At 40.4% G+C, this 123,548-nt stretch overlaps 2 protein-coding genes across 8 annotated transcripts; one reads left to right on the top strand and one right to left on the bottom strand.

Annotated features, from left to right (window-relative positions):
- Positions 1-21,258: 21,258 nt before the first annotated feature.
- LOC130578230 (microtubule nucleation factor SSNA1-like) lies at positions 21,259-40,339 on the bottom strand. Of its 6 annotated transcripts, XR_008965850.1 has the most exons (4): positions 39,882-40,040; positions 38,735-39,170; positions 23,111-24,006; positions 21,268-22,310 (listed from the first exon to the last, which is right to left on the bottom strand). XR_008965850.1 is itself a non-coding variant. In XM_057374167.1 (3 exons), the coding sequence occupies exons 1-2, from the start codon at positions 40,023-40,025 to the stop codon at positions 38,778-38,780; spliced, it is 537 nt and encodes a 178-aa protein (XP_057230150.1). In that variant the 5' UTR covers positions 40,026-40,040; the 3' UTR covers positions 21,259-24,006; positions 38,735-38,777. The 6 variants fall into 6 exon arrangements, 5 of the variants coding, with proteins under 5 accessions (XP_057230150.1, XP_057230151.1, XP_057230152.1 ...); XM_057374167.1 differs by having other exon boundaries at positions 21,259-24,006; XM_057374168.1 differs by lacking the exons at positions 21,268-22,310; positions 23,111-24,006; positions 39,882-40,040 and adding an exon at positions 40,118-40,339 and having other exon boundaries at positions 34,579-39,170.
- A 359-nt stretch (positions 40,340-40,698) lies between these two features.
- On the top strand, positions 40,699-93,946 carry WAC (WW domain containing adaptor with coiled-coil). Of its 2 annotated transcripts, none has more exons than XM_057374165.1 (14): positions 40,699-40,936; positions 41,061-41,097; positions 42,484-42,679; positions 61,587-61,693; positions 62,435-62,550; positions 63,042-63,154; positions 64,570-64,878; positions 78,119-78,364; positions 80,271-80,393; positions 81,356-81,504; positions 83,306-83,424; positions 88,108-88,291; positions 91,387-91,514; positions 93,801-93,946. In XM_057374165.1, exons 1-14 carry the CDS (start codon positions 40,896-40,898, stop codon positions 93,868-93,870), a joined length of 1,938 nt encoding a protein of 645 aa, XP_057230148.1. In that variant the 5' UTR covers positions 40,699-40,895; the 3' UTR covers positions 93,871-93,946. The 2 variants fall into 2 exon arrangements, with proteins under 2 accessions (XP_057230148.1, XP_057230147.1); XM_057374164.1 differs by having other exon boundaries at positions 40,713-40,936; positions 88,105-88,291.
- Positions 93,947-123,548: the final 29,602 nt, after the last annotated feature.

Below are 123,548 nucleotides of genomic sequence, written 5' to 3'. Positions count from 1 at the left end.
GCCGCGCGCGACCGGGCCGCCATTGGCTCGCGGCGGAGGCGGGGCCCGCCCGCGGGAGGCGCGTGACGCCGTGTGGCGGGGCCGGACCCCGCGGGGCTCAGTCCCCTCACGGCGCGGCGAACGCGGGTCCGGCTGCCGAGACTGCGAAAAATTCATCAGGGCTCTGCACGAAACCAAAACTCACCCCACTGTTATCATTTGTGCTGTTAAGCTTCTTCCTATTTTTATTATGCCACTGTATGTCACGTCTTTGAGTTGGAACACCTTTGCATGCACATACTTTCCTCTCTAGAAGTTTGTTAAGAGTGTTTGCTGGATACGTGAACTCGCTCCTTGTTAGCGGTAGAGCCTTCGGGTCTGCAGGCAAAGGTTGCAAACCATCGATGAGAGCTGTGCCCAGAGGAACAGCAGTGACCTGCAGCAGCTGTGTGTCCAAGCCCGGAAAGCAGTAATGACAAAGCTAATTAATTAATTCGTCACCTCCGTGCCTTCTCTTTAATGCACATGCTAGCAGTGAACCGCAGTATTTCACTGCAATCCAAGTATCTTGTGGCAATGTGACGGTGTTTCTCTACTGTTTATTGAAAAATTCCTTAAAAGGTATTCCTTAAAAGGTGGGAAAACAGCTTGCTTCTCCCAAGTTTGTTTCCTCCTGTTCTGTTTCACTCCTGTTTTGTTTCACTTTGCATCCTCAATGTTTGTACCGCATACGATCCCTGCTGTGGGAGCCTGTGGTGCTGCATGGCCGGGGACACACCGCTGCTGCGGGAGGGAGCCAGGGTGAGGAGCAGGACCAGTGAGGCTGTTGGGACAGGGCTGAGAGATGGACAGGGCTTGGCAGCTGGCAAGGGCGGTGGTGGCTTCCCCAGAACAAGAGGTTGTAGTCCTAACATGTTCGTGAAAGAATAAGACTTTACTCATTCAATGAATCTATTTTTAATGGGTTTGTTTTTCATATAATAAAATATTCCAAGGATTCTTTCAGTGTTTTCCAAGCAAAGGAATACCCTGGTATTGCAAATACATGTGTTTGCAACAGCAGTGCTGTCCAATATCCACAAAACTTGGCATTTAGTGCACTRGAGTCTCAACCTGCAGAAGTGCTCCCTATTCTACAGCATGCTGTTTTGATAGTAGYTCCCGACTAATGTCCTCAAAGTGTATCATTACAGGTGGTTTTGGACAGCTATAATTCTCTGGCACCTAGAGGGGCCTTTCAGCATTGTCAAGTCACATTTTGAATGAAGTGCTGAATTGTGCCAAAAATTCATTGAAATATGTAAGCCGTTCCAGAAGACTAATTTCTTACAGTTTTCTCTCATGTCTTTTATTACTAGACATATGGTTCTGCAGTGTATAATGCAACTACTCTCTCATTCAGCTGCCTTAGACATTTGTTCCTGTTCAGTTTAAAATTGCAATATTTGGCACACTACAGGATTACATGATTTCATTATGTTGTCAATCTTTTTTTTTTGTTGTTTGGATAAGCAAATCATTAACAATTACTTCCTTTTTATCCGTATCTTCAAAGATAGGACGGGATCCTTCCTTTTGCAATCCATCAGCAGTTGAAGTGTTCCTGAGAGGAAACCTGTTGAACATACATGGTTAGTTTTCAAATAAATTATTCTCAAAACCATTAGAATAATTACAGTGCCTAGAAATGCTAGACACATCAAATGTGGCTCYGTTCCTGGATGAATACATAATTTTAGTGGGTTTTCACATTTTAAATTTCATCTCACTATCCCTTTAAAGAAATGTTTCACAAGATTAAASAAATGCCAAGCTAATAATTTCCTTCTTGTTATGCTGAGTACCACCCAAGTACTTTTTCATATCTTAAGACTTAACCTCATTTGGAAAATTAATTAAAAAAAATGTTCTGAGTTCTGATACTTTATATGCAAACTTTTAGTTGAGGTCAGGCTGTTGTTGGAGAAATTTAAATTCCCCAGGATGAAAGTGCTGACAGACACTAAGCAACAAAACTCCAAAACAAGGCTTCCAGCCAGAAGGATGAATTGCCATTGTACCCATCCATGTATTATCCTTCCTTTCCTATTGTAGGATTTGGCAAGAATAAGTTGAGCCCTCTACTGTTTTTGAAAAAGGGGGTATTCTTCAAAAATCTGAAGCAAAGCAACTCCTGTCAGCTGAATGCTCAGTAATAGCAAGTGATGAAACTAAGGAGAGAATGAAGAACTTTCCACAGGTCAATGCTTTTTCCAGACTCAGGGTTTTTTCCAACCCATCTTCAAAGAACATTCTTCAGTATGACTTTACTTAAGAACTAGGCATCTCAGAATTATTAAATCAGTCCAAGTCTGAAAGTCTAGGAGCCAAACTAGAAAAAGATGGTTAGGGAGGCAAATTTAGGCAGGTTGAATGACCTGCTCTGGTTAATTTYGTCCCAGAGGTTTTTCTGGGTGGAAAATGGCAGGAAGAAATAAGACACTTCAGAAGCTGTTGAAACACACTTGTCCCCAAAACACTTTCGATATGACTAATATGTCTGAGGTATTTTCTTCTGTCTTGCTGATATGGTTGAAAATCTGCAAAGGCAGCACCCTAGCCTACATCTCTCTCAGGGAGATGCAGCAGTAGAAAGACATCTCGGATGGTACCATGTCTGCATATCACTGTGCAAATTCCACCCACAGAATCTTCCTGGTTGCCTCTAAAGATTTAGCCCATCACAAAGTGTTGGCATCTCTTTTCAGTTGCTAAGTTGTTGTTACAAGACATTTTAAAACTTATTAAATACTTTCCTAAAATTATTTTTCCATACAGGCAATTGCTATATTTGGCACAAATATATTGTATGATCATTAATGGGAAATGAAACTGAGCCAGTTTCCCTTCAAAGTGTGGCCAGCCCTATGGGACAGTTTGAGAACTCCTGCTTTAAATATGTTTAGTTGTGTGTGTTTAGAAACTGCTTTGGTGTTATTCACCTCCTGACACTGACACTTCTGCTGYGCATAGCTGAGATTCTTGCATAATTTAACAGAGCCATCTCAGGTGTCTCCCACTCTATTCCCAGCATTCAAACTGTATTCTCTGGATTGTGGCACASAGTTTGTGTAACATTACACTGACTGAAGAGTTACTTACCAGACTTTCTTATTTAGAAAATTTTCTAGAGAACAGGTTGGGGATTTTTTTTTTTCAAACACATCTATTTGATTGGCTCCAAAAATACTTACAACAGCTGTCTTCAGCCAAATTTACTTCCTTGATTTTTCCCTGATATGAGTATCAACTAATTTTTCTTTTCATGTCAAATTCCAACATTGTTGGTGCAAGCAAAAGTAATAGTCRTATATATCTTTTTTTTTCTGATGCATTTAAATACTTGCTAATGTTTTGTKTCACTGTTTCATCTTCATAGTGTTCCAGCAGACAGGCTGTGGCTAGCACAAAGGACTGGCTGAATGGAACTGGAACCAGCAAAATATCTGTTTCAGTCATTGCAAACTGAGGATACTGGAAAATATAATGTTTCAGTCATTGCAAATCAAGGATACTGGAAAATATGTTAAAATGGTTTCGCTTATTAATGGCATATTTAGTTTGTTTTCTCACTTTTTCCTATTATAATTGCAGAACCTTCTGTATTTTTTTATTCAGCAAAACTCTGGAGTATATCTAGGTATAGTAAATGAATTATGCAAATTATTTTATTGAAAGAACAAGTACATTTGTGTGTACACATTATTTCCCTGGTCTTCTTATTGCAGATGCAACTTGTAGTAAAATCCTAGTTTGTTAAAGCAAAGAAGTGCTTTAGAGATTCCAGATTTCTGACTGATACAGTAGAAATCTGTCATGTTTGCGTAGAACATGTGGCGCTTGAAGACATTCATATGAATAAATACTGAAATATGTTGAACATTATTTTTATTGGTTTAGATTAGGAAATTTTTCTATCTGTTCATAAGGTAATTTTAATTATCTTCTTTTATTATATTTATAAAAGTCTCAAAATATATCAWTTTTTTCCCTTCACCTTGTAAAATTTTGCTGTCTATAGAGTTAGTCATAGAATACCRGGTTGGAAGGGACMTCAAGGATCATCTGGTCCAACTTTTCTTGGCATAAGCATCATCCAGACCAGATGCTCCAGCACCCTGCCCAGACTAATCTTAAAAGTGTCCAAGGCTAGGGAATCCACCACTTTCCTGGTGTGATTATTCCAATGATTGATAGTTCTCATGAAAAATATTCCTCTTGTGTGCAACTGGAATCTCTGCAGGAGTAACTTGTACTCATTATCCCTTGTCTTTTCCATGTGTCTTGTTTTAAAAATTGACTCTCCATCTTCTYTGTAGCCACCCCTTAAATACTGGAACATGATGATAAGGTCTCCCCTGAGCCTCTTTTTTTTTTTTTTTTTCAAGGCTGAGCAAGCCCAGTTCTCTCAGCTTTTCCTCACCTGGCAGACTTTAAGCCCTTGGATCATCTTTGTGGACCTTCTCTGGCCCCTCTCCAGATGCCCGCCTATTTTTTGCATAGTGGGGACAAAAACTGAACCCACTATTCCAGGTGTAGTCTGACAAGCGCTGAGTAGAGTGGGATAATGACACCTTTATCTCTGCTGGTGATGTATTCATTGATGCAATCCAAGATCCTGTTGGCTTCTTTGCAGCAGACTGTGCACTCAGTATTCAACTGCTTATCCACCTGGGCCCCCATGTCCCTTCCCACAGTTTCTCCCCAGCAGCCAGGTACCGTATGCTGCACTCATGGATTATGTTCTCCCATTTTCTTGTTAACTTCAAAAGGTTCTCRGTAGTTCACTCTTCCAGCCTATCCATGTCTTCCTGCAGGGTGGCTCTTCATTCCAAAGTGTCCACTTTCCCACCCAGTTTAGGAGAAGCAAACTTCATYAGGGTGCACTTGACCCCATCATACAGATTGCTTGTGAAGGTGTTAAACAGTGCTAGGCCCAATATCAATCCCTGGGAGGCCCCACTTGTGGCAGGTTGCCACAAGGCAACCTTCAAAAGGTTGCTCCTTTTGAAAAGGAGCTGTTTGTCACCCCACTCTGGGTGCAGCCTCTTAGCCAGCTCCCCACATACCACATAACCCTTGTATAGACTATAGCACCTCCATTCTTTAGGAGGAAGCTGAGAGATCCTATCAAGAGCCTTGAAGAAAGGTATCTAGATAATGTGCACTGCTCATCCCACAAAAACTGAACAGTTTACTTTGTTGTAGAAGGTGATAAAATTTGTCAAACATGATTTGCCCTTGGTGMACCCATGCTGGCTTTTCCTAACCACATGCTTTATCTGATAGCCCCAGRAGGATTTGTTCTATACCTTTCCCAGAGACTGAAGTAAGACTGATGGCCCTATAATTTCCGGGAGCGTCCTTTAAGTCGTTCATATAGATGAGTGTGACATTAGTCTTCTTGCAGTCTTCTGGGCTGCCCCCAGTCTCCACAAGTTCTCAAAGCTTAAGGAGTGGCCTCATATCAACATGAACCAGCTCTCCTAACACMCTTGGCTGGATATTGTCAGGCTCCATTGATTCTTCATTGCATAATCAGTGTCTGGCCATCCCTTGTTTTATTTACTAGAATTACACATTATTTATCAGCTCTGGTTTGCAGTTAAAATACTTCCATTATTAACATGCAAAAAACAAACATTTCCTCAGAGTTTTGCTGCCACCTYCTGATCCCTGGCACACCTACTGGTATCTTATTTAATATTGTATAATGGTTTGAATTTGCTTAACTAAGTCACCTATCACCACCAAACTGCACTGTACCAAAAGCAGACATGTCCTTCATACTACCTTAATATTAATATTACATTTTAAAATTATATTTGAAGAGGAGAAAAACAACACAATTTGCTTGCAATACTTAAAAAAAAAAAAACAGGGATATTTATGAGTTAAATGCTGATGCTAAAGTTTCTTACAAAACAGCTTCAGGATTTGTGGAGGAGTTATGAAARAATTAAAGACATAATGAATGCAAAGTTTAGAATGTATCATCCCTAATTAAGCTTCCACTTCACTTTGCTARACTCCTGGGAGGGTGAACTGTTTGCATCACAAGATAGTTAAAATGTCACTGCTTTCTTTATCTTTCCTGGCAGTTACAGAAAACTACTATTATTMATGAATTTGGATGTGGCTGCAAGCCAAGAATGTGCTGCTCCATGAGTGTGWTCCTGCATCTGCATTTTAGTCTTCCACTCACAGACTAAAGAGAAGTCTGATGCTCAGAGATCAAAGTCAAAATCTGGGGAGTGTGATCCACCCTTGTATTTTTGAATGGCAGGCACAAGTATGAAGAAAAAYAGAATATAGTCAGATAAACAGTTATAATTCCATTTTAATTTGCTATCTGATTGCCTGATCTCATTTGCCTACATTTTSTCCACTAAGTCCTGTCTAATCCTCCCCAAGGCTAAGGCAAGGAGAAGACTTCGCTGCTCCATTCCCTTTGGGTAGTGCATGGAACTGAATAGAAAACAGATCTCCCTTTTGTATATCCTAAGTTATCATCATGCACAGCTGAAGTACTTAGCTAAACCTTTAGGAAATGCATCAGAAAAGAGGCCTCTTCTTGAGACATGACACCAAGATTAACAGGCAATATGCAACTGCATTCTCACAAAAGCACATTAACTAATGAAGAAGAGGGAGCCAGATGCATTTTTTCACAAACTGGCATACACTTATGGCATGTTATGAATTTAAAATTCTCTCATGGGGCAACTGATGCTGAGTGCTTCTGTCAGTGTATTCCAGAGAGAAAGAGGGTTCTTTGGAGCTAACTTTGCCCTCCCTGTTCACAAATATTGCTCTGTATGTGGCTGCAAATTGGGGAATATCAGAACAGGAGCCACAGTGCCTGAGATGCACCACCAGCACTTGTGCATTTACTGAGTGGTAGAGAGAATTTTCCAGATTGAGAAATGAGCACCTATTACTGATAGGTAGTGTAAGTTAAAAGATGCTCATTATCCATCCAGCTATTATCAGTCATTATTAAGCAGGTTGTTCTCTATCACATAGTTAAAATACTCTTTACTAGGTTGCGTGACAAAAACTAAGAGCTACGTACTCCAGGTAACAGGAAAGACACCTGARTTTAATATAAATTTTCCTCCAGGACCTAGCAAGATCTACACCTTCCTCTTGCCCCTAACAAGATACGGTAAACCTATCCTTAATATCAGGATTGCACTCAGCTATCCTGTTCTTAGTCTTTACCAAAGTGCTTCAGCAGCTCAAGCTTTGGAGCTTCCTGACAATTGCCAAATACTTTAGATCTGTGCTCATTCATTGTCTCTGGATGACTCAAGCACAGGTGAATCCCTTGCAGGCGGAAGTGTGATGGTCTCAAATTTACCTCTTCCTAAGTAGAAGCAGAGAACCTTTGAGCTCAGGCTGGAGCAAAGCTCACATCCAGGAAGAAGTGGATCACGTGTGTCTTCTGTATGAATACACTGGCAAACCTGTCTTTCTTCCCGGGTGAAACAGTCATTGCTTCTCAGCCTTCCCAGAACTCCTCCTCTGTGCTTGGGCACGAGCTCCTGCCTGTGAAAGGCGATTTAGACCCAATAGGACCATAAGCCACTCAGGATCAGCAGAAATAGGGACCTTGAGTCTGACCACACTCCTCTCTGGCTGCTCTGAAGAGAGCACAATTGGGAACTGCTGTTTCTGCAAGTAGAAGATTAGTACTTTCTGAATCTGATTGAGAGAAATGCAAGTGGCTGCAACTTAGAGCTGTTATTTTGTCTGAGACCGGTGGTCTTTTCAAATCAACATTGTTACCTCTCTAGGCTGGATAACAGATTGTGGCTCTTTGGTTTCTATTTTTGCTTATCTCATCTAGAGTGAGTTGTAAGCAGGCTGGCTGTGCTTGTTGCCTGCCAGCACAAGCCAGCCAATCTAGTGCAAAATCTCATTATAAGTCTTTTATTTTCAACTCACTTTAAGTCTAGTACTGTCCAGGTCTGCCAGAAGTACAGTTCTGTCTCYATAAGGGATTGGTCTTTCCTGCCTGGAGAATACCTTTATCCCCATTCTGCCTTTTTTCTTTTGTATGTGCATATTGTATGTGCACATATAAGGGAGGGGTGACAAGAAGGAATAGCTCCCCTAAGACACAAACATCCATTTCTCTCCCTGAGCTGGAAACCTATTTAAATCTGCTTGGTGGGAATCAGCCCTTCAGCTGATTCCCAACACATGCACAAGGTAGGGTGAACAGCTCTGCCGAGTTTTTAAAGAGCCCATACAGCCTGTTACACAGGGTTTATTTCCAGGGCAGAATGAAGCTTTCAGCTGTTTGTGCCAGACTATCCTGACTCTGACYACAAAAGTCAATACTGGTTGCCTGCATCACGGAGGTATTTTTCTTGCCTGGGGAAAATATCAACCAAAAGGTTTACTAGTTTCTGAAATTACATTTAGGAAGGGTATATTGGTTTTCAATAGGAAAAAATAAACATTTTTATCGACAAAGTTCACTTGAAATTGATCAGGGGAGGCCCTTGTCAGATGCTTTTTCATGCACCAAAGAAAATCTACTCTCATTTGTCCAAATTTTAGGATATTTAAAATCTCAGTTTATGGAGAGACTTGCTACTGCTTAAGGGTTAAGATTTGTCCCAGAGCAAGCTTATGACTCTCACAGTTACAGTTCTGTTTGTGCATCATTCCCACAGTTCAAATAAGGCTCTCCAGCCCCTCTCAGCTCCTAGCCTGGGCATGCACTCTCTGTACAAAGCCACTACACATGGTGCAGTCCAGGATTACATGATGGCGACAGAATTTCCCAATAATGGTTGTTTCCAGCTGCCACATGCTGAGCTGGTGCCAAGCAACGAATGGAGAGCGGGGACACTTTCCTGCACTTTCAGTGACCTCTCTGTTGGCATCTAGGCAATGTGAAGGAAGAAACTGTCTGATTCAGGGCAAACCATGCAAGAGACAGATCTGGCCTTTCTGTGGAGAACCAACAGGCTGAACTGGAAGTAGGAGCATGTGGGGTGAAAACTGGGACTTTCAGAGAAGTTAGAAACTCAGGATTGGCAGGACAGGAATATTGTTGGAAGCCACCAAAGAAAATGACAACTGGCAGAGACTAAAGATCCAGAAGAAAAATATTGAAGTTGCAGGCTGAAGAGGTGAATGCAAGATGGGGGAAACAAACTGCTCAAGGAACTGAGGCACAAGAAGAGGAAACTGATAGAGAAGTTGCTATGAAGAYGGAAGATGTTCTGAGAATGCCGTCCCAGGAAAGGTACTGGCCCTAGAAACCTGTGGATGTGGGTGGTGTTGGCAGGTGGACGGAGTGAGCAGTCCCAGATGAGAGAGAGCCAGGACAAAGAGTCAGGACAGAGTTCAGAATACCTGGGCAAGGAGATGTAGAATAAAGGCTTGGCTTGGCTTGGTGTTTGAATACAAGGGCTTGGGCTTGTTTTTAATGAGTGTTGATGAACAAAACAAGCAAGTCAACAGTTGCAACAAAACAGAAACTGGCCAAATTATAATCTTCTTGTGAAAGACCTGTAAATATATTCTCTGGGAAGATAAGAGGGAATCCAGGGCATGAGCAGCTGCCTTGTTTGGACACAGGATGCACCCTTGCACTACTTTCCTGTTGAACTGGCTACTGCCAGAGAGGACCATGCTGTGCCCACTCAGCTGGCTCTAGGAGGGATGTGGGTGCCCAGAGTGAGTGCCCAGAGTGTAGATGRACAGACAGGGATAATGCTTCTTTTCCAGTTTCTGTTACACATTACACTGKAAAACCTGCATATTAAGCTAGATTAAAAATATCCTCTAATTTTAGTTTGTGATTTTTATGATTTTTTTTCCTGGTAGTACCTAGTGCTGAATATCACTTCATATTCAAAGCACAGTTTCCGCATCCTCAGCTACAGTTATCTTCAGCATGTCTGCAAATCAAATCCTAGGTTATCAAGTCAGCACCCAAAACAAGGGATATGAAACTAAGGCCTAGCACAGTTATAACTCCTCTGCTGAAACCCTCTAGCAGAAGCAGACTTCATTCCCCCAGTGACAGCGTTCTGCTACCGTAATTGTAAAGCAATCCTATTTCTTCATGCAGTCGCCTGTGTCATCATTCACCATTAATTTTCCATCTTCTGCAACAATGGGAACAAGGGTCTGGCAGACAACAGATACTTTTGGTTCAGAAATTGTTTCAAACCAAAACCAGGCCCAAAAAATAAATATGCAGTGTTGTAAGTAAAAACTATGCTAAAAGTTAGAATTAYACAATTAGCTTTGTCAAGTTTTAGTGTTGATTGTGCAATGTTAATATTGTTGGAATGTATTTTTTTCTGAATCCAGATCCATTTACATGTACGACCTGTTCATCAGCTCATGGTCTTTCTCCTCACAGAGGGTGCTGAGAAAAAATTATAGGAGATTAGAAAAACAGGGAAGTTAATTTGGACTAGTCCATGCAGGCAGCTGGRACATGATAGCATTATCACTTCACTGCCATTTTGAATGGGAAAGGCCAATAGAAGGGGTTCAAGGACATTTTTGCAAACAAACTCCTGGAAGCAATTGTGTTGGGATAAGCATAGGACTACACATATACTGTTTTACAAGAAATGTTATAGTCCCTCTATAGAAGGCTTCTGCACCAGAAAATAATATTTGGTTTCTTAAAAAATATTTGAAAAGTAGACAAAGCAAGTAATTGACTTTTCTTCAACTTGATGATTCATGTGTGGTTCTGAAAATTCCAGATTTAATCTTGCAGCAAATAATGTGGTAGTTTCTACCACTGAACAGACCAGAGAGACAGAGAGGTGGAACTATCTGGTTCCAGGTTGTTTATGCTGTACATGTGTCAGCACTTTGTGTGCAGTCAGTGTCACTGTGTGCAGGTGGCCTTTGGTATATTCCGTGTCAGGTACTATCTTGGGTAGTCCTGGCTTTTTGCCTACTGATTGAGTGGGAGCTTAGAACCACTCTTTTCTCTGGAGTACTCTCCAGACACATCAGAACTGTATTATTACTAAGTACACAAATAAAATGCAAAACCATTGAGAGAAAACTTGTGGACCAAGTATGCTACTTACTAAACCTGTTTGTCWTTCTAGTCACCAGCAAAGGGTGATGAAAAGGACTCCTCTATTAAAGGAAAGAGCAGCCTGTTTCTGCTATATAATGTTATTTCCTTCCAGAATCAGGTTGGCAGTGTCTCTTTAATGTGCAGCACTGTGAACTTAAAAGAAATCTCATTATCAGCCTTCCTAGCCTTAAGCACTTCATCAAGTATTCCATGACTGCTGGCTTGCAGATGCTGCTGTTAAGGTGTTGGGTGGTGGGGTTTTGTTTGTGTTCCCTTAGGTCTTTTTCTTGTTTTTATATGTGGCTATAAATATCTTACTCTTGAGAAAAGACATGAAAGTACTTACAAAGACATTAATTAGACACCATATGATTTTTTTTTCAAATTCTGGAGTCGCAAAGCATAACTTTCAATTGCCCATTTTTGTTTGGGGAATAGTAGTTTCTTCTTCAGGYATTTATCAAGATGATCAGAAACATGTATAATTTCTTCTCCAGAATTCTTGATTTCCCTTGACCAACTTTTAACAAATAAGGAAACATTTATGCCTGAATCAAAGAGTTATGCRCCCCTGAGTAAAAGTTGCAGTTCTTCTGTGGTGGGTCTCAGCTCAGTGCATCCATCATGTATTGTTCACAGAGATCCTCAAGGCAGAGATCAAAAACTAGTATAGTTCATTTCAGGCAATTTCTTAACATCTGAATTAAAGACAGAAAACTTAATTCCAACRTAGTCATATACAAACGGCTAGATAAGTAACTTTTTTTATCCCTTTTTCTGCCCCAAAATAGTAAATGAAACCATATCACTTAAATTAAACTATATTTAATGCTGTATATCCAGACATTAAGGAGAAGACTCCTTTTTACAAACAATTTGCAAAATCCAAGTATGTGAATTTRGGCTGACTGGTGTGGTATTTTGGGGAGGTAGCTTTCATTGCAGTAGAAGTTGTTAATGTTYCACTGAACAGCTACAAATTGCTGAGACAGGGCTCTCAGACAGATGATCCATCAAAGCCATGATTCATTGTTTACAGTACTTCAGACTTCAAAACTGCTTCTTGTAGTTCCACGCCCATCAGCATGCAGGAAACAAATACTGGGCACAGGACTGTGTAAGGATTGCACTCCAGAGCTGCAGAACCTCCACTGTGCTAAAGCTTTTGAAATAGCTTTGTGGAGGAGGAGGATTTTGCAGAGACATCTGAAGGTATCCAAATGACTTTTAGCCTTTGATGTACTTGGGTTAACCCAATTCAGATTCTCAGTACATACAAAATATTAGGAGATCATTTAATGTCTAGTTTTTTTTTTTTCCTCTTCTTTTTTTTCTGTTCTTTTTTCCCCTTTCTGCTTAGTTTCTAAAAATCCAAGACTTAGATATCTGTCTGTCTCTCCTCAATAATTATTGGATTTGTTACCAAGTTTGAATCTGAATTGACTCGGGTCTCAAAGATATTTGAATTTATTCAAAGGTGAGTTCAATTTTGTGAAAACAGGCAGCTGAGAGAAGAAAGAAATCAAAATTGGTGACCCCACACTGAAAAGCTACAAGATCTCAACTCTTATTAGGTGTCATGGAGTCTGTTCAGGGGAGAGAGCAATGTCTGTCAGCACCCAAACCATTATAAAAGCTTCCATCAATATTTTGCATGGATAGAAAATGGGGGAATTACACTACTCTTAGTATACAAGGTGTTGTACCATTGCTGTTTCTTCGTCCAGCATGAAAGCAGGGATGAACTATTACATATGACATGTGCCATCCTTTCCTTTCTGTCTTGTGCTGTTCCAGTGTCCCCCAAACTGCATTCCTGAAATTTAATTCCTACCTCCCAGCTAACACACCAGAAGTTTATGGATTCAGATTTGAATTTTGTGTATTTGCCATCCAAACCAGCGTTTCAACTGYCCCCTACCTGTTCTGCCAAATACATACTGTAAAAAAGCTGTCTTGTGTTCATGTGCTATTTGCTATTTTAATTTGATTGCAGATGTTCCTGCACTCCCCTAAGGCTGGCTGTGTCTCTTTCACAGTTGGTTTTCATTTGCCTTTCCAGCCTCTATTCATATCAGGAAGACATTTGTCTGAGTTAGTGGCACACCCATCCTATATATATAAATAAATTAGCACTCTCACTAGTTCTTACCTTAAATTAAAATTTCTCTGTTTCTTGTAAACACTATAAACCTGCTTTTCTAAGCTTTACACTTTTATAGAAATATAACTCTGGATTGTGATGAATGGCTTTTGAGGTCCTTAGCACATAATGGTCTGGCTGTCATAAAACCTGAAAGAAAAGTATTTATAGCAAATTATTAGCAAATTTCTAATTTGAAGTTAGAAATAACTACTATTAACAGTCCCAGACKACCAAAGAATATGGATTAATCTGAAGAAACAGGTTCCTCTTGGCAGTGAATGCCATATAAATTAGTCAATTTTAAGCTGCTTTAGTGATCAGAAAATAAACCACTGGGCTCAGAAAGAGAACTGGTGGTCACTCAGTGTGTGCTCTGTTTTTCCTCTTTCTAATTTTGCAAATTATGTGTCAGTAGATCTAGAATTCTGGAAAGGTATTGACTAACACATGGATGGCTGTGGAAGTGCTGGCTACTCTGGTTACAGATGTGTGTCTTTGGGAAAGGCCAATATTTAAAGCCATATAAAGGCACCTCAGTGAATATTTGAATTTCCAAKGCATTAAGCAATAGTATCTTCCCCCTGTGAAGAGAGAGAAAGAACACCACTGACTAAATGGATGTTTTCAGGTGCAGAGTTGTATTTTTMTGGAAGTGAAGGGCCAAACACCTATTTCCCAATTCTATTTTTATTTTTTTTTTAATATGGCTATACCTTGATAGTCCAACTCTTCGATGACTGAAAATGAGCTTGAGCTATCCTTTCTGCAGCTCTCAAAACTATGTAATTTTAAATACTGTGTCAGTGCTCCTGTCACACCCTGTCAGCTGCTCCCTGTCAGCAAACAAAATTATCTCTAGCTTACCCTATGGCACACGTGTTAGTCATTGACTGTGGGCACAGTAGCCACAGATCCTCTAATCACTTTCTCCCATCCAGCACCTCTTTTACTACATTCCTGTCTTGTACCASCTATGCTATATCACCATCTTTGGCTTCTCATCCCAACCTTCTTCTCCTGCCCTGTGCTCTCTGTCCAGACTCCTCTCCCTTTCCAGCCTGTTCCTTCCTTGGGTKATTATTTCTTCTGGGTTTCCAGAAGCAGGGTCTAAAGAAGTAAACAAAAAACTTGTGAAGAAAACTAMCTCAGCTGGCCCCAGACTAGAACAGAATTACTGAAGGCAGGATCTTTGAAATGCCAAAGCTCTATCAAGACCAAACTGGTCTTGCTGAGGCTCATAATTCATCCAGGCTGCATTGGATTTCCAGGGTGGCTAAAGCACTCCTGCCAAATTTCATGCTTTTCCTCCAAAGTATTTGGACTTTTGGACTGTCTAAAGGTGAGGTTGCCATTCCTATTAATGTGAGGGAAACAGCACATTTTTTCTTACACTTGTTGAAGAGCAAAACCATTTTGGCTGAAATTTTTATATACAGTCTGAGACAATTCTTGATACAAGCACACATGCATCACACATATCCAGCCTTAGGCAGACACCTGCCATGGAAAATATGATCCCTGGTGGCTCAAGACTGACAATGGCATCAGCAATGGAAAATGTGGTCTAATAGCAGGAACAATCAGGCAACATTTAACAGGTGAGTTTTCCCAATGCCACCCTAAATTAGCCTTCCACTAAAAAGCTGTTAAAAKATTCAATGAACTTATTTGTTCTCTGCAGTAATTTTCCTCTTTAAAGCATTTGGCGTGCACTTRTTCATATAAAATAACGATTTACGGAAATAGAGGAAGTTGAAATCCCACCCATCCTTTTCTCTCCTGGTTTATTTATTTTCCATGTGAGATTAATGAGTTTCCTGCAACAGGGCTAGATCCGCTCACACATTGTGCAGATAAGTTAATATTTATTTCCTTTTCCAAAGGCGAGCAGACACCTTCGTGTTCCCTGGTTTTTAAAACCGGACAGTACGTCAAACAACACTTAAATCAGCCATCCTAAATTATAAAATGCTAGCTTTACATTGCTGACTGGAGTTAAGCAGACTGGTAAATCAAGGTGAAGTGTACTGCTGGATGCCAACATGGAAGCTTAATTTAACTGGCTTCATTTATTTTACCATCAGACACTTTGGAAAGAACACATCTGCTTATTTAAGGGTTTTTCTTTAGTTTAGTGTCTGTCTGGTGTCAGGCTCCACTGCTGTGTGCAATTTCCTATGGATTTCTCTCCCCCATCCCACTTACYCTCCCAGTTCCTTCCTGCACCCAGTGCCATTGCTCGTTCCTGTGGTATCTCCAAGTGCCTGGGGCTCTCCTCTGGCACACTGGAGGCRTCCTGGTGCAGTTACAGTCAATGGAGCCCCCTCTCCAATGGATGCTGCTCCCTTTGCCCCACTGGAGAGGCCAGGCACTCATCTCTCCCTGWCACAGCTGCCAGGTTTCACTATTGGACTTTATCTGTCGCACGCCAGGAAGTGGACAAGTGGCAGGTGGCAGGAGGAAGGATGGGGAGAGGTGATGGGCAGATGGTGTAAACATACATGCTACATTTCCTGGGGAAACCAGGTTAACAGAAGCTCTGTATTGCCAGGGCATTATGTAAAAGAGATGAGAAATGCTGTGTGTGACTTGGTTCAAGAGGCAAAGGATATTTATACTGTTATTTAATTTCTTCTTCCRGGGTCAGCCTCAGTGTGCCACTTACAGCTCCTTCCCCCCTCTCTCTCAAGTCCCCTTAATGGCCAAGGAGAAAAATAATAATTTTCTTCACGTATGATTTTAAATTTTCTGTTTTAAAAGGTAAGCTGTATCTATGAAAAAGTTACAGCTGTCTTAGGACCCTGAGTTTCTTACTCCCTGCTGCTGGAAGTGTGAATCGGGGCAGTGCAGCAGCATTCGGTGGAGCTGTGCCAGGGTAAACRAGGGGAACTATTCCAACCATGTGTGCAAACTCCACCAGAGATTTAYTCACCTTCTGAAACCAAAGAGCTGAAAGTTCATTCCAATTTCACTTATCKGCCAAGGCTGAAGTTCAGTAATTCATATTTCTACATTAATAAACAATGAAACAGCTATACCGAGCAGGGAAGGCTTTGATTAAGCATTTTATAGCAAGTAAAAGAAAAACATTGAATCTTGTGCTCAGGAGCTGGCAGCTACAAGAAGCAGGAATGTCTTGGTTCAAACATGTCTGCAATTTACAAAAAAAGRGAAAGAGAAAGAAAAACTGGGGAATTTCTTTCCTATGACTTTACAGGCGGTACAATAAGCCTGGCACTTCAATAAAGGAACTGTCATAGATACAGCTTTCATTGTCTGTGCTCCCACTGCCACAGATAAAGCCTGAAAGAGCCTCTGACTCATAGCATCAGAGCAACATGTCCCTTATCTGACACCCCAGACTCAGCTAGAATGAATTTTTCAAGATACACGCTAACTGCAATTGAGAATTCCACAACAAATAACAAGCAGGCAGTGTTAGTACTGCATTACCTGTAAACCTTGTGCTTCAGAAGCCTGTGCTTGAAAAGCAGACCTGCTGTCCTGAGCAGTATGAGTACTGAATGTTGTATTAAATGCCCTCACAGAGAGCATTCTGCATGCCCTAAGGGTTCTCTTGATCTCAGTCCATCCTCTCTATCAGCAGCAATGGCAGTTTTGGAGCTCACACTTTGCACCCCCATGAAAARGGACCTCCTCCCTCAGAAACAACAGGCAGGAGGAAATCAGAACAGGACAACTCATTTCCCATTTGCTGTTTTTAAAGGAAAATAAAGCATAAATGATTGCRGAAGTTCAAAGAGAGGGCTGTAAAGCCTTTCAGAATTACCCTGAGGCTCTCACGAAGAGTAAGGTCTGACAGGGCTCATAGTTTTATGAAGTCAGGCAGGGACTAAAAAAGATGAAAGTCTGTCGTGCCTCCTTTTCCCTTTTCCACACTCATCTGTAGCACATGAATAAGAGCTAATGGAGCAGCTCAAGAAAGTTGCTGAAACGAAGGTACAGATTGGGAGAGGATTTCTCATTGCAATGTAAGTCCTTTTTTTGCAAGAAATACACATCCAATTCCAGAGATATGACAGTGCTCCATGAAGGAGGTTTTAAGTATTTTCCCCATAACAAGCCATTTAGATTTTTCCTCCTTAATTGTGRTTTTTTGGAGACAAGTTCTCAGGCATTTTATTTTTAAGATTTGAGAGTTGCAAATGAAGTTCARTGTAATCTAGAAAATCTATTTGCTTATTTTACACCTGGCCTCAGCCTTTGTTTTAGTAACCTGAAATTTTTTCTTAACTGCTCTCGAAACTGTTTCAATGGGCTGTGAGCAGATCCCTCAAGCAACAGGAGGGGGATGGAGTCAGCAAGAAATGAACTCTGCTCACCGAAGACTTTATATATTTTTATGGGACTAGTTCCCATACCTCTTTTGCCTTGAGATTACACTGCCATCTCAGTGACTAACACACTTCTTTTGCTTTGAGATTACACTTAGCTGAACTCCTAATTTATGGACTACAGAATGGCTCCATTACATTTCCTCTCCTCCTAGCCACGTTGCTCTTGGACTTGCACTGACTTAGGTTCAAAAAAAGATGGACTTTGTGGCCTTCCCACCTAATTTTGCAGCCTGCTGACTTATAATCATTGGAACTAACATCCAGTTTGTTTTTTTTCAGCTGAGAAGGGAGTTAAAGTGCTGGCTTATTTCCAGAGCAAGAGCCCCAGCCTCTAGGCTGTTATGCAAACCTATGTGTTTTGAAATGAGACTTGCCACAGATGCTGGTCTCTTGGGTGGGAAAAAAGCATGGAGCTGATCAGGTTGGCAAGATGGCTGAATCTCTGGACAAGTGTGGAAATAGGAGTTTGGATACAAATGATGCTCAGGTGCCCATAAACTCAGGCACTTAAACAGGCTTTTTGTGATTGGTTTCTTGGGCTGATGCATTACAATTTCTCCCAGAGCTTGTTTCAGGCATATTTTAGAGCTTTTTCTGATGTAGAAATTTTCCTTTAACCTCTCCCACTGAGGTAGTCCTGCCACCCGAGTAGTGAGCCTGAGAGTCCTCTCTGTCACTGCAAACAAGACTGGGTAGTGCTGGCCTCAACTGTAACAACTTCCTTCTGTTGTCCTCTACTGCATGCTGAAGCTCAGAGMTGGATGCCTGGTCTGCTTGTGACCGTCTGACAATAGTGGTGCTGGTAGCTGCTCTTTCTACATTTCCAACACCTGATTTGAAGACTTGTCATAAACAGATGTAAASATTCATTCTCCCTGGAACAATCTCTAGGAAGAAGAACCCTGAGAGGCTTTTTTTTGCTGAAAGGACAAAGCTGGAAGTACCTTATGGGAATGGAAAGTAATTGCAAAGGCAGTAGCTCCATCTCTTGGTACAGGATTTCTGGCATCAAAAATCCCTGGATCCTCTAAATGCTGGAGGCTAGAGTCTCATGCTTTTATGTCTTAGATCTTTACAGACAAGCAGGAAAAGGAATTTTTCAAATGAAAATTTGTGGAGTTTCTTATCCTTTCTAGATCYGTGGCAATGTATATTAAGTTTCATGCAAGGAAGGTTTTATCTTATGGTCACTAGGCAAAAATATTCCTAAGGGTATATTACTGTATATGATGAGATTATTGTACTGTAGAGACTGGCAAGTTTATAGCTGTAAAATAGGGGCAAGGAAAAGCTAAAGGTGGACTTCAGTGTGAAATATGAAATTGATTTGGCATTCCTTGTGGATTTAGATTCCCCTAGCTATATTCTATATTCACTTATGAGTCATGGACTCATATCATAAGAACAGCAACAGAAAAAGTKAAGGGGAAAACAGTGGAAGTGGAAAGAATATTATAAAKGCTCAGTAGTGACCAGGAGRAGAGAAAATAAAAAAACCAAAACCCTCTGCCTTTCAACTGGCCCTTCTTTAGAGATGCTGCTGTAGAAGTGAAACGCTTTGAACATAAATTTGGTAATTGCCAATATCTGTTGAAGGTGTTTTCCTTCAACCAGCTTCAAAGTGAAGAAGTAGATTGAAGACTTGTACTTGTCATAGGCTGGCATTTATCTTGAGCACATTTGACATGAACAGGTTGGAGCCCCATCAAACACTGTTCCAGTGTGGCTACASAATGAGCTACAAGAGCCTTCATAAMCAGCCAGGAAACATGGGCATCCCTGACAAGTCACTGAAGCCAATTTTTGTTCTGTTCCGACCCAAATTCCCCTGCTTCCCTGGAAAGGAGTAGGATACAACACCATACCTGCCATCTCTCTATCCATCTCTATCAGTTCCTAAATGGTTGCAGTCATCATCAAAACATTATTCATCAGAAATTGGCCACATYCTCAAAACACCTTTGTCAAAAAGGAAATGAAATACTGGTGTAATTCACCCTTTTTTAGAACAAAAGCTAGCACAAAGCAGGAGCTAGCTGGGGCTTAGCTAGCCCAGGTTCCTGTCCTGTCAGGTCCTTTCCTAAGTTCCTGTACTGCCACACATTTTGCTCCTGGTGCAGTGAATGGTTGCAGACTCTACACATCATTGAACACAATGTGCTGGGTAGCTTTTGCAGCGGGGAGTCTGAATCACATGCTTAGAAACAGAAAGAAATATTTCCCTTCCCTAACCACTGTAATAGATTTTCCTGATTTAGGCAACAAAGAGAAAATAAGCTCTGCAGATGTTATGAGCARATAGTGACTGCTTCCTCTTTGAATTTCCATTGTCATTTTGCCTAAGCACTGCTTTCTTTTTGTTGTGAATGCTTCTGGTGGCAAAAAAAAAACACTTACCTTACCCACTAGGTAYGTATCAGACATGAAACCACCCACCTCAAGGGTCACATCTATACCAGCAATGCTTCAGTTTATTCTGCAGTAGGACACAATGAGATCAGACACYGCAAGAGATGAGGCCTTGTGACATGGGATGCCTTTGGTCCTGTGGCAGGGAATCCATGTGCTACAACTGGGAGGTGTGGGAGCTGCCTSGGGTTGCAGCGTGCATAGCCCCTTCCTGTGAACTGGTCACTCTGTTACCTGATACACCACACACTGCTGATCAACACACTGGAAGACACATCCAGTTTTGCAAGAGAGATACAGCAGAGGTAGAGGTTTGTGGCTCAGCTGTGAACATCTGTAAAGGAGGTGTTTCACAGGTGTAAGATACAACTGAACAGATCCATAACAACAGGATGAGGATGTAGCATTGCTTGCCAGTTGCCTTGTGAAGAAATTTTGTGAATGCATGTGCTACTGTGGATCATATGCAATATGAAGGAAGAGCTCTCTGGCAAGTGAACAATGGTTTGCAATTTACATCTTCACAAAGGACAGCAGTGCTCAGTTTTGTGTGAACATCAATCATTCCAAACAAGCCACAGAACAAAAGGATGAAGCCTGGCAAGAGAACATCTTGGAAGGTCCCCTTCCCCCTGGAGCTGTGCTGCCTGTAGGAAGAAAGCCTAAACCTACAAGAAGGCCGCTGTGCAAACCTTCATGAAGCCTCAAGAGCARCCATGTGGAAATAGCTGAGCTCACCATCTTGGTAGCCAGAGGACAGAGGCAGCAAGTAAGGAATATTCTGTGCATCTTGGGACTTGCATKAGAGGATAAACTGTTTCTGTGCAGTGGCCCTTTGCTCACAACTTCCTCTTCTCTGGTGTGCTCATGGCTAAATCTGCAGTGTGGGCTCTACTAATCCAGTATTTCTGAAATGGCTTTGAAAGGTGTTTACCTTCTGATGATCTGCTGCTGTTCTTGCTGACTGGAAGCTGTAGGTTGTGTTCTTGCAGCCAATCTCACAGCCACTGCTGTGTGGCTTCTCAGGGAGGAAGTGGGAAATGCTGATGGTTTTGGGACCAGCTCTGGGGATAGCTCGTCCTCTCTCCTGTCCATGCAGATTACTGCACTGCATCCCGGACTTATAAATAAGGATTTGAGGGATGCCACACAGCTCCTTGAGAATGTCACTAAAAATGACTCTACGTTAGCAGAGTTGTTCTSTTTATTTGTTCAGTAGGAGAAACAACAAAAGAAGACAAGATATAACAGGTAAAAAAGTTTCAAATAAAAAAAATGCTGAAGTTGTGGAAAAAGACCACCCTTTGAGCAACACAAGATACTGCAGAAAAGCTGCCTGCAGTTTAAAACCTGATTTGAATCCTCCTTTTTGACTGTCATCAGTCCGCTGGAGGACTGAAGCAGGTAATGGCCAAAGCAAGGACCAGACTGTGAAAGGATTTTAGGTGCCTTCACMTGCAGGTAGGCACCCATGAGGATTTTAAAAGTTCCTGTGCAGTAGAGACCAATTTCACTGAGCTGCTGAACACCTTTAGGATTATGGCCATGAATGATCCTAAAGTCATATTATTGCAGTATTATAGCCAGTATTACAATAATTGAGTTGCAAAAGATTAACATTTAACATGTGTTTTCTCTGATCCCAGAAACAGCAAGGAAGGTGTCAAATCAGCAAGGCCAGAGGAATCCCAGACGGCAGGGCACAGAGGGAAGTCCTGCGGCTCTGCCAAGCAGGAGCAGTTTGCTGCTCTGCCCCCAAATTTGTCTCAAACTCACCATTTGCTTATTATAAACACTGTCAAGTCAAATGTGTAATTCAGGAGAGTAGAACTTGATCTGCTTTCAGTAAGAATTTGTCACTTGAGAGGTTTCTGAATTCCTGCCTGGATTCATTTGCATGTTTTAGCAGTCAATCAACGACAGTTCTGCCACAAGAATGCTTCTCTCACTTCTTAACAGGTGGTCACTGGCAAGCTACATCTTTATGCCATCTTGTGTGTGTTTTAACATGATACGTGAAAAAGTAGTGATTTACTTCACAGTGTTCACTTTGAATGACATCACAATGAAGGATATACAAAAACCATTTTATTGCCAGCAAAATCTGAATCTTTTTCCGCCGGGAGCAGGGGATGATGAACCGAGGGGTGCTTTTGATAACTGTRTGTGCTGAATCTTTCTTCGGAGGARCCAGGTCTGTCCATCGACTCTAGAGGGAAGCAAACACAAGCTGGCTTCCCAGCAAGCCCTTGGATGCTTGTGGTGAGGTGGGACGGGTGCAGGTCCTGCTGCACGCTCTGCCCTTCAAAAAATGGAGACAATGAACATGAGCTCTAGCAAAGGCTGCTATGAAATGTTTCACGCTTATTTTCCCAAATCCAGGACCGCCCTCTCCTGGCCGGCCGGYGAGCAGCCCCGGTCGGGCCAAAGAGCACAAAGGCACAGCGCCGCGGGGGATTTCTGTCTACCCAGGATGTACCGAACGCCGAGACTTCCCTGTCGAGCACAGAATCTCCATGGCTCCCCTTCTAAAACATACTGAGTTTTAGAATTAAACGCCTGAGGCGGCAGAAACACAGCGCGAGTGACAAAATGAATTGTTTAATCTGCCTGCTTGGTAGCAGATAAACGGCAAATCAGATTTTATCTCTTCTTAGTGAAGTGGAAATTATGGGGATGAACAGACTCCTAAAAATAACAGAATAGCTAAAATCTCTGCTTTCTCTAAAGCAAATGTAGCCCTTTGGGAAAGTGCAACAAATACCATCTGTGTTTCCAAAACTCCAAAGTTAATTTGTTGCAGACGTCTCTGTATTTACTGAAAATGGACATATTTTGTGTGGTAGAACAGCATCTTGCAGTGATGAAAAAKAACCCAAATACTCTTATCCAATTAACTCCAAACGGGGATTTACCTGAAAAAGCTCCATTTAAAAGATCACTTTGTTTAAATCACCCTTCAAACCTATTCGTTGAGGGTTTTTGTTTTGTACACACACTGACAGCTGCTCACAGAGGAAGCTGAGAGGGGAAACTGTGAAAGAGTTATGACATTTATGACAGATATTTTTTTCTGATTATCAGACAAGAAGTGTAACTTACAACTAGCTAACACCTYGGTGAGGTTTCTTCAGAATGGACGACTCCACCGGCTTTCCTGACAACCTGTTCTTTTCACTGTCCCTTTTAAGCACTCCTGTTGCTCGTAATTCATGTTCAATGTAAGGTAGAATTTAGAAAATACGCTTTTTCATCAAGATGTTTAACTGGAATTTTAAAAGAATTCGGAATATAATTCTGAGATTATATATATCAGTATTTGCTTTAATACGGCATATCTGATGGGAAGCCAGTACTGTACTTCAGCTGACAGCAGCTAAGCATCTTTGTTTTAAATGATAGCTGGAATTGGGCCATGAAATACAGATTACAGATGGAAATGTGGATCTGAATTTCCCCAATGTTTGGTGTGCAGTTTCGGTCCATTGCAAAGACAAGTCTGGAGCTGGATTTTAATCTAACGTTTTTGAAGCATAGTCGGTCCGCAGCTGTTACCCTGTGAAATTCAAAAAGGGAGGCAGCACATGGGAAGCTGAGGCACTGTGGTGCTGTGATTTTATACTTGACTGCAAAGATTTAATGTCTGTTTYTTCTTGTACTGCTTGGACTCTTGAATGACCGAGAGCTTATCCAGACATCAATTGCTCCTGTGGCAGCAAAAATCCCCTCAAAGAGTTGTTATTTTTCTTCTTTTCCCAGACAAMTGGGTTATGAGAATGCAGAAAATGTGGAGCCATTTGGGCAAGAGATGATGCAAACACAAAGAAGTGAGCCCTGGAAGGCAGTGCTGTGGCAGAGGGGATGACAAAGCCAGGCACTGTCACTGCTGAGACGGGTTCAGTGCAGAAAAATGTTTCTGGAATGCATATGTGATTCCTTGTTCCTGGGTCATTGTTTGGGAGCTTAGACCAATACTGCTGCAGCAGATTCCCAATAAGCTGAAACAAAACAAAACATGCATTCATGGGAGCATTGCCATTCAAGAGCACACATTTCCCAGTTAAAATGAAGGTCAGTCACATATTACATCTCTGATTCCCTCAGGATTTCTCTTTCTTGCTCTGTTTTGGCAGTTTAAGACCCCTTTGATATTTGAGCAAGGCCTTTCCCTTTGCACATCTGATCTTCATTATGGTTTATGGCAATGGTAATTCAGTATTGACCCCCCCCCACCCCAAGGCAGCAATTCTGAGAAGGATAGCAAGTACAGTATGATTGTTTAGGAGAGAGRCACACTGCACAGTGCTTTAACCATTTCTCCATTTTATAGCTGTGTCTCTTCCCCGCGGATTGTGCTTGCATACAGCAACACCACAAGCTCTYCCCTTGGGAATGCCCCACACCCATCAGAGAAATCACTGTGTCTGGAGGCACAAAACATCAGGTTGCTATTTACCTCTCAAAACAGTGATTTCTGAGTAATCAATACAGTTTTAGATGCTCTTTTGTAGTTAACAAAGAGTAATGAGGTATCAGTAAGCACCAAAGTTTTCCTTTCGGCTGTAAAGATCTCAGGGGTTGCCCTCCCCACCTCTCCCCCATCTTACAAAATGAAGAGGAATATTTTTGCTCTGGAATGCAAGTCTGTAAAAGGAGGGAATATTTCCACACAGATCAACTTTGTGCCAGTCAGAATTGCCAGTCTGATAGGCCAAAAATACACTGAGGCTTTGCATGAAGGAATGGGATRAATGAAACTGGGGCTTGCACTGCTTTTCCATGTATGCAAAAGACAGTCAAATGTTCCAGCTGAGAGTGTATTAAGAGCATTTGAGACAACGTGAAGGTGGCAGAAAATGCTGGATGCTTATGTGCTTTTTTCTGTGGGTGGTAGGAGGCATTTTGAGGTGATTACAATTCCAGTAAGATTTTTCATGTCAGTTTGTAACGTACAATTCATTTTTTTACTGCTTTCACCTCTCTGGCTTGGTTCTGCTAGAAGCTCCTTGGGTTCATTAAGAATTTTCACAGAGTTTGCAATGTGAAGGGCTATTGAACATGCCTCTAGCAACATCAATCTGCTCCTGGACAAAATATACTCTTATACACTTGGGGGGTGATTACAAAATTATTTAATTGCCCTTCAGGCACTACAAATACCATCCTGTTAGCRAAGACAAGTGATGGGTATATTTCTTTCATAAAGGTGACCACAAATACTGCACTGGGGAAGTGCAGACAGCTGTCAATTTTTGCAAGTTTGATCCTGGAGCATGGCAGAAACACAACAGGCAGAATTGCTAATGATATTTTAATTTTTGGTCGCTTGTGTAATAATACATTTTTCAAAGTTGGTATGTGTTTTTAAATAGGTCTACGCATATTTTAAATGCGACTTCCAAGTGCAACAGGACTTCTCAGGGACACAATATATTTTGCCATGAAGATACCAAGGAAATACAATTAATGAAGGATATTAATAATGTTTTCCCTGAAGAAGGAAATTTCCTAATTCATCWTGCATAAGCCTTTCATAAAAGTAATACAAAACTTCCACAGAGCACGAGAGGAACAAAGCCCTAGCAGCTCTTGCTGTTCTAATGACAGCAAACCTGCTCGAGAAGTACTTTACAAGCCAAAATTTCCACTTGGTTGACACTAAGGAAGGATCCCTCTCCTCTATTAATTTAATTAGACTTCTAATATTAACATGGAACTTACAACTTGTGAAGAATACCAAATGAAGGAAAAATGTTTATTGCATGTATTTACCCATTTTCACTGATATTAAAGGCTGAAGAGCTGGGGCCCCTCCAGCCCAAGCTGGCGGGGAGGCCCCAGTGCAGTGCCAGCAGCTGGRTGGGTGCCCAGCCTCCCGTGGGGAACACTGTATTAGGAAAGCTCTTCTTCACTGTGCCATTCTGTCATAAATCAGCCTAATTACTCTAATGAGGAGAGCTGCATCCCTCTGCTGYGAGCCCTGCTGGCTTACAGAGAGGAGGAGGTAAATAAAAAGGAACAATGTTGGCTGCTGCTGCAGGAGGGACACAAGGAGGGAGAACAATAGTCTTGAGTCTCCTCCCTGCCACCATCCCGTTAGGAGGGAAGAAGCAGGATGGCTTCGTGCACACCCCTGGAGTTATTCCAGATCAGAACCGAAATCAGATGCTGCACTTGGCAGCATCAGCTGSAGGGAAAAGCACATAAAACAGAGGGCAGAGGCATGTTATTTTCCAGGCCCTGAGAGAATGTTGCTAAGGAAAGAAAAAGGATGAGAAACAAGGCTTTGCAATGTCTGAGCAACCAACACACTGTAAATACTGACCTTAACTCTAACAGCAGCATCAAGTTTTTACGCCTTTGGATTTTTTTGAGAGCAACAGTGGAATTTGAGTTAAAAGTTAACAAATTTGTCTCTTAAAAAGACTTATTTTGGTTCCCCTTCTTGCTTTGTACAATATTCTTTTTGCAAGAATTAGAAACTTGTTTTTGTGTAATGAAATCTTAGATTATTTACAACATGAATCYGGAAGCTGAGGCTTTAAGCAAACTACAAAGAGAATTATTGCAAAAACAGGAGAGCCAAAATTATGTGCAACCGTACTCATTGTTTTCTATATTTTTGTCATGTTTCCTCTATTGTGCAGTCTCTGTGATGACTGAAACAAATCATTCAGAACTAGATTGCATATTATGGCACCCACAAAGCCTTCTTGCTATTGTTTGGGCCMAATTAAAAGTATTTGTCAAAAATAATTGTGGAATGGCATCAAAATTCATGTTCATTTTGCTGAGGATTTCATTATTTCTATTGTGATAAATTATTCTTCACATTAGATACTAAATTTATATGTTTTAACAAAAAATTTGAAAAATTCTGGCGGGTTTTTTTTTACATTCTTCTATTGGGAAAATTCCTCTGGATGTTGTCAGCTCCTTATTCTCTCTTGTTCAGGGTTAGTTTTACTAAAATGTCTTCATCCTGCCCTTTATACAGCATACTTACTTCTATCTTTAGCTTCAGTCTGATAAATTGTTCCATTTCTAAATCCCATCTTCATTCTTCATCTAGAAGTTGTGATCATAATTTTGGCCTTTCAGACTCCCAAGCAAGCTCTGCAAGTATGACAAAACCCTTCTGTTCAGTCATCTTCCTGTCTACCTTCCCTGTGTTCACTTGCAGGGRATAAATATATTGTGATGTCAGGAGACCCCCTGGAGCCCTGAAATTGCTTGTTCCTCTAACACTCCTGATTCTGGGAAGCATCATGTCAGGTTGATACTTCTACCAGAAGACAGGCCATGTTTGGCTGCTGCATGCACTCTCTCCCAGGAGTCAGAAACCCTCCTTCCYGTGCCATCCCATGGGGCTTCCACCTGCTGGCCTGGAAACTCCACAATTCTGTCTCCAAACCACACTTTTTTCCCTGGCACCTGCAGAGCACATTGACCAGATGGGGCTTCCCTGCTAGTTCTAAGTAACCCATAATGACTGTGGAAAGCTGTGTGTGGTTGCTAAAGGTAYTAAGAGAGAACTTAAATATACATGCACAGAAGGCCAGTTATGTCCTACAGCCACACCTTRTGAGTGCCTTTCTTAAAGCTATCATTGCATCTGACTTGATTAATGTACATCATGGTGTGACGTTTTCAAAAGGACTTTGACCATGACCAGCTTCAAGACCGAAAAAGACACACATGAGGCCAAGCACAAAATGTGAAACTGTTGTTAAATCATGAATAAGATACAGAATTACTTATATTAGCATTGCTTTTGTGCTTTCAGCCTTTTCTTTACAAGGAACAGAAATGTAACTTCAGAGTGTAGGGAGAAGAAGGACAAAGAAAATGCCTTGATTTCAGGAGCCAGGCCTTTGAGAAATGCATGAAGAATCCTGAATCTTAAAAACCAGAGCAACAGCAAGCAGAGCACAAGATGCACTAATTTTCAGTGAGTCTTGTGGTATAAAACCCTTAGGCACCTATTAAATTCTAAGTAATATCTCAAAACTCATTCCGGAATTTTGAAGTTATGTTTTGTTACATTCTTTGCTCTTATACTGGCCACAGTACTAGAATCAGAAGTTCATATTTTTAAATCCAGTAACACTGCACAACTTATTTGGTTAYTTTAAGGGGATTTGTGCTCATGCTAATGAGATTATTTTAACTTCAAATTGCATCGTAGCTTCACAATGTAACAATCCCAATGCAGTAGAGGTAGCATCAAATAGCTCAAGCAGCTATTATTTCTTTAAAAAAAACATGCAGATGTGGCACTTAGAGACATGGTTTAGTGTGGCTTGGCAGTTCAGGCTTAATAGTTGGACTTGACTATCTGGGAGGTTCTTTCCAACTAAATGGTTCTACGGCTTTTGATATCTCTTTAAAACATTTGGCTGTGCTGTCCCACCACAGAACCAGATGCAGAAATCATTTGAAACAAAGGCATGTTTTAAGTAAGGCAATATGCAAGTTTTAATTTAAGTTCTGCRCAGTCGAGTTATACTTCCTGATGTTTGGTTGGTCCTGACTTTGCCAACACCTGAAACTATAAAATACTTACCAGCTAATCTAAGTTCAAAGGCCATCTAAATGTCTGAGAACCAAGCCTCACTCTGGCTACATCAGTGTGATAMCACATGTAATAATACATGACATAGTAAGCCATGGAAAAGAACATCTACTTAAAAATTACAGATAAATTTCATACCTAAGTAACAACATASCTATATAAATAATATGTATATAAAATACCTACAATATAAGTAACAATGTATGCTGCTTTAATAAGCTTATCTAAAATAAAAAAAAAGCATTTTGGACTGAACAGGTCTGAGACCAAAAATTCAGGTTTAGGACAAGCTGTGCTTGCAGCCAAGAAACTGCCCATMGGAGTGAAGTTACTGAAGTACAAAAGGTCTGCAATGACAAGCAAACATTGTGTTGTTTCTCCTTTCCTTACAATGGCTGCTTGCTTTTAGAATTTGCATTATGAATTTTTTTTTTAGAAAATAAATAAAGCTCTCATGGGGCAGTTTTAGCTGCCTCCCATGTGGAACTAGCTCTTCTTGAAGCAAATTACCCCATTCATTATTATTCTTTTCTTACTCAGCCCAGTCATGATGTAGGAGGGASCAAGTTAAAAGAAAGAAAARCCYTCTTGCTGCTTTTGGAGGCAACCCYGTTTGATTCAGACCCTGGCCAGCAATTTTTCCCTTTTGTSCTTTTCCTTGTCTTTGATGGAGGCCAATACCAGATACTGCCTTGCCCTGGGTTCTTTCACTACATTATCAGAAGTTTGCCCTTTCTTTGTCAGAGACGAAACGATGGGCTCTAATAAAACAGTGTCTGATCTGGAGGAGCCACTTTGTCACCAAGGCTTTGCAATCAGTAAATAAAAATAGAGACCTTTATGTAAACCAGCAGGACTTTAGCCAGTGTGAAAATAAYCGAGCTACTGTCTTCTTTCAAAAACTATTTGCATTCAGTCACCCCAGGCAGCAGAAAATACAATTGTACCCTAAAACATTGTAAAGGTCTGTTGGTACCCAGAGAYTCACAGCATGCAGACTTTTAATTGCCTCTCCTTCCTCTCTGCACACAAAGGCATCTGCAATGTTTATCTTTAGCACACCTTARTGGGGAATAGATTAGTTTGTAAAAYAGAGCAGGATTGCAAAGAAAATTTCGGAATACATACAATGCCTTGACATAACTTTTTAAAAGTAGACTTTCTGTGCCATACTCCACTCTGTCTTAGCACATATTTATTATTTTGCAACACAGGTCACACTCAGAGCTTTGAAGAAGACACAGGTGACCTGTAACAACTTCCTCAATGAGATCATTACCTGCAAGACCCAGCACTMTACTCCTTTGCCTCTTTTTAGTTTCAAGTTACAATCTTTTCTCAAACACAGACCAAACATTTCTGGAACAAACTCACATCACTCYCAACATTGCCTTAATACTAATTAAATTACAGCATCTCATATAGACCTTTATCTGCAAAGACTATAAGCAAAGTCAGCATTTATCCTCACTGACAAACCAACTTCTGTTGTTTAATCTCCATAGTGTATCAGGAAGATGACATCCATCCATTCATTCATCCATCCATACATCCACCACTTTAACCTACAAGTCATTTTAGGATGAGTTTTTCCTAGGACRAAACTCATCTCAGATCAGGTGTCTGGTGTTTCTCTACAATATAATATTATCACCCCATCCAACTATAATTTTTGGGGCACTATCAAACAGTATGAAATCTGTTTATCTTTGCAAACGATTTTCCCAAGTGTGCCAGAACATGTCTGTACAATATCAAGATACAGAAAGTGTCTCTGACCCACCACATGTCAGAAAAGCAGCAYGTTTCTGGTCACATGTGTAGCAGCTTGGGGTAACTGAAAACATAGTAAGCAAGGAACTAGGAAACAGAGGCAACAAAAGCTGTTGYAGGAGGAACATGAGGATGGTGCTACAAATGATGGCTTATATGGAAGCCAGACTGTGGGGGCTACAGAAAAAACAGGGTACACAACCTAATGCAAGTTGTTAATGTCCAACCTGTTTAAATTATCTGCCACTTCTAATGGCAGATAATACTGAAATATTAGACAGCTTTCTAACAAGAACTCTCTACACTTACTAAAATGCTGAGAATATTTATACATACATTTTAATGTAAGTGTGAGTGTGTATATACAGATATATAAGATATGTGAAATACAGGAATACTCCTGTCAGGTGCCAMCTCTCCTAGGTTAAAGTAGTTCTTAACCTGAATTCATACAGCCAGCTTTTCACTACAGAAGAGCCCCATCCATCTAGATATCTAGAGCTCCTCACTTGCCATGCTACTTCAATTCATTAACCCAAAACAAGCTGTGGTGGAATATGGCTGCCTCACAGCCTGCTGCTCTTGTCTGTGTTCTGTATGCTGTTATAGATGGACCAGAATTCAGACCTCCCACTACCTTTAAACATCAAGGAGCTTCCATGTCTTAAAAACCTGGTGGCCTTACATGGACTAGTATAACGTAATAAGCAGCCTGATAAAACAGTAGGGTCTACAGAGGCAAGATATCTGAAAAAGGTTAGGCTCTGAAAGGTAATTCATCAGCAACTATCATTAAACGTTCTTCCTGTTCCCGTGCCTCACCTCCTACATTCAGGTCCCAAACACATGTGAGCAGGGGCTTGGAGAGAGCAGGTTTGGAAAGAAAGTTGGGATAATTTGTCATGCAGAGTATATCCATCGAGAAAGAAGTAACGTTTAAACATCACCATCGGGCTGCATGCAATGTGGAGTAAGTAACAGCAAAAGTGTGCCTCAAATCAGTTATATCTATCCCTTCCCCCAACACAMAGGTTGAGAATGCATAATCCTGTCAGTTTATGTCAAAACACCCAAGAGGACATGAATCCCTGGGAACCAGTCCAAGTCAGAGCATTCAATTGAGGCTGAAAAAGCAAAGCMTCCATTCCCAGATCTGTCCCTGATTTGGGGCAGATTACAACTGAGTGTCATTGTCAATCAGGAGGGATAAAGATATTAACATTCTCTGCAAGATGCTTTGTGATCAGTTCATTGGAAGCACTTGATTAKATATCCTATATAAACATATTTATGTGTCATTTTTAAACACTTTTAAAAATAAAACCAGCATGGCATAAAACCAAATCTTGTTTTCAGTTAAATTGCTTCTGTATAAGTAGTTTCCATCTGACATTCCCAAAGAAAACATTCTCACATGCACACCATGAATGTGTATGGCAGAGTGCCACGGGAGGGCTCAATGGAATACTTCATTAAAAAACAAACAAACAAAAAAGCAAGAGTACATTCCAAATTGAGCAAGCAACACTTAATGCAAATCATTCAAACCACTAAGAGGAGCTGTAAAATTYGCAACTTGACTGAAGGATTAAGACTACATTTGACCAGCAACTTGGTGTACTATACAGCAAATACCAACTTACAAGCTAGYGGGATTCAGTGGAATTTGGACATCCATATTTTTGGTCACAGGTATTTGAACTTGAACAACCTGAATCTAAAGCAAGAACACTTTAGGCTTCAGAGAAAAAACATTAAAGGGAACAGGATTTTAAATAAATATCCTTCTCATGGAGTCATAGATCATGTTATATGTCACTAAGACACAGAATTCCCTGAGTCTCAAGAACAGGAAGAGGTTACACTTTTCTAACAAGTCCAGAGACGCCAGAATACATCAGATTTTATAACTGTGTCCACAGGGTCAGCTGTTCCTGACAGGACAAAACAACCCTTACTGCACCAGGTTCTACAGCAGCTACACTGCTTCCAGCTGCACCTGAGCTCCTGCATTTAAAGATAACCTGGCTGCAATCAAGTATCACATTCCTTGTAACTGACAGCATGAACTGAGTTTTCTTTTTCACAGCTTGCTTCATAGGACTTTACAGCAGTGAGCCATGACCATTCTAACCAGTTTGTTTCAATTATCTCACATCATTTTGCCGTGGACAAGGTTAACAAGGATGCTCCTCCTTTTCCACAGATGGTGGTCTTTACTAAAAAGCAGGCTCCTCTTTTGACCCATGCTCCCCTGGAGTGGAGTATCCATTCCACTCATGCTAGCAACAATATATGAGGAAAGACCAGCAGTTAACAAAAAGCACTTYACGTTCATCAGTTACAGCAATTATTCTCACTTACTATGAGGCAGTGAGCAGCACAAATATCTAGCAGAATTTCTGTTATTGAACAGYTGTATAACCATGTAAGAATTACTGCTACTTTTTTGTTTTAAACACCTGACAGTGTATGATTCCACCCTGAATACTATCTTTAAAAAAAAAAAAAATCACTTCATCAGTCTCTCATAATGATATTCAATTTAAGKGCTCTTTCTGTAAGCTTGCAGAATATGAAGAGGATTTTGTGTCAGTAATTGACAGACATGCCCGATCAGAACAGGTATCCAGGTTGTATCAACCTCCTAATAATCATGTAACAACAAGAAGAGAATATTACAAATAATACTTTGATCTAATTATGAATACACACAGGGAGATTTGAAAGCCTTTAGGAAAGAAATAGGATAGTTTTTACTATATTCAACTAAATCAATGATATGAAGGGGTTTCAAAGAAATGTAAGTTACAAATCTGTCATGGAGTATGAAGTAAATAATCTTCTAGAAGTGTTCCCATATATCCCATATCAATGGAAAACCTCAAGCTGATTATGGGAGCTCTGACTAAAGCAAGAGAATCTATGCATATRATGCTCAAAAAATAACACCTGTGAAGATTTAACTTCAAAATGCTCTGTGACCAGTCTATTAKGTATCATAATTTTAAACATTTTTCCAAGTAAGTGTTAAAAATTATTCAGCCTCTTACTTTGTTTTATAGTCTCTACCTTACACTCCTGTGGTATTGACTTAGGCTGGCCAGTAGTTTAAGCTCACACAAGACAAAAGAACACTCAGCAGGATCCAGTACACAATCTCGATACACAAGCGCTGGTAAGGCAGAGAGAAGCCATCCCATGAACTTCACAGGCCCTGAAGCGAGGTGTGAGAGAAACAAGCTCCCATTGCCATCAGTGGAATCAAGATCAAAATCACCTCCAGAGCAAGACCAACAGGACTTTTTTCAAATGACTTTTTTTAACATAATCTCTGTCTACAGGTACCCATTCTCCTGTGAAGTGGATGAATCCTATTCCAAAAGCAACRTTTTCCCATTTGTGACATTCAAATTAAGCGTACTTAAAAATATTACCAGCTTTACATYATGTTGCAAATAATGGGTGTGCTACAACCAAAATGCAAAGGTTTYACACTGTTATTTTCAATGCTGCTGCTAAATAAGATACCCAAGTTTGTACTAAAATTTACTCATTTTCTGTAGTAGTTACTGCAGTACATCCATAGCACAGAATAAAAGAACCTCCAAATTGTTCTACTCCATAAGATCTTGTGAAACTACTTTTGAAACCACTAAAAAATGGAAGTGTTCTACTAGCCCCAATTCTAGTAACATCTTATTTTTGTAAATACAAAACACTGATCTACTTTWCACACAACTCCCACAAGCTAGAGCTATGAATGACTAAATAGCTCCCTGCTCTGCAAGTTTGAACCTCTCCATGTTTTATCAACAGCCAACATGCAAGATGCTGGGTTTTACAGATAGATATTGAACCAAACTTCATCTGAAACAAGCTGAGATAGACAACTATCAAAGACTATTCTGGGGCATCAAATTACTGACAGATTTATAAGTAAAGGGGCAAAGAACAAAAAACCCATACCGAGTTTAAAAAAGGCAGAGAACACCCAAGAAATGGCCATGGTGCGTGACCCTTCCCCAGCTATGACAGACACTGACAAAGCAACTGGTGCACAAATTAAACCAAAGGCTAGTCTGTCCTTCACCCAAAAGAGAAAAAATATTTACATGAATATTTAAAAACACACATATACATTAAAGCTAAAARAGCACTCTGATTTTAGGAAAACTTGTCTATTCATCCGTTAAAAAAAACACCAACACACACACAAACATATCAACATGAAAGCATTTATTAATACTTCTTTGSTCACTCCTGAGGAGGAAATTAAAAAAAATAAATGCATTACAAAAAAGTAACTGTTTCATCTACTTCTTGTKTAAAACCCCAAGAGTCTAAGATCAACTCAAAGTTAATGCAATGGCCACAAGCTACACCCTTTCACTCACATCTCTCCTAACAAGCAAAATCATGTAAGGAGGAATAGATATTGGTCTTCCATACAAGACTCATCTGTATGATGAATTAACCGTCGACATTTGATCCTTTGGCAAACAATCTTCTGAATGTTCTTGTTACAGAATTACTAATACTTGCTCCAGTTTAGCTTAATCCACTTGATTGATTTGGAATGGGACACACTTGTACCACCCCAAGACCTAGACAGGGTGGATCCTCAATTATGAAATAGCAATCCAAGATCCAGTCACCTGGGTTTAGACTACAGCTTGCTTCATTGTTTGAGTGGACAATTCTTTAGGTATTTGAAGATGCCTAGTCTTCCTGGTCTAAAGAATTCCTAGACCGGGAAACAGATCTCTTGCATTCACCAAGAGCCAAAAACCTGCCAAACCTCTGCCTAAACTCTCCAAGTCAATCTGACATACACACAGAGTACATCACTACATGCAGAACTTAGGGTTCTTTATAAAACTCAAGCACTTCTCTGAGGACGGTTCACAGGAAAGCAACCAGGACAGAAAACAACAGCACTGCATCCTGTGCGGGCCTGGCAGCACACTTACCCAGCAGACAGGAGGCTTGAGATTCTACAGCCTCCTGCTGGAAAAGAAAGAAATAAAAGACAGAAAGAGAAAGTGAAATACAGGTTGCCTCTTTTACTGACTGTCGCTGGGCTTAAAGAAAGGGGGAGAAAGTCCAGATTTCACATGAACATCAGATGATTTTTAAATTTGATTGATTRCGTAGCAAGAACTGTAGGCAGTAGCTCAGTACAAGTACACTCAGAGAAGACAGAAATTAGGAGAAACTCCACCTGTCTATCGTTCCCACTAATGCTCCAGTGTCTTCCCAAACCAGGACTTCACATCCATAACTTCTCTTTATTCCCTACTCCTAAAATTAGGGCAATGTCCAACCCACTCATCTCCCTATCTTTAAGGTGATTAGCAAAAACTGCATGTGTGGAGATAACTGAACYGCAAAAGAGACAGTAACACGGTGTGAATGGCTGCTGGTATAAGCAAATTAGTCAGTGGTTCCTATAACAAATTCCACACAGGAAAATTAWTTCAACATACCACTCACAAGCAGTTTCTTTGGTAACTGCCAAACTCTATCATGTAGAATAAACTTCAGTTTACTTGCAAGGAGTCAACAGTCAAGTGTTTTGAAACAACTGTTGATCACTGTAGTTTTAAGTGCTGGTTACATATTCAAGAAGCACTTCTACAAAAGCAGGGAATCATCAGATCTCTTCTAGTCACATTTTGCTACTTGGAAACCAGGTAGAAGTGCCTTTACATAAATTCAGGACTTCAGACCAATGCTCTAAATGCATTTCACTAAATTTCTGAATCTAGCACAGGTTTCAAAAACTATGTCTCCTCACACAGGAAATAAGATACAAGACATCCAACATGGCACTTTAGATTAGGAACCCAATTTTCGTCATTAGGGCTCCTACACTGTGAGCAGTCAAGTAAAGCATCAGGTTGAACTCAGAGTCATACAAGTTCAATATAAAAATTAAGTTGGGAGTAAGTATGATACTTTAAACTTATGACCTGTCTTATTTCAGGTAAACTTTCTGTTGAAGGCCAGCCCTGCAGAGCTGCCAGCATCTGCAAATTATCATTCATCTTCAGCAATACTGTGAACCAACTTAGTTTGCATGTCTTCTAAACAAATTAAAGTTGTTTAACAACAATTCATGTCAAGATTTATACCATATGAAAAAGCAGTAAAAAAGGTTTACCATTTCAATGAAAGGGTTCATTTGGGCCAATACAGAATATAATGGTAAGCACTGTTTTTGGGTAGCAACTCTCTACATGCACAATGACTGCCACACTTGGAAGTTATTCCAAAAAATAGGCAAGGCCTAGAAGTATATTATTTCTCTCCATTTTTAAATGAGAATTTAAATGAAAATTTTGGACTGGGATCACTAAATGGAATTTTAGCAACATGTCAACTTGTTCTTTGAATGTTAAAAGGCCCCAGTGTGTGTAAATACTAGCCAACAGTTACATTTTCCCGTTAGTTTCGTAAAATAAAAAAATTCAAGCATCTCCAGTATTTTAGTTTTGACACTATAATAGCTACAGTTAGACACAATAATGGCGGTGAAGTAGACTTATTTAGTCTTGTAAGACTTCTCTAAAAAATTGTTTAGTTTTATCAGCCTCGGTAGGACAAGAGGCATTATTTATTATTCTAAGGCAAGCAAAAATGTAATTACTGTGTGAGATCAATGCTAGAAATTAACTGTACTGTTCTCTATAAATGACTTTTCTGTGATGCAAATTCTTTTTCAGACAATTTYGAGTTCCATTGCAGATAACAAGAAGCAGCAGTTTACATTTGCAACTCCAAGTGTTTGCTCTTTAGTTAATACTTCTCCTGACTATTCCTATTTTGATGTAAATCAGTCACAACAACCAGTCTAAGGGAAGACAGAATGTCATACAACATCCAGTCAAGTACATCACCTTTTTGCTGCTAAAAATAGCAGTATTTTTGTGTTTTACTTCAACATAAACAAGATGGTTCTGAGTGCTCCAGTACTACAACAGCAGTACCCCCGAGATGATGCAATTTTATCACCTCAGCATTATCCACTGGGAATTCCCCAGAAGGAAGCCACTGGAAGTACCATACAAGTAAACTGTGATTAGCTCAGTCACATTAATCCCTGATCTCGCATGGCACTTCCTATTATTSGTGAAGAGCTATTACTGGAACTATTCACATCTCCATACCCTCTATACTTGCAACTGAGAGACACACCATTATCAGGTAATGRGATTACAACTGCATTTCTTTCAATTTAGTTAACTGGTACTGAATGAGGACACAAGCTCAAAACGTTTCTACTGTAACATGCAAATGAGTGGGACAAAATGCATGTGTACTTACACACACAAACTGAGAGGTTCAGAGAAATAAAAAMCAGCACTGAATTGAAATTTATGCCATTGCTGATCTCTAAACTAAGTTCTATTTTAATGTTCTCTGTAAGAATGTCTGATAGCTTCAAGTCACTTACCATTTTTTTCTTTCATCTTTTATTTGTACTTATTTCTCACCATTCTAGGATGTTCACTATGCTCTACAATCTAATTACAATTATTTAGTAGATCAGTATAGAACTAAAAGGCACTAAAAAGGCTTCCAGAAATTCTATTACTGCTGTTTAGCAAACATTATCTTCTTTGGTCTTGTATCTACCTCTGTATTTTTAACTGGACCCGAGTGTTTTTTTCTGGATTTCTCGTCACTACTGACACATTGTTTCTTACCCCCAAATGAATTTTCGGCCCAAGCGTTCATGGTGTAGCTTCACCTGTGCATTTTCACCAAAGCTGTCTTTCACTGCAGMACATCTCCTTTCTAAACAAGGCTTTGGAGAATAGCTTAAGATGCATGAACCACATACAGTCTTAAATTTTAAGCCTCCATGTYCTGCATTAATCCTAACTTCTCACCTTATCCCTCTAGTATTCAAACTAAGCAATGACTGTAACAGGGGCTGTCTTTGTGCATGCATCAGAGAGAACTCCAAGCTCCTAGAGGAAGTAAAGTAGCTCGTTTCTACTTGGTCCCAACAGTAAGGCCTTAGTATTTGTAAAGTGAAAAGAAGCAGTATCTGATTGACTTGCATSCACTGGTTTTCAAACAGCAATTTACCAGTAGCTATCTCAAGCCAACCAATAAAAGAACTGTAGTTCATTTTTATAAGTCTTGATGCATCATGTCAAAACTGACYATCTCACATCTCCCTCAACTACCTATTTGCAAAGCTTTGGAGTTCAATTAAGTGGATTGTTTCAAAGCAAAACCAGAACTTTATTTCATCTATTTTCTAGTGCATTTAAAAATAATAGAACATACAGAAAGATTAGAAGAAAATCCCTCTCTGCTTTGTAATGTTGCTSTAAGGTCCCGTGGCTGACCACATTTCTCACCTAGTGAAATTTAAGCACTGTAGAGTCCAAACATTTGCCTGTTTCACGTTACATTGGTTTTCAGATCCGGTGAATGCTTTAAGCTTCCCACTTCCTTCTTCAGGACATTAAGTAAAGTTCTAGAGCTATCCAAAATCTTCATGTAAGCAGCTTCAGTTTCAGCAAGAATTTTATCAAGTTCATTYCGAGAAGCCACCTTTTGGGCCAGGTTTTCACATACACACTCCAGCTGTTCGCTGAGGACTTGGATTTCATGTTGGAGYTTATTCTTTTCCTCTTCTGCTTGTTGGATTTGTTTGTTCAGTTCTTCTTTTTGCATACATAAATCTTCAATGCATTTCACTAGTTCATTATTGTAACCCTGAAGAACAGCTCCCTGCTGAGTCATCTTGCTCTCCCTTCCTGAAGTCACCTTTTTGCAACGGCCTTCTGCACTCTAATTAAAGGAAAACAAAGAAACAGAAAAAAAGTCTGTAAGAGTGTTACCAGAATAATACTTCACTAGCACAGATGGAGCCACGGGGCAAGATTCTCTGTTTAAGGTTAACATGCCCACTCCAAGATATGCTATATCTCCTCCCTTTTCAGAAAGGGGACAGGACAAAATTTGGTATCTGCCCTTAAACCTTTACTGAAAACTGCTGGCTCCTATGATACCGTCATAGCAATGGTATCAAAGTTTTTCTTTTTGGTACGTTTTACAATACCTTTTTACAATCCTGAATATAGGATGCTTTGTACCTCAAACTTCGAGGGCCTGGTCAGAAATAAGCAAGAATTACAGAATCACAGAATTATTAGGGTTGGAAGGGACCTCTGGAGATCATCCAGTCCAACCCCCWGGCAAGGCAGGGTCACCTTGAGCAGGTGACATAGGAACGCATGCAAGTGGGTTTTGAATGCCTCCACAAAGGGAGACTCCACGCCCTTCCCGGGCAGCCTATTCCAGTGCTCTYCCACCCCCCCCACGCCAAGTTCTTCCTCACGCTGAAGTGAAAGTCCTTGTTTTTGAGGCCATCGCTCCTCGTCCTGTCACCGGGCACTACCCTGAGGGGTTCAGCAGGCACTCACAACAGCGGGGAACCCTCCCAACACACCGAGCGCCCGGAGCTCCTCCAACACCGGGTGCACCGAGACCAGGACAAACCTCTCGCCCGCCGCTCACACCCCCGGGGACACAGCGAGGCCCGACCCGAGGCCACCGCCCSAGGGACATTTTAACACCCTCCTCGCCGCCCAGCGCGGCCCCGCGGAACACGCGCCGCGCACAAAATGGCTCCTGCCTGTACATCGAGTGCCCGGGCGGAAGGGGAGGAGGGGGTAGGTAAGAGGAAACCTTCCCATTCCTATGGTTCCCCCCGCAATTCCCCCTGTTGCTCCCACCTGCCTGGCAGGATCGCGATTCCTCCCCACCGAGGGAGCGGCTCTGCCCCCGAGGCCGCGCTGCCCTCGGCCAACCGGGCCCGTGCGCCCGCCAACGGCCACGCCGGCCCGTCAGGAGTCACGGAAACACCCGAGCGCTTCCGAACGCGGCGCCGCCCTGACGGCCGCGCGGAAACGTCCCTCCGGAAAAACGCGATGTTTTCCGAAGACAGGTAGCGCTCGAGAGAGTGGGCCGAGGCGGGAGGGGCAGGGAGGGCCTAGCTTTACGGAAGGAGCCGATGTTTGCCGAAGGGAGGGACTGAAGGGCGTCGTGCTCGGCGGAGGCAGCCGATGTTTGCCGAAGGGAGGGACTGAGGGGCGTCGGGCTCGGCGGAGGCAGCCGATGTTTACCGAAGGCCGAGTCGCCCGAGAGCAAAGGGGACAGAGGGGACGGAGCGCGTCGGAAAGAGCCGGAAAGAGCCGACGTTGACCGAGCGCGGCGTCGCCCGAGTTCCCCGGATGTAGTTGGAGCGGCGGCGGCGGGCGCGGCGGGGGGAGGCGGTGGCCGAGTCGGTGCTCCCGGTGTGTCTCAGCGCGCGCGGGGCCGAGCTGCCGGCGTCTCCCCTCTCGAGGCGATGGGCCCGTGAGCGCCGCTCCAGCCGAGCTGCCCGAGCCGCCCCCTTCCCCCGCCCCTGCCCCCGGAGCGCTGCCGCCCCCGCTTCCCCCCTCGGCGCCTGTGGCCTGGCCGCGGCCGTGCCCTCCTGGTCCCCTCACCCTCACACACACAGGCCGGGCATTGATGGTAATGTATGCGAGGAAACAGCAGAGACTCAGTGATGGGTAAATCCACCCCCCGGCCCCGCGGGGCCGCCCCCCCCCCCCTTCCGCCATGTTCGGCCCGGCCGCGGGGCCGGTAACGGGCGCTCGCTAACGCCTCTCTCTCTTTCTCTCGCTCTCTCCTCAGCTGTCACGACCGYAGGGGGGACTCGCAGCCCTACCAGGTACCGCCGAGCCGGGAGGAGGAGTAGGGGAGGCGGGAGGGAGCTACTCCAGCGGAGGCTTCGGCGGCCGCCGCAGGCCGCGGTGCCGCGGCCTCCCCGGTCCGGCCCCTGGTGGCCCTGTGGGCCCGGGGCCGCGGGGCGGGGAGGCGGCGGCGGCCCAGGCGCAGGGAACGGGGCCCCGGTGTACCGCCGAGGCCTCCGGAGCCGGGGCGAGCAGGAGCGGCCTAGTGCGACCCGTGCGGGGCTCGGGCCTGGGAGTCGGGAAGGGTTCCAGGGGCGGGAGAGGGAGTCGGGGTCACCTGCAGTGGAGTGGAGACCCAGGGGGAGGTGAATGTTTTTTTTCTAGTAACAAAAGGAGTCTTGTTCTTCCACACCCCCCCACCCCCTCCCCAAAGCCCTTTCTTCTCCCCAAAACTGCTGTTGTGGGCTGTAACCTGAGCAGTGTACGGGTTTAGACCCTGAACAAGTTGGGGTTGCGAGTGAGGCTTAATTTCTGCAGTTGCCAGCTGCTAGGCATGTTCAGAAATCATCAGATCCCTGAGCTACCGACAATAGCCTCAATTTCTGTAAGGTGGATACTGCACTTACTTGCTGTGTCTACTGGGGAAACCCAGTTGTCGAGGTTTGAGCCTGTGGAAAGCCGAATGTTGTGATACTGCTCTCCCTCGGCCCTGAATTGAACTGTTTTACTGCGTTTTTGTGTATTTGAATCACTGAAGTGCAGTACGGCAGTCCAAGGCAGCTGTCAGTGACAGTTCATGTAAACACTTGCCATTCAGGAGTTCACATGGCAAAACCAAGCAGGTCAAAGTGAGGCAGTATATGTAATTTTTGATGAAGACTTCAAAAGGAATTGTTGCATTACATGCTTTGGCCCCCTAAAATTACTTTTTTTTTTTTTTAATTGTATCTGTTACAGGAACATTAGTACTGAAAAAAAAATTACAGAAGTTCAAGGTAATGGTGGAAACGAATGGTCTTGACTAGAATATCAGGACATATTCAAAGGTTACACTGATGAGTGTAACTTCTAGTTTGTATTCCTAATACCAAGTGGAGACTTGTTCTTCTCTCAAAAGTGTGGAAGAGCAGTGGCCCATTTACTGCTGGAAGTGTGTAGTCCATCAGTGAAAAGATAGAGAAACTAGGTTCTTACCAGCCAGAGTTACACTGGATGTAGTAGTGGGTGACAGCAGTTTGTGTTCTAATTACAGAACTTGTTGCTTTAATGTAGGTAATTAAAACTAGAAAGACTAATTCTGGTGGGTTTTTTTTTAAATAGGAAATGAAAATTAATTAACTTGTAAAAGTACTTTCAAAAGAGAGGAAACAATTTCAAAACTTCGTATCTAATGTGAATGCCTATTTTCTTGTGATCTGTTACAGGCTCTTAAATACTCATCCAAGAGTCACCCCAGTGGCGGTGATCACCGTCATGACAAGATGCGAGACACCACAGAYCCTTCACCACCAAATAAAATGCTGCGGCGCTCTGACAGCCCTGAAAACAAATACGGTGACAGCACAGGGCACAGTAAAGCAAAAAGTGTGCATACTCACAGAGTTAGAGAGAGGGATGGTGGTAAGTTATCTTTAACAACCCTTTTTTTAAGTAATTGCTTATTTCTCATTAAAATTAACCATTTTCACTCAAGTGATGTCCTACACTAAATGTGCCTTGTGCTCTGTAAGGGAGACTGCAGTGAACACAAAATGTGAGTTTAATTGGAAGCAATCACTTAAGCATTGTAACACCTACTAATTTTTTGATTTTTGCAGGTATGGTAGTTTTCATTATAGCCCCAAAGATTAAATAAACCTTTTATAAGTAATACATCTCATTTGTTTTAGATATACTGCAACATTTGATGACATGGAATAGTTTTCAGGATTTTTCATTAACAATAAATACTGGCTGKTTTGGATCCTGTTAATAACTTTGTGTATTGTGGTGCTTTATAGTGTAGGTACATGCTCCATAGACTAAACCCCATCAGAAATGAAAAAAGCTGCTTTGTATTTAGCTGCTGTATAGAACTCCAATTAATCAGGAAATGGTAATCAAAGGTAGAACCTTTCTTGACAGGAGCTTGAAGAAGTGTGTTCACAGTGAAGTCAGACYTCTGTGTTTTTACAGGTTTTTAGACAACAGTAATTTCCCCAGTATTTTTTGGCTGATTTTATTTTGTATCCCTGCTTCCTAGAAAAAGAGTATGTTTTCCAGGTAATAAACATACTTAAGCTAACAAACAAGCTAGAGTTCAGAAAATTGCAGTTACTGTCTGAATTTGGAAATGTGTTTTTTGTTTTGTTATTTGGTTTTTGTGTCAAGCTACAAAGTGAAGTATTCAAGTAGAGAATTTGAAGCTTTAAATCAGTGCTTCTTTATTCTGTATAAARCTAACAAATGCTGATGTTCACATACATTTATTGCTGCACTAATTTTACTTGATATAATAGTTATAGTAAAACAAAGGAAATACCTTTCAAGTACCTTTTTAGGAAATAAGAGTTCCATACCACRGATGAGTTCATGGTGCTCAATTGTTCTTTTAAATCCTACTGTTTTTCCTTCTTGGACTTAATGCAGAGGCTCTGTAGACCACTGATAATGTCATAGAAGTGTGTAGATGGATTATRAAAACATGCCTCCTTTGTTAATACACTGATTTTCGTTGTATCTGATCATAATTGAAAGTGTAGTTATCTTGGAATTAAATGCATGTGCWATGCCCTTGTGCTACTTTTCGTGATACAGAGGTTCCTCTTCTATTTCCTGTTCACCTGTCCAAAGATATTAGTCTTGCATACTCTTGCAATTTTACTTAGTTTTGCYACAGTCAGTAATTTTTTCTGCTTCAATAGAGCTGCGTTTAGTGGAATTATGCGTATATGAAAACATCTGGAGGATGAGGCTCTATGTGGGGAATGCATTTGCTTATTTGTGTGTTGGAAGTGTTGTAAGATAGGAARGACATTCTGAAGTTCTTACAGAGTCCAGCTGGATTTAATAGTTGGTGAATGGTCTRAAGCATGTATGCATACAGTAAGGATGAAGGAAGATGAATTATTTGTAGTTTTGTAAATGGAAGGAGCACCATCCCACTGTACCTTCTCCTGGTTGTTAAGACAATAGAAAGTTTCATTTATTTCAATCTGAAAGCAGGCATTTGCACATARTCTGTTAACAGACTGGAAAAAAGAAGTAGTCTTCAACAGTGTAAGGGAAATTACTAATTTTAAAAGTTGAACATATTTACTGTTTAAAGTAAGTAAGTGAATTTYCTTTTTTKTGTGTGTGTGTCATTAGTAAGGTTAGTTTGGCCACAGTTTCACCTTTGTAAAATACATTCAGAACAACCAAGTTAAATCCTGTGTGCTGTACACAGTAAACCAAAGGTGAGCGGATGTGGGCAGAAGGATATCAGTTTGATGTACTGAATATTTCTGTCAGTATCAATTGAAGGTAGGTGTTAGGATACAGGTGAAAYGCTCTAGTATCGATGGATATTTGTATATTGCTAATATGCAAAAGACATAATAAAATAATTTACCATGTTCTCTGTCTATTGAATTAGCCTGAAGTGCTGCTATTGCTACAGTATTCCTTTAGTTTTGCAATTACAGACATACAGTGGAAAAAAGAAAAACATTACAAAAGTGCTAACATTTTTCATGTAAGCCGYAATATGACTGAAGAGTATTAATCAGTTGATACTACTGTAATTGTCTGTCTTGTTTTTTTTTCCTTTTACATTCTTCAGAGAGGAGGAAAGAAGTTGGATGGTTTTWATTTTTTGTAATTGCTGTGTGTTATTTTAAAATTGGTGCTGCTTGATTTGAAACTACTGCAGGTGTTACTGCCTTCCTATGATCTAGCTGAACTTAAAAAAGCAAATCTCACTGAAACATCTCTTATTTTCCAAAACTAAATTAAAGTCCCAAACAAACAATCTCATACCTCAGAAAACAAAATGGGACATAAATCTGGTTCATTACTAGTGAACATAAAGCTGATTTAATCTGATCTCTCCCTCTCAACTCAATGTTTAGAAGGAACTCTTCTATGTCTCTTAGTCATTTTAAATCTGAAGTGAAACAGGAAGATTCAGTGGTGTAGTGAGCTGATTTAGTCATGACTGGTTCATATTTTTGTGGTAAAATGTCRTTTAAATGTCATTTCAAGATTTAAGTGTACACATTTAAAATATAAGAGTGGTAATTGAAAATTAATAACTCAAAAATGGTAGAACCACCTCCTATTACGTGTATAAAGGGTTTTTTTTGTAACAGCTTATTTTTGTAATATTCATGGCAGAATCTTTTGTAGAGCTGTACTCCATGGTAAGAAATTCAATTAACGTTTTAAACGTGTAACAGGCAAGCCCTCCATACTGACACAGTGCAAACAAAGCATTTTTCAAAGTTGCTTACTGTGTGGTTTCTGTGGAAAGAGACTGTGTACAGAGACAGTCGTTTTCTGGAGTGAGACTTCCAAGTTTACCTTGGACTAACTGTGGTGGAGTTATTGCAAGTTTTTGTCACATCCCTGGTTTCCTAAGAGTACTTGTACATCCAGCATATGAAAAAACTGCCTTAACTTGGTTCTTGCTTTCATATCTCTGTGCATGAGGCATTGTCTCTGTATGCAAGTGTTTAAAACATAATGAACAGCTCCCCCGCTCAGTGCATCTCTTATTTATAGGTCAGCTGCTAYAGGCAAGTGTGGGGTTTGAAGAGATTAGGGGGTCTTACAAGACCAACTCAAGTGTGAAGTTTCTTAACAGTAACAAATAGGGAGTTTAAGCCAGCATTGTTTGTGGGGAATAGAACTATGGAGGGCCTTGTAGATGTGGAAAAATATTTCCATTAAAGAAAAAGGAAAATACAAAGATTTGAGGGCTCTCATGCTTGAGGATGGAAGGCTGTTGTAGGTCTTTTTAAATGCATGAATGATGTGATACTGGTATACAGGAACAAAAATAATGAGGCCAGATAAGTAGGATAGCTTGGGGAATAATGAAAGGGAGATATATAGATATATATAATTTAAGAGTAAAAATGTGAGGTTCAACCCTTGGTAAAAAAGGGGCAAAGGGAGTTTCTACGTAACTGTATAGAGCAGAATAACCCACTAAGATAAACGGTAGAAYTTCATGCAAAAAAAGGTTAGTTCAGTTAAGCCACTTGTGCTCAATTGTTTCTTTTTGTGAAGAAAATACTGCGTGTTCTGCTACATTTATATTGAAGAGATTGAAAATTTGTTCACTTTATGCCATGAGCTTACTGAATTGCCTAAAATAACAACTGGAGAGTGTAAATGTACATAGCATGAAATCTTTTGCTGAATTGTGTGCTATTGTGCMGTGTAGGCTATTGTAATGAAATTTGATTATAACTTGTGATATTTAAATTACAAAGAATTGAAGCTTTGTCACTGTTTCTTTTGTACATGGGGTTTTTTTTTAATTGGCAATTAAGAACAGTTGTCAGTGACCACTGTTACTATTACAGTTCTAAGATTAAAAATCCTACTGCTATTAGAATCTGAGTGAAATATTTTAAATAATGAGTTCCTCTTTTTATCAAAGGGATGGTAGGCGCTTTTRTCATTCTGTGTTGTTTTGCTTTGTTTCCACTGGTTCCTGAAGGAGTCCAGAGTCCTCACAGCAGAAGGACAGCTAACAGCCCTAAACAGAGCACTGTGTTAGGTTCCTGCATTAGCAGCCCTGACAGTAGAGGGGAACTGCTGATTAAATTAGTGTGAGCATTGACCACTGAAATAAATAGTGAACAAGGATGTTAGGGCGGCTGCAAGAGAATTGAAGATGCTCCGGCAGTGGGCCTTGTAAAGAGGAAATTGCAGCATTGATGGAAAGAGGCAAATCTGAGAGTAATGGAACATAGTGAAGGGTTCAGGAAGAAGCTGGAGTAGATTCTTTCTACGTAGTTAGTATTAACTGCTGTTAAAGTTACTATTCATTGCTATGAAAACCATTTCCTTGCTGTGACTTTATGGTCAAAGCTGGAATGAGAGAAGTCTGATCACAAAGGAGAATGAGCTCTTCATGAAACATGCTTTGAATACCCTCCCCAACAGCCAACTGTAGATTTGGTGATTCACTTTGCTATTTCTTGAATGTTGGCTGTTTGGGTGGCTTTAAAGAAAGTGGCGATCGGTGGCTGGTTTGTTTTTTAAGATGAATAGAATTGCTTCCAGGACCATTCACCTTTTATAAGGTTTTCTCTGAATAAAAACAAATAAATTGGGAAAAATAAGTTTCTGGTTTTGATATTATAARCRCTTTCTTTTAAGTGTTACTAGTATTACTGCCTTCAGGTAGGGTTTTAATTTTAAGTGTACTTTCAAGTTTAGAACTTTCAGAGAGAAAATAGCTTTCCATTTGCTTGGTGGATTTGGCAGTATTTCTGAGGTGAGCTTTTGCTGGATCAGTTGTGTAATCATTTTTTTGTGTTACTCTGTTGGGAGGATCTCTAGTAGAAAAGAAGTTGAAAAGTGTGTGCTCCTAGAATCACAGTAACAGATATGACTTGTGTTTGTAGTTTTTCAATCTRGAAGTTTAGAACGTTAATACTGAAAATTTCTTTTGGAAAGTGCCTGCAAAGCTTGTCTTTAACTGGTAYAGAATGGAAGACATAAATCCCTAATTTTTTACATTGCTGATATTAGGTAAGAACTGTGATACTAATATGGTGGTATGAAATGCTAAGTCGTTATTCKTGTAGGTGGATGGAGTCCTCTGTTTCTCTTAATGAAGTTCAAGTATCTGTTGTAGGTTGCTAGAGTAAAGATGTATTAGTAGGAGACTTGGTCTGAAATGAAGGCTGTATCAAATGTTAGTAAGCAGTGCTGTTTGTTTGTAACCTGTTGATGCAGCTGCTTCCCAAACTCTGTTGCTGTTAGGACTTTGACACTGAGAATTTTCACTGTTCCAACATCCTTTTGTGAGAGTGTAAAATTCAGATCTGTAAATAGGTCCTCTGAAGATTTCCATTTATAGTTGTTTTGTTTAAGCAAATACATATCTTAGTTTTAAGAATTCATTAGATCGTTAATGTAGTATGTTCAATTGAGTCTACCTGCTACAGCTGGTAAGCTTTTGTATGTAAGCATATTTTATGTTTTGGAAAAGAGGAWATACTGACCATACGCAACACTTCGGGAATTTGCTTGTGTTTGGTACACAAGCTAATCATAAGGGAATGATTTTTACTTAGCATAATGGTTTCTTAACATTTGCTCCTTGCCTCTGATTTTGCAGAAATGGAATATACAGTTTACTAAACTTGTACTTGAGTTGCTTTTCTGGAGATGAAAAGAAGTAATGAAAACTGCTAGTTTCTGATGAGCTGCCTGCTACTTGGCCATCGTCAAGATAGCAATTTGTGAATGATGCAGTTGTTTTTTAGTGGGAATGCTCTGTATTCCCCAGTGGCCCTTGATTAGAATTAATTCCTTAACCRTGTTTTGGGACATGGCTACCTTCTATGAGAAATACTGTTTATTGACAGTTTACATTTGTTTTCCTGGCTGTTTCTACCTATTCAGTGTAAAGCATCCGATAAGCCAAGGATTGCTGAAGCTGTGCAGAGCTTGGAAGAGAATACTCTGCCTCTGTTTTGGCTCAGAAGTGATTTGATGCTGTAATAACTTTGCTGTGAATAATAGTGATTTTATGGCAGCCAACTTGCAGTGATAGCTGCATTTGTTTACAAAGTCAGGCTTTTGTGCAATTTCATAGGTATTTTCAGGGATAAACCTCTCTCTGTACAGAGACATCATTCTCTATGTAGCTCTTCAGTAAGGRGTAAAATTGTACTGGCAATGAAAGGCAGTTCTTTAATACTTACTTTTTGTCAGTAGTTTGTTGTAGTGTAAAAATGAATTCTTTCTGGCACTAAATGTGGCACTTAGGAGGAGGAAGACTTTCTTTACTTTTAGTTTAAGATAATTACATTCTTCCTGTTTTCCCTTAAATTATAAAAGGGTCACCAGAATTTCTTGTAGTTCACTGCAGGTGTTCCCTTCTGTAATTTCAGTATTACAAGATTCTGTTTCCTTGAAGACTTTTAATAGGCTTCCTAACTTAYAATAATAAAACTACCCTAAAAACTATCCAAGTCCACTACTCGTTCCTGTATCCCAGAACAGGTATTTGCTAGTAGTATAAGAATGCTTTTTATGTTTGTTTTTCTTGTTCTGCTTGTGTAGGTTTGCTTTCCTACTCAACTAGTATGGTTTTTCATTTGTTAGCACTAACCTTATCATAGAGAGAACTCAAGTATGGATTTTGTCACAAACCTGTATCCCTTCAGTACTTCAGTCTGTTAAGAAAATACTACCAGGGAACTTGGGGGTTACCAAATGTTTCCTGAATATTTTATTGCTGTTCTGAAATCAGAACTTTCTGCCGTCATTTGTATGTACGGGGAACAATCTTAGAATTATAATGTAGGTTAAAATTTTTGTTTACTGACATTTTTGCCAGAGGTATTTTTTTGTGAAACAGTATTTTGAAGTTCATTAATCTGTAGTAAGTGAAAAGTCTATGGCAATGAATATTTAGGGAACAAAATTTAATCCATATATGAAGTGTAAGCTTCTAAAATAAATTGCTTATCCTGTAAACATAAACACTTTCTAAATTATTCAAAGATACCTCTTGAATGTGATATTTACCTATTTTCCTCCGGTGGAAATTTTAAACAAAGAGTGAAATAGCCTGGAATTCTCTTATATACACTTTTGCACCCCTTCTTTTTCTCCCTATTTTCAAGCTTGTGAAGCGAAATGTGTGTTCTAAGACACAAATTATACTTGCCTGCTGACTGGAAGTAGACTCATGGAATACTGTTCAAGAATAATSACAGAATGGGTCAGGTTTGAAGTGGCCAAAGTGGGTGTGGTCCAGACTGCCTGCTCCACATGGGTCATCCTCCAGCACTTGGCTCAGGATTGTGTCCATGGTTTTTGTATCTCCCSAGTGAGGGAGACTCCACACAGTGAAGCAGTTCTTCCTCATATTCAGGTGGAACTTCTGTGCCTCAGTTTCTGCCCATTGCTTTTTGAGCTGCTGTTTGGCACTGCTGAGAAGAGCCTCAGTCTGTCCTCTGACACCCTCCCTTCAGATGCTRATAAAYRTGATGAGGGTCTCACTTAGTATGTCCAGTTGGAAAGTCTGTCCTCCAGGTCACTGAAAAGGGAAATAAATTTTTGAGCAGATGACTGAAAAGAGTCTTAACTCTTTTTACCGGCTTTTGTGGCCTTGGCTTAGTTTTCATTCATGCAGCAATGCTACATTGTGTTTGAAATTAATGGAATATGGGTCTAAAGGCCTATGATTAGGCTGTGTARGACTTGGGAATAATTATCTGTTCCTTATTGTGACTGTTGTTACARAGGAGAGTTGCAAAGGAACAGTCTGTCAAAGTTAATGTAATTTTTTCTGTTGCAATGTTAAAACATAACTTGTTTTGTTTCTACAGCAGAGGTATGATAAAAAATGCTAATACCCTCTTTTTGTCATCACTCAAAAAAGAGATGTGAAACGGTACTCAAGTGCTTCATGACAAGAAAAAGGCAGCCAGAARTATGAACAGTTAGTTTCCAGAGCTAAATGAGCTAAATTCTCTCTCTGAGGGGCAGCAGAAGTCTTCAAATGTTTTTTTTTTTTTGTCTGAAGTTTTATCATTACTTTTCTGATATGTCAGCTAATTTCTCTGACCCACTGTGTATTTTTTGGCATGTCAGACTTTCTGAAAGAACTTTTATGAAGCAGATTTAGTTCCATCCCAGTTACAGAGATTAGTTCCTCTGCCTTGGTTTCTCAAATTTCTTAAATATTGTGCTTTTTTATATCTTCCAGAGCAAGTCTTCCTCAGTGTTTTTCTAGGTRGATTTGTTACTGAGTGTGTTAGAGCAGCACTTACCAATTATCCATATCTATCAGTAGCAAAAACAGGGAGATCATGATCTCTCTTGCTTGTTTCATTTTTGTGGTTCAAACATGCCTATTCACTCCCAAATGTGGAAAAACCACAAAGAATTTTTTTTTTTTAATTAAGGTATATAATGCACATTTTTGCATAAACTCTTCAATACAGGTTAGGTAATGTGCTCTACCTATTCTTTTTTCCTGCTGTGTTTATTTCATATAATTATGTTCTGGGTGCTGGTGTATTTGTGTCAGCTGTGCCCCTTGAACTTGGAGGAGTTCAGATGTCATCTAGTTAAGTCGTTTGAGTAGATTCTTCATTCAGACACCTGCTGCTGACAGATTAACACAGATGTAATTTTAAAAACTGCTCATTTGATACAGTGCTATTTCTGCTTGCTTTAATACAAGAAATAATATGATCCTCTTCAAATTCAAGTGGTCTAAAATTCACCTCTTACTGGCTAAATGCTGTCTAAGTAATGATTGCAGTTTTTRTATAGTCCTATTGAGAGCATTTACTTAGCTAGAGAAATAAAATGAGACACTTAATCAAATAATTGTGGAATAGATTTTGAATTTGTAAACATAACTACAGCTTTTATGAAGAAGATTATTTTCTTATAGTAAGGTAGTTCCAGGAAAGACCAGTTGAATTATATATATATATGTGTGTATATATATATATATACATATATAGATAGATATAGATATATATATATATATATTTAAGAATTACTTAATTGAAAGAAGGGTCAATTGTCTTGTCATCTATTGTGCTTTAGATGCTTGAAAGCCCTGTTGCACAAGACCTTTGTTAAGCTGAGCTAAGCTTTGTTGAGCTGAGCTGGGCCAGCCTGAAATAAAACTCTGAATCCGTTTTTTTTAAAACCACAACACGATATATATTAACTCTTAGGTCAATCCTTGCTTGCTATCTTTGCTTCCACTCTGAGCTTTGGGCCAACATTCCTTTATTTCAGTGAAGAACTTCTGTGTGACAGAAATTAATTTGACTTGCCTTTTTTTTTTTTTTTTTTTTTTTTTTTTTTTTTTTTTTTTTTTTTTTTGTTATTAGCATCTCTTCAAAAACAATTCTCAGTTGGAAATTAAATAATCATGAAATTAAAATTATACTTGTTGTGTATCTATACTATAATAAATACACGTGGCATAGTGTGTTCAGAACTGAAAATTCATTTTGTTTGAATCTCATAATTTCTCAAGTTATGTAAAAGTTTACTGACCAATTGGTGTTTTGAATACTAAATACTTTCAAGTTAGCTTGCTCATTTGTGATGAARAAATACCATGTCCAGGAAAATAAGAGTAATCTTTCTTAAAACAGAAATATTCTAGAATTCTGTGTAGGTAGATCAGTCAGTATCTAAATTTTAGGTGAAATAATGCTTTCTCTGTTTTATTGAGACATGGACACTTCTGTAGTCTAAGAAGAAAGTTATTTTCAAATAACAAGTACTAATAGCACTTAAGGAATAATCTGGTATTGAAGTGGAGGTTGGTTCTTCCGTTGTGTTTGATGTATCYTGAGATATGAATTTGGGATAATCTGACTTACTATTTCTAAGAAACACTTAACAAGGGAGATACAGARTGCCTTTTTTTCTTGCATTATTTTAATGTGGTTATACACTGATTCTGCCACAGGCTTCTCATTAAGGACGTGTGTTACRTTTGTGTTACATCTTTTTGCAGGATCGCAGTAATGTTTTATAACAGACTCCCTTTTTTTAGTACTTCTCCAACACCATGTACTTGTTGATTTGCTGATTGTGAATGGTGCATGCTCAGTTGAAATGAAGGAAACTTAAGATGGAATGAAGTTTGCAAGCRTTTTTCAGTGCATGGCACTACCTGTGTTCGTAAGAGCCTGTAGCTTCACCTTCCATATTCTAAGACTAGTAATGTAAACGTTCAGTGCAAGTTCATTTTTAAGTGTTACTGCATTCACAGGGTCTTCTCTTTAAACTTCTCTGTCCTCAAGAAGCTATCATCAAAACATCAAAAGAAAATTGAGAATTGCTAAAGAACCCGGCCTTGTTCTTAATTGACCTTATTTTTGCTCAGTGAATTTTGTCACGGAAATTAAGTTGTCATATCTTACTTAATTGCTTGGAGCTTCTTGAATGGGAGTACTAATTTGGTCCTATGGAAGAAGGGGAAATAGTCTCAGAGCTGTGTTTGGGAAACTACTTTTTCTTCTCCTTTGTAAGCAGAAATTGTTTTGCATGACCCCTGATTTTAATCAAACTACAGTTTGTGATTACTGGGTTATGGTGTGTCAGTCTTGAACAGTTTTACTCTGCTGTTTGTAATCTTAAAATATTGAAATACACAATATAAAGTGTCTGTATTTGAGTAACTCCCATCTGAGATGTGTGTTGATAAACATCAGTGGTTCTTCCAATGTGTTACGTTCTTTGGGAAGCTCCTTGAATGAAAAGTAAAATTTATGATACTTGCCTGCCCCCACTGCAATGTTAAAAAAAAATCTTTATCATTTTGGTATCTCTTGAGTGTAATTTTCATGAAGCATTGGAGTATGTGCCTGTTGCCCCAGCTGAATTCATGTATTTTTAGAAATGTCTTTAGTTCTCTAGTTTTTCTTGGCTTTTTAGMGGAAAAACTTCTATATCTGGAATTATCTACTGACAATTAATGTGAATGAGTGATTACAGAAATAGAGGTTCAGTCTTCTGCTTACTCTTAGTGATCTTCCACTTTTGTGGAAGTGTTGTTGCTGGAGATGGAAGAGTTTGTTGTGCTGTTTTATTTCAACCACTGAGCTTGACTCTTAGTGCTGTATTGCAGTGTGTTCATGGGAAGGTCATTTGGGTTTTGTGATGAGTTGCTGAGGAGGGCTTGGAAGGCRGAAATTCGGTCTGTTGCCCATTTGCTGTGCTGATCCCTGTGGAGTTCAAATAACATGGTTGTTTGTGGTAAGGATTCTAGCTGTCAGTTTAACACTTTCTTTTTCACGTCATAATAATTTAAAAGTCTCTGCATATGAAGATGTTGCTTGAAGTCAGAGGAACCTCTTTGAGCACTCTCTGACACTGTATTAGAGATGTAAATGTTTTAGGAGCAATAGTCCAGAATGAAGGCAGTTTGGCTTTATTCTCAACCTATCTCTTTTCTTTTTAGAGCAATGTCCCACTCCTTAGTACAAATAGGTAATGTTAATTAGTGCTGCAAATTTAAAAATACTTTAAAGTTTAAATACTTCAACTTAGTGTTAAACGAGGAGTTTGTTTTTTTATTATACACACTGAAATCTTCCGAAATTAGAAGGCAGACAGTTAGGAGTATGACTCTGTAYTGCTGAAGTTCATGCTACTTACTCGTATTTTCCATGGGTAAAACTGCTTAAGCTGCCTTTTTCAAGTCTATTGATGGCAAATGAAGTGCGTGTCTTAGTAGATGTTCAGCAATGTTGAGGATGTTGCTAGCATTTTTTTATTAGGTGACTGAACCTAAGGTTTCCTAAAGGGAGGAAATCGCAAATGTTAATCTGAGGAACTTGCCACTCAGAGTTTTTAAATTTACATAAATCCACTTTGTAGGTTATAATTTGTTTAATCTACTTCAGTAACCTTTGAGTCTTACCAGAAAAGTTTAGAAGCTGGTTGAAATTTGCCTTAATTTATGAGAAACAGGCAAATTCTTTCTAACGATACTGTTTTACCCCATTTCAGAAATAGAGAATGAAAAGGTCTTCATGTGTGATAAGACTATTTGTCCAGTCTTTGTCTATTGTTATTTCAATAGTTGAGGTATCAAGGAAACTGATAATATACTGCTTTTCTTTGAAGAAAATTGTTGGTAGGAGTTCTGTCTAGAGTATACTGAAAATCCATTTTTCATCCCTTTGGCTCTATGATTTGAGTTAGTTTTGAGTATTGGATCTTACATAAATTCATGGCATTCACTGTACCTTGTTGGTGAACCTGATAATTTTCAAAGTCATGTCTTAAGCTGAAAAGTGATTTCTCATTGTTACTGGGAGGTGGACTGAGGGGAGAAGGAAAACAATCCCAAAATTATTTCATTATTAAGCTTAAGCTGTAACAAGAAAAGGAGCAAATGAGGATGGTTGGACAGAAATAAGTTCATCTGCTCTATGAATGAGGACAACCCAAGCTGTGTTACTTATTTAGGCTGAAGTACAACCCTAGGAAAACAGTCTGCCTGCTAGCTGCTGGAGTAATAAATCCCTGACTTGTTATTAATCCCTGACTTGTTATTTGAGAACTCTAAGTTTGAATTTAGTTTGAGGCATTTTATTAACTTTTGCTTTCGTTTTTGATGGGCAGGAATAGCTTGGTGTTCTTTCTAGAACAGTTTGGTCTGTTTGCCCTAAAATTAAGCTTCAGTTTCTGAAATAAATTGACTAGAACTAATTAAAAATTAAAATGTAAGCAGAAAAAAGCATAATAAGAAATTACTGTACCTTATGCAGTGTGTAAGATTTAGCTTTGTCTTTTTCATTTTAATAATCAGCAATACCTTGGCATTTGCTGAATATTCCATTGATAAAACAAGTCCTTGACTTTCATTAGTTTACTGCTTCTGACTTTCCCTTCACAAGGTGTCATTTTCTTATCACCATTTTAGAAGTCCTATTATGAATAAAACTGTATGTTTACAGTATCCTTTTCATCCATTATTGGGCATTTGTGCCCATACTCCATATATGTATGACTCCTGGTCTTTTTATAGTAATGCTTTTGGCTGATGTCTGAAAATCTGTATGAATGGTAACTTGGAGAAAAAGAGAACTTCTTTACATTGATTATCCTGTGAATTGGATATTGCAAAATAATACAGACTTTGCTTGATTGGCAGTGTGGCAGGATAGGAAGGCAGGAAATGAAATACAGCTTTTAAAGTTTTTTTGCATAATAGAACTACTTGCTGACTGGTATAAAACATTTATTTGGGGGGGTATAATGAGTATGTAGTTGGGCAACACAGTGATCAGGCTAGGTTTTCTTTCTCTTGGCAGAGCATTGTGCATTCARCTTAGTAGGTTATGAATTTCTGGAAAATGTTACTGCACAGTKGGTGTATTTCTCTGAGGCCACTGCTCTGCTAGGAAAATTGCAAGTTTTTATGCTTTTGGTTGTGTATGGAAGGCGTTGGTTGCCTATGTTTGTTTCAGTACAGYGAGCCACATAAAAATGCAGTGAAGAAAAATGGTTTTGTCTTATTACTTTTACATTTGGCACATCAAAATGGCCATGATATGCTGTTCAGTTATTGCTGGCATGTTGGGTATTGTATTGGTATTGTGTTGCTTTATTTCCTCCCATAAGCAGTGCTTTAGAAAGAGTTCTGCACAAAGATTTGCACTGTAGTAACAAAGCCAGTTGAAATACACTTTAGACATTTTAATTCAGACTTATCCTAGATAAATTTCTATAATTTTCACTGTTTAAAGAAGTCTTCTTAATTAGTTATCTTTGTAAAATRTCACTACCATAAACTATCATGCTATAAAGTTTTCTCTGTTAACAACTAATTAGTGTCAATCACTTGGATAGTATTTGTTCTTTTGAGGAAGTTCAGGTTCTGATACTATCTCTAGTTTAATGAATTTGATTGCATGTTAGCTGAGAGGTGGAACATGGAGTCATAGAGCAGTATGTACAGAGTTGTCACAAATGTGATGACCTTCCGTACTTTTCTGCTGCCCAGTSTTGATTTCCACATGCCTAGCATGTGGGCACAGAAATGGTGACTCTCCTAGAGCTCTTTCTGAATCCCAGTTCCCTCTGGCGGGACTGAAGGAGCAGACTGTCCTTGAGTTCCAGCTGGTGAGCATTTATAAACTTGCTTTATTTTATATCYCCACTGACACTTTTTATTATAGACTAAATGAGGCTATTAATAAGGTATTAGTTAGGATATTAACAAGGTATTTTTCGGGCTGAAAAGAAAGCATAAATGCTCTATCAGTGGTGAACTATGTAAAGTTAACTGTATGTTGCAACAGTATATATACTGCAACTGTAATGTCTCTGTTCCAAGTTGTGCATTTCAGTTGGAACTTTTATGATTATGATACTGTACAATGTTATGAACCAAAAGAATAAATTAGGCCAAGATACTTGGATGCCAGAGGATGGTGGGGAATGCACAATCATGTATTYGATTATTCTAATCAACTGGCAAGTAAATTTATTTTAGGTGGTGGCAGGTACATGCTATAGTTGCTATATAGGTGTATAGGTTTTGGAGAGGAAAGAGTTTCAGCTTGGTCTTGAAAGACAGTAGGGAAACCGAGTGCTTTATCAGAGCMGTCTGATCCTTAGCTAACTCAGAATTTGAACTTTTTATAATTTCAGAAGTGAAGTGTTAATGGAGATGCTAATTGAATACGATAATTGCTAGATAAAGTTGACGGTATTACAAAATGGAGTATTCTTATTTCATTCTATGTTAAATCTGTTTTTCAAGTCCAGCATAGTGTTGAGCCCTTGTTGCAGTTCAAAGTGTCTTGCATTCAGCAGTTAGGATGTGGAAACAACTTACAAAAATGTTAAAATGAGTCCTAGTGTGACAGATTTTCAAATCTGTAGTAGGCATGAAGTAATTCYGAATTGGTTCCCAGGTCCTTGCTCTTTGTGCTTTGTGGTGATTTTCATGCATTAGGAAGGAAGGTGTGATTTTTGTTGGAAAGATTTGGAGCTAGTTGTGGTATTTTAACCTTGACTCTGACCTGCCCTATGACTTGTTCATCACTGGGGAAGACTTGCTCACAGGGTTGCATCACTAGAGTTTTATATAACTGTAGTGCTGATGCCCTTGTTGGCCATCTTCCAGTTAGGAGTAGCTCCAGCTTTAACTGCTTTCAAAATAATGATTTAGCTGAGAAAACTCACTGTGATTGTGCAGTGAACATTTCCATTGGGGAGTTCTGAAACTGAGTTGGAATATTTGTCACAATATCAATTTCTCTGTGTTGTGTCAAAGGTATATATTAACAATTGCTAAATCTGCRAATGTGCTAATAAGAAGTGTAAAAGCAAGTCTTTGTTCCTCTTTGCTGAAGAAAGTGGAACMAGTAAGGAAGGTTTAACTGTAAGAGGAAAAAGTGAGAAGTGCATAAGGAACTGTCTCAAGGGACAGCAGAATGCTGTCTACCTTATTAGGCCTGTTTCTGGGGTATGGGCTAGTCTTAGTGGTCCTGTTCTCATGATCTGCTTTGCCAGGCATGCTGCTGGGAGATGGAGATCTGATTGCATACCACAGCCACCTTAAAATGGCTCAGGGTTGGGCTTTGCTAGTGGTGAAGCCTAATATTCAAGTGAGAAGAACCCACCTTGTTTTTCCGGTAGACCTCTGCTTTTTCTGGCCTTTTAAACATCCTAACTTTCCCAGACAACCTGAGCTGGCACTTGGCTGGTTGTCAGATTTCTAGATGACTGCTGTGCATGTATTTAACCACATACTAAAACCTTGCTGCCTCAGTATAAGAGTGTAATTTGGTAAGGTGGTTGTCATGTTTTCATGCAGTCTTTAAGCCCTTAACTCGYATGAAATGCCCAAAACTGTTGTTCTCCAGAGTTTCATCTGCTTTGGTCTTGGAAGCTTTCCAGCAGCAGACATCAGTTCAGCAGTCCTTTTGTGTGCTYATTCCTGACGTTTGGGTACAGATCTAAACATAAAGTGAGTGGTATTATGTGTAAAATAGAATGGAGCTATGGGTGGTGAACCTGCACCTGTAATTACCCTGTGTAACTGTYTCCGGCACCATTGGTAGGTATTTATGGCTGGGCCTGTAAGTGCCTGTGTCGCTTGTCCTGGTGTCCCGAGGCAGTCGGCATTGTTGGAGCAGCCGTGATCAGTTTTTATGCAGCTGAGGCCAGCTCAGGTAGGACAGGACTCCTGATGGATGGAGCMTGTGGGAGGGCAGTCGGGAGGATTGCAGCTCCGTGCTGAGAGGCCCTGGGGCCCCTGCCGAAGAAASTGCTGCCTAGTAGGTGTTTCTCCTATCGGGGCCAGCTGTAGGTGGGTGTGACTTGCTGCAGCTGCTCCGATACTCCTCCAGAGCGCTTGGTGACTCAGTACTTGGGCTGGGCACAGTGTGAATGGGGGCATGCTGCTGAGCTGATAGACCATGTGGAGTTTGAAAGTCTGCACGGTGAATTTTGGGGGATTTGTTTATGTGCTGGGTAGAATTGGCTTTAAAATATTTTATTCCTGTAATGGGTAGGTAGTTGGCTCTTTCTCATGTTTGGAAAATGCCTGTTAGATTACATTCACTGTGGTGGTGTATTTAGACCACTCCAGTATTTAAAAATCACTATGTGCATGTTGAGTATGCTGAACAAAATACAGCGTTACTGCATCCATGGTACAGGATTACAGTAAATTAAATGCATTGGTGGTGTCTGATGTTTTGAAGGGACTATTCAAACAARGCCATCTGATAAATTTTCATCTTGCTTTTTCCTCAAAAAAAGGAGATGATTTTACCTCATAGCAGAAAGTAATTACAATATGTCTGTTGAACAACCTACAAAAATATATTAAGAAATTTTAATGATTTTTATCTCRGTAGAATGAAATCATAATGACTAATACAAAAATATTAAACACCTATTTCACTCCATAATCAGTGTCTAAAAAAATTGAGACTTTTGGTATAACTGAGAACTACAGCCTTGTATTACAATACAGTACTTGTATCTAGGGGAGTCCAATGTGTCATTAAATGTTTTTTTTTGTTGTTGTTAGGGGTGTGCATCACAAGTATGCAATGGTTTTAAGTATTGCTTTGACAAACCTAAYTTGCCCCCATGCTAAGTCATTCTGCCTGACTCTGAGCATGCAAGATACTTTGGGTGTAGGACTATGGTCTAGCTTTTGAAAGACTGTATTTGAGTATGACACTCCTCTGTTTTCCTTATTTTTTTTTCCCCTTATATCTTTCTGAAGAATARCATACAGTTTTAGCCAAAATAGTGTAGGGAAAGGTTTTGAGAGAGTGCTGTTTCAGGTTGYAGTGACTCGTGTGTGCAAATTGACCTTTCGCCTTTGTAGGGTACTAAACAGTTTGGTGATGGTATACATCTTTGCTTTTGTCATGGACTGTTTTTCTAACCTGCAGGGTTAAAGGTGGGGAGAAAAAAGTTTGAAATAGTCATTTTTTCAGTGCTTCTGTAGTTAGAAGGCTCAAAAGACAGAATTTGCATTATGGTAGCTCTCATTCTGCACCTACTATATCATTTAGTCATGTTCTGTATATGYAGCTCTCAGAAGACTGTAGAACAATTTTTTTTTTATGACTCCATTCACTCCCACCTATCAGTCCTTTACTGTTCTTTAGTGTAATTGACCATAAGATAAAGTCTTTGCCATTTTCAAATCACTTTGACTTCGTATTTAGATGGCTATACAGCTTGTGAAGGTGGTGGTAGTTGATGTAGCACCCCTGGGTATTTAGAAATTTCTCAGTATGGRAAGGGAAAATGAAGACYGGTACAGTGTTATTTAGAAATTTYTCAGTATGGAAAGGRAAAATAAAGACTGGGATAGTGTTMTATTTGGAATATCCTTTTCCCTGAAATATGTAAGGAAACGATTTTTTCCTAGTTTGGTGTGATTTTTGTGAACATTAAAAACTTAGAGAAAATATGACATAAAGGACATTAGAAGAGCCTTTACTTGCTTAGAAATTTTAGAGAAATGAGAGGCCTTAAGAGCAGGAAATGTAAAAGAAGATTGCAGAATTGAATGGATGTCCTTGTTTAATTGTAAATGGAACTGTTCAGGTGATTTGAGCTTAGGCACAAATTCAGATCTGAAAGGAGTTGAGAAAGATCTCCTGTCTCATTTCAGCTGTTCAAGTGTTTTTACATTGAGGAAAACTAAGTTGCCTTGAGGTGTAATTGGTGGAGAGGCCAGAAGCAGGTGGTGGTTTGGGAAATGCTGCCTTTAGTATTCTAGATGTCCGTACCTTTATTGCAGAGACTGAGGTGCAGGAAAATATAGTCTGATCTGTGCATAAACAGACTTAGTTACCTAGAACTAATTACAAGTAGTCTCAAAAGGAAACAGCAGTTTTAAGGAAATGGCATTACTTCATTGAGCTTAAAACCTGATTTTATACATCTGTGTAAGCTTTTGATAGCCTGTTTAATTTTCTGATCTAATGTTGAGGAGAAAATGCCTGTTCATTTCTGAATTGGCATGTTAGGACTCTCCAAAGCATCAGAATTATAAAGGMTATTTTTTAGTAATGGAATAAAGTTTGAGAGTTAGGTCAGTGAAAGGACATACTGCATTACTATAACTAGAAAATCARAGTGAATTCTATGTTGTGTGAAAAAAATGTATATGTATGATCTCTTGAAATACTTCTGCATCTGAACTATGCTGAGGTCCAGACTTTGGACARCTTGCCTTTTCTCCTTCCCTCTTCTTTTTGTTTCCATCTCCTTAGAATGCAGATGGTTGATTTCTTTGAAAGCATGCATTGTAAACAGTCTTGCTATTTTCTTTCAGGGACCAGTTACTCTCCACAAGAAAATTCACACAACCACAGTGCTCTTCATAGTTCAAATTCACATTCTTCTAATCCCAGCAATAATCCAAGCAAAACTTCTGATGCAGTAAGTATTTGTAATTGGTTTTCATCTGTGTGTTGCCCATTCATACCTTCCATATTTTCATAATTTTGTCTAAGACAGGCATAATTTACATTATGTGCTTGAGTTTTCCAATCTCAGTCTTTATTTTATAAACACTCTGTAAACCCAAGATGCAGTTGCTATATGTTGTAAAACTATCCTAACTGGTAATCATTAGAGCTTTGAGTTACTTGTCATTAATTTAAATAATATTAGATTATTTAAGTGACATAGATGCAGAAATATTTTCCATGAACTTTTGATAGATCTGGAGCAGACAGTATGATTTTACTTACTTTGTGAATTTTGGTCACTTTAGTGTCAAAGTTTTAGTAGTCAGAATCGTGTTTGTTAAAAATTGCCCTAAAACAAAATGGGTACATTTATGATGTGTAGAAAACATTTGAAAATAATTTTGAGGATGTTGTAAGGTGAAGCAAACCAATGTTRKCAGTATTGACATTACTGTATCCCACTAAAAACTGTCAAATTTTGTTAAAGGAGTTGATGGGAATAAACCAGAGGAAACTATTGCACAATGCAACAGAAGCATAGTGGTCACATCTTCAAGCTATTAATGAAATTGACATTTAGAGATGGTAGGAAGCAGTGATACGGGTACATACAGGGATGCCATGTAGTTTTAAAAATGGTAAAAGCTGGTAAATTTGTATATTAAAACTCTCAAGTAGTCTTTTGTCCAACGTTGTTTGTATTTTAAAGGCTTATGATTCTGCGGATGATTGGTCTGAGCACATCAGCTCTTCAGGCAAAAAATACTATTACAACTGCCGAACAGAAGTTTCMCAATGGGAAAAACCAAAAGAGTGGCTGGAAAGGTATATGTTTCTGTTTGTTTTAATTGTGTAAAGAACAAATATTCTTAAGCACATTTAAAAGCAGTTGAGCTTATCGAATAGATTACTGCTATAAAAGATTGTGGTATAAGTCTGCTGTGTTCCTGCCCTTACCATGACCTCTGGCACCTGTTTTATGCCTYGACAGTTCAGAGCCTGAGAGGGAAGTATGATTGGTTTGTTTGGGGTTGGCTTGTTTTGATTTTTGATTTTTTGGGGKAGGGTATGCATGTGAATGTTGCTTTTTGTTTTGTTTGGRGYGTTTTGGGGATTTTTTTTGACAAGATTAGTGAGCTGAACTGCTATACTGTGGCCTTCAACCAGCACAGATGTAAGGAGGCAGTGGCTGGAGTTTGCTAAGCCTACCTGTAGCAGMAAGCTTTTAACAGTTTCATTCATCTCACGTAACTTACAGAAACTATTATATTATTAGATAATGTAAGTTCTTACCTAACTTTTTTTCTTTTCTTCAGAGAGCAGAGGCAAAAAGAAGCAAGCAAAATGTCAGTTAACAGTTTTCCAAAAGATAGGGATTACAGAAGAGAGGTGATGCAGGCGACAGCTGCCAGTGGGTTTGCCAGTGGAAGTATGTGCTTTTTTTTTGGCAATATATTCTTGCCTTGTTTGCATTACTGTTTTCTTTTCCAGACTTCAAAAAATGTAAAAATCCCTTTCTGTAGCTGTGTTTCTCACCTTTTTATATATAAAAGCCAAAGTGGATAGCACAGTTAACTCTCCCAAATGTTGTTTCTTTAAATAACTTTACTAGTGCAACACTTGCTTAATGCTTTTCATGGTGCTCCTTCCTTTTTGTGGCTTTTACTGCCAGATTTAATTATCTTCATGGCTAGTTACTTTAACAGCTTGCATAATCTGTAGTTTAGTTGGACTGTTCGTGATCATTGAGACTTGGTAATGTCATTTTCTGACATTTTTTTATTGAAAATAAAGATTTCACMTCTAAAAATAGTAACCTAATTTAATGCATTTTGGTATCAGGGTTTTCAGAGGCTTGTGTATGCTATTGAGAGCATGTTTTTACCATACCAATACTCKTAGCAAAATCTTTCCTGGACTATAAATTTCTGTAGCTTAGAGATTTTTGTCTTGTTTCCTAGCTTTAATCTATGTTAATTGTACTGTGAGATTCTGTTTGTATGCTAATGTTATTTGACTAAGTTTGTAGCCTAGTTTTTTGGATAGTTTAAAAGTAGAAGCTAAAGTATTAATCTTCACCCACACTCTCGAGACTTGACAAGGTAGAGATGAAGGGCTGTTTTTCTCTGTATATTGAAACTGCATATGCTAAAATATACTGGATGCTACAAAAAATAGCAGACATGCATAATGGAGTATTTTTTTGTGACAATGAAAGTGTAAGAATCTTTAAAAATAATTACTCTGTATTTGCTTGGTATTTTCACTGAGTAGTGTATTGGAAAGTCTGTGATTGTGTGACCAGTGCAGATTAGTCACTCATTTTTTTTTATATACATATATATATATACCTTGAATTAACTGTAAGTAAATTTGTTGTAGTAGTACTCAAGTGACATGAGAAGGAATACTTTGAAGGCTAGAATTTGAAACTATTGAATTATTCTTGATGTTCAGGGTTTTTGATGATCAAAAGAAGAATGGCACAAATTATCTCTTTAGACTAAATACAAGATGGAAATAATAGATTTTGAGTTAGATTTTTTTAGTARACTTCAAAAGTTAACTTGACATTTGTTATGTAGCAGCCTTTCATCAAAACACAGTGCTTAACCGGAACTCTAAATCAAGCAAAGGTCAGAGAAAATGCATTTTGTCAGTGAGTAGAATTAAATCTTACATTTTTGGTGCTGCTGTGCTTGAGGCTTTTTTAATCATAAGAAGTTCAATCAGCTCTAGTTGTTGGTGTGCAGCTGTATTAATTAAAGTCTGCAATCATAGCCTTGTTTCTGATTTAATATTTTTTTTCTTATTGCAACGTTACTTGGGGAATCCTGAAAAAAGTGGAAGACAAGCATTCCAGTGACACCAGCAGTATGCTCCCACAGAATATTTTATCTCAAACAAGCAGGCACAATGACAGAGACTACAGACTGCCAAGAGCAGAGACTCACAGTAGTTCTACTCCAGTACAGCATCCCATCAAACCAGTGGTTCATCCAACTGCTACTCCAAGCACTGTTCCTCCTAGTCCATTTTCTCTACAATCTGATCACCAGCCAAAGAAATCCTTTGATGCTAATGGAGCATCTACTTTATCAAAACTGTCTACATCCACATCTTCCATCCCTGCACAGAAAACAGAGAGAAAAGGTATGTCTAATGAAATTCCCTCTAGTATTCAAGATGATGCATTGCATTACATTGCTTGTTTGAAGTAAGTTAGTGCTAGAATTTAAAGATACTTTTCCTGTTTGATGTTATGTGCTTAGAACCTGATTACTGTTTTGATGTGTTTGTTTTCCCCTAAACCACATTAGCTATATCTTATACAACTTCGAATTGACACTGTAACATTTGCTATTTACTGRCTTATTCTGCAGATTAACATTTCAAATGGTAATTTGAAAGATGTATTTTAGTAGAACATATTTTCATTTTTGTCTCCTCTTGTTTTGGATCTTTGCCATTTATTTGAGTTGTTATGTAGTTACACAATTTGAAAGTCATTTTGGACCATTATGTTTTGTGAACTGCTGTTACTGTTTGGAATGCCAGTGTCAAACTTTTCAATCAACACAGGCACAATTCTTACAGAAAGAGAGGGTTTTCTACATGTTTGTCAGAGCTAATCTGTTTTGTTCTGTATCATGAAAAATATTTTATCTTCAGTTCTAAGTCTGCTGATGGTTTGTGTTTTTGCTGGGTGATGGTACCTGTTAGATACAGTTTGAGTCAAGCGAGGATCAGGATTTTACTCTGCCTTGTTTGTGACCTTTCAAAAGTCTGAATATTAGTTAGATTTACTTCAGTGTTAGGGAAGAAGAGCTCAAGAAGATGGTGAGAATGAGATGTGTGCCATTAGTGTTAGTGTGTTACTTTGGTGTAGTCCAGTTTTAGAGTGATATTGTGTAAGAAAACTGTTTTGAGGGCTTTGGGGGGGAAGTAATTTTTGTTAGTCATATTGCATTTTAATTTAAAATATTGTATAATTAGTATGTAATTGAATCTTTTTTGGAAGATGGCTTATTGCCCTGTTCATACTTGCAAGTTGGTCTAGTGTAGTTTTAAAAAGACTTAAACAGACTCTGGTCTGGTGCTAGTCTTGTACTCTTGTGTTTGTTTTCAAGTCTTCTATTTTTAAGAGTTGCAGCTTTTACACAGACTTAAATACACCTGMCCACCCAAAATATTCAAACAATAGCATACATTGACAAATACTCCAGTGTAAGGGAACTGTGCATGTAAAGAAAATTTTTAGTGTTTTTTTTCTTGGCACTTTGTGCAATTTTTGCATAACCTGGGTCATGAATACTGTCTAAACTACAGGGGAACAGGTTATTTTCAGCAAGCCTTTTCCTATTCAGCGTAGTAAACCACAAAGTAAGGTGTGCTAGTTCATGAATGGTTCTTGCACCAAATGAAAGTTACCTGCTTCAGTTAAGTCTATTTTCTGATGGCAGTTTGATGTACTTGTAAACATTACAGTGCAAAACATCCATGTCAGGTGTTCTTTCCTTTAATGTATCTACCTTATTTCCATTTCTGTATTTAAAATGCACTTAAAATCCTCTTAATCTTATTCAATTCTGGCATATTCTTGATTCCTGTTTGATGTGTGATCAGATTCCATGCTGGTTATTCTTTCACTGTTTTGCTGCACATCTTTATTAATTGAGCAGCATACGCTTACAGCAGTAGAAGAAGCTGTTGTGACAACTGCTACAAATATTGGCAGAGAGTTCTGATATTTCTTACATATAATATTAACTTCTAGGTATGTTTGAGAACATACAGCAGGGTATAATAGTGARAACAACCACACAGGGCAGTCTTGACACTTCAAATCTTACTTTAGAATCTGTATTACCATGTGTGGTTTCATATTAAATAATTCAATTAATTTCTGTATTCTTAGATAGGTGTTTTTTTGTTTCATATGGATTAAGTGGATAGATTTTCTGTAATAATCATGCCTCATTGATCTGTTTCATGGTGTTTCATTGTAAGCAAATATTGTACTTCCTGAGCTTCAGAAGAGTGGATTACAGAAAGTTAGTTAGTAATTGAAGAATTAGAATAGGTGCATGCTGGACTTGGAATTCTTACTCAAGAAAATGTGAGCTTTTACATCTTGCTTTACCTCTTGTACAGAAATAGAATCCAGTGCAGGTTATGTTGTGATAAAAGATCATCAAAGAGCACATTCAGTTGACTTTGCTTTTTCTTTTTGGGGGAAATGTTGGACTGTCTTTTCAAATTTTCTGTAGTATTTTACATATTTAAATTTAAAAGAAGGGAAGAGGCAGTGTTTTGGATTACTTACTTCTGTTACTCATTTTCTCAGAGGTGACTGTGAGCCTGCAGTACTAGAGGTTAGAAAGGGGTTTCTTTTGTAGCTGTTGTACAAATTTAAAATACAGTAATTGTCCTGAGACACTTGGTTCAGACAATCTTTTAAAGGTGTTATTGCAGAACTGAAAAATAGTTTGAGAAGTTTATGTTTACACTAATAAAGCAAATAGCCTTTGATCTTTTTTTTCCTGCTCACTGACTGTGCCATCCCTCTCTTTTGAAAAGGAGGTAAAGCTGTATTTTTTGCCTATAAAAATCAGTTGGTCCAAATGACTGAATAATTTGTGCAGTAGTCCTTCCTTAAATGAATTCTTGCTTCTTGTGAATGTATTGCTGGCTGCCTTATGCCAGCATATATGTACCACTGTTTTAATAACTCTGATTTCAGTGTGTATTAATACAGTAATAGTTTTGAACAGCAGAACAACAAAAAAAAACACAAAACCCAACAACAGTGCTTTTTTCAGCTCAATCTCTTTTGCTGCAGGGGTATGTTGTAGTCCCACAAGGAGATTGAATAAAATCCCTGGCTGAACTATAGCTCAGCTGTTAGCAGTAGTCCTGCCCTCAATGGCTGGCAGTAGTGGAGAGTTCCTGGGGAACTGTTTGACCTCTACCCTTTGGTTTGAATGTTCCAGTCAGAATCTGCTGCTTCTGTTTGTGCTCACTGTGAGTGCTTTATGCAGGTAAAGTGTGGGGTTGCTTTTCCTACTTTTTGGCTGCTTTATCTGTAGGGCACATCACATTTTCCTGTTTTCTAATTCAGAATGAAATGTTGCGTTGTCCATATCTTAACAGTGTGTCTGTCTGTAGGATATTGCTTCTCAAACCTTTCTTCCAAGTCCCATCAGGCAGCACTTCTGTTTCTACTGCAGCAGTAMTCTAAAATTTTTATGAGAACACAGCAAGCTGGCCGGTGCAATGATGGGTGGGTTTGAGACTCTGGTCCTTCTTTTCCTTTTCTGATCCCTGTGGTTTTCTTACTTGTAACACTTGCTAGTCTTTAGCAGTCCGTTATTAACCGTGCTGCTGGTATTGTTGCATCTTCTTCAGCTGAGTTTTGCAATTTTAAGTTTATTACTCAATTCATATGTTGGTTAGAAAAAGTTATACATGTGAGACTGTTGTAAGTTTCTTCCAGTACTTTATACTTGTTTGCTGAGCATTGCTGTTACATTTATTTTGACAGCAGAGGTAAAATACAAAAAAAAAAAATTCCGTTTTAAGACTGGAGTCCAAATGAGAAAAATAGGGAATTTTTTTATATTTTAGATAATTTGAGTATGTTTGAGAACCTAATTGCTGTTGTTACCAGAGTTTCATTTGGTCAGATGAATTTGCAGAATGCATTGCATTTAAATATTTATGTATTTTTGTTGTGGCTTAAGGTCCTTAATAGATCAGAACTGAACTAGGTAAAACAGATAAATGTGACTGCCGGTGCTCAGAGAACTTAGGCAGTAGATTATAGAATCCAGGTACTTCAGAAAATGTGTTATGATTCTAATCATCATCAGAAAATAATGCAGTTCTGTTAGCTGTTCTGGGTAGTATTTTTTAATCAGTGAAGCAGAGATGAGGTTTATAGGGCAAAAAGATATGAATTCCTTAAAATTTTTGGATGCAGTTTTCCTTTCACAGAGAGCATGCTGAGAGCACACGTGCATGAAAGTTGCTAGCAGTGCAAAGATTACAGCTCAAGCTCACAATAGAACAGTTGGGTACTAGTGTAGTGTTGAATCCAAAGGACTTTGAATGCATTTGTTTTGTTTTAAATGGGAAAAAAATTACATCTGTAGTAAAGCTGTTGGAACACTCTAAGGGTTATTTTAATAATTTAGGAATTACTTAGTTAACAGTAGTGGGTATGTCATTAAAAAAAAAAACCTTCGTTGAAATAAATCAGAATAAGAGCAAGCTAATACATAGCATTAATTTAAAGCTAGTCATGCTGGGATACCAGTATGTTAGCTGTCAGAAAGCGGACTGTGAAGGGAAGTCTTTCCTCCCCAAAAAAAGCATTTCCCAGTTTTGCTTCTTTTTTCCCCATCCACTTCTGTCACACTGATATGCCTGATGAGCTTCGCACACTTGGTCAAGAGGAGAGTAAGCAAGTTAGAGGTGTTCATAGAACTCCAGCAGACAGAGCTGGGTGATAGGGGCGCAGCAGAACTGTGAGACTGTCAGTRTCAAACTTTTCCATTGAAACAGACTGCTGAACAGTCAGAAGGCTAGGATTTCTGCCCCCTTGCATTCAAACTTGTAGGCTCAGGGTTGCCTTTCAGAAGGTCAGTTCTAGCGGATCAACCGTTTGCCTTAGGGGCAAGGATTCTTGTCATAAGGGATAGAGATTGGTCATGACAAGATTCAGTAGCATGCTTATGTGCTGACTCAAACTGAGAAGCTAAAGGTGYTTAGAAAACATTGAAGAACATTGTGGTGGAACTTCTGAAAGTGATCTGTTATTTTTTTCTGAAAGGATTGCTTGGCCATGTTATTGAAAAATTCGGCTTTGGAAGCATCACACCAGTGTGTTTCTGTTCTGACTTGATTTGGTGTTTCTACTTCAACAGAARCTTCAGCAAACCTCTTTGCCAAACTTACAACAAACATGCACCTGTGTAATACAGGTTCTTGTCCTATGAAATCCTGACKGATAACTTAGATTTCTTTCCCTTTTTGTCCAAAATACATGATTGTGGGTCATACTGTCAGCAGATAAGTTTATGAATAGAAAGCTCTTTCCTTATCATTGTGGTCATCAAAAATTTTCATTATAAAGAGGTTTTTTCCTGCTCTGTTTTAATTTTAAACCAATTAATAGTTCTTCACTATTAAGCTAATCTCCACATCTAATGGTGTTTCTTGTTGTTAATTTTCCTCCTTTTTTTTGTTTTGGGTGGCTTTATTTCTTAGTCATCTTTTTTCTACATGATTAAAGTTGATGGTCCAGAAAGTTAYGTAGTTGTATAATATAGTTCTGCATGTAGGCTGCATCTAATAAACTTGTTCGCATAATTGTCAAAAAGTATACTGTATTTTCACATTGTTGCAAGAAAACGAATGGAATTTTTCTAGAATTTTTTTACAAATCTCCAGATATTGAAACTTTGTGGTACGTAGCTTATAATGGGAAAATTGATGCATATTTGTCAAATCACAACAAATAATTTAAAAAACAATTTTTAAATTTTTTTTAGTTATTCAGAAGAAGAGATAAATTTTATTTAACGAAGTTCTTAAAACTTCAAGAGAATGCGGCACACTGTATTCAAGTTTTGGTTTTTATTTAATCTCTTTATTAAAATGCTTTCCTTAGAACTTTCATTATAAAAACTAAAGTATAGGTGAGGTTAAAGAGTCATTTGCGTAGCAATTATTTTGATTTTAACAATGAAGAGGCTGCAGACCTGTCCTGCTCCACTTCTTCAGCCATAGTCTGGGCTGCAAGGTCTGCAAAAGTCTTTAGTTGTTACAAATTTTTTTTTAATAACACACAGACTAAATTTGCATTTTCTGTTCATAAAATAGCAGTTGTAATTTCAAAATTAGTCTCATACTTAATGATTCAGATTAGGTTTATGAATAACTGCCATGTAATCCAAATCCTTACTTTGCAATAGTAGTGTAGATGGCTTGTTAAGGAACATGAATTGATGTTGATACAGGTGTTGGGATTGGTGCATCAGAGTTGGAAAACTACAGGATTTAAATTTGTGARTGTATTTAACTTTTCTCAGCATGCTGTATTCATCTTGACTGTGTTTTGTGATGTTTGAGGGCTTCAAGYGCACATAAGAACTGCAGGATTGTATTATTAATAAGCATTTTAAAAAACTTTATTGAACTAGAAAATAGTGTTTAGATGTTGGAAAGTAAACTTAATTATGTGGCAAAATATACAGTGAAACAGTCTCTCAAAGCAGATCAGAAAAAGGGAATTAGGGAGGAAAAGAAGGGAGTGAGGAGTTTCTGCTTCTCTGTGTGRAAAAAGCAGGGGAAGTGCACATACCCCAGTGACTGATGTCCAAGGATTTTTGTCAAGTATTTCATCTTRAGGAATTCTGACTTCCTCTTCCAACTTAATTCTTAAGTTGCGTTAACTTCAAAAGGCAAAATTTTCAGTTTCTGTATAGCATCATAAATTAATAAATCTAGAATTCAGTATCCTGTCTGTTAGATGTGAAGTAARATAGATAAGTTTAAATTACGGTAAAGAAAGTTGTGATTGTATGCAGCTTATTTGTAGTTTCTATTTTTAGCACTTGAGGTTCCATCACAAAGGAGTTTCCCTTTGTAGAGAAGAAGAGGTAAAGATTGCAGGTTGAGATAACATTTTACTGGAAATAGCAATGAAATAASAAATGAACAGTAACAGCAACAATATTAATAAAAGAGTGTACAAGAGAGGTGAACAATTCACATGAGAGCGAAAGCTCACCACATGGGAAGTCACAGTACGGGAAYTGCTGCCACTTTCCCTGACTGGAAGAAGACTCCCTTGCCCAAACTGGGCAATGAAGTGAGGTGGTACAGATTAACTACCCCTCCTCTCTCCTGCAGAAATTAACCCTGTCCTGGCCAGAACCAGGATGTTATCTGCCCTTTTTTCTTTACCATCTGCATCATGCACAGATCGTACACCTTCCAACTGGTATGCTCCCAGCTAGTTGCAAGCTGTATCAGGAGCTCATGATTGGTGTATCTGTAGCAGTCCATACTCGTTGTCCATCGAGACATGGACTCGTTGTCCATAGTTGTAGCATAGAGCGACTGTCATTCAGGAACCAGTTTTTTTAAATTTAACATTACAGATGGTTCTCATATAAAAATCAACTCCCCCTGACATACACATGCATTTCCCTATCCCTCTGCATTACCTACCAAGTGCACCCAGGTCCTTGAGCAAAAATGTGGATGGGTTTTGCCTGCCCTATGGATGGGGTTTTTGCCTTTGCTTGAGGAAGGACTAGACATTCTTCATATGCCACCACAGGGGCTTAATCCCCTTCTATGGTGGTGTCTTATCTGGGCTTACCTAAAACAGAGACTAGACAAAATTAAGAGAATAAAAAGCAGTTATAATTATTGAAGGTACATTTAGGGCAGTCASAGCCCACCCAGGTCTACACCCAAAATGGATGACCGATCCTGGTTTTTTTCGTRTAAGTTTTGCCCATTTGCATATCGGAGATTCATCCTCCAATTACAGCTTCAGGTAATRGAGTAATTTACTCCAAGGTTGCTCCCCCCAYTTCACCATTATTTACATATCTTGAGGCCTGAGACAGTAACGTGCCTTTGAGTTTTGGGCCTGGAGAGGAATTGTTTTGTCTAAAAATTGGAGAACAGTAGSTTRGCACTGTATATGGAATCTAGTTATACACTTAAGAATTACACGATTACAGATRCGTGAAAAATATAGAAGCTAAAATCCTAAGGCATCAATGTGGACATTTTGTTTGGACAGGGCTGGCTCACTTGGTGGAGCCTCTGGTGTTAACTAACGAAGTGGCCTTTGCTAAATGCAGYTCCCAGTGTTGGAAGATCCTAGTGCCCATTGCTTTCAATGTGTGAGTTAACAGTCCATTTTGCTAGAGGCTGGTGCATGATAGGGAGTGTTACATATCCACTGAATACTGTGGACCAGATACCATGAGGCTGTTTTTCAGGGTGCTGTGTTACCACAGGACTTGCTTTTCAAGGCCCAAGGTGGTGTTCCGGACAGTGGCATGAGGCACAGGTCGTGTCTCTAGCCATCCAATGGTTGTTCCCACCATTGTAAGCACATAGAGCTTGCCATGGTGGGTTTATAGAAGTGTGATATAATCAATCTGCCAGGCTTCCCCATACTCAATTTCAGCCGTTGTCCACTGTACAATGAGGGCATTACCCTCTTGGTCTGCTTGACTGCAGCATGTGTTTCACAGTTGTGGATGACTTGTGTGATACTGTCCATGACTAAATCCATCCCTTAGTCATGAGCCCATCAGTATGTTGCATCTCTTTCCTGATGCCATGAGGCATCATGAGCCCACCAAGCCAGAAATAATTTGCCCTTATATTGCYGGTCCAGATGTACCTGAGACATTTCAGTCTTGGCAGCTTGGTCCACCTGTCCATTGTTGCTGTATTCTTCAGTRGCCCAACTCGCGGGTACCGTGAGCATCTGCATGACAGATTTTCTCAGTCAACTTCTGTACTCAGGTGATGATGTCACAATACAGCAGCCCAGATGGTTTTCCCTGTGCACTACCAATTGATCTCTTTCCATCAGTCCAGCCACCCCCAGAGAGCATTTGCTACTTTGCCATGACTCATTGCAGAGGTAATTGGCCATTTTGTCTCATTCTGTGATACCTAAATTCTAAAGCTGGATGGCTTTCAGTTGTGCAATCTTACTTGATTCTCCTTGTCCCTCARTAGCTTCTGTGGCTCAGCTGGTGGAGCTCGATAGGACAGCTTTCCATTTTTCATGTGTCCCTACAATACAGCAGGAACCATTAGTGAAGAGACTGTATCACTTTTCATTTTCTGGTGGCTGATTATATGGTAGGGTCTCCTCAGAACATGTCACCTTTTCCTCCTCCGTGTTCAAAATCTTCAGCTTTCAGCCAGTTTGTGATGAACTTCCAGGATCCAAGGGTGATTGAGGTTTCCTGTTTGAGTTTGCTGAATTATCAGCCTGACCTACTTATTCCACACAGCATCACTGGCAGGCATTAAATGTGGAAGGAACTTCCCCTTTGAACACCCAAGAGTAKCCAGGACCCAACACACACTTCAATGATTTGCTCCTCTCTGGACGAGCCGCATCATTCTCCTTGAAAATACTCTGTTGCTTTGTCAGGATCCCGTAATTACTCAGGGGTGAACTTCCAAACCATCGAAGCAGAGAATTTCCCCCAAAACTGGCCTGTTTTCTTCCTCTTTCCATTCCACTCATGACAATCCACTGTGGAGCAGGCCTTCCTAGAAATCTCTCGTGACTCTAAGCATGAAATGTGTCACRCTGCCTGTAAACATGGTATCAGCTGTATTCAAGAGACATAGCAACAAGACCATGCTTTTCTTAACAATCAGAGGAAATCCAAAATTCTAAAAAGCTGTCTTAACAGGCCTGAAAGAAGAAAAGGGCATAAAAAGCTGGGGGAAATCATCACCCTCTGTTTCCCCATGGTATGATTTAAGTATGATTTCGTGGACTTCCACAGTCCATTAAGAGGATCTTAATGATCACCCCATCTGAGGAAGGGGTGAAAGAGTGTTRCTAAACATACATCCCAAATCACCCTCATTGCCCTGCATGTTCTCATGTCATAAACTGGTCTCCCAGAGTACAGCAGCAAAGCAATCCTGGTCTCTCTCTCCCCCTGCTCTGAAAAAAACCACCATGGTGGGCACACAGGATGTACATACAAGAATATGTACAGATTAGGTGCCACAACCMTGTGAACAGACCAACATTGTGACCACTGCTTAAATCAAATTTATTTCCAACAGTTCTGACCAGATCTGATTATCTCAACTCTGTGTACTCCATTGAGTGCCARATAAGGCTGCTGAGGTTTATGAATGGTGTTCCCCCATTTAGTGTTTCCACTGAAACACTCCAAACCATGCACTGTTCATTCATTGCTCTCTMCTCCTGCCCTGTGACAGGCTGGAGAGGAGAATTGGAGGCACAGATTATGAGTTGACATGAGAAAAACTTACTGGAAACATCAGTGAAATAAGTGAACTGTGACAGCAGCAATATTAATAAAAGGGTGTACAAGAAAGACAACTGGCACACAAAAGAAAGCTCACCATGTGGAGCTCACAGTACATGACCCACTACCATCCTGCTACTTCCAACTGGAAAACAACTCACTTCCCCCTGCCCCTGGCAGTGAAGTGAGGTGCTAGAGAGTWACCAACCCTCTTGGCTACTACAGAAATTAACCCTGTCCTGGCCAGAACCAGCACAGCTACTTAATACAAACAAGAAATACTTGAATTTCTACCAGTATTTTTACAGTTTGGTTTGTTTGGGGTTTTTTTTTCAGAAAAAGGTTTACAGCTTATATTTCATTAAGAATAACTTAAATTAGGTATTTTGTGTAATGCAGTGATGCTCTGAACATTTTACTCAACATCCTTTATAATGTTAAATAACAGTTACAAAGTGATGTGCACATAGATAGTCATGGTCATAGAGATGTATTCTTTTACTTCAGGGTTTTGGTTTTGAGTCGTTAAACATCYCAGAAAATTGGAATATTAGTGTTAGGTACTATCCTTGCTTTGCAYACTTTCTCTAGGTTTAATTGGGTGATTGTGCAAAAATATTTTAACACATACTTAGAATACCTGCAATAGTGCAGCTATGAAATCRTGTCTCCATATTGTCTGAAAGACATAACTGGACTGTATTGTGCTGATGTAATTCAGTGTGAATTTTTATAGCATAAGAACTCAAACTAAAGTAGTTTCACAGACCCCATGGAATTCAGTGGTTTTGAGCAACAGTGAATCAAGTGAATATCCAGGACTGGGTATAAGCTTTATTTTAACTGCATCGTTAGCTTGAGTTTGCCTTCAATTCAGTATATTTTCTGTTCAGAACTGCAGCATGGGTGAAAAGCACTTCCAGCTGTTTAGTGTGGTGGTGTGGTTTGAGGGTTAGGTATTTGCTTACATGAAAAAATGATATACTAGTCAGTTGCTTTTTTACTAAAATAACATAWTTTTTAACTGTGAAGACAAGCCTAACTGCATTAAACATGTTTTWAAATTAGTGCTGGCAGTTGCTCAGTATTTATTTTTTTTAAATGAGGGTGTTTTGTTGTTTGGGGTTTTTTTAATGGTTGTTTTTCTGGTAACCTTCTCAAAACTGTAGGGTAGTGGGCTTGTATACATAAGTACTAACRTGCCCCATTGTGCTTATTTTCCTTGCTTTTGTCTGCCAGTGTATCTTGATCTTATTTGGACTATGCCAGATCCGAGTTCAATTTAAACTTCACATGTTTTTGTTTAGTATGGTAAGATTCTTGTTTGTTAGATGTGTCTTGACCTGCAGTTGTCTTAACATTTTTTTYGAACACTGTAACATAAGWTTTTACATGCAATACTTTATAAMAAAAACTTTTACTAATGACTTCCTGTTTTAATGGAAGCTAATACCTAATCAGCTGTTCTAGTTCACATGTTTCTGGAAACCATGCAAAAATTTTGTAACTGGTTTTTCTCTTTTCCCAAATCTTCAGTCTTTGWAACCCTTTTTGTCCCTTTGTGTGTTGCTCTTATGAAAGCTCTTGGTCAAATGATCAGGTCCCTTCACAKATATGTTGCAACCAGCCCTGCGGAGACTGTAACTACTTGAGACCACATTATTTTCAGAASTTTGTCTGAAACTCCAAAATGCATCTCTGTCCTGGTTGTTGCATCCTTGCAAGCTTCCAGATTTGGATTCTTAAGCAGTTTTTTTCTGGTTCTGATTTCTCAGCTACTTGTCTGGAAAAAGTTTTCTGGAGTATTTGTGACARTTATAAGCTATTTATACTGTAACAGCATGTAAGCAGAAATCCTCTTCCCAATGAGATTAGAAATCTCAGTGAAAATATTTACACATTGTTACTAATTTTTTTTATGGGTTTTTTTTTTAGGGTTCTTCTCCAAATTAGTCTTGGAACTTGCAATTAAGGTTATTGGACTACAAAAGCTGTTAGAAATTTTGTAACATTTTATTCTTAAGTAGTAAAACAAGACTTTATTATTTGTTTACTGATAAAGTCAGCATCTTCTTACTTTGATCATTTCTCCAAAGAAAAAAAGCCAAGCACACCCTTAAAGTAAAAGAACTTCGCAACCCATTTTTGCACTTTGCTTGGATTTTTCCTGAAATGTAGAATATCCATGTTGGCCTTTCCTGCCCAGTTTGGGGTGGGTTTAAAATCCARGTCTTCATTACTGTGGGCAAACATCCTGCATGAGATCTTGGATCCATAGCTTTATGCTCTGTACCCAAYTTCTTTGGCACTGTAGAGGCTTTCATCTTGACTGAATTTGGGGGCAGATGTCTCTGAGGATGAGGATAAGGGGAAGCTAAGATTGAAATAGAGTGGTCCAGGTTTCTTGAGGGAAGGATATTTGGAGTGACTGATGGTACCCCTATAGTAAGTTGAAATACTGTCATTGCAGAGATTTCGTACAGTATTGGAATGGATGAGCAACTTTCTGTTAAGTGGAAGTCAAATTTAAAAKTAATTATATAACTTGTATTGGTCAGAACAAATTGCCATGCAGTATAATTGAATTTAACTTCTGCATATTTCTGTGGATAAGTGGCAATATTTCCTAAAGTTAYATTAATAAAATAAAGGATATAGGTCTTGATGCTTCAGGAGAACCATSAATTATTTTTAGGTGTTTTTCCAGTCTGCTGTGGGGATGTTTACAGCACTGTTTTTACATTTCTAGTATATCTCATTATAAATCCATTCTAAATCCTCAGCAATATGGATTTTCTATGATAGACTTATATTTTGTGGCTTCTTGTACTGGTCTCTTCATAAATGAAGCATGGCTTATACCCACCCCTCAGATTTGACACAGTAGCCTTCACAGTATGTGAARTCCATGGGTTATTAGGTTTTTGTTCATAGTATATTTTTCAAAGAAAGGTTGAAAGAAGTAAAAATATAGAATATTAATATATGCACAATAAAAGAAAAGCTCACTAAGGTATTTTTTGGCCCATGTTTGTCATAAAAATGAAGGGAAAAAAATGTTCCATTTTTAATCCTGGCTGCTTTCTATTCAGTATTGTGAAGTGAAAAAATTGTGTGTGTGTGTTCCTAATAAATACTATGTTCAGTAATKTAAATTGCATTAGAAATCTACTATCTCCCACTTTTATTTTAGTAATGTTGTGGGTTTTTTTCTTACAATGACATTTGTAGGCATTTGACCTTCTGAATTTAATATGAATATTGTGCTAGTGAGTTGTCAGGTTTTATTGGGGAAAATGAAAAAACACTGTCTGTGTTCTGTTCAGARTCTGCATCTGTGGACAAGTCTGTATCCCATTCTTGCACAACTCCTTCTACATCTTCTGCTTCTGGACTGAATCCAACTTCTGCGCCTGCTTCATCTGCTCCTACAGTTCCTGTTTCACCTGTCCCACAATCACCAATTCCTCCATTACTTCAGGACCCAAATCTCCTTCGACAGCTGCTGCCTGCTCTGCAAGCYACCTTGCAGCTTAATAATTCTAGCGTAGATATATCCAAAATCAATGAAGGTAAGGATTCTTTAAAGTTGATGTAATCTCTCATTTACATACATTAGTGTGTTATTGGATACCAGCCTGCAGTAAATGAAAGCCTTATTTTTAATGAAAAGTGAATAAATGAATCTCTAGGTAAAGTGGGGATCGTTGTGGGTTTTTTCCCTTAAACCTTCTCAACATTTAAGGTTTTCAGATTGATAAATGTTGATGTACATGAGCAGTCTAATTGAGACTGGTGACTTAATCGCTGTATCAGCATTTGTCTGTTGCACAAAATTTTGTTAGAGCTCTTTGTTCTTTTGTTTCATGCACTGTTCTTTGTTTTCTGTAGTTTGCGCTGCTGTTCTGTTAACGTGTGTTTGCAAATAGTGAAACTTCTAGGGATTCTTAAATCTTGTTGCCTAACACCTTTTTAGCAAAACAAGTTAGCTTCTCTGAATAAAGGTAGCATATCAGTAACTTTGCTAGCCAGTTAAATTTTGTACATGTAATGAGTGTGTCCCTAGATTTTTGGCCACATTGGCTTAGTTTGTTAGAAGGCAGTTTATCACTTACCTATAGTGCCTTTTTCTGCAAGAACCGTAGAGTTGATGCATTTTGAATGCAGTTTTATTTAATGTGTCTGCATGTGGCAGGATACTGATCAAGTGATGTAGGATTTTTTTATTTGTTTCTTTGAGCTTCTTGTGCATGGTTTTAAACAGGAAACAAAACATTTACATGTCATGCCAAGAGTTGATTAACTTTCTAAAAGTGCAGGTCAAGTGAAAATATGTACAAAATATTCGGTACCTGACAATTTTTAATCAGAAAAAGCTGTCATTTGCTTCCTTTTAATCAGCAAATATTCTGTGTTCATGCAGTACTRATAGGTGAGTAGGTCACCAGTTTCTTTTTCCTGTGCAGAGAGAGGCCTTTAGAACTGTAGTGCACTAGGTTGAACTAAAAAAAGCAAAAGTGTTGTGGTTTTTTGTGCTGCAAAATGAAAGGTCCATTCAGTTCCACTTGTGTTTTATTAAAAAGCTGCCCAGTGAAATTTCTAGTAATTTTCTCTTGCCATATCTGAGCAGCAGCTGTGTATGTCTTGGTGTGTTCAGAATTGTTCTGATGGCATGAGGGTCTGGCTGCATCCACATGGGCAGATGACTTCATCTTGCACAGTAGGGGTGCCCTTACTGTGCACATGATTCACAGTTATTCTGTGCTTGTGTTGTTGAGTCAGTTTTTTGAGGAGTGTGCATGGCTGCAGTGTATGTTCAGGAAGTGTACCACAGAGCCTGAAGACAATTTTGGAAAGGTTAGGTCAGAAGCTCATAGTTCAGGATCTCATAATCTCATACTGCAAGACACTTTYCCTGTGTTGTGCAGTTTTAAAATGGTTAAAAATTACTGATTTTTTTACTGGCGGGGATGACATGGGACAGCTAAACCTAGAACAGATAAGGGGATTAATTAGAAGAAACACAAAATTTTAACTTGAAAATTTTTTTCCCTGGAACATAAAATCTGCCCCTCATCTCTTTTAAYGAGTTAAAGTGATTCTGCTTTTTGCTTTTTAAAAAAACTATTATAGTGTAAAAAAGCTTCACACACATTCTGCTTATTACAGTAGCAAATTGAACAAATTTTCTCTTGATGTTTACAAGAATGATTACTGATCCATAAGGTCAAGATGAAGAGTTGAAGTAATTTTTTTAAAGAATTTTTGTCAGTGTATGTCTCAGAGATGAAACTACTAAATAAAGGACTTGAYAGACATTCCAAGTCAACTTGAATTCAAGTAACTGAAAAACAATTCAGTGGATCTTTGGTCTCTAGATAAGGGAAATAAATTTGAAAGAAAATGTAGCTTAAATGTAATTAGCCAGTTTGAAGTGGTGTTTTAGAATTGTCAATAAAACAGAATGTTTGTTTTYAGTTCTAACAGCAGCTGTGACACAAGCCTCTCTGCAGTCTATACTCCATAAAATTCTTACTGCTGGACCATCTGCTTTCAATATCACCTCCCTAATTTCWCAAGCTGCACAACTGTCTACGCAAGGTATTCAGAGTCTTTTTTCACTTATGTAAATTTCTTAGACTGTTTTAAAAAGGCTGATACAGTTGAAAAATGTAAAATCTGTCTCGTGTCTTTGGCCACCGGGTGTGGAGAATGTTTGAATGAATTATTTTTCCAAAGATAGGAGAAAAAATTGTTATTACGGAGTAGGAAGCTGATGCATGAYTAAGTTAATATGTTTCTCTGTCTCACCTTTTGGGATTTTCTTTGTATTTTAACTAATTTTGTATGAGTAATGTGAAACTTCTGAGAGACCCTCTCAAWTTATTCTGGACCTGAATTAGGTGTTACTTATTGTTCATATAAAACATAAATCTTCTTCCATCTTGTAGTATTGTGCAACTGTGACTCTTGGGAGAGGCTTTAAATTCTTAAATAAAAGTTTACTCTGTCTGGTGGGTGATTTTTTTTTTTCATCTTCCAGATAAGATACTCTTTCAAGTATTTTCAATATATTCTGGCTTGTAACTTAATAAAAAAACCTAYGAACTTAAGTTTAGAAACTTAAACCAAAAGAATAAAGKCAGTTGTATTACTGAGTAGGTAAGCAATGCTAGTGCTGATTTTTAACCATGGGGGGGAACTGTTATTATATCCCTAGAATGGGTGAGTAGGTTTCTRATTAAACTCTTCATGCATTCTTTTGGCTAAATCAAGTCGAGCACTGTAAAATAGGAGTTGCAAATTATTTCATCTCTTCATATGTAAAAAGCATTGGCTAATAGCTTCTCTTTCACCTTTTCCTGAAGTTGTAGAAGTGGAGAGTTTGGGGAAAATGTAATTCCTTAGGTAGCATTGTTGTTGAGCATTTGATTGTTCTAGTTGTTCGTAGTGAACACATTTGTATATCATCTAATAYAGCATGTTCCAAAGTACGAGAAGAAAATCTAATTCCCATTTAAAATAAGAAACGGTTTCATTAAAAAGAATCTTTTCCTTTACAGCTCAGCCATCTAATCAGTCTCCAATGTCTTTAACATCTGATGCCTCATCGCCAAGATCATATGTGTCTCCAAGGATAAGCACGCCGCAGACTAACACTGTTCCGCTTAAACCTTTGATGACCACACCACCAGTATCATCCCAGCAGAAGGTAAGCTCCTTCTGATTTATGCCATACTGTAGTAAGAAAATCATTATACATAGTATTAAGTATTGCTCCTGCATATCCTMCAATTGTATATAGGATGATAAAAGATGTATGTTATCTTTTCCAATAGAAACAAACAACTGGAAGCAACTACTTGACTAGTTTGGCAGTGTAGCTCCAGCATGAGATTCTAGGTTACTTTTCTTGAAGARATCCTTATGCTGGCTTCAGATGCTGTCTGGAGAGAATACCAAAGTCATCAGTCTTTTAGCATATTTGAATGGAAACAAAAACATACTTTAAAGGCAACAGCTGATTAAAGGATGCAGCATGATTCCATTATTACTGATGGAATTTCTTTTGAAAWTATTCCTTCTGTTCGAACAGCTTTAATGGTTAATGTCTGCTCATAGGCTAARCAAAATGCAAGCATTAATAGCAAAGTTCTTCATGTCAGACATTTCATAAAGGTCTTTGAGTAGTCTGTTCTCATAAATCAGTTTACAAACTCAACTGTTTCACCCCACAACTGTATAGCTCTGTTTATTTCTACAGCACAGTGATCTTATAATGATCTTGCTTTATCCTTTTAGTACCATGGCCTTGTCAGGTGCTTGTCAGACTTTTTTTTTAGTATATTCCTCTTAATCTAAAAACAGAAGGCTCATGTTCTCATTTTGATCAAAAGGTGACTTTGCCTCTTAAAAGTACAAGAATTTTAATTTGCATTAAGATTCCCTACATATTTAAATGGATCAAGTTAGGTCTTGATTTCACTTAAGCTGATGGTGTCTGACTTGCAATCTGTGTCGTGTTTCACAGAAGTCTGTTTCTTCCGGATGTTCAGATGACCACTAGTTAGTAACCTACACCAATTTGAAGTCAGCAATAGCCAGACAGCCAAAAGATTTGGGTTTTTTTTGTCTTTATGGATCCTTAGAAGCCATTTTTTCTCTGCTCCCTCCCTTTTCTCTTAAAATTGTTAGCTTGATTTGGCGGAGTGGGGGATAAATTTTGAAGCTGAACCTCTCTTATACTTTAAATTGACTGAGGTATGCAAAGCATTGGTCAAAACCAAGTATCTTGAACTTCATTTACTGCAACTTAGACATTACTATATTCCCAAACCTCTCATCCTGTCATAGTTCAGAAATTCACAAAAAAATACTGTAACTCACTGCTAGTGTCTTAATACTTTGTGTTTAATGTATTTGACAAAGGAAAAGCAAGAAGTTACTGGTGATTGCTTTTTTAGTCACTCATGAATTTAGAAGTGACAGAAAAGGGAGCAGCAAACTGATAAATATGCTTTAGATTTTCTTTTCCATTTCTATTAGGGATGCTATAATATGCTTGTGATGTAATAATGCTCTTGACACTGTAATGTATTTTCAAGTAGGGAACTCTTAAATTTATATGTGAAAATTTTATTTAGGTAATTAACAACTCATCTGAAGTTGAAAATGAATTCGATGGTCAGATGGAAGATACAGTCAAAAATAATACTGAGTGGAACTCTTTTGCCTAATAAGCTTGCAATATTTTGACAAGTTACATGGGTCTAAATTTGCTTCTGTTGTATCTATTCACTACTCTGTTTTAGTTTTAAAAAAAGTTTCCTGTCAAAGCAGTGGAACTAGAGATTTTCTTTTAAAAAAACATCTTGTGAAGAGAATAAAAATCGTGTCAACAAAAGATCGTATATCAAAAAAAAACCCCACAGGTCTAATTTCCTTGTTTTTTTCTAGTTCTTGCATTTGCTTTTTACTGTGGAGGAGATCTAATGAAATTTTGAACTTTCCAGGTTGCTACTCCTGGTGTTAAACAAGGACCAGCTTCCCAGGCAGCACCTCAGCAGCCGGTAATAGCTGACAAGCAGGCRAGTCATGAACCTGCCTCTCCACGAAGTCTTCAGCGTTCAAGGTATATTGAAATGCTACTCTGTTCTGTCTTCAGTTCTTTATCTGGATTCAGTGTGTCTTGTATATGTTGCAGTTAGTGGACTCTTCTTTGGCCTGTTTATTGAACATATGTTTTAACTGCTGCTACTGAGAGAATGCAGCTAAATAGCTTAGTGAAGTAATGTGGTAGATTCTCCATTTTTTGGAGTAACCATGAGAATTCCATTCACAGAAGCAAAATGGAACTCGTGCTTGTGCTGTGTCACTCTAGAGTCAATTTGGCAAGTGATTCCTTGTATTGTGATTTCAGAATTTGGAGGTTTTGTGCAGTCACGGAATCTATGATTTGCTTAGTGTAAGATGTTCATAGTGTCCTGCTGTAGTCCAATTTGATTTTTAAATTAGTGTAATTTTTTTGTCTGTCAGGTGATTTTGCTGCCCTAATAAAAAGTATTAAAAATTAAGGAAGTTTCACAAATGCCTTTTCTTGGCCAGACTTTTTTGTTAATGTTGCAGCTTATTCAGATATTGCATGATACGAACATTTAGCCATTGATTTACAAGGTGGGTTTAGAATTTGTATCTTRTTTGAAAATTTTCCTTTGGGAAGATGGGCTCTTCATAGTGTCAGATGCTGTGCTTTTTGTCATATTGGTTCCAGGGGCTATAACCAAAGATGTGTCATAAGATCCTTTTGTGATGGAGTCATGGTGTAGAACCATGGCAGGAAGAGGCTGCAGGTTTTTTTTCTACGTTTGTAAATCTGCAATTCTTAAAAGCTGGATTTTTAGAGTGGTTGAGCAAGTTGTGTGGTATGGTGTTAAAAAAGCAAGCAAACAACACCTTGYCGTCTTTTATACCCGAAGCTACAGCATACCTGAAGCTGCTTTCCAGATCATAACATAGTGAGGTCCTTTTATCTGCCCTTCTGGAACAATAACAAAGGGGACTTTCGGTTTTTTTGTTGGTTTTGGCTGTTTCTGTGGGGAGAAGGGAGTTATTTTGTGTTTTGAGGTTTTTGGGCAGGCTGGGTTATCTGTTGTGTGCTTGGCAGTCCTGTTSAAGAAGCTGGCTTTACTGTAGACCCTGCAATATTGACCAGTTTGAGGGTACAGACACAAACATGTCAGAAGTTTGGGAATTTTTCATGTAGGCTATTTTACAGACACTCAAGTCTCATCTTTGTCAGATTACAAGCGTATAAGTAATTTCTTTGAGGAGAATAAAGGCAAAGTGTGTCAGCTCCAGTCTTTAGTAATTATGGAWGGTGCTCTTTAAATAGGTCTGAATTACAGTACCAAAGATAAAATTAAATTTTGCAGCAAGCRAAACTTTTTTATAAAGAGTGGTGAGATTTTGGGGGACAGCTCTCAGTCACATGCCCTTTTGTTCTTTGCTCATCACCCTTTCCCCACAGGAATTCTTCCTAAGAAAGATAGCTTATTCTTGGAAGCATGTACCATGGCTCGGAGTCTATGTGAATCARTATTGGTGGGCATTTGGCCTACTAATCCATGCCTCACCTTCCCTTTAGATTACACAGCTTTGTGCTCTGGCATAACACTTACCTACAGTGGGTGTAGGGAACTGCTGTCTCCCTGCAAACCATTGTTCCATTTTGCATCAGTGTTTTGGTGGAGGTAGCTGACTTCGCCCCAGCGCTGCTGAAGCAGGGGTGTTGTGCAGGTAGCACAGTCTCCTGGCTGAGGGGGAGACAGTGCAAGAGGAGGTGTGCAGGCCAGGGTGAAAGACACTGTGGCAATGTTAGTATTGTTTAGTATCCTGTATCTCTCAAATTAACACGCATTTGTAACTGTAGTGTATTGGGCATCACGAGTTCATGTGATTCAGTTTGCTTTGCAAGTGTCCAGTTCACAAAAAGTGAAAGATTAAGGAATAGGTGACTTGGAAAAACCTGTGTAACTTGTATTCTCTTCTTTTGAGTGCAGTGGAGTTGAAAGAAAGTGGACTAGCTCAGATGTTGACATACATWTCTGCAAAAGATCTGCTGTGTCCAGTCACTATATGTGAATTGATATGGAACAGTTTATTTCTGTGTAGGTGAAAGCAGTCAGTTGGATTGGGAACTGCTTTTGAGAGCTCATGTCCTTTACTTTTATAGCGGTGAACAGCAACTTCGCGACCTGAACTGTGGACAGGTAGTCCAAAATCGTTTTGGCTCTTGAATTAAGGTTGCATTTTTCTAATAGCTTAAATACAGATTATTTGAGCAGAAGTTAATCACAACTACATTGCCTTTGCTTTTACTACTATTAAAAGTGTTAAGTAAATSGAGGTGCAATTACTTTTGACATGTTGGGGAAGAAACACTGTTTGAAAGCCTGAGTAGGTTGTTGCTAACTTTAAAGATGTGAACATTTCAGCCACTTAAGTTGGGTGATTGATACAATACAGGCATACAGCWAGTCTGTCTATTACAGATTATTCTAAAGACACAGCATTAATTATGGCTGCTTTATGAAAATAAATGATTGTGCCCATAATTAATAGTTTCATTAGGTTTGTGGTTTGCTTTTGTTTTCAGAAAGGGCTGGGAAAATTTTTCCTTTACCTTGGAAAAGTGCTGGGAAGGGAGGTGTTTATTCCAGTTTTTGTAGGTTGTAAGATTTTGTCTTTTGTAGTAGTGCATTTAAGAACTATCCTATTCTCATTCCCTTGTTACATTTTTGCCTCTCTGGAGGCATTCTGTTACTTGTGGCATAGTCTTTAATTCAGCTAAGGCTGGTGTTTACCTTTAGTGAAGCATTTAAAAGTACTCTGGTAGTTTGGAAGGGTCATTGCTGTATTCGTAGCTCCCCCTGCTGCTAACATAGCAGTGCCTCGGATGTTTTGTGACAGTATGATTTAGTCATAATTAAGATACAAGTATATTTTTGAGAAGAACACAGATTTTATTTACTTTCTTGAAACATTTCTAGTGTGTTAGAGGAGAARTAGGAATGGGAGAAGCCAGGCTGATAAATGAAGAGGAGCCAAGTCATAGGGGGTACTTTAATTCTAGTAGAACTAAGGAGTAAATAAGATTATGCCTGAATTCTGCTTAGTTAATAAATGTAGCCTTTCTCAGTACCATCACTATGCTGATGCTAAATKAATACATTAAAAACTTAGAATAATTTAGTTTGAAAGGGAATTCTAGTTATTRTCTACTTAGGTCCCAGCTTAGAGTAGGACTGGCAAGTTTGAATTGCTAAGGGCATTATTTAGGTGATTTTTTTCTTTTAAGATCTCAGAGCATCTTCTAATGTTTGACTGCCCTTATCATGATACTTTTTTTCTCAGTCTCTGATTAGAATTTCTCTTGTTGCAGCTTGCCTCTGCCTCTTCCARTGCTATCACTGTGCATCTCTGAAAATAGTCTGTCTGTTCTCCTTATAAGTAGTAAAARGATCTGTCAATCCCCTTCTCCTCAGCCTTCCCTTTTCCAGACTGGATAAACTTGTCGCTTCTCCTGATACAGCATGTGCTTCAGCTTCTTGGTTATCTGTGTGGTCCTCTGCCACATTCCTTGCTATAGCAGTTTAGTTCTTGTCTGATTTTGGGCTTCCACTACACAGTGCTCCAGATACTGTGAATCTTGTAAGCTCTGAAGAGAGGGGAGGAATTTGTTTTTTTTTAATAGGAGAAGTGCTTCAGCCCTCTCATCAACTTTGTGGCCCTTCTCTGGCCTTGTCCCAGCAGGCCYGCATCAGACATCCAGTTTGTTGGCTGTAATTCTTAATGCCATAATTCTTTGCAAGTGTCAGTTCATTAGGATAAATGTSTGGGCATTGGACTGGAAAGATTGTTGCATTTTGTAAGGATATTTTCAGTCTTCAAGGGGACTGACAGGTTAGGTTAGGTGATGAATCAAGAGTACCTTAAAATTTGGTTCTCCTTCATAATACTTTCTTCTGGCCTGCAAAGGATATGAAGTTTTAGGAAATAGACTGAAATTATGGCCCATGTTGAAAAGCTTCTGCCAGTGGAAGAGTTATTAGGTACTTACACAATTAGTGCTGCTGTTTCTCAGTTTATATTGTGCCACAGAACATCATAACTGTGAGGTACCATCACTGTGATGGTATATTCTAGTAAAGCARTCAAGTTTGGTGGCTACAAAGACAGATAGATGGCTCTTGTGATGCTTTTGTTCTCCTGAGTGCATTAAGTGAAGAGGTGCAGTGTCACAAAAACACCTATTTTGTATTTTAACATGAACAGTAAATTTCTCATATGGCTGTATTTTCAGATCAGGACAKCAGGCATTGTTCTTAACAACTATTGTGGCAAACCTCTGTTGAATAAACYAACCAAATTGTTTGGCTCCCATCTGATACACCATTACTGAAAACCTTAGGTTTGCAGCTGAAGGAAGAACATATATGTATATATTCTCTATCCAACACCATCTAGCACAGCTTTAATCTCTTGAACAGCTCTCAGAGTTAAAAAACAGACAAACACAAAACCCAGCCAAACAACAAAAACCCCATTACATTAYAGCACTTAAACAGTTCCAATGAAAGTTAGAGGTTTGTAGAAAAGTGGCACAGGTTTGGTCTACCAGAAGTATTTACTTGTGGTTTGARCACTTTATGTATTTTTGTGCCTGGAAGCAATGAATTTTCAGTGTTCATTTCTCAATAGGTTCACATATGTTTTTAAATGCTCACTTGCTTTTTTTAAATTTTTCTTCTAGTAGTCAAAGAAGTCCATCACCAGGTCCAAATCATACCTCTAGCAGTAGTGCATCAAACTCAACACCTGCACCACAAAATCCATCTGTACGACCCACATGTTCATTAACACCTACGCTAGCAGCACACTTCAATGAAAACCTTATAAAGCACGTTCAAGGCTGGCCTGCAGATCATGCAGAAAAGCAGGTGAGTACTCCTTTGCTTTGTTCCCTGTGAGAGTGCATAATGCAGCTTAAAATTTGAGTTTCTTACTCAGATTGCATTTGCTAGGAATTAAAAGTATTAAAAAAAAAAACCAAGCCCTGATGCTTGTCCTTGGCCAGAAGAGAGGAGAGGAAAGAGAGATTAGGCCTGACCTGCAGGTGTTACATGTGATTGTCTTTCAGTAGTTGAGTATTTTCAGTCTCATGTGAAGTCCCAATACTTYTGAAATTCCCTCAGATGAGTAGCTATCCTCATAACTATTTTCTTACTGTTAAAGTTCTGCTGAAATTTGCAAAGAACATAGATTTCAATAGATTTTTTTAATAATTATATTTTGATTATGTGGAAAATGTTAGGTATTTAGGTGCAGAGTTAAAGCTATTTGAGACTACTCCACAGTTTTAGTTACTGACTTGTTAGTTCTGCACAGTGMAAAGGAACTCTGCCTTGTTTGTAGATTGATATAGAGTCCTCCGACTGAATTTGGGCTATTTTTACATAACGGAAAATCCAGTAGAATTGCCATCTATGTTATAGCTAACTGCATGGAACTTACCCTGTTGTAGTAACTTAAAGAAACTGAATGCATGTCAGCTGCTTGGAATGTATTACTCAAAGGAGCCATATTGGTTATTGAATCTAGTTCAAGTCCTTTCACAGGCAGCCCTGTCTGATGTAGACTGTTTGGGATAATAATCTTACCTAGCCCAGTTTACTTTGGTCTTTTGAAGCGTGGTTGCATCCTGGCACAAGCCTGCACTGGAGAGTTTTGGGCAGCAACTTACAAGATGACTCTTACAAGTATGGTATAGGCTGAGACCCTGTTACGATTCTTGCTTCCTTTCRTTAACTTTTTTTTAATCAGTTTTAAGACATTACCAGCCTGTATTGAGTTAAACACTGAGCCATTGCTATGGAACATCTTTAAAGAAGTGGTGCAGCACAGACTCTTTCTTATCCATAGCCTTGGTCCATAGTTTTGACTGTGTACTGAATTCACAAGCATCTTAATAGAGAAAACAGATTTATGCAGTGGATAGGTTTGGGGTTTTTTTTTCCCTTTTGGTAATGAAGAGATCAAAAAACTCAGCTAATTCTAGGCAGTCATGCACTCAGTTGGGTACTTGTCCCTTTGTGCCAAGTGCTACATGCTGTGTTGTCTTGTCTACTGTTTCAGATTATTTCACATGGTAATGTTGTTTATAGACCAGTTTTGAATACTAACACTTGAGGCACTTAAGTGAAATATGTTATGCAAATGAAACAGTGAATTAAAGTAAAGGTGCAGTACATAGTGAAGAAGGTAAGACAGATCAGAGGGGTGAGACTAAAAATGCAGTGCCTTGGTTTCTTCAGATAGCTTCCAGATGCTTAGTGTAACTTGAAATTAGGGGAGAAGAGCATGCCAGAGTAAACTGAAAAATAAATATGTAAATAAATTAGAAGTGCCAGGACAGGTATATGCTAAAGCTGTCGGGCTTGAAGAAATGTGCTAATGGGCAGTAGTTAGTAGCTAAAACATTCTTGAACTACATCAGTTTCCTCACAGAACTCATAAAAAGCACTTAACATAAAAAACTGAAAAATAATTCAGTAATTGGAGTTGTGCAGGGAAGACATGGGCAATTATATCCTACTGGAGACCAGGGTGCCTACCAGATGTTAACAAACTCCAGAAAAGAAAACTTTTAATGTAGGAAATTAGAACACAAAATGCTCCTTTGAACTGGAGACATGCCAGAAGTTGATGAAGACCTGTGCTAAATAACATTATTTTTGGGAAGGAAAAATGAAGTATACTAGTTCCTAAGCAGATGTGGATGTATCCCAGTATCTGGCAAAGCACCACACACCCACTTGCTCGCTCTGCCCCAGTAGAATAGGGGAAGCAATTAGACAAAAGTGAGAGAACTCATGGGTTGAGGTAAAGGCAGCTTAAAGAGTAAAAGAGGATGAAGGAAAGTGATGCAAAAGTAGTCACTACCAGGCAGCCAATGCCCAGCCAGTCCCTGAGTCATGGCAGCTCCTGGAAAACTGTCCCCCAGTTTTACTGCTGAGCATGATGCATTGAATGGTGTGGAATATAATATCCCTGTGGTCAGTTTGTGTCAGCTGGCCCAGTTTTGCTCCCTCCTTCCCTGTTGTCCACTCACAGCATATTTCCTGGGCAGAGGGGGGTTCACASAGGGAAAGGGAGAAACCCTTCATGCTGTGTAGGCTCTGGTTATAAATAGCTAAAACATTATTATGTTATCAGCACTGAATTAGTCACAGATTCAAAACGTGGCACCATGTGAACTGCTATGAGCCAGAGCCAGTGCAGTGGAGAACAACATTGCTAAACAGTAATGCTGCAGGGAAGGCTGTATTTAAAACAACTTTTTTTTTCCATGTGACACTTGCATGAAATCCTCTTCCTTATTGCAGTGTAAAACACAGGGCCTCAGAGTAATTATACTGGTCTCCTTGGTTCTGTTGAGGAGTTCTCTAGAGTTATATCCAGTTCAGTGATGAGACTTTGAGAAATGSACAAAATGGGAGTTGGATAGCTCATGCCCTTTAAATTTACAATTCTCCTAGTCTCCTGCTGACTAAGTGGGAAGAGAACCCCTGAAGAGGTTTGCAAAGTTATTTTTGTTATGTAGAAGGTAGCTGGAAAGAAAATGKTATTCAGTTGTTTTTGTCACTGAGGCTTAATTTAGACGGAAAATTTAAATCTGCCATGGAAATGATGGACACTTTGAGCTACTTGAACAAATTACTTTGGAAACTCAGAGCCCTGTCATATACTGTTTTTCAAGATGGTTGGGTGAGCATTGTTTAGAATTGAGAAAAGCCAAACTACTCCTCCCTTAGCACAGGCCTGAGTTAGACATTTTCTGGGCAGCAGTGTTTATTTCTGACTCAAAATGGGCTTTTGTAGAGAACTTAATGTGCTTCTTATTTAATACTCTTTTGAAATTAGAGTGAGATTTGCTGTTTCAAGACACACTCTTCCAGCAATTCTCTGGTAACTGCCAGTCGTTTCCAATGCATGATTCAAAATCCTAACCTAACCTTATGTGTAACCACTGCAGGCATCAAGATTACGTGAGGAAGCCCATAACATGGGAAGTGTGCATATGTCAGAAATTTGTACTGAATTAAAGAATTTAAGGTCTTTAGTTCGAGTATGTGAAATTCAAGCAACTTTGCGTGAGCAAAGGTAAGTGTGTGCTGATCTTAGAACTTCCATTCTGGCATTGTTTTGCCCGAGTTCTGTTTTCTGATGACTTTTTAAGTACACCAGTAGTTGCCACATTTGCAAGCTGCYTTCCCTGTGTATATTCTACCTGGTTTTCTTCAGGAGATAGTACCAGATATGCAATTTCTGTATCTGCTGCAATTTCTATATCTGTTTTCACTTGGATAACGAAGAAATGCCATTGCAGATGCCTTAGTGCATTGCAAAAACTCACAGCATTTCAGCAGGGTTCTAGAACATCTGCCAGTACATAATGCATAGATCACATAGGTACACAGCTGCATGGTTCATGCTGGTCTGAAACAGGTATCATTTACATCACAAGCCAAGGAAAAATTAATATTTGTTTATAGCAAAATAAACTTCCCTTCTTAAGTCAGTGATAGCAGATGTCTTGTGCATCACTGAAGTGATACACAGCCACGTTGTTGAAGACTATTGTGCAAAATTAAAAACTGTAATCTTAAAATACGTGTTCAAAATTTTCTCCAGTAGTCCTGATCCTGAATCTGCTTTCATACTCAGTTTCCTTTTCCAGTGATATTATCCCAGCTGTTGTCACACTACAGTTTGAATGCAGTGATTCTGATTTACTGTTTGAAGCCACCTTAATTGCGTTGCATGGTGTTTTTAAGTAGCTGCCTTTAWTCAAGAATCTCATGTATTTTGGCAGTCAGTGAAACAATCCTTTAGAAGCATGCTATGTTTATAAATCTTTCCTGATTAAGAATTGAAAATATCTATTCTTTCTGAAGYTTTATTTTGTAACTTCTCTACATGAGTTACAATTTCTGTAGTATATTTAATGAACTGCTTGGTTTCTTACAATTTTCATTTCATAACTGTCATTTCTGTCTCTGAGTGCACATTTGATCTGAAATAACATGTCAAATGTCATTGTTCAGTTCATTAAATAGTACCTTGTTTCTTGTACACTTTGTATCCTTAAACTGTCAATATATAATTATTATGACTTTGAGCCTATAGTAACATGTATCTTTTATTTTTGCTGCAATCCCAAAGATGTGGAGTATGAGGCATAAGTAACAAGTTGATGGGGGAGGCTTTTGCAAAGGATGGGATTATCAAAATCAATACATTTAAATGATGATACTATTTCTGTACTTCTACACAGAAGCATACTACTTAAATTTCTTCTAAGGAACTTAATCTCTAGACAAAACAAATGCATAGTTTGAATCATAACAGACAGCATGTGGAAAAGCACTTTTCACTCATTGATATTTTATATTCCTGTGCATCCATGTTTGATAYTATCTTTTCAGTATGTCTGTCTTAGTAATTTTTCACCTACTTTTAAGTAGAAAATTAATTTTTAATGAACCGGGCACACACTTGAAAAGTGTTCCACAAAAGTCTGCTGAATTGGTGCTTTTTCTGCATTGATTAAAGTTGTTTCAGACGTCATAGAATATCTATATAAAACTTAAATTCTTCCTGAGTATTTTCTTATTTCACTTAYGTTTGCATTACATTTCAGCATCATGATAAGTGGTTTCAAAATGTTCATTAAAATTTCTGGGAAACAGTCCTGTAAACCAAATGTTCATTAGTCAAAGTAATTGCTTATGTCAGTTCAGAAGAAGAAAAAARAAGTATGAAAAGTTGCGGGCAATATAATTTATTTCTAAAGAAGGTGTAGTTACAGCTTCTTTCTCTTAGATRTCTTTCAGTGATGCTTCAGATATTTGTGAGATTAGAGCTTGCCCACACTAAAGACTACCACTAGCTACAGAGCCAAATACTAAAAAAAAAAATCTGAGATGTGTTGCATCTAGAAGAAATCTCACTCATTTAAAAGAAAKTTGAACACTTGAGGTTGTTTTGCAGTCTGGAGACCAGCATGACACAGGCATAATGCTGTTCTCCAGGTTATTCAGTTACTTGTCTTACTTGCCAGTCTTGCTTTTTCTKAGAGCTACATTCAAGTGAAGAGCAGACCTTACATAATACAACTAATTAATACAACTGTGTATCAGTCATAATAGAAATAGRGCAGCTTAGTTTTTTGAACTGAAGTGTCAAATGCACCAAGCTTTTGTGCGTCTGCATACGGTTGTAGGTTATTGAACAGATTGGGAATTAACTTAATAACTGGATTGTTTTAATGGAGCTAAGGAATTTGGTATCTTTCACTGAAATTGTAAAAGTAGTTGTGTAGATAGTTATTTAATACATCTGTGTTACGGAAATGTTTATACTCATTTAATTTTTTTTCTCTTGCAGGATACTATTTTTGAGGCAACAAATTAAAGAACTTGAAAAGCTAAAGAATCAGAATTCCTTCATGGTGTGAAAAGTTGTAAACAATTGCACATGGTTTTGAGTACAGGAACTATTAAACTGATGCCCAGTCTTAACACTTTTGAGCTGCATTTGAGTAGACTTTGGACCGTTGAGCTGGGCRGAAAAAAAAGTTGACATGGGGAAGGGGACAGGAGGGAGTCAAATTCAGGGGAAAGATACAAGAATGATTTGTAAAACCCTTGAAATGTAGATTTCTTGTAGATGTATTCTTCACGTTGTAAATATATTTTGTAGAGTGAAGCCATGGGAAGCCATGTGTATCAGAGCTTAGACATCCAAAACTAATCAATGCTGAGGTGGCTAAATACCTAGCCTCTTACATGTAAACCTGTCTGCAAAATTAGCTTTTTTTTTTNTTTTTTTTTTTTTTTTTTTTTTTTTTTTTTTTTTTTTTTTTTTTAGTTAATTTATCATTCAGAAATTTTTCATTTCCTAAAGTTCAATGCAAGCGCCAGGCGATCTGTGTCTAAGGCTGCAACAGTTTGGGCAATGTACAAAATACCACGAAACAACTGTTTCCACACTTGCACCGAGTCGAGAGCAGTGCTTCTCCATTTCTGTTTTACAGAGAAATGTTTTTCATCTTCTGTGTTCCATTTCCCCATGAAATCCTAAATCTGATTTTATCAGCTTTTTAATGCTTCTAATTTTCTCTTTTCWTAAGGCACTGTTGCTATGGCACTTTTTCTATAATCTTTTCATTCCTGTGTACAGTAGCTTAAAATTGCAGTGATTGAGCATAACCCACTTGTTTGTATAAATTATTGAAACGTATTTCCATTTGCATCCTGTAAGAATGGACTTATAGTACTGCTGGGCATGTGTGCTGAAAGTACATTACTTGCTCAAATATAAGGAAATAGCCCAATGAACATGTTAACATGGTTGTGGGAGGGGAAAGGAAAAAAAAGCTAGTCAGATGTGAATTGTATCTGTTGTAATAAACATGTTAAAGCAAAGAAACACTGGTTTTCATTTCCTTTGGTCAACACATTAAAATTTGATCTATTTGGGGATTCTTTATTAGAACTGTTCTTGTTGAACATTTTTGTACTTAAATAATTCCTCAAGGGAGGTTTTGTTTAAAACTTGTAAACAGGAAAATATGTATAAAATATTTAAGGAAATATAAAATTCAACAAGAATGATTTAAGACACCTCCCCAACAGTTGTCATATGTTAACTCCTGGTTTACCTGTCTTGATATTACGACATTTCATTTCGAAGGATGTTTGTGTTGTAGCTAACTGTTTAAGTCTGGTGCTGACTGCTGTTCTTAACCATCACAAAACGCTGAATTTGTGTAATTGGAGCAACTCACCATTTGAAAATGGTGGAAAAGCTCAGCTTTGTATATTGTTTCCTAAAGTATATTAAAAATAAAAAAGAAACTATTGCTACTACAAAATAAATGTGACTTTTTCTTTGCTTAAAAATGACAGAAATCGTGATGGCAGTACTGGTTTAATATTTGTAGAGGTGTTTATGTCACAGCAGTCTGTTAAGTAGGAAAGATCATAGAGGATGGATTGAAAGAAAAAAAGGAACTTAAAAGGTGTTGCCATATGATGCTTTGTGTTTTGTTCCTAAAAAATAGTTTCAGCACCAGAAACATTATGTTGAGTGAGCTTGGACTGGTTTTTAAAATCAGATTTTCGTCAATGTAAGCTGAATGCTCTGACCTAACAAAACATTGCAAATGGAGCAAGTTGAAATACCTAACTAACAGCAACAATGGGAAATTGGGATAGATGGACTTGTAATTGTTCCTCACTTTTTAACCCAGTATGTTATGTTGTGTTTCATTTGCAAATGTTTTATTTTCCTCAGAAAATTGGAGTAATCTTAAATGAATTAATTGGAACATACATTGTTTCTGCATTTTTAGAGACCCAAGGCTATGTCACAGAATTCTTCCTGAGACTTTCATATCTGCCTTGCGTGCTGTGTTTGGAAGTTGCCCAAGTGTAGTGAAATGCATGGAAGTATAAGGGATCTCTCACCGGTGGTTGACCTTAGTTCAGGCATTTTGCTGTTTAGTAGAGAGAGTACCCCTCCCTACTTGCAGAGACAAAGGTAGATTCTATCTTAATAGATATGGTGGGTCTATTTTCCATGAGCTTATTTTGTTTCCTTTTGCTTTTTATATTGCCCTCTGTAACATCYTGTATTAATGAGCTTCACAAATTAATTTCATTTGTAGAAAATTTCTTTGGATTTTTTTTAATCTGTTTCGAATTAATTTTCTTACGTTAAACTACTGCCTGTTGATCTTGCTGTTTTCCAGAAGAATATCCTTTCCAGTCCAAAGAGTGCCAGTCTATCACTTGGAAAGTTTCATAAAGTACAAATGGTCACAGATAATTTGGGAGTCACAAGGATTAAAGTGCCACTTTAACCCCCTATAATCACGTGCATAAATACTCATCGRATAGAGATAAGCACTCTCACCAGGTGATGCCCTCCCTAACTCCTTCAGTAAATGCGGCTGCTTTGCCAGCATCCGGTGACATACCGGATACACCTTGTTGCTCACCATGCAAAAGCTTTCCTCCACCATCCTCCACACCCTTCCAAGGCCTGGAGCTGTTGTTAGCTGAGGAGGGGCAGCCTGCCTGACAGGTATTAGACAAGTTGGGGAAAAGGATTGCAGGCACTGCTTTAAAGTGAGTGCTAACAAAAGRGTAGGGTCTTGGTTAAGGTCCTTCAGAATGGCTTCACTAATATGCAGGTTTAATCCTGGCCTTACTTTGTGATCTGGAGACTTCAGTTTTTGTAGTGGTGTGCCAAAGCCAGCACTCTGTAAACTTGGGGGGAAATACTGATTTTTCTCCTCCCTATTAAATCTTGTATCCGAAGCTGGACAATAAAGAAATGAGCAGGTGCACTGAAACCTATTAGCAGATTAGCAGCTTTTCATTAATTAGCTGTCCTGAAACTGATGCTACCTTTCACACTGGTTAATTAAAGGGGCTTTATTGAATTTCTCTACACCTGTAAGTCACATAAAGTGAAATTCCTCTGGATCAAACCTTGTATTCTTCCTAGGCATGTGTTCAGAATGTGTTGATGGGAGCTGTGGGATGTGTCTGCTCTGTTAATTACTTAATATAGGTGGTCAAGGAAAAGTGATGAGAAACTGGAGAAATAACTTGCTGAATACGTTGCTCTTGATTTTCTTGTTACGCATTTGCTAAGCAGCTATTCAGTGTAATAGAGAAACAGCCTTCAGAATTACTGAGGAGATTGTCTGAGCCTGTACAGTCATACTGCAGGCAGTGTCACTGGGGTAGTATTTTATCAGGTGTCATGGTATGCACAAGGACTACAGCAGGGGAAGCTTAATATGATTATAAAACTACACRACTGATCCAAGGAATTCCCATTTCTATTTTATCCTTTACACTGACCTTGATCTGAAGGTGCTGTGGTCAACTGCTCTATTTCCATGAATTTTTTCTGCTTACACTAATCTCTCGTAGTGATGCAGTTTTCTTTTCAGACTTGTTTTATTAATTGTATCTCTTTTGGTAGGAACATCTTTTGGTGGATACAGGTGCTGTCTTTACTGTTGCAATTAAAAACATATTCAGAAATGATAGTTGTGCCATGCCTCCTAAGKCAGTGGGTCAAAGAAGACCATGTCTTACTGTCACCCTTTAATTCCAGTGTCACCTTGCCTGTGATGACAACCTGAGGAGTTAGCAGATCAGAGTCCTTTGTTGCTGTGRGTTTGGCTGCTGTGGCCAGTTCTGTATATACTGCTGCAAGGAAGGAGTGATGTGCCCTGAGCGTCACTGACTGTCACAGTGCCTCAGAATACTTGTGAGTTTGCCGTGTATAAGGGACAGTGACTTGTAAGGGATAGTCACTCCAACTCTAAAGCAACATAAAACTGTTGTATGTGTAGTTAAATATCATGTCCATTCTTGCAATGAGCTGGATGTTTCTGTGACTGTGTCATCCTTACTGCTGATCCTGGAATAATACTCTGTCCTCCCCAAATAAATATCATTTACAGATAGAAGGCTATAATGAGGCAAATCTGGATGTTTTCGAAATGATGCCTCGACTTCCACAAGTTTTCAGCAGAGAATATTCTGAGTTAAAGTACTGTCTCATGGACATCAGTGCTACTTTTCTGCCCGTCATTGCTGATTAATGATATGTGGAGGTGTATTTTTTTTTGTTTCCTTATTTGTTTCATTTCTTAAGAATCTGGGCTTTTGATGTGGGAGGAATCTTTCTTTGCCTAGCAAAAGAAAAAACCCTATCTTTTGGACAGTTGTTTTCCTGTAATCAATCAAGCAAAAACTTTGATTTGCAACTGAGATCCATATAGATGTTGACTTCTGAAAAAAAAAAAAGATCTTTAGCAGTGATAAAGTTTTGGATTCCAGTTACACRTCGCTTTTTTGAAATACCTGTGAAGTTTGTCTGTCTTGTATTTCTGGTCTAGAACAGACGCTCTATTCAGTCTTCCATAGCTGAGTCAGCGTTATCCTTCTAATGTTCATAGATGCTGCTGCTGTACTAACTAATCCATCTGTAATTGTTTCATAGATGCTCCTTGGTATAGATTTCTGTACATTTCCAACTATGGCTTTTTTTTCTGGGGAGCCTGTCTGAGGGAAAGGACTGATACAGACTTTCTACTACTCAGCGCTCCAGCTGGCYGAGAATCTGGAAGTCACAAAGTACTTTTCTCCTCCCTAATAAAGGTGCTAACCCACCTGATCTAGGACTTTCTAGAGAATGAACTGTCAAATTTTTTTCTCCCATGGGAACTAGGAACTTTCCAGGAAAGCTTGTTGCATCGTGGACATGTCCTACCTGSAGCTGATGAGAGTTAGGCAGCTGTACTACCCAGCTCCAAACACCAAGACTTAGCACAGCAGGTTTGCAAACGGGGCTTGAGCAACCTGATCTTTCCAGCAGTTACTCAATATGTGTGACAGTATTTTGTTACCTTCTGTTAGTCACACGTGTCAGAGAGTATTTAYAAAGGGATGCCATCTACTCCTGCATGCAACGCCATGCTCGAAGACTAATCCCCGTGCTCCAGTTTGAAATCTCGGAATTTGGGCTGTGTAAAAGTGTATTAATACAGTGATGCTCAAAATGATTGATTAGGCTCCTCTTCCTTTTCACTGTATATTACAAGAAAATTATTCATGGAAAATACTGTCACAGTCATCTGTATCAGCAACTAGAATATTGCAAGGCATTCAAATTGATTCTCCTCATTCTGAATTTTTTAAGTTGGCATATGGAGATAAGTTCAGTGTGTTGCCTCAGAGTTYTGGACAGCCTAGACAGCTTTCTTCTACCTGGCCAGGCAGATTTGCTGACAAGGTCTTACATACTTCCCTGGGCAAAAATCTGTGATTGGATCTTTTTTTGGTGTAATTGGGATGCTATCAGAATTTTACTGRGGTTCCTGTTCTGCTGGTTGCATCCTCGTTAGCAGCAGAAAATTTGTCCTGAGCAGAGTTACTTGGTGAAATGGCAGATGGTGCTACAGAAGGTGAATGTGTTGTCAGCAATTCTGGACTTACGTGATGGTGCCAAGGGGCTCTGATGTCGGTCACTTCCATCCAGGTTTCTTTAGTTACTGCTCTGTGTCCTCAGAGTAAAGGCTTTTCCTTTTTCTACATTTTGAAAGGKTTATTGAACTTTTTCTTCGTGTTGGAGATTCAATTTCAGAGTCTTCTTTTTTAAATGGAGAAGTTATTTAACCACTGACGGCATGACCCTGCCTCCGCTTGCTAAATAAAACTGCCTTTCTGCTTGCAGTAACATTGTCAGTAGAAGCATGAATAACTGAACCTCTTGATACTGCTCTGGTTTTAGGGTAAAAGTTCCCAGAGTTCACTTTGACATAGGGTGRTGTCTGAATTTCACTTAATTACAAAAAGAGAATTAATTTCTTGTGCATTTTATTTTTCTGTCCCCTGGCACCTCTTCACCTGAGCAATTRGAGATGGGAGTGTGGGGCTGTGTAGAGTGGAATATATGTATCACACTGATAGGACAAGATCTTTCAGGACTCTTTTTTGCTTCGCAGGTTGTTTCACTGAAAGAATTGCTTGGTGAGGGTGAGGCTTCACACAGCTTATCTGACACCCAGCTCCATGCAGAAAGAACAAACCCCTCATTACTCTTCCCTGCTCCTGGTGATGTGCTCCTGCTGAGTCCTTTCTGTCAGCCCTGAAGCAGTGCAGGGAGTAATGCCCCAGCAGAAACCTGCCTGATAAATGTGTCACTGACTTCAGAGGCTGRCAGGGCTCCCACCAAGCAAGGGCAGGGCTGGCACCTTCTGGCATTGAAGGGCWGAGTAACACTTGGGTAAGCTGTAAACTCAAATGGCAAATGCTCTTAAAACTCCCGAGCTGCATGTGCAGAGAGCAGGGATTTGGGACATGAGAGTGCTCCAAGCTAGGCTTGTTTTTCTGGGGTTTGGATGCACGTATGCTTCYGTATGAAGACTTCATTTCTATGAATTTGTATCTGCTCTGCATCTGAAAAAAACGCTAAGGATCAAATTGCCCTATTAACTACAACAGGAGCTTTCAGGTAAGCATAAATCAAGATCTAACTATCAAGCACATTCTTAATACATTTTAACAAAGCACCCATCCCAAAGTAAACAGTGCATCTTTARTAGGTTTGGTAAATAAAGGGAGCAGTGTCTCCAAGGAAATGCAGTTCCTCTTCAGCTACTACTCCCTGTTAAACTAACAGCGAACTGCTATTCTTGCCCTGGATTGTCTCATTAGATGCCAAATCTCTCTCAAGAGTGAGAGAAAATCTGCTTGGCTGTCCTCATCTGCCATCTGATGAGTTTGGAGCATTTCCTGAACTCCTTGGTTGTTGTGTGAGGATTTTACAGAGTTCCCTGCAGAAGCCTTGTGAGAGWGCACCACGTGCCCTGACTGTGGGTGCTGAGCAGCCGGCCAGGCTGGGGATCTGCCACGGCTCCCAGGCCAGCTCGGGTGCTTGGCACACCTCTGCCCTTGTGCTGGTACATGAAGAGACACAGGCTCTGTCTCTGCATGTGTTTTCTCTCACTCTCCAGACAATCTGCCTCACTCCTGTGGCAGCTGAAGCTCTTTGGTGCCTGGTTGGGGTGCGAGGGAATGTGCAGATTGCATATCTGAGCTGGTCTAGTGCTGCCTCTGGCTCAGCAGAGACATGTGCATGACCTGATAAAAAGCATCTGCTTCAGCCGGTGCTTCTTTACCCAATTGAAGTTTTTAGTGCTGTAGTAGCTGAGGAAACTCCAAAGCACAGGAATCTCTCTGGCACACGCAAGGCATCCAGCTCTGGAGGGTCAGAGCAAGAAAACCACCAAAATGAGGGTTCAGAAAATCACATCAGGRTGTCAGTGCTCACCTGAACTGCATCGAGCACTGCTCTTATGGCTAACTCAGATCTAATTTTGGTAATGCTAGGCCAGATCCCTGTTCCTCTAGAAACACGCTTCCTTTCGTTTAAAAATCAGTCACCTATTTTGGGGCTCTGGTAACCCAYCTAGAATAATCAGGGTATAAACCCSTAAATCTCTATTTTTCTCCTAGATAACATTTGTGGCTTTSTCTCCAATTGTTAATGTGCTTGTTTAATTCACTAGTACCCAGAGTCAGTACTAATTGTCCTTGATCAATGTCAGAGTAAGTGGAGTTTATATGTTAGGTGTAGTTTTGTGGCTGATTTCTTTTAATCTGAAATGTCAGCAATTGTTTCAAGCTACTCAAGATTAGAGATTCAATTTAGAATAGTTTACTGCTCAGAAGGCAACATTTTGGTAGCTGGTTCATGGGAGTTTGTTCCATGTTTTTGCAGGTTTATATGATTGGTCTTCATGACATTGATAAAATGTMATGGTGGTCTGAATTTCACAAGAATCTGCCTTTTGCAGTCAGGAGTGGGATTGATATACATCATCCCTGGATAGTACTTAGCAAAAGACTTTACTTCAGGCATGCTGTAGATTGATTATTCAGCATTTGGTAGTGTGAAAACAAGTTTTCATTATCATGCATTGACCCAAATAGCTGCTACTATTTTTAGATAAGCTACTCATATCTCAAGATTAACATCCTCACATCCAGTGTGCCCACCCGTGGGCACTAGATTTTGGAAGATCTAATGTGAAMACAATGACATGTGGAGAGGCTTAAGCCTCAGGCTTTTGTGATGATGCATGCAGGTTTAGGTGGGGACCACCTAAAAGGAATCTGCCATTAACCTCTTATATAGTTGTTTAGAAAAAAATCCCCTTATATTTCTAATGATATTCTATTCTTTTTCCTGCCTTGTTCAACTCCAGTGGGATTAGCATTATTGCAAGAATTTTTACAAGGGAAATACTGTTAATCACATTTTCTCAGCAATGGCAACCCAGGCRGACAAGTAGAAATATTAAAATAACCTCACATTTTGTACCTCTTCATAGTAGAGTTTAAAAGAKTTTCTCTTTTAAGATGGAGTGATTAATTCACGTATACAGAGTTATTCAAGAGAGAGAATTTCTGCCTGGGAATCTAGTGTAGTTTTGATGCTTTTGATGTGCTTTTTTAATACTTTAGTATTTTTTTTTCCAAGAAAGAATACATAGATGAGAAGTGTCTTCATAAACATACTGTAAAATACCTAAATTCAAAAAAGGCTGTGAGAATCTAGTATCTTGCTTTGGGGAGGAAAAAGTTAAATCAGATTTGCCTGCTCATTTTGTTACACACTTGAGTTCTGCACAGCCTTGAAATTTATAGTGAAGTTGTATTCAATATCATTAAATGCCATCTTTTCTGTGTGCTTGTACATTTTGTGGGTTTTCCAGGAATGAGTGAGAGGACATTTGTGAACTATGGGAAATATTTTTAACCAAATCTGCTTTTCAATATTAATCTAAAACTCAGAGATTATTAATGCATTTTAATCAATGCAGAAGTAGGCTATAGTGGCTTTAGGGAAYTCTCTGAATTGAGAAATCAACCTGATTACTTTTTCCTAATCAATYTGATTATTTTTTGAGCCATCTGGGCCATTTTATTTAAAATGTTGTTTTTTAGTATTTGAGGCTTGTTTTTCCTGAGCACACTTTAATGTCTCTGAAGTTGCTTACTACATCTTGTCAYAGTGATCTTAATCTTGGTTAGGGATTCTGTCCTCATGCCTGCACCAAAAGTGTCATGCTGTGATATTTCAGTCATGCAATTTCTCTTCTTCCAGGTAGAATTTTATCATCCATTGTGTTTTTATGATCTGGATGCTAAAGTTTTGACTATCATGGTTTCATCTTCCTCTGCCTAGTTTTGTCTTTCTGCTGCTCTTCACCTCCTTTTGTCAGTCTCCTTTTGCTGTTAAAGGGCAATTTCCTTACCCCTCCCATGGAGTTCTCAGTGGACAGCACATGTAGAGACACAGACTCATGAGGGAAAAGATCTGCAAGGTTACTGAGTCCAGCTGTTAACCCAACAATGCCATGTTCACCACTAAACTGTGTCCCTGAGTGCCCCATCTACACATTTTGAACACTTTCAGGATGGTGATTTCACTGGGCAGTCTGTTCCAGTGCTTGACCCCCATTTTCATGAAGAAATTTTTCCGAATATTCTGTATAAACTTCTCCTGGTGCAATGTGAGATGACTTCCTCTCACTTGTCACTTACTGAGTGTGAGAAGAGACTGACCCCCACCTTGCTCCAKCCTCCTGTCAGGCAGTTGTAGACAGTGSTAAGGTCTTGCCTGAGCCTCCTTTGCTCCAGGCTAAACAGCCCCAGCTCCTTCAGGTATTTCTCATCAGACTTGTGCTCTGGACCCTTTCCCAGCCTCATTGTCCTTCTCTTGACACGCACCAGCACTGTCCTTCTTGTGCTGAGGAGCCCAAAACTGAGCCCRGTRCTTGAGATAYATCCTCACCAGTGACAAGTGCAGGGGSACAATCACTGCCCTGCTCCTGCTGGCCACACTGCTGCTGATCCAAGCSAGGCTGCCASGGGCCTTCTTGGCCARATAGTGAAACAGTTCACYGGCCATTTCCTCTAGGAYTATGAGAGCTTCATTCTGCTGCCCACCCTCGCCTTCCAGCTTAGGGGCTGACTACCCAGAGAACAACAGGTCTGCGAAAACCTGCGGCAGAGGGACCTTAAGTACCTCAGCCTTTTCCTCGTCCCTTGCCTCTGTGTTTCCAAGRCATCCAGCAGAGGACAGGGAATCTCCTTTTGTTGCAGATGTGGGTCGGTCTCCCAGGAGCGCTCCTCTCSTCCGGGCCCGTCTCGTTGGGCGGAGGCGCCGGGCGCCGCTTGGTGGCGCTGGGAGAGCGGGCTCGGTGCGCACCTCCGGGACAGCGGCGGATCGGCGCCCTCATCGCCCCCATCGCCCCTATCGCCTCCATTGCTTCCATCGCCTCAATCGCCTTCCGTCGTTTCCATCGCTTCCCTCCGCCTCCGCCGCCCCCGCCTCACTCCGCGGGGATGCGGAGATCCCGCCGGGCTCGGGACAAAATTCACCTCATCCGGCGGTTTTGCCCCAAGCAGCGGCAGCAGGAGGGCAGAGGGGGGAGGCACACACTGACGGATGGAGGGGAYGGGATGCCAGCCTTGCGGGAACATCCCGGGGGCTCCTTTCTGTACTCATGTGCTGTTGATCCCCCACATCTTAACCGTATCTCCATGGTGTTTCCCAGAAAAGAGTGCAGAACGGAGCTCGTTTCGAGGCCAATTGTTTGAACTGTTGCAGTTCATCACCGGGCACAAAGCTCCCTCTGAAAAAGCTCTGTCTTCTTCCAGCCCTTCAGCTGGATTCCTGTAATCAACCCCCCCATATGGTTTTTTTTCCTGATTAAAGCTGTACTGAAGACACCAGGCTGGGTGAAAAGCTAAAAGTGTTTCATCGTTATTTTGGTGCATCTTACTGTTACCTAAGCTGCCGTTGTAAGTTTCTGCCAAAGGTGTTTTGGTGAATGGAATTTCTAAAGAATGCTTCTTAAAAAAAAAAAAATTAAAAGTTTTAAAAGGTCGGCGCTTGTTCTGTGTGAGTGTTTCAGGTGTGTCTGTACCTTAGGATCTCTTCTATGCACCGAGCTCGCAGCACCTGGAGGGGAGGGCAGTATTCAACCTCCCGAAAGTGTTCTGTTCAGCCTCACCTTTCCTGCTCCCTCGCTGTGCCCATCCAAATGTGCCCCTGAAGACCCTGGCCTCAGCTACTATGAAGTAATGGCAAGCAAGAGCCTGTTAGGAAGTGTGGGGTTTTGGGTACTCCTGTGTCATCCTGGAAAAAATGCTTGATCTTAAAGCCTAAAGTGTTTGAACTGGTTTTGCAGGCTAGTGGACTTCTTTTTTTTTTTTTTTTTTTTTCCCTTTGAGTCCCTCCTTTCTTAGCTGAAATAATCAGAGTTTTAATGTAAAATATAATAACATAGCATTTGTTAAAACAATAAAAGGATCCAGCCATGAAGGCTTTGCTCTCGCAAACTGGTAATTAATTGGAGTGGATTTTGCCATTTTGCAACGACTGCAGCTTTCACCAGGACTGCGCTGGCGGTGTGGCTCTGCCCTCTGTCTGGCCTGTCTGGATGTTCTTTCTTTCAAGAATTTTATATACTTGGGGACACAACTGGAAAATTACTGAGGAAAACATTGTTTTCATGTTGGTTGTTTTTGCTCTAAGTGTTGGCACATTTTGTCCCTCCAACTCTCAGTGATTAAATGAGAAGGCTTTTGACCCTGGAGATGACAAGTAAATTCACTTGATTTGCCAAACCAGAAATGAAGTGTCTTGTGATGAGTGAGTGGTGATGATTTTTTTCTGCCTCACTTACCCTTGCTCTTCCTCTCTGCACCCATCCTACTTCACCACTTTTGTATGTGGCAGAGCTCCTTTGGTGCCTCGATCGGTGACCCTGAATTTCGACATACATGACTACAGGAGACCTGTGTTAGTGTTTGCATCTCTAGCCCCAAACCTCAGCCAGCCTGGGGGTCACCAGGTGATTTTAAGACTCTCTCCTTCCTGGGGGGACAGGGTTTGAAATTGCTTCTCTTTTCACTCCATGGTCCTGAGAGACTACAACATCAAGTGCCGAGAAGGGGAAACATCAGCTTGGTTTCCCGCAAAYGACCAAACTGAGATGTTCCCTCAGTGCCACTGCTGATGAAAGGCAGAGCTGAGCTGCCCTGGAATGGCAAAGTCCTTTGGTGCCTGCTCCTCTCTGACCATGCATCCTTCTGCTCCGTTTGCTCCCCTGCAGGGGGAATGAGGCAGAAGAGCCGCTCCAAGCACAGTGCTGGCCCTTCAGAAACCCCAAAGGAGAAGGCAAAAGGACAGGAACCGGTCACCCTGGGTTGGCCTACCCTCCTTCCAAAGAAATGCAGCTTGACTTCCAGCTGACCTTCAGGCTTTTACAAGCTAAAAGAGAGAGAGTTACAGAATTGTTAACAGCTATTTTATTGCACTTACAGATCGTGTGAGCTGCRTTTTATTGGAACGCAGCACTTGGCAGGTTCTGAGTTTGGCTGCAAGGGGAAGTCGAAGGGCTGTGGTTACTCCAACATGTTAACCCCCTGCTTCCAGCATCTCCTGCTGCGCTGAGCTCAGCCAAATGCTGGGCTACAGCTGCAACCTGTTTCTTTACAGAGGTGCCTTGCCAAAAAACAGTGATGTGAAACTAATAGTTTCTGACCATGAGAGAATATACCACRGGCTTGAAGGTATCTAGAGGGAGGAATAATTTTTGATTAAAGTGCCATTTACTATGRCTATGGCTTATTGCTCAGCTTTGAGGAGAGGTGATGCTACTTTGGACCTTTCAGGATCAGGCTCCAAAGCTACTTTCTTCCAAAGGTCTTTTTCTAATAAGTGCTCAACTCATAGCAGCAGCACCTAAGAAAGAAAATCTCTCCTTCCTCTGACATAATTTTGCAATCTGGTTTATTTAATTTTTTTTAAATTGATGCTTACAGTGATGATTCACACAATAATGCCTTTCACAGCAGCAAAAGGTCTTTGCCAAAGACACTCTGTGCATTGCAAACTTGAGTTCTTATGTGCTTAGAACCTAGAACCTGGAGGCAGTGTGTGCCAGTGCTCAGCCTCTGCTGGGGAGGCTCTGGCTGCTCTGGCACTTGCTGGGGGTGCATTCCCAGTGCAAAGCTGGTGAGAGAGGGAGACTTCAGGCTGTGACTCCCAGAGAGACATTTTCACAGAGTTCTTCTATCCATGGAGGGGAGCAGTTTTGTGGAGATTCCTTGTTTCTTGAAGGAAGGTTAACGTGTGCTTTTGAAAGTGCTTTTGATTAATATCCGCACTGGATATAAAGCGAGATTGTCCCCATGGACCTTGCCAGTCAGCTTTGTTTTCCTGGATGCATCTTCTTGTTTAGCACAGCTTGTTGCTCCATGACACCAGCTCTTTCCTGCATTTCTGCCTCAACRTCCCTTGCCTCTTGCCTAAGTCCATTTTATTTCAGGCCTTTGCAATTTGGGAGGCAGATAATTTGGACAAGGGGATGGGAAAGCTGTGACTGCCCATTCTTTGCTCTGCTCTCTGCCCTGATTTGTCATCTCGCTGTCTTCACAAGGGAAGAGGCCCTGGCAGCTCCCCCACGATGTGAGATTTTGTAGCCTCTTAATGCTAGTCCTGGGGTATTTTGGAGAAAAAACAAATTCTGTTGACCAGCCCAGCTTGGCAGCATAAGCAGAATGTTGCAATGAGACGATTAAGGACCTAATTGAWTGATTTTAATGTGAGAACTGAGAGTTGGCTCCTGTATATTTGAATTCCCAAATATGCTTGGACATGGGCTGCTTTCTCTGCCAAAATACCTCCTCTGTACCACAAAGCCATATCTGGCATTAAGAATACATTTKCCTGGGTGTGACCTGGGTGGAGATCCTGTCCCTTACTTGCTCATTCATGGGTCAAATGTAGCCTGGCATCTGAAAGGGTCACAATGTCTTCTGTGGGTGGTGGCAGCAGTTGATCGGCACTCAGGATGAGTGAAAACTTGCCTAAGTTTGAGAGAAATTATGGGAATGGCCCTCAATATTAGTTGAGAATAAGAAATAGTTGCTTCTGAGTCCCAGAAACGGTTTTGGAGCATTTCAGAAACTAAGAAATAACCCTCACACTGCACAGCCAGCATGTTATAAAATAAGATGCAYTAACAGTCTAAAAGTACTGAGAAAAGAAAGAGGAAATTAGGTCTCTTAGCTTGAAAATTAATCAGTTTGAACCTCTATCTGCAACAGCTTAGGTGAATGAGTATATTAGGTGAATGAGCTTGTCTGAAATTCCCTCTATCATTTGCATGCATCAAAGTAATGAATTTTGGGACAGATTTTCTAACCTAGGCATGCTTACCCCTCTCCCCCCTTCCCCCCATGCCTACACTGCTTTATCTAAGTTACCCACCWGTGACAACTCCACAAGCTCCCTTCATTTTCCTATCACATCCCCACTCCCCAGCAATCCCTGCCTCTGAGAGCTCAGCCCTTCTCTGCAGTTGAGGCACCAAAACAGCAGTGTTGGGTACCATAGTGCAGATGCCCACTGCAAAATATTACAAGTTTTAAAAAAAATAATTAAAATCCAAACCCAAAAGTGTTTCTGGAGATGTTAAAAACATTCAGACTTGCAGAAATGTCTTGACTTTATACATAGGAATGTTTTTTTAGTGTTGAGAGGAGACACAAACCTGAGTTATTTATTCCTGGTTCTTTGGAAATTAATTTAGGGCATCATCTGATAAACAGTTTGGAAATGGCCCTGTTTTGGTAGCCCCCTGTCCACATTTGGGGTAGGGAAGTAAAACCTTGATCTTAACCCAGTCTTTCTGAGACTGGAGAAACTTGGTGGCCTGTAATCGGTTAAAACATAAGCTTTTGGAGGAATAAACTGTAAAAAAAAAATAGGGGGACCGAGTTACCACCTATTTCATAATGTTCAACRCAGAAAGAACCAACCTCACGTTTTCAGAGATATTGAAGATAAATGGTAAGAAAAATAGATAAAATAACACAGCTGAAAACTTTTACCTGACTCCTTTTGAATRTTAAGGGGTTTTGATGCTTAACACACTTAATGGATAACAAAGCCAAGGGTACGTGTGTSCACAGAGGAAGAAGCAGGTCTCTGAGATGTTGGGCTTCTACATATATCCAGGTACCTACTTAAAGGAAATACCAWCTCAGGTGATTCTTGGCTCTCCTTCTAACAAGGCAATCTTGTAGTGAAAAGAGCTGATGTCTGGAATTGGTGCAGCAGCCCCATTTCTGTTGTTGTGAGACAAGCTGCACTGGCAGCCAGAAGCAAATGAAGGGGATTTGTTGTGGCTCTAATGCTGCTCCTCCTCCTCACCTGTTTTAGGAGTCTTTCTCATTTAGCCTTTCCAGATCATGGGGAAACTGGTGGCTGAGATGAATTTATAGGGAATCCTAGCACAGCCACATAATCCCTCCAGCCAGAGCCATCTGCTGCTTCTTCCCCAGCTACATCAGTTTAATGARAAGTAGCATCTCTGTCCTCTTTTTGCAACCTAATAAGAGAGCAGAAGGCAGCTGGGCTGGGAGGGGGTCTGGGAATCCCCAGCATCTGTGAGTGAATAGGGGGTGGGGGTAACAAGGGAGAATTTCACATGGCTAATAGCTGGGACACAGCCTGGGAGGCAGAAATGATGGAACACATTCTGCTCTGCTGGAGCCCAGACCTACCCTGACTCGGTGAGGGCCAGGCCCACATGRGCACCACAAACATGCCATGTTTCACCCTGGATCCTGGGCTGGGTTGCCAAGGAGGGAACTCCACATTTTTCTCCTGGGGAGGATGAAGAGAACAACATCCTCCAGCGTGGAGAGCAGTTCTGGGGAAACTTCTGCGGAAGCAAACTGCAAGAGCTGGGTGAGAAAAGGTCAGATGGAGAAAGGATCATTCCACAGGCCTAGATAGAGTGGATGCAGAGGCCTGAAAATGCAAAAGCTGGAAAGCTGAACRTTTGCAGCAATATTGCTAATGAGAGAGGGAACGCTGCTATGCAAAGGGAAGTCGGTCAGCTGTTCCTTACCAGGAAAGATTGACTAGATCCTTGCCCAAACACAAAGCTGGGACTGAGCACCATCAGTGCAGAGGGAAACACTGTCAGTGCAGAGGAAACACCGTCAGGGCAGAGAGAACATCATCAGTACAGAGGGAAACACAGTCAGTGCAGAGGGAACACGGTCAGTGCAGAGGGAACACCATCAGTGCAGAGGGAACACCGTCAGTGCAGAGGGAACATGGTCAGTGCAGAGGGAACACGGTCAGTGCAGAGGGAACACCATCAGTGCAGAGGGAACACCGTCAGTGCAAAGGGAAACACTGTCAGTGCAGAGGGAACACCGTCAGGGCAGAGGGAACACCAAGTGCCTCAACTGCTGTGAGTTCTGTGGCTGTTGCATTGGAGCAGAGGCAAAGGATCTGACAGGAATTCCTGGCTCTGACAGAGAGGATGCAGGGAAAGGAGCATGGCTGCACATGCTCCTGCTCGCTGCCCTCGTGGGGAAATCAAGCAGACCAGGCTGCCTTTCAGCACCCAGCAATGTCACCCCAAGCACAGAGCGTGACGGGTGGTCACGGAGGGCTGTAATCATCTGCACATCTGCTGGGAAAGGATAAGTGGGGTGCAGGCTGGCGAGAAATTCCAGCACTTGTTGCCATAATGAGTTTCATACATATATGTGTATATTTCTACCTCTATGAATGAAATGGAAATTTTATTTTATTTTTTTTTACCTTCTATATATATATATATATATCAGCACTTGTTGCCATAATGAGTTTCATACATATATGTGTATATTTCTACCTCTATGAATGAAATGGAAATTTTATTTTATTTTTTTTTACCTTCTATATATATATATATATATATATATAAAGTAATTAAGAAAGGTAAATACTAGGTTTGAGCCTAACCAGTAAAACCAAACAGGCTGACTTTGAACATAAAAGGTTATGTATTTACTGTTCAGGAATACAAAGTGAGACAAGAGCAAACTACAGACAAAAGTCTTGAGTAAAATCAGAATTAGTAGGTTATTTCAGAGAGGAAGCCTGAAGGAAAAGGGAGTGAAGCAGAACTGGTATTTCCTTTAAATAATAATTAAAATGCAAGTCCCAAGAATCCCAAAAGAAGTTGTTCCAGCATGGACCAAGGAAAGAAAAAGCAATAAGAGGTGATACTGTCTACAGTGTGATYTCTTCTTTCACATGGTAGGAGTGTATAGAAAGTGAAAAGACTTCTTTCTGAAAAAACATGGGATGAAACYCCTCAGTGAAAAGAGCAAATCTGCACACAGGAGAGCCCACCACAGGAGCACAGCTGGGGAGCAGCACTTTGGAAGGTATCTGAGAGTCCTTCTGTGTATCACTACCTGAGTGTGGGACTGCTGGTGTATCTGTCAGACACACCTTGCCTAGGGATTCCCAAAYTCCCTTTCTAGCCAGCATAGTTACYTCCTACATTGAAATTTGGACAGCCTTAGCTGGACAACTCTGCAAGAATATCCTCTGGAATAACAAAATTTGCAGCAGGGAGATTAACTTCTTCCTTTTGCAGATCAGTTCAGGATATGTCTCAGTGTCTTGCTGTTGCAGAAAAGCAGCAAATTCAGAGGTATAAACTATATTCCAGTCTGCAAAATGAGGCAAGGAGGGTGTGAGTTGTAGTGTGGAGTCTGTGTCTGTGTAAACTGCACTTTGGAAAGAATCTGGATGAGAACAAGGACAACKATCTCCAAAATATGATATGACAGAGAGAGCTGAAAAAAATGGGAGTAGCTTAGCCTGGGGCAGCTAAGAGTGAAAGAGGAGAACATGCAGTATGCAAATCTTCAAATATAGAGAGGCCTGTTGCAAGAAGCATAAGKTTTTCTGTGTTCTTGGCAGGTAAGACAAAGAATAAACAGCTCTGACTGCATTATGTGTGCTGGCTTCCTTTTTAGTCCGCTTTTACTTTTATTTTTCCTTGAAGTGATTATGTATGCCATGATACTTTATAGCTGCCTGCAGCTCTTTGCTTGTCATTTCTGGATGATTATAGATGAACTTTCAGCATCTGTAGAATTTGATGACTTCAATTTTGGATGCTGAACAAGTCTCACACATTATTTTATGTTCTGGAGCAAGCAAGAGTCTAGCATGGGGCAGGGCAGCACTTTATGTAATTGAATTATTTCTGAAGATTGATTGAGAAATATGGTTCATTTCTGTTCCTTTCATCTGTTCTTAAAGGGTCAAACAAGGTGGTCTCTGATGATTTCCACAGGGATATGTCTAGTATTTCCTAAAGATTTTCTGTAAGGGCACTGTTCAAGGGAAAGCCAGGTGAAGAGAAGATCTTTCATATGGAGGTTGACTGGACCCTGCAGTGCAGCACTGTCCACGGAACACTGAGGGAAAACCATCTGTGGGAGCAAGTGTGAGTTTTTCCAGTGGGATTATTTGAATGAGTGTTAACAGCTGGGTGTGCAAATTCACCGACTTGTTCTGGCTGTAGGTGYTGCATGGCTTTTACTGACTTTTGCTCTGTTTCCCATGTCCCCCAGGTTCAGATCTGGTTTGTAACCATCACCCTGTGGTAATACATGAGTGTTCCTGTGGCAAATGGGGCTTTGCACCTTTCAATTCCTCTGAAGGATCCCAGTGTCTGTCATTAAAGCTGGAAGAAATGAGAAGCTGTTGAGGGAGTTGTGCTTTCTGAATCAGCTGTAGGGTTATTTTTGGTAATGGTCCAATGAAGTTTAATATTGTGATAAAAGCCATGGGGGCTCTTATGTGTTTCCCAATTTATAGAGAATCAATTAAYATTTATTTCTCTTGCTTCAGAATTGGCATGTGCATTTCTATTCAGGATCATCACCTGTACCACAKTTGAGAAAGTGCAGGTCTTTCAATCAAATATCATGAAAATTAATCACTTTTGCTGACTTTTTAATACCGGGCTTTAGGGATCTTCTAGAAGAAACATGCTTTATGAACTGAAGGTATCTTCTGACACATTATCTGCCAATCCCTGCTGTYGATGATGCATACCAACACATTTTTAAGCAATCTGTGTGAGGGAGTCTGAGGCAGCTGTGTAGTTTTAAGGATTAAGGTAGGACYCTGGCTCAATTTCCATTTTCAGATTTCTGACAACCCCTTCTTTCAACACAAATGAAGTAGATCTCTGACACAAATGTAGTGAGAAGGACTGCTCCAGATGTACCAGCAAAGAGGGAAAGAGCATGCCTTCTCAAAAAGCCACGTCATTTGTGCTTTCCTAATTATGTCATTGAAATCAGAAAGGAAAAACTCAGTCAGCCACGGTGAGATATTCCTCACCCAGTGTTCCTGCAGGACAGTCAGGGAAGGAGGAGGCCATGGGGAGATGTGATTTCTGGGCACAGTGAAAAATTCTGAGCTTGRCATGCTGGAAATGATGATCTGTTTCTGGAGCAAGGCATGGATTTTAGGCATGGAAGTATGAGTGCTGTTGCAGATTTGCCAAGATGGGTGTAGAGGGGTCCTCTCAGCTAAGAGAGGGGTCCTGACAGCACTGCCCTATGCAGAGTCCCCGAAGGCTTCTGTCCTCCTGCCAAACATCTGCTCCCCAAATTTCAGGGGCACCTCATCTTTGTGCTCCCCCTGTACCCACTCCTTGTCCCCAGTTCTTCCAAGCACCTCCTCAGTGCCAGCTGGCCTCCTAGGCTTGTCAAGTTTCAAACCAGTAGAGGGGACAGTGAGGACAATTTTTCACACTTGAGTGTTTGGCAGTGCCAGTGCCTGTCAGTCAGCATGTCCTTAYCCTTCATTACCACATCTCTTTTTCCTGGCTCTTCACCCCTTGTTCCCTCAGCACRGTGCCAGGACCAGCTTTTCTCACTGCAGGGCTTGTGCTCAGATCCACTCGCTGCTTTTCACTGGGGTGGCTCATTTCTCATCCTTCCACCCTGCTAGCTTTTGGACTCCTCTCCATTTTGGCCAGCTTTCAGTCCGCTTCACTTTGCTCAACAGCTCAGTACTTCTTGCTGCTTTCTAACTTCACATGTAAATACAGAGAAAACAAGAGTGAGTGAGAGGGATAAAGGGAAGTTCAGTTTTTTGGGGAGAGGTTTGAGGAGCATGTCAGTAGGGATGATCTTGAACAACTTTGGTGCTGACCATGTGTGAAGAGCAGAGATGTACATGTGTGCCCAGCAGCCCAGCAAAGCAGGTGGGTGGTTATTCTCAGCTCCTTTCCATTGCCACTGCTGCAATATTTTCATCCCTTTCCCCAGCCCCTCTGCTGAGGATGGGGACACAAGGCTGACACTGAGCCCAGAGCAGCCCTGGAGCTGGCTGGCATGTGTCACAGCCCCCGTGTGACAGGGAAGCAGCCACACCAGTATCACACCCAGCTCCATGTGGCAGCACTTCACTCCTGTACAGGAGCCCCCGAGTGCATTTTCAATGTATTTACCCCAAGGCAGAGAACGGTGGAGGTGCAAGGGTAGCAACTTCTTGTCTAGAAGGCCAGGGGAAAGGGAGTAGTTGGATGTTTAATGACATTTAATGTAAGGAATGAGACATCAGGTACTCTTTTATTTCCCCAGGAGTGATGGTGGAAGGAGGGGGTGTGCAGTACTCCGGAGGAAGGCTCACCTGGCCCAGCCTCCTGTCTTCAGCCCCTTGATCATCCTCAGCTCATGTTGGCATTGTTCTCATCCTCATCAGTGGCCTTCCCTTGTGCTTCTTTCCTGTTTCTGTCTCTCCTTTTCCTTCCTACTGAGCTCCCCTTTTGCTTTAATGGTACAAAAATGTCATCGAGAGCGCTCAAGGTGACTTTGGGATCTGAGTGCCATCTCTGCCATAGCATGGGGACAGGCAGATCTGCTGGTGGAAAGGCAGAGAAATCCCGTGCCAAGATCCTCAGAGCTGAATCAAGTGYTACCTCCTGCTACTGGAAACAGCAATGTTTCAATTGGCATTTGTGCCATGAATTAGCCAATGTTGTTTTAACCTGAGGGTTTCAGGAAAGGCAAAGAGATTGGGCTAAATGAAATGGTCCTGGCTGGAGGTAGCACTGGGCCAGAGCTGCTGCCAGTGCTSCCCTCTGCCAGCCCTGCTCTGAAAACAGCATCTCACAGGGTCCTCCTCCTTTTGGCACAGAGCTGGAGCCCAGCTTTATTCATGGGGATGCAGTTCAGATGAATACTACCTGTATTTATTTACAAATGCATRTGTCTAGGGTTAACAACAGGGATACTAATTAATGCAGATTGTTGTGTCTGATTTCTATCATGTTAATAGCCGTTCAGTCCTAAATGTTCAGCAGCRATTTTTCTTAATTGAACTCCTAATACCAGTCCTTATGGTACTCCTATAGTCAGAACAAGAYGAGTTTAAAATTTGCCCTTGGGAGGGAACAGGACAATCTGTGCTTTATCAACCTTCCTCCATGCAGGCTCTCCATGCAGACCTAAAGAGACACACTTAATATCARTCTGATCTTTAGAGAGATTGATAGAGTTTTGTTTTATTAGGACTCAATAGTGAAGATAAAAGTGAAAACTAGGTTATGACTGAATTGATTAAAGAAGGAGGTGGTCACAGATGTGCTGCTGGGAGCTCCTGCCTGCTGGGAGAGGGCTGTGTGGCAGACAGGGCTGCAGCAGCCACAGGCAGCACCCCGCTGCCCTGCCGTGAGCATCAAAGGCAGCACGACAAGACAAAGCAGTCGGCCAGCCTGTTGCAGTCTATGGCAGACTGGTGTATTTGCTGAAGGCCATAATTTAGTCTCTTCTTTGCCTTTGGTGCAYTGGAGCTTCAACTTTGACACTCCCTTTGGCTCTCAGAAGGCAGCACTCACTACCTCCTTTTTCAACTTCTCTCTGTCAAAGTAAAGGAAAAATGTTCCTCCCTAAATATGTAACAGCATCGAACACAAAGAAGTAGAACAGCAGCATGTTGGAGGTTTGGCAGAGGAAGAGGGTGGCAGCTTGGAGGAGGCAGGACCAGTTCTGTTCTGCCATGCAGAGATGTGACTCTGGGGGCTGGGGGCAAGGCTTGGGGGTGGCTGCCCAGCAGTTCTGGCTCTGGGGCTCTGGGCAGTGCTCTCCTGTTCCCCACCTCCAGTGTGTGTAACTCTCATATTGCACAACTGCCTTGCAACCTGTGTGGAAGACCTGGGTTTAATATCCCACTMTGCTATATAACACKCTTCATTACAAAGCATGCTTTGAGAATAATCAGGACTGCTTTCTCACTCTGAGGTTTCTTAATTCTTTTTYAGTCCTGTGTAACTCTAATGTCTTGCACTTGTGGTTATGAAAACAGAGGGGCTGCACTTCTCCCCCTGCCTTCCAGGACTATCAGCTCTCTGAACTCAGCCTCTCTTCCCCCTTAGCTGCTTCAGAGGCCTGGACTGTGAGGAATCTTAATTTCTATTGCACTTGGTATCACTTTCTGCCAACACTGCTCTCTCCACCCATCCTTTCCTCTGCCTGATCTGCCTTTGATCTCACRGTGCTCCTGYGGATGAACCCTTGTGGCTTCTTGAGGTGTTACTGGCAACAAGCTGTGTATCCTCCTCCTGTGCCTGAGATTATCCTCTCAGTSAAAGGTGCTCAAACCTGTTCTTTGSGTGCTTCAGTGCCAGGCTGCAGATGATGGGGATGGGTGATCCCATCTGCAGTCCCTGTCACAAGGATGGGAGTCCATCAAAGAGGGCTGGCAGAAAGCTGAGGGTACCATTAGCTTCACTCTCCTTGGTTAAACCCACCACAGGTGGTGGGCTTGGGCTTCMGATGCTGCCCTGCCTGGCATCCCCGATATTGAATGCCTCCAGCTTCTTATATATTTGCCAAAGCTCACTGAATCTCCCCTTAACCCTGTTGTTTGTCCTTTTTACAATTATTCTTACAGTTATCAGAATTATCAGCTGTCTGTGATGTAGTTACTGATCCTGCCCTAGAGCCAAGGCAGGGAAATCTCCACACTCTCCCTTTGGAGCACACCACCACATGCTGCTGGAATTTAAGCGAGTCCACAGCCTTTATTGACTCAGCTCTTCATGTTCCAGCTCACAAATACTTTTGTAACTTCTCCTTTTCGTGGTGAAGTGAGAATTAARGTTTTATTCTTATTGCACATCTGTGCTTAGATGTCCTGCTGCCTTCTGTTTCAAACAGCAGCATTCTGGGGCTGTATTATTAAAATCTTATTCAGATGCATATCCATCTTCTGAAAACTGCTGGTCCTTTTCTGAAATCTAGCTCTGCCTTCAGCTTTTTCTAYTGCATTTGCAGATGCCTGTCAGAACTAGAGTTTGGTGTAATCTGGCAGAGTGCTGCCTAGTTAAGTAGTTGTGACTCTAGCCTGTTACAATGTGTATAGGCTCTCCATTGACTGCCTTGTCTCTGGCATTTGGCTCTGAAATATGTGACTCAGAAAATAGAGATTGAGCAATAAATATTGACTAATACAAACTTATGTATCTCTGGAGAGTTTCTTTATCTGCATCAAAAGCTTTTAGAGCTGCTGTTGTGAAGGGGCTGCTGTCAATAGATCAGCAAGAGTAGAGAACAGCCTCATCAGTSCTCAGGCCCTGCAGAGCACCCAGGGTTTGAGTGCTGGGTGTGAGTCCTCCACGGGTTAGGATAATTCCTCCAGGGAACTGACATTTGTGGTCAGACTCGTGGACAGTCTGTCTTGCATGTGCAAATATGAGCCTGAGACTCTTGCTTGGGGAATAGGCYCTTATTTAAAAGAGGTCTGGTTTCACTGGCAAATATGACTTTTRCTACAGTCCTGGATCCAAACTACAGCTTTCTGTAAGAAATGTTACTTGAACTGTGTGTACAGTGAAGCTCAGTTTTCAGGGTATTTTGGCCATGYCCAGCGTCAGCTTTCCTCCCCCACATACACATTATGCTATGGTAACTAATGGCTTCTCATGCTTGGGATCTAAAGCAAATTCTTAATATTTGCCATACCTTATCTCTAGGCACCTGCTGACTCAGATCTGATAGGTGGTGCTTGACTTTTCAGGAACCGTTTATGAGTTCTGACATGCAACACCTTTACATGGATGGTTCAGAAGGTGATGGCTGAGTACTGGATGTTAACTCCTGTGTACAGGATGTGATTGAGGATAGGAGCTGATGTGAGCCCGGGTGTACCCGCACTGCTCTCACTCTTCTGGCGAAGCCTGCAGGCAGTCGCATCCTCCCGCACCTCGGCCCGGCGCCCTTTAGCCCCGAGAGGCACCGGCTGTCCCTGCTAGGGCYGGCTCTGCCGGCAGAGGGCAAGAGGTGCCCGCGCTGAGCTCCGCCGGCCCGGGGAACAAGCCGGGAGCGCCGCCCGCCCGTCTGCCCGCAGCCGCTCCCCGCCGGGGCTCCGGCCGCCTCTGCTCTCACTCCGTGCCGGTGCCGGCTGCCTTCACCCCAAGGAGGGTTCAATAATCCGGCCCCGGTGTTGGCGGCTCCCTGACCCCTCGGCGGCCGAGGCTGCGAGGGGGCTCTGTGCCTGAGGAATCCAAGGCGAAAACGCAGCTGAGTGTTCCCAGTGCAGACCCCCCGCCTCAAGCCAGTGTGGGCTCTGCTCCGGGAGCAGCGAACGTGCAACCGGCCCCAGGGTCAGAGACACCGAACCGCCTGCACCGCGCCCCGGCAGAGCCGCAGGGCAGGCGGAGCTCCTCGCCAGCATCCCCTCTGTCCTCCCGGGGAGCCGCTTCCCCGCACCAGAGAGCTGCGGGGGGAAGGGGCTGCTGTGGCACAGAGGGTGTCCGCAGGGAAGGGCTGAAGGTTAAGGGGTTGAAGCTGAGCTTGTCTTGCCACGGAACAGGACGGCGTTTGGCCCTGGCCGAGGGATTTGATGCTCAGCGCGTGACTTTCCGTGCACAGTGACGATAAACGCACTGAGAATTTTACAGACAGGACAGTCTCCTTGGGAAAGAGAAAGGAGAACTCCGGGACCCCGGGAGCGGTCAGATCCAGAGTGCTCTCCCAAATGCACCGGCACAGGAGACAGTCCTGCCCCGGGAGCATCCTGCTGCTGGCGGCGGGAGCCGAACGGGCGGGGCTGCGGGGCTGGTGCGGGGGTGCGGGGTGCGGAGCCGGGCTGGGCCGCCGCGGGGCCGGCCGGGCTCGGGCCGCTCCTTCATGTGCGTCTCACTTTGTATTGAATGATGTTAAGCAGAGCTGGAGCTGGCGCCTCGGCCTCATTACCTTCAATTACAATAATTGTTGCCTCTCTCCAGTGTTTTGCATTTCTCCCTGGGGGAAATCTCTCTGCTGCTTCTTTTCCAGTCTTGCTCCAGCTTTCCCCTATCGATTGGATCTCTCTGGCCCCGGTTCTAGGAGCGATGCCTCCAGGAGGATAAATGCAAATCGTCCTATTGATTGGGAGGAGAAGGAGTGCAGCTCGTTTGGGGGAGGGAGGATTAGTTTTAAATGAAAAAAAAAGGTAAAGTGATGAGCATGGCAGGAAATGCTTCACTTTCTGGGCCTCTTAAGTAGTGTCTCTTTATCTATAATGTCCTRTGTCTGAGGGGGATGCAGATTGGTGCCATCTGGATAATATATCACGTGCAGGGAGAGGTGGATCCTGCGACACAGACATTAGTCTGGTTTCTTACTTACTTTATGTGAGCACGTATCACTGATCACCTCCTCCAGTTTGCAGGTAACTGAGTTTCACTGGGGACACGCTAATTGCTGCTGAAAATGAGCAGGGAATAATGTGCAGGCCTCTATCCATCTCTTTGAACTGCCCCAGTTACTGGGATAAAGCTCCTTGGGAGTTATTAACCTTGAGGGAACCTGCTCAGCAGCCTGTCTGTCACAGGGGAGCGGCTGGAAGAGCCAGCCTTTGGGCTCTTCATAGCCTTAGATCCCGAAATGGCTACTTGCTTCAGTAAATCCATGGCCAGACTCAGAAGTGGGAAGCCAAAAGAATTGCACAGAAGTCACTTAGTGTTCCCTGCCCCTTGGGCTTTATGCCAAGCTACGCTATCTTAAGATTTAATAATTTTTAAGACAATAATCTGCATAAATAAATGTAATTCAGTAGAATTAACTTGTGTATATCATATCCCAAATGCTAGTAAAGCAACTCAAAAAACGCTGGTTGTTTGTTGGCCAGTGTTAAACATTTAACAAAAAAAAAAAACCCAAACATGATTAATGTTGCTCCAAAGATGCTTTAAACAGTCTCAAAGCTTTTAACTTCACRTCATTTCCAAATGAGAAATTCCCAGCTGAATCATAATTGCAAGGTGCAAAAAGGAATGGATATGATGTGCAAATGTTGTTTTTGACACCAATTTGAAATGACACCAGTGCAGCAGTACTAACCTTTCCTTGCTGGTGTAATGAGCATCTGATGTGGCAGTACTGACAAATGCTGGTGTGCATACAAATCTAGCAGTACCCAAATCCTCATCCCCCTSAGGAATGTGGGTCTCCCCAGGACAGGGCTGCAGTGATGCCTTGACTGTGGAAGTGCTTGTAGAAAGGATTTCCAAATTGCAGCTCTAATCCATTTTTATTGTTGCCTATTTTTTTTGAGGGGGGAGGGGGAGGGTGCAGTTCATTGTTGAACGGTTCAAACAAGTGAATAATACTGTGAAAACCCTGTTTTGTTAGAAAACAAAATTTTTTGTTAGAGATCAACAGAAGGGTTGGTTACACCAAATCATTTGGGGGAAATGGTKTTGAGTTGCCAACATGCCATGCAAGTTTATAGAGGGRTGAGRAATTTGTGATAGTRCTCAAARCTGCCAGATGAACRAATTACTTTTTATTCCAAACTGCTTTTCTGGGGTGAGTTACTTAAATCAGAGCACCTGCAGGCTGAAGCTGTAACTTAGTTTTGCTGACAGGCTGCTGTGGTGGCACATAAACAGCAGGCAGTAGCAGCAGGGACAGGCCTTAATGCCAATTCATGTGAAAAAGGAAAAGGGAATATATGAAAGAAGTAGAGTTTTCTCTACTGGCAAGAAAACTCTTTTTCTCTTCTTCTCCATGGCAAGAAGTAGAATTTTCTAAATCTGGGTTCCCAGAGACAGGGAAGAGTTTTTCTCTTGTTCAAATTCTGTACTTAGAAAATGCTGCCAGGTTGATGTTTGTCTTGGYTTGCTTTATTTTCCTCCTTGACCTAGGAATGTCCTAAATCCCTCATGCCAGCCATCTTCTCATGGGTGGTGTGACACTCAGACACATGGAGATTCCAGAGAAGCTGATGGATGTGATTTGGCACTTYACTGGAGGGATTTCACCCTGACATTGGGAAGGAGACTCTTGCATGGCTGCCCTGCTCACATGCTCCTGGTGGACAATAGTGAGCCTTTTCTCACTAGCTGGTGATTTCTTCTTCTAAAAGACAAAATTTTGAATCTGTAACAGAGCATTGAGGTGATGCAGAAGAGAACGTGCTCCTGTGAGATGCTGCCYAAAGCAGTCCCTTTCTGTGAGGTGCCCAGAGGCTGCTTTTGTAACCAGGTCCTTCTGTTCATGCTGGCTTCAAAGGGCTTCACGGTATCTGGTRGGAGGGAGCAGCCCTGTGCTCTGCAGGCTCTGACTACAGGCTGTGTAGTCCCTTCAAGTGGAGGCTTCAGGCTGCTCTCCCATGGCTGCTGGAGACATGTAATGCGGCCTCAGGGTCCTGACGCTTTCCTTGATGGCTCCTCATAGTCATTATCCCACATTCCTTCTGGTTGCAGAACATGTTATTATTACTGCTTTGGGCTGGGTCTGTCTCCTGTCCCTTCTTTACAGGCCAATCCAGCCCTGTTAGCTCTTGTCTCTAAAACAAAGGCAAATTAGCACTGCAGAAGCTGAATTATCTTGTTTATGTTATAGTCTGTCAGAGGACCCCACACAAYCCTTGCATGTCTGTCTGAGCAGTGTACCAGAGTCAGTGAAACCCTCCTGACACTGACTTGATCCACAGGTTTCCCAAAGCTGCTTTGGGGGCAACTTCGGCTGAGCAATGATCTCTGCTGTCCCTCCTTCACTTTTGATACTTCATGCATGCTTATAGCATACGGAATTTGCAAATTTTTTTTGCAGTAAATTGTACCTCACAATTCAAACTTGACAGCTGTCAATGAAATTTCGCTGTTCAAAACTGATCGGGAGCACATTGCCCTCTGGTTAGTCTGCCTGYGCTCCCTTGGCCAGGATGTTTATAATACTCAGGGAGTCTCTCATGTTACTTAGTGCAGTAATGTGGCTCCATGAATAAAAGCCATTTCCAGTCTGTCGGTACCGCATGTAACAAATGAGATCTGTTAAATGCGCTTGTCACCGGTGATAGGAACAGGAGAAGCAGAATTGCACATGTTGCTGTAATGGTTCTAAGTTATAATGAATTACATTTTCGAATGTTTGCAAATGAGGGTCTGATAGCCGGTGCCAGACTGGGAGATATGGCTTGGCTGTTCTTGGTGTTTTTGTAATTTCTAAACAGAAACAAGAATTAGAAAATTACTTTGTGGTGGAGTGCAAATGTGTATAACATAAGTGTAAAGACTGCGGCGCAGCACACGTGTATCTATCTCATACATATGCAAATTGCGAGACTCACAGTAAAACCATTATAACATGTGATGGCATCAGCACTAATTAGCCAGAGATCCAGTCTGTTCCTCTCTGCCAAAGTAAACTGGAGTTATCTCAATCTCAGATTTCATATTTCCTGCTTTCTCTTTCAGGGAGGAATGTCTCTGACATAAGGTATTACATCCCCTATTGAAAATGTCTTTAAAGACTCACGAAAGATTTAAAATTAAAATTCACAAGTAATTTTTTTATTAACTTATTACCTACCCATCATCCAACAGCTTTAATACTAGTAATGGACCCAAATATTTAAAGCATTTTGCCCATAAATGGAAAACAGTCTGTGCTGTAGAAATCAAGGCTTATAAAACATAATGAGAAAAGAAAGAAGAAAACTAAGTTAGCAAAGAAATTTTAATTAAGGGGCACATTTTTTTTAGAACTAACACTTGAAGGGAAACTGTCCAAGCTAAAAACGAGCCACAGGACCTGTGYTGGAGGTCAGTGGTGGAACATCACGTCTTGTTTCCGTCCCCAACAGCTGTTCTTGGAAATACTGGAAGGAGAATAGTTACTGCCGGRTATATTCACTAATAGCTCTGTCCCACAGGCCTGCCCTTGCTGCTTRGATGTGACAGCAGCGGCTGAGACCCTGGGGGGCTGAGTGCGAGATGCCCAGCCGAGCCTGAGGGTGGACCCCAGGCCGTGACAGCGGCGTGGGGCCGGGGATGRACACCCCAGCTGTACCGTGGTTCCAGCCGATGGCTGTCGGCTCCGCGCTGCGCCAACCGCCAACCTTGGGAAAAAAGCCCCGGCTGCAGTGGAACTGCCGCTGCTCCCGCTCGGGGCACATTTCTGCATCTTCGTGCAGCCCTGCGGGTCGGGAGCGGACAGTCCGGGACCGGGCCGGCGGCAGCGCTGGGACAGCGGGCGCGGAGGGAGCGCTCGGCCGCTGCCGCGTTCCGCTCCGGCGATGGCCGTCACCGCGACCCGGGGCTGAGTGCTGCTCGTCCATCCATCCATCCATCCCATCCATCCATCCATCCATCCATCCATCCATCCATCCATCCATCCATCCATCCATCCATCCATCCATCCATCCATC

The sequence above is a fragment of the Malurus melanocephalus genome, unplaced genomic scaffold (genome assembly GCF_030028575.1).
Source record: "Malurus melanocephalus ecotype Western Australia unplaced genomic scaffold, MMel_1.1 scaffold_218, whole genome shotgun sequence".
Lineage (NCBI taxonomy): Eukaryota > Metazoa > Chordata > Aves > Passeriformes > Maluridae > Malurus > Malurus melanocephalus.
This window is presented reverse-complemented; position numbering and strand designations above follow the sequence as displayed.